Genomic DNA, 103458 nt, shown 5'->3' with positions numbered 1-103458 from the left:
AATTTTATATTAAACTTTTAAATATTAATAAAATATTTTTAAATATTGATATATTAAATTTATTTTTTATAAAAAATAACAATAATTGATTAAAAAATGATTATTTAAAACTAACGGTATTAGGAGTTATAGAAATAAAAAATATTTTATAAAATTAAAAAACAAAGCTAAGATTTTATATAAAATAAGACAAAAGAACATTTTAATATTTTTAATTTTATCTTTTAAATATTAAAATATCCTGTGCATTGCTAGGTAAATAAATACAGTCAAAAATTATTAGGAAAAATGGAAAATAAATCCCTCCAAAAATAAAAAAATGATAATTTAGACTTGTGAAATATGATAATGTCTTTTAAGTCTCAAAAGATCTAATTATCATTAAAGTTTTTGATAAAATAACAAGAATGCCTCTTAATTTAAAAAAAGTGAAAAAAATGGTGAGAAAGAGTTGTAAATGTTTTAACCACTTTAATCATTTGCTAATCTAGACTTATGAATTTCATAACCATAATGGTAGATGAAGAAGAGCTTTGTTACACTCTGCTAATTGAAGAAAAATAGTGAAATAAAGTTGTGAATGTCTAAACTACTGTAGTCATTTATTGAAGCAGAGTTATGAACTCTAAAACCAAAGTTGTGAATTAAAAAGTTTTGTTGCACTTTACTAATTAAAGAAAAATGATGAAAAAAGTTGTAAATGTTCAAATCACTTTAGTTATTTGTTAAATTAAAGTTATAAATGAAAAAACTTTATTACACCTTTTTTAAATTAAAAGGTATTTTTATCATTTCATTAAAAAATTTAAGGATAGTTAAGTCTGTCCAGATGACATTATCATATTTTGTAGAACCAGATTATTATTTTCTTGCTTGGGGAAAATTTATTTGTCATTTTCCTAAATGATAACACGTATTGGACCAAAAAAATGGTTTGTACTTTAAACGGCTTTAAATGACGCTACACTGAATTCTATCACATCTTTATGAGAAAAGGTATAATTTGGTGAACTAAGAATTGGAGCAATTTTCGACAGACTTCCTAACTAAACCACATTCCCTTTCATTATTTCTAATTATATCACCGAAATTAAAGAATTATAACTAAAATATTAATTTTATCTAAAAAAGAAAAAAAAATCAATCTACTCTTAATAAATGCATTATAATAAAATATAATAATATCATACAATTTATATAACTAACCACATCCAGTGCCAACTGATAAAATAAAGTTTGTTATTATTGTTGTTGTACTCTTAGTAAATGCATCTCCTTGGAAATCACTTTATCAATTTCCTTATCATTTATTACCTTTTATTTTACTTATAGAAAATTACAAAAGAGTAAAATTGATATAAAATAATTAATAATCCTTTTTTTTTATGAAAATGACCCGTAAAACGAGTTATCAATTTTTTCTAGTAACTTGTACTCCCTCCAATGTTTTGAGAAAAGTTATTATATTGCTTTGTTGATTAAAAAAAGGCATCGCAAGTTTTCTAATTACGCTAATCAATCAAAGAAAGACAATAAATCATTTTTTTTATTTATGCAAATGATTTCTCAAATATAATTTCATCTTTTCGTTTCACGCCTTGTAATTAGAATTTTTTTTTTACTATTTCTGTAAAACACTTTATAAACAGGATTACAGTAAGAAGTACTCGGTTCCGTTGCCCATAGAAGCGTTGTGTTTTCAAACATTTCACAAGTCCTCACTCCAGAGTCCAGAGGTGTGAGATCCAGAAGCATATGCTAATTTGAAAACCCATATCATTTAAGAGGGGCATTGTACACTTTAACCCCATTTAAACATGCATTTATGAACATGTTTAAACAATCACAATCAATCTGGTACGAAAAGACAGTATCATATCTTCAAGCCCGAAACGAAATCAAGTTTATGGAGCCTTAAATATTACACTGAACTTAACACAATTTTTCTGCCACTCCTCACCAACCAACCTTTTTTAGCTTGGAAGACAGAGACCAGCACCAAACCAATCTTGAAACGCAGTTGAAGACTGAAGTTTCACTCTCAAAAATTCAAAGATAGTGACCCCTCAACAGATCGCACTACTCTGCTGTCTTATCGCCTCACTTCGTCCACAAAGTCGCACTGTTTTTTTTTTTCCCCTCTTATCAATATTTTGGTGACGTCTTTAATTGTAGCCCGACCTCACATGGAGGCAAATGAAAAACCTCATGGGCCAGAGATTTATTAGACAGCGACACACTGTTACCTGGTTTCACCGCTCTCCCATTTTCAAGTTTTCACTAATCATGAAGCACTGAAAATTGTGCCGGTTGAGGCATTTAAGAGGAACTAATTAAAATCATAATCGAAACATGATCAAACTTTTTAAAAACAAAATATTTCATTGATGAAAACATTAATTTAATGGTTTGTCACTTTAAACAAGCAACTTAATCCAAATTTCCATGTTTTAAATATTTAGAGAAGAATTTGAAACCACACAAATTAGATAAACAGCAAAAATCCAAAAATAGGCATAGTGACCACAAGTACTTTTGTATTTTTGTCCTTGGAAGAGCCCAAAATTTTGTTTTTCCAAAGCAACTGCTGGATACTCTTCATAAAATGAGTTGCAGCCTTGTAGGAATTAACGCCAGCTTACACTGTGTGCTTGGATTAGCATTTGTAAAATTAAAATTTTATAAATTAGAGTTTGTAAAATGACGTTTAGGTCAAAGTTGATCCAAATTGCGCCTGACCAAACCTAGATCATAGTCTTCAACATGGTTGAATGAAAAAAAAAAACATACAAAAATATAAGGGAAATTACCCAACCAATTTTTGACCACTCAAACCATGGTTTGGACCATCTCAACACTAATCTAATCTAAATTTTGAGAATGAAAACCCAGTTTTTTCATAGATCTCAGTTTCTAATAAAATAAATGCTTACATCTGACCCCCCAAAAAAAAGAGAGCATTGATGCATTAACAAAGAGAGCATTAAAATATTTCTCACTACAATAATACAACCATGAAGAGAGGAACTCTTAGAAAACAGCAAACAAATTTCATTTAAAGGTTAATCTTCCTATCCTGCTTCTGCGTATTTTTCAGTTCTATACAAAAATCAGGCATCAGTGAGTACTACTATAAGGTTGATGATAATCATATTATAATAACAATAATAGTAACCGTTTTCTTCCTCTTTAAATATTTGATATCTCCTCGCAAACGACTACAATATCCTCATCACCCATTGCCTTTTACCAATAAAACCCCTGGTTCGACTTCGCCTCCCCAGACACCCAAAAAAAGAAAAACTTTTATTATTGTAACTTGTAAATAAACCCCTTTTTTTCTATGCCTATATCGCTTTTTATGTGTAGGTATTGCCACGTCATCAGAGTCTCCAGTCGAGGCGGACCTCCGGTGGCCCAACGACTTGCTGACTAGGCTTCCGGAAGGAGACGATGTGGCTGCTCACCATAAACGCCGTCACGCGCTCCGACACCCTGATGTCCTCCATCTTCAGTTCCTGCAACCTCCTCACGTACTCCGGCACGTGAAGTAGGTCCCAAACCACTCCCACTGCTCCCGGCTTCATCACCCTCACCACCTCCCCCACCGCCCTCATCCTCTCCGCCGCCGCCTCAGCGCTCCGGTGACCGTATTCCTTGCCGACTGTGTGTACGAACACCCCAGAGACCACCACGTCGAAGTAGTCATCGGGAAACGGAAGCCTCCTCGCGTCTCCTTCTCTACACGTCACGTACTCTCCCACTCCTTCCATCTTCGCGCTCCGTAAGGTTGATAGTGTGGTCCGTTTCGACCAGTCAAGCCCCACGACCCGACCCGAACTCCCTTCTTTCTTGAGCTGCGTCGCGACAGCGTTAAGAAGGATACCGCGGCCGCAGCAGCCCAGGTCTAGGGCTAGCTTCACCGATGACCAGTCGCTGACAGCGGAAACAATCCGTTGGGCCATGTCGTAGTGGAGCGGGACAGAGGAGTAGAAGAAGTTGGCAGCGGCGAAGAAGAGGCAGAGGGCGGACAGTGCAGTGACGGAGCCGGTGAAGCCGGCGACGAATCGGGCGGAGCCGCTGGGCACGGCGGCTATTGAGAGCAATCGCTCAAAGAAGGCGCATATGGGGTTGAAGTAGAGGAGGTAGAGTACGGAAAGGATGGAGAAGAGGATTGCTTGACATAAGAGGAAGATTAGGGTCTGCCATTGGTCCATTCCGTAGATCGCGTAGATCTGCGTCCAGTCTCTACTCGTTGATTTTCCCATTGATTTTCTTTTTTCAAAGTGTAATAGAGAGGTTCTTCGACCTTTATACTCTGATCAGCCGGTTTTGCAGGCGAAATTTCCGGATGCTCTGCAGTTATTCAGCGCGGGACTGAATGGAAGCTCTGCAATTGACAGGAGCAGTGTAAGTGAACGATGTATCAAGTTTCTTAATCAGGAGATTTTCAAAACAGAATGGAAATTCTTCAATTTAAAGAAGCAGCAAATTTTCTTCATCAGAAAGGTTTCGCCGGCGACAAAGAAGAAATTCCGGGCTCCATTTTCCGGCGAAAACGAACACAAGTACAAAAACCACAGATGCTCGCACAAATGTAATGTGCAAAGGGGACGACCTAATCAAACCGATTCAGGATTCGCCTTCATTTATTCTCACTCACCAAACAGAGCACAACAATTGGTTCTTATATTTTCTTTTTCCTGTGAGAACAGAAAAACCAGAGCAAGTACACTGAAAAAGCGTATTCAATTGTGCCACTTACAGTTCCGAGGCTTGGATTTGTGCAGAGAATATATCAGATGATTCAGATCCATGAGCTGCAGAAGAAAAACACAGGACAAAATCACTGCCAAGCTCTACTGTTACCCAAAAGAGGACACCAACACAGCTACAACGTGAAAGAACAACACTAGACTCTCCTCGTCATATTATATCATTCACCACACGCGTGTCAGAGAAGGTACCAATAAGAGGAAGCAAACGAAGATGAAGATGATGACACAATACCAGTTATCTAGTTTCTTTATGGAACGCGCTTTGTCTCGTCGTTTAGCGTCGGAAATGCGAGAGAGAAGCCGAAAGAGCTCAACAATTCGGGAAACGCAATACCTATTATGCCGCCATTGATCACTCTGAGACAAACGAGCACGAATTACGAGGGAGGAGATAGAACTGATGAGGAAGAAGAAGAAGAAGAAGAAGAAGAGAGTGGGTGAGAGAGAGAGAGAGGTTTTGGTTTGGCGCATGCGTCCTCATATACCGAGAGAGAGAGAGTATATGTAAAGGGTGCACGGTGTTGGAAGGTGAATACCTCGAGGGTTTACTGGTTCACCGGCTTACCGGGTCACATGTTTTTTTATGGTAAATTAATCTCTCTAATAATAAATTATATTTTTTCTCTCTTGTGGCCAAATAAATGAATGAATCTTGCAAGCAATTGTCAAAGTTTTGATCTTTGTTCTTCGAAACGCAGTAATTGACCATCATCTCCCTGCAAATGTTTAGATCTCCAATATAATGCAATTGAACCTTTTTCTTTGATGTGTCACAAAAGAAAAGCGAAACGGAATGAGATCTTTTGTAATATTTAAGCATGGAAATAATGTGAAGGAGAAATAACATTGTGATTTGCGAACATTTATTTAGGAAAAAAGTGTGATAATAATTTTTGATATTTTGTATTTGCGTAAATTCATTTCCACGTGTATAATTTTTGTGAATATGCGTGTTTCGTTTAATGAGAAATCAATGGCTATGACTCTATGATTGTATTGCCAAACAAAAAAAGGAAATGAATGACTAGGATATTATTATTAAACAGTTTCGTATTTCTTATATTTAGATCATGTAACACAGCTTAACAGTAAAAATATAAAAACTTTATGTGAGTCCAGTCTTTGTTGCATTCAATTTAATGTAATAGTTAAAAAAACATTTAACGATGTCGGAATATTTTTCTATGTAAAAAACTAAAGGAATGTCTCAGATTCAAAGAACGAACTAATGAATTGAAAACATAAAATTATTTATAAAAAAAGCATTCACGCAGAGCATTCAACGTTTTGTATGTTCTTTTTAAATTTCAATGTACTGTTAAATTCATTAATTCAAAATTTCTCTCTTCAAGATAATTTTTTAATTAAATTGCAGATATTAGGCTTATATTTTTTTTATATTTTCTTGTTTGAAATACATTATTTTTTATGTATTCTATAAGCCTTTAGTTATTATATGAGTGATACTAATTGATATGCTATTATAATTGTGATAACGGTTTTATTAAACAAAGGCAATATTTTTTATTAATGCGGTACCTTCCCTCAGTATAAATGTCAAAGATCCTCATGAATGGATTTGATCCTACTCTCTGCTTCGTATTCTCAACAAGCTTGTCTCTACTTTATAGCAAGAAGATCATAATAAATCATAACTAAATTAAGCAACAAACTTTATCATCACTGCAGAGGAAATCATCAATATTTTCAATGTATAATATATAATAGGAAAAATATATCTTTTAATTTTTACATTTTACTCGTATTTTGCTATCTATTTCTACACTTTTTTCAATATTTTAGATCCTTATACTTTCATTTTTTGATATTTTAAATTTTTAAATGAACAAAATGAATAAAGTATAGGGATCTTGAATGAACGTAAAACATCAAAAAATAAAAGTGTAGGAATCTAAAATATTAAAAAAATATAAAAATTTATAGTAAAATATGAGAAAAGTGCAGGGACTAAAATATGTGTTCCCTATATAATATATAATAAGGTGCATTTTCTCAAACTTTGTATTAGGGCTGTGCAAAAGTCTTCCAATCCTATCTGGTCCAGTCCAACTCGAGATGGTCTCAGTCTTGTACGGTCCGTATAGACATTGGTTTTTTCGGGACTAAAAAGACTAAAAAAACTAGATCATTTCTTTGGGTTGGACTGAACAAGAGACTAGGCATTCAGACCACTTGGTCCAATCCAGTCCTATTAATTTTTTATTATAATTATAATTAATTTATTTTTCACAAATGTTTGAAATATAATTGATGCTAAGGAGATAATTGTATGAAGATTTGTTAAGTTTGTTTCTAAATTGTTGTTGTAATGTAGTGTTGTTGAATGTTATTAAGTGCTGTTTTTATTAAAGTTATAAATTTAAATCATTTAAATTATAATAGAAATATTTTTTTATTGTTGGAAATTATTATGGACTTATTATTATTATAAGTTTTTTTATTATTTTAATTGAGTTTATTATGTTGAAATGAATTATTACTTCTCATAAAATAAAAAGGAAAAAAAGTTAAATGAGTACTGGACTGACAGGATCAATCTTCCAGCTTTATGGACCAAGTTCGGTTTTATTAATTTTCAAGTTATCACTGAATAAGACCAGACTATGGGTTACCTAACGCAGTTCTTTTCATGAAAGAGACTGGACTTCAGGTTAGGGTGAAGTCCAGTGCCGTCCTGTCTTTTGTGCAGCTCTACTTTGTATGATATACAATATTTCTAGTTGAAATAATAAATTTAATTTGTATCATGAAATCAATGTATTAGAAAATTTGTATAAACTTTAGTATAATTGCAGATTAATCAGGACTTAAGAGAAAAGATTTTGAATGCTTGATGTGCTGATTGGGATATGTTATAAATGTCAGGAGACAATGGAAAAGCCTTAAAACTTTTATGAGATATAGGGGAAGGTTATTTGCTCGGGATTCAAACTAAGTAATCAATACATAACCTACTTTATTGATCTTTTCCTCAGCCCATGTCTGAGATCTCAACAGCACAAAATATACCACTTATTCTATCAAAACAAAACAGCAAACAAAAAATTTCCACTTTATTCTTGAACCCCCTCCCCATTTCTCACAAAATATTTCTTTCATGTCAATTCTATTCTAATTTTTTTTTTCATTTAAATAGCTCGATTGCAAGGGAAATTTGAAATAGATTTTTACGAATTTTTATTGTGCATGAGTGCCATTTTATTGGAAGCTATTTATTTGAGATATAATTAGACATTAAATTTGGGCACGCCTCTCAATAAAAATTCAAATTACTGCTAGCAATGTTGTGTGAGACTAACATTTTCTGCTAAATTTAATTTATTGGTTGGTTTTTTATAATTTAATTCCATCCTCATTCAATTAATTTACCTCCAATCCCTTCGTGTCCATTCCTTGAAATATAAGACAAAGTTAATCAGTTTCATGTATATTAAAAAATGATAGTTATATTTTAAAAATATAATTTTTTTAATTTTACCCTTCCTTGTAATTAATAACAATAATAAATTTTTGTATAGAAATTCATACAAAAATAAATAAACAATTAGTGAAATTTGAAAAAAAAAAAACATTAGTTACTCTAACCTTGTCTTATATTAAAGATCAAAAAGATTTTTTAGACCTTGTCTTATATTAAAGATAAGAGGGAGTACTTCTCAAAAAAAAAAAAGAAATTTTTAGGGAAAAAAATGTGTAAAACTCATAATTTGAAGTGAGAGTCGAAAGAAAATTTTATCTTTCAAGGAAAAAAATAACAACGACAAGAAGTAGTAGCAGGAATGTCCAGGCACAAACTAAAATTTACATGCATGTAAATGAGTATAGCTCTGGTATCCACTATCCACGCTAGGAACTCCAACTACGTGGATCATGACGAGACAAATTTGCAGAGATTTTGCGAAATTTCCAATCTCGTAAACTTGAACATGAAAACGAATACTCATAATATTGCTCTTTTACCAATAAAAGTCAATTTTATTAATATGGAAAAAAAAAATATTGCACTCACTAATACTGGCAAAGCCAGGAAGCAAAAAACAAAAAAAAAAAAGAAAAGAAAAGAAAACCTGCAGCAACAAAAAACAAACAGTAAACAAAACATGCATAGTATTCAAAGAAAGCAAAACTTCATTACCCAATCCTGCTTCTGTCTTACCTCTCAACCAAAAATATGTCCCAATCCATCTTCAGCAATATGGCAAGTGGTCGTAAACTCGTAATATTATTTTTGAGAATCCGGCTCCAGATAATAAGAAATTATTAATTTTTAGATCATTTACCATGTATATTACATGTTATAAAGTTGAAAAATAATCCACGGCACTGTTGGAGTTTTTGCCTGGTATGTTATTTTCTTAGCCTGAAGCTTTGAAAGGTGATTTATTATTTTTTTTACAGTGTATTGATAATTATAAGTATGTTTTTTCCAAATAATATTTCGCTCAAGCCATTAGCTCCTCGGAGTATATTTTTTCTCTCTCGTTTTTTTTTAAATTTAGAATAACGATAAAAAGTTGCTGCAAAATAATGATGATGATAAACAGAAAAAGTCAATCTTCAATCCGATTGTTCGTTGACAGTATAATTTTGATTTCTTCCAGATTAAAATTACTCTCTTCTCCTTGCCAATGTTTGACCGAAGTCACCGAACCATGTTTATTGGTGAGATAATCTCAGCATTATATATAATTTAAGCTGGTTACTTAACTCATAATACAGATTATTAACAAGGAGAGAAAATAATTAAATAAAGCATCTTGAAAAAGTAATCAAATGTTTTCTTGCCTGCCAAATTTAAGGATTTTTTAAATAAAGAAATTAATCAGGTGAGTTGGTCACGGCATTGAAATGCTCAAACTTGAACTCTCAACTTTCTATATGCCCTCTCTACCCTGCCTCGTTGTGACCAAGAGAATTCAAAGAATGCTCCTTCGTGTATTTTGTACTTTTTCGGACGCATCAACATGTTTTTCATCGATTGTGCTATACGGAGTTGAAATAATAGCACAATATTCACACTCCCTCGTGTCCAAATACAAAAATTTTTCTCAAGTGAGAATTCGTTATAGGTTAAAAACAAATCATATTTAAAGAATATTTATAAAAAATACTTAAGACAAATTGCACCTATATCCCACAGAAAAAAATTATTATCAAAAAATTTCATAAAATTTATAAAATACTCTCAAATCTCAAATTCTAAACATTAATAACTTGACAAATGACATTTACTAATTAAACAACAAGCATTTATAACTTGCTAGTTGAGGCTTGAGAGTATGTTATGAATTTCATAAGATTTATTGATAATAAAATTTTTTCTATAGAACTTAGATGTAATTTTTTCAAATACTTAATGAATTATCTTAGTGACTAGATCAAAGATTAAGGATATAAGAAAGAAAGCAAAACCAAAAAAAAAAAGGCTTGGTGTAAAATTGAGGGAAGAAAAAAAAAAAACACTGTCCTACCATTTTTACATGTTATCTCCTAAAAATTTCTTGATCTTTTATATAAGCTACTTCTTTTTTTAGTTTTTATAAATTTTAATGTATAATTCTAAAACCACCCTTCAACAAATTCTAAAAAAAAAAGTGTAATATTTTAATTTTAATAACTTTTTTTACATTTAAAATCAGTTTTGTTAAGAGTAAGGACAACATTAAAAAATAATTTATTTTTAAGATAATTTTATTATTTTAACTAATTTATATTAATTTTGATGATTTGGTTAAAAAAAAAAATTATAAAGAGAAAAAAAAAAAAAAAGCGCGGCAGCAGTACAAGTGAATGAGAGAGCGCAAATCATGGCGGGGAGGGAATGAAAAGCCGTACAAGAAGGAACTTTAGGGGGGAAGCACAGTGTGAAAGCATTTATTGATTCGTTGACTCTTTCACACTCTCACTCTCGTTTCAACGTACCGTCCGCCTCCAACTACCTCCTTTTCTTTTGTCTCGCAGATTCCTCATTCCCCTCCTTCTACGTCCCCCGTAAATTCACACTTAATAAAATTCATTGATTTTAGAATATCACTTCATTTATAAAATAAAAAACAAATAAATCCATCATACATAGTATTAATATTAATCTCCAGTGTATTATCAAATAAATTAGAATAAACCATATTGTTTGAAGCCCAAGTTAGAACAAATAGTATGAGTTCTTGTCTCTTAAATAAAAGATTGAAAATTCAGTCCCTTCAAGGACATTCAATAAAATTGGAATGATATAGAAAAAATTAGTATGGCCTGCATGAAGATGACACACATAAATCGAAAAAGATTGAAGGCTCGATTTTTTATAATTTATGTATAAAACAAATATAGTTAAAAAGTATGTGTCATTTTCCCTTTGTATTCTAATTGATTCTCCCTAATGGATATTTCTGGTCCAAAGAAAAAGCTTATAAATATAATAGTATAATTCAATTTTTAAATTTTATTTATGCAATAAAATGTCAACTTCCCCAAACTCTACTTCCAAAATTATTACCCACAATCACATGGCTATTTTTATAAAAATTACTTGTAGTACAAACATGGTTATTTTCCAAATGTAATTTGATTGAATAAAAAGAACTTGATTGCCTACAAATAACACACACTTCCTACGAGAGAAGAATTTTTTTATCTTTTTTCTAAGTTGCCTTATTAAATTTTATCACAAATTTTCTCATGTGATCTTTATTTATTATTGAATAGAGAAAATATATTGTTAAATATGTATATTTAATAGACATAAAACTGAAAAATATTAAATTTCTGAACAAAATTAATAATTTAAAGTTTATTTATTTTGATAAATATGTTAAAAGTTTTATGAATAAGACTAAAGGAATATCTTCAATTCAAACATTGTACGTGAAAAAAATAGGTAAAAGTATACTTCTCGTTTTGAGGAGTTAAATGTTTAAAAATGTAAGGCATTTTTAATCTTTTGAAGTGCAATCATTATCTTTTTTTAAGTGCTCATATTGATAATGACTTTGTATTTATTATAAGGTGTTTAATAGAAGTAAATATGAAAAGATAAAGGTTTGTTGAAAAATAGATAACTGTTTTATTGAGGAATAAAATTCAGTTAAAAATACTTTATATTTTCAAACGGAGGGAGTATATTTAATCCCTTAGATTTATATAAGATTTTTAATAATCTTTTAATTATATAAAGTGTTTTTTTAACACTTTAATCTTAATACCATTAATTTAATTAACAAAAAAATTTTAAATGTCAACAATATATTTTAAATGTTAATATATTAAGTTTAATTTTTATAATAATAATAATTAACATGAAAGTTATCATTTGATCAAACTAATGGTATTAAAGTTTGAGAACAAAAAATATTTTATATAAAATTAATATTAAAAAAAATCACATCAGCCATCCTATTCTCAATTCAGCCTAACAGTAGGAAAAAATAAATAAGAAAAGACAGCTGTAATTTATTTATTTTTTTCAAAAAGGATGTAATTTCTTATTTGCATATATGCCACTGCCGTCGCGGACGGGCGGCACTAGTTGAACTTGTCTAATCACAAAACTGCCCTTCACTTTTTTGAAAAAACAAACCACCGTCCCTCTGGATGTGCGTCGGAGCTCGCTTTACATGTCAACGCGCTTCTTACTTTCAACTCTACCAAATTACGAATTTATCCCTATCATCACTCAGGTCTTCCCACTGCCCACTGGGATCCATCCGCCTTTTGCTTTCATCTTTATTCATACATTGAGCTGGAGAATCTCCCTCTGTCTCTTTTTTAATTAAAACCGATCGTCGTTTCAAGGTAGAAAAATTTCATTATATTAATACCAGTGCTTTAAATATTAATGGTTTGACTAATGGTAAGGCAACCCCATTAATGAAATTGTTAACGAGTGACGACTTTCCCAAATTTCTTAGATTAAGGATTAAAAATTTACACCTAATATTTTTTATTTATTGGTCCATTACACAAGGCCTTCACGATATGAAGCATATCAAATAAAATAGTTATTTTCATCAATCTCGCCTAACATTTTGCCTCTCTCAAAACAAATAAAATTTGAAGTATCAATTTGATTTACCAAAAGGGTCTCACACATTGGCAGATATATAGCTGAGTTTTTTAAGAATGTATGAAAAATACGATGTCTTAGAAAAACAAAATCCACTTATAAGCGATCTATATGTCTCAGAAAAAAGATAATTAGTCATCGTTGATTGTCTCGGTGAAAAAAAAAAAAATTGATCGTGTTGATTTATGAACAAGGTCTCACAGTTTGACAGTTGGCAGGGAGTTGAGCTTCTTAAACATGTCGTCAAGAGTTCTATGTGCATGAAAAATGCGATGTCAGAAGAAGCAGAACTCACCTATGCAATCTTTGCCAGCCAAAAGTGATAACCGTACTCTTCATTAATTATTGGTTCATGTATATTTTTAGTACCCCAAAAAAAAAATTTAACTACAAGGAATATGGACAAAGTTGTACTATATTTTAATTAAAACGAGAAATTAAAAGTAAATTTGGTTTAAGGAACAATCAAGGGGCTACACATACAGTGTGTTCCTGTGTAGTATTTGAATTTTGAAAACCTTCAAAGAGACCATGACATGGATGATGGAGGCTTTAGTCAAAATATGTGACCAAAAAGTTGGCAACATGTTGATAAACACTTCCAAGTTGTCTCGCGCATATATATTAAACAAGAAATAAAATAAAAAAAATAACTTTGTTATTATATATCAACTAACATTGTTTTCTTTTTTCAATAAAAAAATTTAGGCAACTTAAATTTAATTTGTTAGAGCTGATGAAGACAGCTATAGATGATTTTGAGATCATTGCTTTAAGTATTGGTTGTATTCTTGCTAATTTAATTAACTTTGTTTGTTATCATTATTTACATTTTAAATACAATTAGTTGATATCTAGTGTTGAAATTTGAGTATTCAAAATAAAAGTAAAGAAGAAGGGGATAATTCGATGGGTCCCAGAGATGGGCTTCAGGAGAACGTGGGGAGTGAGGAAAGCGAGGTGCGGGAAGGCAGGGCTGGCACCCGGGGACTCACTTAATCAGGTCTTGACACGTGGTAAAACCAGGCACCATCGTCGCCAGCTGTATTTTTACTGTCCATGGGTTTTATAAGATATTTTCTTACTTAAATAAAAAATAATTTTTCATTGAAAAATTTATTACAAATTTTTTATTAGTTCAATTTTTAAGCATATATATTTTTATATTTTTTATTAATGAAAAATTATGAAATTTTATATTTTTAAAAATAATATTCCCAGTCATATTTAATTGATTTCATCAATATTTGTAATTGAAACAGAAAAGAATGTAGCTCATGGGAAATAGCACTGGGCAGGTATCCGCTTTCGTTGGATTATTAGTCCGCTACACTAATTGTCACAAACATGATTTTGTTTTTTCCCCCAAAATTAGGTTCATTTAATAAAAAAAAGATAATAAAATTATTTTAAAATGTATAAATAATAATTTATTCTTTCAAAATATAATAATTTTTCTGAAGTTTCTAACGACTTTTCTATCATTAATGAATTTATATAAATTATTAAATTATTCTTATTAAAAATAAATAATTTATAAGTTTTATTTAAATATTCACAACTTTCTTTTTTATATTCACAACAATATAATAGCAAATAAGAAATTAACTTGTAAATTTGTGATTTGCTCTTACATTATTGTGAATATAAAAAAAGTTATAAATATTTAAACAAAACTTATAAATCATTTATTCTCAACAAGAGTAATTTCATAATTTATATAAATTCATTAATCACAGAAAAATTTTTAAAAACTTTAGAAGAATTATGAGATTTCAAGAAACTAAATTAAAACTCATACATTTTAGAAAAATTTTATTATCATTTTCTCTAATAAAAATTGTTAAATTAATTTGTCTGCGGCAAATTTGGAAAAAATGCTGAAGTAAAATGCAATCTATGAGAATAAACAATGGAGGATAATAAAACTTTTAGTTTTTTTTAAGTTTGCTTTCATTTTGATTCAATAATTTAAGTTTAATTTTTATTAATTTTGTCTCTTATATCTTCTTAAATTATTATATGAGTCCTTTAAATTTTAAAATATAAATTAATTCTTGAAATAGTATAATATATAAAATATATTGATAGTTTGACATACATACATACATACATACATACATACATATATATATATATATATATGTAACTTAATTGAGAACAACTTAATTCTCAAATTAATTTAATTTTTATCATTTTAATCTCTTACACTTATTTTTTTTTTTTATTTTTTAAAATTTTAGAGCCTGATTTTTTCTTACACAAATAGTTATATTTTTTCATCAATATACATGATTGTCATTAATATTTTGTTATATCAATATTAACAAATTTAATTATGTAACTTTCTTTTTAAATAATAGGACTGAATCGATAATCAAAATAAACTTAAAAAATTAAATTAATAAAAATTATATTTAATAAATTAAATTGATAATTAACATAAACTTGAGGGACTATGAAGTAAAAATTGTGCAATCCATCCAAAAACTAATTAATATAAAGTAGAGTCATTATTTTACTTTGCACCAAAAAAAAACGAAGAGAATGGATAAAATAATTTTTTACATTCCTACTTTACTCCAAATTTTCTTATTCACCAAAATCAAATGGAAGAAATTATATATATATATATATATATATCGACCAAAGAAAAATTTTGATATTTCATTTACTATTTGTCCATCATTCATTGAATTTGAATGTGAAAAAACGAACATGACACTAATCAATGTGAGTAATAATTAGCTTATGCACTTTGTTTTCTTTCATGCTATATTGTAAAAAAAATTAAAGTTTAATTTTAGCTTTATATTCATTTTTTAAGAGCGTTAGACACTCTATATTAATAAGTGAAGCAATTTTTTACTTGAATTATATTTTAAGGGGGCAAAATTCTTGCTCTGTTAATCTCGACATTTATTCTTCCATTTTGTGCTGATGTGTCATAATTAGGACCCATCATTTTCTAACTTGGCATCCACAATTAGTAAGCTTTGACCCTGTTTGACCATGTGACACGACAAAATTGAAGAAATCATGCGCTCCTTCATTGTTCTTCTTCCCGCCTATGCTCTTCTTCCTAAAAAGCAAAATCACGATTGCTAGAAGGAAATTGCACTGAGAATCGACATCGGAAAAATAGTCACTCCCAGAATCATGACCACTCTGCTGATTGTTCGATTGCATTCTCCTTTTTCTCTTATCTACCAAAGCCTTCAAATCCTCTTTAGATCCAGAGCTCTGAAATTTAGGGGACATGGAGGAATTCCCATTAGATAAGTCCACGAGACTATAATTTTTTCATAATTTACTCAACTACTAAAACTAGCTTTGAAAAAAGATGCCGGAGCAGGACCTAGAAAACACTAATGACACGTAGGGAATTCAATTTCCCAAAAAAAAAAATCATGGAAACAAAATTACAAGGATTTAGGGTTTTATATAATTTTTTTTTTGCTAGAAAATAATAGTTGGACTGAAATTATACTCAAATGTCTCTATTATTTTTTGCTTCACTCTATCATTTTGAGGTGAAGAGAACAGTTGGCGAAACCTAAAAAATGAAACCCAATTTCGAAGAGCCCTTCTGCGGACAAACCAAAATGATTACAAGGGCAATGGAATGGTTGGATGGTATAAATGATTTATCAGGAGTTGGACGGTTGCGATAGTGCTTCTCTGTGTTCAGACTCTCAACCTCTCCCAAACTTATCTCGCTCAGATCCAATAGGGCTGCTGGTGGAACTGGAAGGAGAAAAAGATGAGGGATGCCACATCAGAGAAAAAGAGAGTCAGAATTTACAGATTAGATGCCAAGTCAGAAAATAATAGGCCCCCATCATGACATATCAGCACAAAAATGGAGAATAAATAAATGGAGGATTAACGGAGGAGCAATTGCTCCTATAAACAAATAATTTATGAAAAAAATTGCCAAATTTATTAATATAAGGTATCCAGCGCTTTTAAAAAATAAATATAAGAGTAAAATTAGATCTTAACCTTTTGTAAAATAATGCCGACAATGATTGATATTAAAGCCACATATAATTTTTAAATTGTATTGATAGATATTGATTTGATTCATTTTAAGTGAATAGATCGTGTTTAACTAGTCATCAACTAATCAGCAACGACACATTATAAAATTATTATTATTGCTAATTTTGTTAAAAATTGAAAAAATACAGTACATTTTGTCGTCAATTAAAGAGTTAGCTTTTTTTAATTTCATATAATCTGTGTATTTAAATATTATAATTTTAAAGTTTCCAGTTTCCACACCGGCATCAGATGAATTTTACAGTACATATACCGTGGATATGATGCAACCAGGATAACTTTTTTAAATGTGACAAAAGGAACAAATTATAATAAAAGAAATCTAATTTGACATTAAATAAAAAATAACTCAATAATAAGATATTGCAATGAAAATATTGTCTTAAATAGTTTCACAAGAATTAAATCAAAAGACTAAGTTGTTTTGGAATTAAATCATTAATTCGATATACAACTGCCAACAACTCATATTTATAGTGATATTTGTCCCTTTGTTTATATTTAGCAATGTCATTTAAAGATTTCCCACCCCACTTATGAAGACACATGATAATTTAGTAGTGGATGAAAATCATAATAATACAAATTTCCAGAGACCATATGATTGCACTGATAGAAATGGATATAATTTAATTTAATTTAATAAAGCCACGTTGATCCAATCATCTGAGATGATAAATGAGCACCGATTTGTTTGTTATTCGTATAGAAGATATCATCAGAGTCTGTGTACTTCTTTTTCGTGATGATTGAATTTCTACACATTTTTTTTCATTCCGAGTCCTCAAATGAATCAATTTTGTGCCAAAGTGTATCTTCCTACGAGGGTGTTGCAAAATTTTACAAATTCATTAAAAATTTTGTTGTGAATATCTTCCTACGAGGGTGTTGCAAAATATTATTTAAAATCGATTTTTTCGTTTTTCTAAATTTTCGTCACAAATTTTTGAATACATAATGGTAAGTAATTGACAATCATGAATAACAAGTTTTTACTGGTGACATTGACAGCATTTCTCAAAATGTAATTTCTTAAAAATTCATTGGTGATGAGATTCAGAGCTTTCATTGGATCCCTGCAAGAGCATGATTTTTTTTTTTTAGACGCTGACCCAAGAAAGTTTTAAACCATTGAGAATCATCATCATCAAGTTTGTTAATGAAGTTTTCTAAAAACTATTAGAAAATGAATAGTATGTGGAAAAATATTTTTTAAAAAAAAAAGAGAAGAAAATGAGCAGAGAACCTAACTATTCGGCTTATAAGCTTATCGGCTTTACGGGTGCCAAGAAAATTTCATTTTTGATTGCAGTGCTATAAAGGGGTCGTTTAATTTGGTCACGGGAAAGGAAGAAAATAGAATGAGAAAATAAAAAAAGGGGGTAAAATTATAATGATTAAAATGTGTAATTATATTTACTGAAAACAAAGTAATTTAATTTATGAAATTAAAAATTATAACTCATGAAATTTGTAAAAAGTGTAGTAATTTTTATATTTATGGTATGTGGTATTAACTTTTATTATGTTTATCCGAAGAGTAAATTTAATTCATTCTTGTTCAAATTTTTTAAATTTACACCATTCCTATTATTTCCTATTATACCCTCACCGTGCAAGCAATCAATTAATGGATGTGTTTAGATTTTAATTAGAAAAAATTGATTATAGAAAAAATTGATTATTAGAACGTAATAATATTTGGATAAATTTTTAAAAATTAATTTTGATAAATTGAATATGTTTGGATGATTTCTTGAGAATTAATTTTGAATATGCAATAAATGATATAAAGAAAAGGAGTCAAATGACGTTTTGCAAATGGAAGAAATTTCAGCTTTTTTAAAATGGAGTTTCCAAACCAAATGAAGTTTTGTAAAATGAGGGTGTTTGGATAAACTTTTACAAAACCATAATTTTAATTCCAGAATTGATTCTCAATGGGTATCCAAACAGGCCCAATAACATTGTGATGAACGTGAACAAAATTAAAACTGCACAAAGGAACCAGCATACTCCTTCCAATCCAAGTTATAAAACATTTTTTCTAACTTATCTTTGTTCAAAATATAAAACACTTGATAGGTTTTAATTTTTTTTATTTTACCCTTATATTTATTAACTTAATTTGCTGTGCAGTACTCCCTTTGTTTAAAAATATAAGATATTTTTAATCGAATCTCACCCCCAATAAAGTAGTTACTTACCTTCAAACTGACTCTATCTTTTTATATTTATTCCTATTAAATACTCTATGATAAATATAAAGTCATTCATTAATAGTGGCACGTTTAAAAAAAGGCAATGATTACATCTCAAAAAATTAAAAATGCTTTATATTTTTTAACATCCAACTCCTCAAAAAATGCCTTATATTTTTTAATGAAGAAGGTATTTATTACATTTTTTTCACTCTTCATGATAACTAAAACTTTATTGGTCTATAAGAAAAATCATGCTTTTTCATGTTATAATACTTCATTAAAAAAAATATTATCTCTCATTTAATTTATTATTGGCAAGTGGGAGAAAGGGTAAAAAAGAAAACTTATGATATTTTTAATTGAAAATAAGGATATAACTAAATTTTATTGGTATTCAAATTATATTTAAAAAATATCTTATATTTTGGACAGGTGAGAGTAAAATATTTACTTTTTGAGAGATAATGAAACACAATTCATCTCTCTTTATATTTAAAAATTAAATATTATAATTAACCTCACCTAATAAGATAAGGCTTATAATTATTGTTGTTGGTTTTTAAGCAGCCTATATACCAACAAATAGTGCAACATATGTGATTGAAGAAGTGATTTTTTTTTTTGGTGGGGGACCATAACATTAAAAATGTAAAAAGGTTGGTTGCAGTGATGGAAAATAATTGGGAAGCAAACCAAAAGTATGTATATGATTTGCATGTTTTGTTACGAAAGTGTGAAGTAACGGCATGTGTGTGCTACGTGCTGCAAGGGACACTGGCAAGTGCATGTTCAGGGAATCTCCTTCACCCACAATAAACACTCTCTCTTTCTTTCTTTTTCTTTTTTCAAAAAATTATTATTATTATTATTATTATTTCTTTCAACTAAATTTAATAATTCTGCCACACAAAACTCAGCTTCTGAATTACACCAACTTATTGATGAATGCCTTTGTCGGAACCCTAAGCCATATGTGTCTGTGTAACTTCATCCAGTGACCAAAGAAACGTGCCATGGACATGGAGTTCTGAACTTCTGATCATGCTCGCTAGATTTTCCACTTAAAAAATAATATTAAATGTAGAGAATATAGACTTTCTTGTTCAGCACAGAAACTTTACTGATGAACGTGGGCTCTCCATTGAATCAGATCCTGGAAAATTCCGAGAACTATTTTCAAATACGTTATATAGATATTCTTTGATAAGCATCTCACACAATTTTCTTTTTTTTTTTAAATACATTGCTAAGATCTCTCTTCATTTTTATTAAACAAAACTGAAATTTATTTCTTTATTTAAAAAAAAAAAGCCTTGGAGCAAGCTAGTGGTTTGGGATTGACCATACCTGGTTTATGAGCAACAAGGCCTTGTAATGAGAGTGTGTATAGAATAAAGGTTTTAGAATAAAGTCCAAAAATTTGAAATTTATAATAGTTAAATTCAAGACATGATTTTTTTTAAAATTAATTATAAATATTGATTCAAACAATTATAAATAGAAATTCCAATTGCAAACTTGTAATGATAGTCATGTCTATTGGTTGTCATCTCATCAATGTATCAACAAAATTAAGAGTTAAAGTACTTATCCTGGAAAAAGGAATAACTTGGGTTGGCTTAATTTTTCAATTGGTGCAAAATCTGAATTAAAGTGGGTTAAGTGCTCTTTAATTGTAAAATGATAACCGATAAGTACTTGGTGCCTATTATTATTATGGACACGTCCGGGAGGAATATGTCATCTTTATTTTCTCGCTGGTTTCCGGCATCATTTTTATTGTCCTCAAATCCTAACAATGTATAATTAAGGGTCTTCTATACATTAAATTGTTGATTTTGTCAAGGTATGACGTGGGAATATAATATTTAATTTAACTGTACTACGATGGATAACAGGATATAGTTTAGTTTAAGGATGGATGAAAATAATAATTTATATAAATTTAAAATAAATGAATATATGGTTTGAGTTTTGACTACATCCTATGATGATCACGACAGTGACAAAGGGTTACAAGTCTGTGGCAACATTATGTCACTCTGAATAGATCAAACAAAATTTTGAAAAACAATGGGAAGACGTGAGGGCAAAACAAAACCCAATTTGACAGCTTCCATAGCCTGAGTTATTTTATTTATTTATTTATTTATTTATTTATTTGGTAGAAAAGCCATTGAGTTATTTTGATATTCCATTCTATCCCTCTGCCTACTTTGCTTGTTTGTATGATAATGACCTGATATTTTTGGAGATACACCTAAGAATTATTATATGATTATTGGAATAGGGCAAGTTTGACATGGCTTCTTAGTTTTTTTTTTAAATATTTTTAAGATTATTTTTCAAAACAAAACAGATTAAAAATTCATTTGATTATATAAATTTAAAAATAATTTTAAATTAAAAAATAAATTGATAATAATAATTACAAGCAGTCAATAAGTGATATATTATAGAAATTGTCAAACTAATTGTAATTTTCAATAATCAAATACAATGAATTATGAAAACAATTTGAAATTGTTTCTATTTTTTCTTTTGAAAAGCAAAAAAATAAAAATAGTTTTCAAAACAACTATATTTAAAATTCTTATCCAAACAATTTTTTTAATTTTTTTTGTTTTCAAAAATAAAAACAGTTTTAAAAAATAGAAAACAAGTGGGCCCTAATTCTTTATTACTAGGTTTCTTAATTTAATAAAGGAAAAATGACAGAAAAATCTCAAAAAAATTAATTAATTCAACTTAAGTTTTAAATACTATATTTTAAAAATTTGCAAGTTCAATCCTCAATTTTATAATTTCTTTGTAATAAATTGACAATTTATATTTCAAATTTTAACAAGAAAAATAAATTTATTTATTCTTAAACTATATTAAAATTTAAAAAATAAATTACAAATCCATCACAACAAATTACAAAATTGACAGTCTCACAAATTTTTAAAATTTAGTACTTAAAGTTGAAACTCAGTTTAAATTAATTTATCCTTTTGGAACTCTTTTGGAACTCTCATTCTCCCCTTAATGAAACTGTACAAGACACGTTGGACTGTCTTTTCCTTGTTTATCTCAGTGAAGTTGTATTATCCAAGGAAACAGTATTTTTTTTTTATAACAAGTCTTTTACCACATTATAAAATCTTCCCCGCAAATGAGAAATATGAGCGGTGAAAATTCCAAGAGCTCTTAACAAAGCCAAAACTCTCAGATAAAAGAGGAAACATATTTTATCGATTAATAAAAGGACTTCCACAATGAGAAGTTGGTACTTGATTAAACAATAGGCTACCAAACTATATGAGAACAAAAGAAGAATATGAAACAAAATTTTGGGGGCCCAACAACAGGTATTGCTACTTCGCACTGTCACATATGTTTGGTCTCAAATCTGGGGAACTATTTTCCGGCCATCAAATCTGTGGATTTAAATGTGAAGAAAATTCTATACACCAGACCTCAAGAGTCAAAGATCTTGCTAAGTAAGCTCATGGAACAATCATATGTTGAACTTTCTCTCGCTCATTTTTAAGGAATTGTAATGCAATGGTAATGTATTACTTCTAACTTCTCATTAATTGGTAAAACTACACCCAACAAAAGATAAACAATCCAGAATATGAACCAGATTACCTCTTCTTCTTTTTGTACCTGTAACCAGATTACCTCAGTACCAGAGTTCTACGACTCAGATACATTGGAAAAGGACTAATTAAGCTAATGAAGACTGATCCTAGTCCACTGATAAGGAAATGGCTTGTATCTCATATGTCAAAAGAGTGAGTATAGATCCCACTGATAACATGAAGACTTTATTGGTGAATAATCTATATATACCTGTGTAGATGCCATAAGACTTGCTCTCGTCATTGGTGAATCCCTATGACAGAACTCAGTTGAACCTTGTTATAATCAAACAAAATAATTAGGACTCATAAATTTGAGGAGTCCCAACTAGCATAAACAGCTGCAATGAACTTCTCATGGAGAGTGACCCCAGAACATGCAATAATGCCTCGGTCAAGTCCTTCTAAGTACATTCCCTTTGAGAAGTCCAGAAGACGCCCTCCAGCGTCAGTCACCACACCACCAGCCTCTTCTACTATTACAACCCCAGCAGCATGGTCCCATATCTTCTCCTTGTAACCTGACTTTGCAAATTTCATGAATATCTCAGCATCTCCTCGAGCTATTGCTGCATATTTCACCATGCTGTGCACCCGCATTGGCTGTTTCCTGCCATCAAAACGCATAAAACAAAGATAAGAAATACCTTTGGGACATTTGTCACTCGGAATACCATGAGATTGATGAAAAGATAGAGGGAAAAGAATAAAACTTTGCGGATAAAAAAATATTGCCAATACAAAGGGATAGGTAACGATTGTAAGAGTACAGTAAACATTGCACACCTCGTTTTGTTACTTCCTATTATTTACACCAAACAGGCCATTAATGTTTCTGAGTCTTTAAATGGTCGCTCTTGAATTTCCCCCCTTCTTGGTGCCTTACAGGAAATTGCAGGTAACGTAGAGTCTCAGGACAAAACATGAATTTTACAAGTGTTAGCTATGGGATTCTTCAATGACACATAACTTAAAGGTCTAAGGGGGGAAAACAATTCACATGACATGTTTACCAGCGAACCTCATAACATATTTTGAACCTCTACTCTATAAAAGTAAAACTACAACTGCTGTTCCAAATGCTAGTTCTTAAAAGACAAAGTAGCAGTCATAAACTATATACTGAGTTTTGAAAGAGATGACCTAATCACAAGGACTTGTTGAAGAGGGGACTTGAATATAAGACTCTTTACCGATTAGTAAGCGTAATTCCCAACATCCATTAGGAATTCATTCACAAATCCCAAATCTATGCCAATTTCACAAGGGTTGATGATCAACTATTTGTTGCAGTGCCACTGATTGTGTAACTACTTCCTGGAAGTTAGACCCTCATGAAACGAGCAACATACTAAAATCTCAACGAAATTAAGATGCCTGGGCCATGATTCTTTCCATATTATCTTTTCAAGGAAACACATCAAGAGTTAAACCTGAGCCATACTACCATTGACAGATTAAAAATTAAGTCATAATTTTTAACACTTTCTTTAGGGAAAAATGTAGAGCAAAGATTAATCAGTGGCATCCAAAGAGAAATGCAGCACCACCAATTTCTCACAACTCTTATTAGGCTGCCTATCCGTTTTGGACCATTCACCCCATTCCACTTTAGAAAGATTACCACCTGGGTTCACAAAAGAAAGTTGTATGATTAACATGGTAAGAAAAAAGTAAATACCTGTTTAGTCTGTTTAGAGGTGAAGATATGGCTGCTTACAATGTTACAATACAGACCTTTCAAGCTCCATATTTTCTTAATCTATGAAAATAGGCTAATTAGGAAGTAGTGAGGCATGAGAGTTCAGCTAGCATTTCCCATGTGGATATTGTCCAGGAAGAACCTAGAATTCCAATTAAAGAAACAAAAATCACAATTCCTAGCTTCGTTTTTATTCTCTTCTCTTATACTAACATCCTATAGTTACTAGTTGATATGAAACACATAAAGAAATCAAAATTGTACCTCTTAGCAGTAGCTCTTAAATATTTAACCTTTTAAGCATGTTTCCACTTTCCATTCCAATGTAGACGGCACTAGTGTGAGTGTGAGTGTGAGTGTGTGTGTAAAGATTATTTTCATCCATTCAGATGGATGAATTACCTTTAAATGTTAATTCATTAGAAAAGAAACAGAAAATTTATACCTAAGTCCCACGCTATGAGCAAGTCCAGCTGTGAAGGAATGGTTGGAGTTTGCTCTTTCCACTGGTTCACATAGAGTTGCTAATGCTGGATCATCTACGGAAGAAACCTGAATAAGTCGAGCACAATTTGGCCATTCTAAAATCTTATCTCCAGCAATTAATGGCTGCAACCATGCCTTGCCACTACCTTTACTAGCATACAATACACACCCTTTTCCCCATGCATCTGGAATAGTTGAAGCAAAATTTGAGTTGGTTTGATGATTCTGGTATTCATAATTGAGCCATTCTGTCTTCACTGGGTAGTTAGGACACCCAAGAACTCCGAGAACAACTTTTCCGTCCTCAATCAGAGCTAAGGCCACAGCATACTGACCCCCACATACAAACCCTATTGTGCCATCAACAGGGTCAAGAACCCAATGTCTTCCACTGGGTCCTCCAGTTGAGTTGCAACGCCTAATGGCCTCAAGAACTTCTGTAGTCCCAAGAGCTGTCTCTGGACTTTGAAGACCGTACTTGGGTGCAGAGGCTAAAGATTCATTGACAGTGCCCACTACTGCTGCCAGCAGACCTGCTGAAGCATCTTTGGAGATAATTTCTGTATCTTCTTCAGCAACGATTGACACGTTCTTACTCCCAAAAATTTCTGATAGGAACCAACTGATGGTTGCTTGAACACTCAAGTCTTCTCAAGCAAATACATTAACAGCAATAACCAGTCAATAAACTTATCTTTTTTAAGGCAACATCCAGTCAGTTAACTTAAACGCACCATTTCAACCAAGGAAAAAGGGAAAATAAAAACGTAAAGCATCATATACAAACATGCAACCAAGCATAATATGATGTATACCATGAGTAATAGAGAATAATATTCCCTTTTCAGTAATCAGAAAAGAGGAGGAAATAGAAAATGTAATATACACTATGCTTCGAAGCCAAATTGGCAGTAAGCAATAAACCTCCTGAGTTCCAACCTTCACTAAAAATCCAAAAGTTTCAACCCCAGATCTTCTTGAGATAAACTTCAAGATAATAGATTTAAGGCAGTCTGGAAGTTTACAACTTGAAAATGATCCACAATGAACCTCACCAATACCAAAAACTCTAGACATTGATTTAGCATAATTTTAATTTATATTCTTCCCTAAAAGAAGATCAAGAGCCATCAACATTTAATTGCAATTGCTACTGCATATCAGCTTTGACATCAATAAAATTCATGTTGTGGTATTCAAATTATGTAAACCGCATACTGTTCTTCAACTTTGATATTATTTTTTAGGCAGTTTGAAAGTCTCCTTTATTATTTACATGTCACTTAAAACTTTCCTTAAATTTTTTATCCAATTTAAGGAAAGAATACCCCAAGTAAGTCTACCTCAACACACGACATATTTAAGTGATATTATGTCCCAAACTGTACTTCATTTCCGGCAACTACGAACTAACACCAATAATACTATCCCCATTGATAGCACAAGGCGGAGAAGTTCCACAACAATGCAACAGAAAAAGGATTGAATCAAATAATCCAAACTCGTAAAGGAACAACCTTGCACTTTTAGCCAGCACTTTCAGGGAAACTATTCAAGCTGCATTATCAACTGAAGACTTGAAGGAAAATATTTCATTTCAAACTGCATTTCCCAAATCGAAACTGTGCTATTGAAATAAATGGGAGGAAGGAATTTTCCGAATCCATATGAATCCAGCTAACCAAAAACCACAAATAAGTTTTCCTACCGACAATGACACCAATGCAGATATTGCCAAACCAAGAAACCGAAAAAATCAAACCCAACAGGAATTACGTGATTATGATTCACAGCTTCATAACTGCATAATTGGGAAAACAGATATGGAAGATGGGTTTCAATGCAAATACCAGCAACAGTCACAGGAGAATCATCGTCCTTGGAAATAACGTGATCATCGCTCGCAGAAAGAAGCCGCTCCTGCACTCTCTCACAAAGAGCACACGCCACATGGACCACTCTGACAGCCACCTCCAATTCCTTCGCGTACTTTTCCCTCTCCATGGTGAACCAGAGGAAAGAAAATCACAAGCCTCTCAACAACCCGGCTTCAAAATCAAACAATCCTGACTCATGTGCCCCGAAAATCAGAAGAAAGCGAATCTCCTACATGACGGGAGATTGGCTCCGCAAAACTTGTAGAATCGAAAGCATCGGAAGACTGAGCGGGTCTTGGGAAGTACAATGGCATTCCCGACGGAATGAAATAGGATGTGCGTCGGAATCAAACAAAAGACGACGGAAACGAAGAGTATCACCAGTAACTAAGCAGTCCGGAGGCAGAGAGCTTGGGGAGGAAGAAGATCGCTTCGCCGGGCCTTCCGTCACATTCCTCTCGCACTTTTTCTTTTTTCTGTTTATTTTTTATGGTATAAAAAAATGTGATAATGCTGCGCGGGCCACAAAATAACAATTTTTATACTGACAGTCCCTTTCTGTTTTTTTTTTTGCAAAAATAAATTGAGAATAAAATAAATCCAAATTCCCCCTTCCAAATCCATCCCTTAGAATTAAAAAAAGCTTTTAAAAAAATATTAAAATTATTTTTTATAGCAAGTGAGGTTTTAGACCCTCCAAGCACTCCAAGTGTACGGGGGAGGTGGGAAAAAGGTAAAAATTCATTGTTTTTAAAATCGGACCGGACCGGCCGGTCTGACCGGTGAATCGATGACCCGGCCTGTGTCCGGTTTGATTTTTCTTTTTATTATAATTTAAGTTAACCGGGTGACTCAGGATTAACTCGGATTAACCCGCCCAACCCCTTGGTTCAGGCGGGTTGGGCGGGTTGAAATTTAAAAAAAAAATTAATAATGATTAACCAAGATGTATATTTATTTTTGACATGATAATGATTAATGATAGGTCAATAGGAGTCATAGGGTAAAAAAAATCATACTTTTGTCAGATGAGGGGACGGAAGAAGCAAAAAGAAATCAAAAAGTATAAATATATATTATATTATATTATTTTTTAATTTGAATTATTTAATTAAATAATTTTTAAAATATATCACTTTTATTTATTATCTTTTATTTTAAAATAAATTTTTATTTCTATTATTTTAACTCATTGAAATTTTTTTATCATTTAGTTAACCTTATTTTAAAAAAATATAGAAATGTTGTTATACTTTATTATTGTTAGAATTATTGTTATATGTTATATGAGATATTAAGACTTGGATATGTATGAACGTGTTGAGAATTAATATATTTTTTATTTAAATTATATTATTTTATTATGACCGGTCTGACTTCGATTTGACCCTCGCTTGAACCCATGACCCCTGAGTTTAGCCGGTTCAATGACCGGTCCGGTTTTCAGTACCTTGTAAAAATCACATGTTATTATCCAAAAAAGGTCTAATGTGCTAGATGACTTTGATGTAATTACATGTTAGTGTTCAAGAATCATGGTTTAATTTAAGTCATGAGTTTGTTTAAAAAAGTACAACTAATGACCCGAGACAATAAAAACTGACCTAAGTCACAAGTAAATTGTTTTTAAATGATATATAATTGGGACCATAATTATAAAAACTAGATCCCAAGTTCCATTATGTTACATTTAGTTTGAAATCGATAACAATAATAAACCTTATCACATTATGCTACATTTAGTTGAGAAATTGTCTTATATTATTTACCACATATAAACTCAAACAATCAACTGGTTTACGTATTTTGATAGTGATGTTGTCAATCTAGAGTAATTTTATATTTTATATATTAGTACTTCCAAACACTTATATTTCTCTCTTATTTCATTGACAATTATTATTATATCTACATCACATAGGCTATAACTTATGAATAGAATTCAATAAATAATAATAATTTTTTTAAAAAAAGTGACATGTATCAACGAGCATTGAAATAGCAGAATCAATTAATTTTATGATATATATATCATATTATGTTACTCATATTTAATTTATAAAAGGTAACACTATCTATATTCAAAAAATAAATGCTATGATTTTGTTTTCAGCCGAGAAGAGTTCACATATGTGATACAACCCTCACAAGGTTTAGCTGAGTTAGATTTTGTGGGCTTACCAGAATCTGGACATACTTCTAAGATTAAAGTGCACTTATAGGAGTATTTATATATAATCCACTAATAAAGCCTTCACATTATCACACCTCAAAAATAGAAGGTGACCGGCACCGGTGTGAACCACTCACACATTCTTATAAGCCTCAAAATGAATATTTATTCCATTTTATAAAAGAAAAGAACAAAATTTAATCAAATCACATGAGAATTAAAATAACTCCTTTAAACTCTTTATCATAAGAAAGTGTTGACGTTTTTGTAGAAATTTCGGCAAAACCTCTCCTGTAACTAGGATCTCCCGAAAATTCTACAACAAAATTTTTTTACAGATAATAGTATACATCAGGAGCGTAACTCCTTCCAGCTAGCAACTAATATACAAATAAAAAATAAGGTTTATCAATAACCTATGTGGAGCATCTACTCTTTCTTTCAAATAAAAAAGACATACAAATTCTATATTATATTAAAAGCAACAATACCAATCAAAATGTCCACCCACTGTAGCTAGTTGCCCTTTGGAGGTCGATAGTGGGATCAGTGTTAGCTAACAAATTGAGGCCAAAATAATTTTTCAGTGAATATAATTCCCATGTTAAAATTTTTAAAATTTAAATCAACAATATCTAATAATAGTGTCAGCTAATTAAAAGTAATTCTACCAAAATTTATAAGCATGTAAGTCATAACCATGTTTGTAAAATAAGAGTAAATTGAAAATTTATGTTATCATACTTAAAGAAAATAATCTGCTCACATATAACTCAAAGTGATACAATTTGCTAGCCAAAATGTAAATTTCAAAAATACATATTAATCAACATTTAAGATCTTGAGAACTCAACAGAACAAGTTACAAATATGGACACATAGTCCGCAAGGGTAAATAACCAAACACGGCTTATGCCACGAAAACAAATGTGGACATACCAGTCCACGAGGGTAAATAACCAAATGCAACCAAAGCTACGAAATGAACATGAACATACAACCCACGAGGGTAAGTAACCAAATGTGGCTTAGGCCACGAAATCAAACGCAGGTACAAAGCCCACGAATACCAAACGTGAGAATAAAACTCACGAAACAAACTAGCTAGTGTTTAACCACAGCGTGCTACGGGCTAACGAAACTGTTGTTAGCAGCAGTGTTTTGTATAGAGTCCTCTTGAAAATCCCGTTTCAAACATGCGAGAGAAATAATTATTTTTGAAATTAAATTTTCATTCTTATGATCAAATTCGCATGAATTGCTTCAAATATATGAAACTTGCCAAATTGATACATCATAGCGAATGTACAAACTTGCACTAATCATGTAACCAAGAAATTTTAAAATTTAATAAATAAAGGTGCCTTCATCAACATTAGAAATATATATTTCTTAAAAAAAAATGCACAAATCATAATATAACTATCCTTCATCATTGTTTCAAAATTTCTAAAACTAACATAATTCATAAAAATAAAATATTTCAATAAAAGATTTTTAATAAATAATTATAAGGAATACTATTCACTTACCCGTTACAGTTACAAATCTTCAAAATATATATATATTTTCCTTTCTTCAATTTCTATCAGGATTCTCTTCTTCTACACGTCCTATAAAGACATAAAATTTCATGATTACATTTCTTTGAAGTGTATAAATTCATTCATAATTCCATACCTTTCATATTCATATTTCTTCTATCTGATACTCTTTCGAACACTTATAGTTATATTTTCCCAAGCTAAGGCTACTCTTTTCTTTCAAACTTCAGCTTCCATACATAATCCTAAAAACCAACAAAATTTCATACACTAAAAATCAAGTTTAATTTCTCTTACAACCATTGTGACAACCATCTCATAAGCACAAATTTCAAGTTTCACACTTGAGCTCTTTCTCTTTTAATCTATTATAACCATTATTCTAAACTAACTAACTCAATAATTCAATTTAACTTGGATATTTTGAACCATATATAGATCATTATTAGGCTTCATGATATATATTTTTCCAAGCTCCCTTAAATTTCTTCCTTTTTCCATGTTTCGCACAGTAGCAAGACCAAAGATTTATAATTATCTTTATACCATCTCAGCCACTCATACACATAGATTTACGAAAGAAGGAAGAGATTGAAGCTTCTAACCTTAAATGAATCAACACGCACGGACAGAGGAAGGAAAACAATTCTGAACAGTGAAGAAGAAGAGCTACCGCCATGAATGAAGAAAAAGAGTAAGCTTACCAATAATCCAAAAACAAACTAAAAAGAAGAGATCTTAGCTCACCTAGACCATTTATACCCATATAAATAACAAGATAAGAGAAAGAGAGATTTTTCATACTTGAATCAGCAACAGAGGAGGACGAACAATAGCAACTCGTGAACAAAATCACAACTGAGGGGAACGGTGGAGCACAGCATCGACGACGACCACACAAACGACAGTGCCAGCTTCGATGGAGGAGGAAGAAGATGGTGATTAGTGAGAGGTAGAGCAAAAAGGTCGGTGCTTCCCAGCTCTCTCTCTGCTCCAGATTTATCGAGAAAGAAGGAAGAAAGAGTTTAAAAACTCTGATGGAACTAAGGGTAGTTTGGTAATTTTGCATAGCCAGAAAAAGAAAAATTTAACTCTTCTTTTGGTCTCTTCCAGATTCAAACTAGGGACCTAATGTATAAAGACTTGCTCAGCTGCCACTAGACCAAGTCTCTAACCTGTTATATTTATCCTAAGAACCAATATAAAAATACTTTAAGCAAGTTAACCTATCTATTAATTTATTTTAAATTTTGTCAGGGTTATTACACACATTGATAATGAATTTTGATCCCAAAACTTCGTAGGTTACGGGTCAATCCTTGACAACCAAACCAATCTTTATTGGCAATACAAGTGAGATTTTTTATTGCTCATATGTGTCTTTCAATGAAAAGCAATTCTTTTTGAGATATGGTGCGGTATTTGTAAGGCCACCCTTACTAATTCAACATTTAACTATAATCTCCCAAGTAATTCATGGGATTAGCCCAAACGGGTTAAATTCAAGTTTTAAATTTTTTTAATAATTAGGATCCTAAGTTTTTAATATTAAATTAAGATAAACGGAACTTAACCAAATATATTTTGAGATTTAAAGGAGTTATAGAAACATGGGATACCATCTATGATTTTAATAATGAAAATAGTTGAAAATCCAATAAGATGAAAAATAAGTATGGCACCCCTACGTTGCTACTTGTCTTTGCTCTGCCACACACTATGGCACATTGCACATTTTCTACAGAATGGCTATGTCATTTGATAGGAGTCGGGGCAAACTTTTGATGTGCCCCAATACTCCATTTAACATCCAATTGAAGTGATTTAAATGTTTACAAAAAGCTCTTTTCAAACTCATTCCTAAAATTACTTAATTAAAAGTTAGACACCCATTTGCAAAGCCACAAATTTCATACTTAAATTTTCAATTTGGGTGCCCAAACTCCTAACAGAATACCAAGAGCTTACAAATACACCTACACTACTCTTAATCGACTCAAGACTACTTGTGCGACACACCACATCGAGCACATAACACATATTTTTTACTTTCACCACTCAACCCCTTGATTCTCAAAATCATAAAGGAAGATATTTGAAATCAAAAGTCATTGGCATGCTCTACAATTAATTGAATCGTGTATATTTTACTTGCACTAATATATTTTGGCTTTATTTAAATATCTTAATCATCAAAACTAAAACCTAAGGCTCAAAATACACTAACTCATCTCTATCAATACTTAGAACAAGTATAACAAAAGAATGAAGTCTTAATTGACAAATATCATCATAAATTACACATTAATATAAATAAAATGAGACTATACAAGGGGAATGTCAATCCTAAGCCTTAAAAGCTTTTCTTTTATCCACTCTCGAGTTAGAGCCTATAAAATATTATAAAAGAAGAATGAGTGCAGCTACTTAGAAATTAGAGTACGTCTATCCTATGTAATTGCTTATTAATTGACAACTTAACATGTGCAAATACTTATAAATATACAAATTTCTCAACTTGCAAAGAAATCACATTCAATCACATAAAAACTTAAGTAATAGCATTATCATTTTCCACAATCATCTTACAAGACACATTGCTATAATAATAACAACTATGAGAAATGGCAAAATCAAACATCACAACTTGACACAAATTTAACAACCATGTGACACATTGGATAAGAATGCATGATCTAACCATTCTCATATTCTCCTTATACCTTTCGATTGAAAAATCATGGGCTATAATTTAATTAGAGTTTTGTCTGTATGAATAAACTATCCAAGCTCAATAATTGTAAGGAGTAACCCAGCTAAAGATCACCACACTCACTCTTAGACCATGAATTTCTTCATTCTTGAATCTTTGAGATGTTGTAGACCCTAAGCTAATCTCCTTGACAAACTAATGGAGTCAACTAGGTTCAAGTCTCTCGATAAACAATGTGACAATCCCTTAACAAACAAAAAGATAGGGTTACCCCTTGATTCCAATGATTGGCAGCCATTATCACATAATTTTTTATCCATTCCTCTCTTTAGGTGAACTGTCACAAAAAATAATTATACTATGAATTATGCTCTCTCATTTCACATATTCACACATACAAATACAAAGTTATTGAATTTACACAATAACCTATCACATGTGATCATCATAATTATCTTCACTTATTACATACAACTCTTATTCCTATTCTCCTATATTCATATCACATTTGTATATCCTCTACTTTACTCATATATTGCACTTGAAGCTAATACAACAACATAATCATCTCCTCAAATCTCATCTTCTTATTTCAAAAAATAATTATGGTAGTTCAAATATTTCAAATTCAAACATTACATTTATAACCAAATGATTTAATCAAATCCCACATATTTTTGCACACATTCACAATCAAGCAATTCAATCATTCAGGTAAAATAATTCATTTTGAAAAACGTGAATTAATTAACAAACAACTACACAATTTTTTTTTTCTTATCATATCAAACCTTTAAGTGGTCAAAAGTTTATCCTCAAATCAATACTTCCAAAGCTTGCTCTCAAGTCAAATAAGTGCATAGATTGTTAATCAATAATTAATCATGTTCAAACTCATCATTAATACCATTTACACAATTTAAACTCTTTATTTCAATACTGAAAATATCCCAAAGCCCTTATCTTTAACATTTAGGCTTACTAGTTGGATTTAATAACTTTACTAACTTCATTAAACTTTTAACTCACCATTAATGACATTCAAACCTTCCCAACCACCTCATTAATGTCAATTTTCAACATAATTGCTCCTCAACTATAAAAAATGTGTACAACCATAAATCATAGGTTTTAATAATTCAAATAACTTACATTAACTTTAGTTAAGTCAATGAATCTAGACCCATAGCTTTTATAGTCCGAAAATTACTCTCCCTTTGCAAACCTGAACTTAAAAAAACTCTTAAAAGAGAAGAAGGAAGTGAGAGATAAGTTTAAGAAACTTACCTTCGATGATAAATAGCTCCAAAATACTCTTAATTTCTTGAATATCTAAGCCCTAGTAGAGCCCCTTCAGTGCTTATCGTCTCTCTCGTTTAGTATTTCTATTTTCTCTCTCTCTTTTTACTGCTTCACAACTTATTACTTTTAGATTTAGTCTATGCATTGTGACGCTTGTCAATCATGTCACGTCATGAGGTATAGAGAATGTTCCTTCACATTTTTCGGCCTATTGCACCATGGCATCTAACATAGACTAACTCTTCCTTATTTTTCTCCCTTTTTGAGGTCCAGATAACCAATTTCGCTTCGGATCCAAACCTAAGGTTAAAATCACAATATAAAGCATTCATTAGTCCTCTTGGAATAAACACCATATTAAATTCACTTAATTACCTTTAATTAGTTTGATTAACATGAGGTTAATTTTTAGAATGTTACAGTATTAAATGCAGACACCTCTTGCCCTTATGAGTAAACATTTTGTTGGTACTTTTCCTTCGTTCTTATCATCAGGCAAGCCTAATAAATCACAGGCTTGGAGAATGTTGCATATCCAATAGATACGAATTTAATTTTTTGGATTCTTACACTTTATTCAAATTTTGTTACATGTACCTGCATTTTTTTTTGTTTTAGATACTTACACTTTTATTTTTCAGTGTTTTAAGTCCCTATAACACAGCTCATGGAGGGATCTAGAATATCCAAAAACAAAAGTGTAAAGACTTAGAACATAAAAAAAAAGTACAGTGGTCTATAGCAAAAATTAAGTAAAGTATAGAGATCCAAAATTATATTTTTTTTATCACACAAAGGTATCTTTTTAATTATTTTTTATTTTGGGGAGAGATCTCTCTTCTTTGGTGGTGGTTCTATGCCTGCTTTGTTCTTGCCTTCTCCTCCTTTGGCGGTGTTCTCTTGCTTAGCTTTTTCGTGTTGTGGTTCTTTGTTACATCTAAGATGAATCTTCCTACTTGCAATCCTACTCAATTGGCTTTTTGTTGCAGACATTATTTGTTCTCGCATTTTTCATGACCGATGTCGGCTTCATACGTCTAAGCTCCAGGCATTAATTAATCTTCACTGGAAATTAAGGGGTTAAGTTCGTGTGATTCAGCGACACTTCTACAACTTTGTTCTTTCTTTCAACTCTGCTTTGGATGCTACCTTCATTCTTCATCAAGGAACTTGGCTTCTGCAAGGTTTTACGTTATAATTAATTTCTGCTTAGACTGAATATCAACCTATTTCTACAATTAATATTAAGGAGTTTCACATTTGGGTTCGTTTATTTGGATTGCCGATCGTGTTATTCCAAATCTACAGTGGCTTTTCTTGGTGATTTATTTGGGTCTTTTCAGTGTTATGACCGCACCAGTTTTTATTCTAACACGGGACTTCGGTTTAAGATCTCTTTTTCTAATTTTCCTAAGTTTCCTACTGGTCTTACGTTCAAGCTTCCAAACGGTGATTTCATAGATCTTTCTTTACAGCTTGAGTTTATTGGTAGATTCTGTTCTAACTGTCATGGTGTTGGTCATTCCACTTGCTCATGCAATAAACCAATTTTGTTGCATTCATCAATCGCTATTCAATTTGGAGTTCGTTCACAGTCGATGGATATAATTTTCAATGGGCTTACATATGAATTACATCATAGTGCTTCTGGTGTCTTCAGCCCATGTCTTATGCTTCATTTCATTCAAGCCATACCAACTTCGAAGAATTTTCAAGTTCAAGATCATGGATTCCGAAGGTCGAAGAACCCGAGGCTGAGTGGTCAGCTATCGATTTGCGTGGCAAGTTTATGAAGCCTTACTGTCATAAACGGAAAAATTTAGATCTAATGGATAGTGATGATGATTCTCAATTTCAACGATCAAGGATAGATCATGAATTCAATCTCCCTGCATCTGATCAAGGTTCCTAAAATGAACTTGCACAGATGTCATCTTTATAACATGATCGACCTCGCTTTCCAACAGCTGTTGCTCCAAATGACTTCAGAACAAGCCACGTAATTCAGGACATTGAAGTTCTTACCTCAGCAATTACGTCATTCACTAGCTCTCAGTCTCTGCCTAATTTTTTGAATATCATGAAAAACGGTTTCATGCAGCATGCTTGCATGACTCCACAAGCAGTGTCTCCTACTTTTATTCTACCATCGTCTTCAACTGAGCTTGGATTTGTTGTGACTACTGCTAGAATTTCTGTGCGTTCACGGCCTTCCCGGCATTCCAAGAAAACATGCTCTATTTTGTTCTTCTAAAACAAAGCTTGCACTCAGTTTTGGTTTTGACGGGGTTTTAGCCAAAAAACCCTCGGCAAGATGAATGATTCTTCTGGGGACTTCCATGAGATATAGCGTCGTCATGAAGGTTCAGCTTTCGGTGTTGCAACTTTTTGGAAGCTGTGCTTTTGTTGTTTCATGTTTAAGGAGTCTGGTTTTCATGCTCTCTTTCCATATTTTACATTTTCATTGGGTCGTGTCTGCTGATATAGACTTTCATTGCTTCATTTTGGTCTATGTAGATGATTTTTTTCTTTCCATATTAAAGCTGTTATTGCTTTGGTATTTCAAATCCTATGGGATATTTTTCCTTGAACTGATTTTCGTTAATCGGGTCCAAAATCAATTCTTTTTTCATTCAGTCACTGAGCTTACTATCTTTTTAATGGGCTAGTTACTGGCTACTTATTTCTTTCATGTGGGTGTGAACAAAAATCATCTGCATGGTTTACAACGTCGTCATGGAAGCTGTTCTAGCAAATCAAAGTGTGATTTTGTGTTGTCTATCTCTCTGTTTTTTTTTTGCTCTATTGTCAGCTTTAGGTTTGGGTCTGTAGTCGTTTCGTGTTTGGTTGTCTCCTGGGGCTTTTATTTTTGGTCTTAACCCTTTTTTAATGTACTTGTTTTACTGTTAATGATATTTGGCTGAATTAAAAAAAAAAGTATGACGGGTTTAAAAATTCGTAATCTTCCAAATTTTTAAGATATAAATAATTTCTTAAATGAATAAAAAGCTGCAATACACTTTAGTATGAATTTAAATTTAGATTAAAATTTTTTATAGGTAATTGAGTTTATTTTCCATTTAACTAAAACAATGAGCTGGGTGTTCTTGCATGACTTCCCCACACACAGACACACAATCTTACAATTTATAAATTATAAATAAACTAAAAACATGCATTTCTTTATATATTTACAAAGCCTAAAAATTGAATTTATGAGTAGTTGATCCAATAAAGATTGAAGACTCGTCTGTGACTGTAGCCCAATCCATGTCCACTCATGTCAAGCCCAAAGTCAAGTCCAAGAGTAAACGAACGAGTCATGATAATTCATGTAGTAGCAGTAGCACGTGATGCTGTTATTGTAGTTGCTCCAGAATATTGTTATTAATTTCTGTTAAGACTAATTAGCGCCAATCTAGCTGCAATGATTTTTTTAAAAAAATCATTTTTAGGCTGTGGAAGTTTTTTATGCTCCCACATGAATTGATTTTTTCCTGCATGGTTTCTGTTGCTTTGTATTAAAAAAAAAATCATATGTTACTATTATGCACTTCTTCTAAGTCAAAATATAAGCATTTTTCTTCAACTAATCTTGGTCTAAAATATAAGCAACTTAGTACATGTAAAAATTATTTTTCTTATTTAACCCCTTATATTTGTCGACCCAAATTCTCGAATAAAGTTATTTTTCACTCATCATCGTAAAGTGCAATAATAATTGGAACTAATTAACAGTAAAAAATCATGAAATGCAGTGGTAAAGTTATTTCTCAAGTGCATTTATGAGAATTAAGATTTTATTGGTATGTGAATTTTTTTAAAAAAACTGTTTATATTTTAAACTAGAGGGAGCAAATACTAGAAAGGATTTATATTCAATGAATGGCCTAAGTTCACTCACTCAATGAACGTCTCAATTGTAGCTACCAAATATTTCATCAGTTCTTCAATATTATCAAGTTATGTTTCTCTTCAAAAATTCAAAACAATTTTCACAATCAAAACATTGATCACACATGTTGTCCCTTCAAAAAAAAATTGAGATTTGATATTTTTTTTAGTATTATATGATAAAATCTCTTATATTCATTCGATTTAATCGAATGGTTATTATTGGGTCATATACGACACTCATTTAGTGGAGTCAATAATTCAAGCGAACTGGTCTCATTTGAATTCGATTTAAAATATCCTAACATGTAAAAGACCCATATAACCAAATCCGACTTAAGTCCTCAAGCTTTTGGACTTATTCGAGTTGGCCTAAATATCCAAGTTGTTAAATATTATTTTATTTTTTAACTAATTTCAATTTTTATCTTATTTTATTAATAATAAAAATGGAATTCTAGTGTTCGGATTAAGATCATTCGGGTTTGTACTTGAATCGAATTTCTTCGGCTTTATTTTGGCGGCTTGAATAAGTTTGGAGTAAAAATATTTTGTACTAAAATCTTAAAAAAATACCTTCAAGTTATAAATAATATAATGTTAAAGATATATTATATTTAATTATAAACATAAGAGATGCATGTTGAGCGAAGTTTGCAAGGTTCCGTTGGGGTGAAAAATGTAGACGAGACATTGTTGAAATTTATTAATTGTTGCTCATGAACGCTGTATTTTGTCCGGACGTATAAAAATAATAATAAATTTAACTCAATATATATATATATATATATATTTAAAAATACAAAAATAAAATTTAATCTTTCTTAAGATTATATTTTCAAAAAAAATTCATTAGTAGAACTTAATCTTATAACTAGGATTTTATCTCTTTTAGTTTACTAAAATAACTATATATATATATATATATAAATGCAAAAATGAAATTGAACCCTTTTTTTAGGATTATACTTCTTTTAAAAAAATATAATTTAATTAAATTTGTGAGAGTTAACTTAAAAAGAAGAAGTGGGGTTCTTGTTTAACTCAAAATTAAATTCTTTTTCTTTTTTCAATCTTGAAATTAAAATAAATAAATAAATAAAAGGAACATAAGGGGAGTAAAACGCTGCACTCTATAGCATTTCACCCCCTTTTGTCTCTACATTCAACCTGGCCGAGGAGAGCAAAGAAGATGTGAGCAACCCTAAAGGCCTTTCGATCAGCGCAGACGAAGGCAAGAGGGAAATGAGAGGGAGAGGGAGAGAGATAGCAGCCCTAGATCAAGCTTTTCAGCTAAGAGCAGAGCAAGCTACACACGAAAGCAAAACTCAGGACAAAAAGCTAGAGCAGAGCAGAACAAGTGGCGCACGGAAGAAATGCACACGCACGATAGTCATGCACGAAGAGAGGAAGAGGAAAGTAGAAGTAAAGACTAGAAGAGAGGGAACCAAATGCAGAGCACATCAACTACCCCTGAGCACTTTCGGCCAAACACAGAAGAAAAGCAAAGGAATCAGAAGAAAAGCACGAACATGGCAAAGAGGAAAACTCGGCGGAAGGGAAGGAAAAGCCAAAAAAAACAAAGATGATGATTTGAGAGGGAAACGTGTAACGATAAGTGATCGTTTATCCTCTATATAAAGTTTGAGATTAAGGATTCTGGGAAGGTTGGATGATTTTTGGTGAAGAGGAAATTAGGTGAGAAAGAATTGATCCTTTATCTATTTTTTTAGAGAAAGGGACTGAGAAGGACCGAGGGAGATCACGATTGAATCTGGAAATGATTTGAGTCTTTAAAGGCGAAAGGAGTTTGTAAATTCTCATCTATTGTAATAGGTTCAAAGTTCATGAATTTGAATTACTCTGATTTTGATTGATTAATTTATATTGTCTAATTGATTATCTGCCTCTTATTCTTTTTGATTGTGACTCGGTGTTGGGAATCTGGAGTTGAGAATTAGATTGGATTTTTCTGCGTGTTTTCCTTCTTCGATCAGTTTGCAAGGCAATCTGCGTTAGCATGTGTTGAATGAATGATCTGGGTTTAGCTCAAATACATGTATGCGTTGAATGAATGATCTGGGCTTACCTCAATATATATAGGTATTGAATGAATGTTTGAAATTATTTGCATTTGTATGTGTTAGACGAGTATATGAGAGTGTGGTTATGGGTTTGAATTATATTGTTTCTTTTTTTTTTCTTTTTTTTATGCCCCTTAATGATTAGATCATGCTTCCTTATTGGTCATGAGAATTTGTTAATTAATCATGAGAATTTGTTAATTTCATGGTGACCATTCTGGGTATGGTTAGATCATAATATTAATCCTTTTTTTTATTCATTGGTCATGTGAGATTTTTGAGAAATTCGCATAGGCATTTAAAATGATCAACTACTGTAAAAATCAATAAGATTTTGCAAGTAGATAGCTCCAACTTGTATATATAATGATATGGATTCCAATGATCCTCCATAATAATTAATTTTACTTACTTATTTATTTTTTAATTTAAATCGATAAAATATCTAAGTTTGTTTTTGTGTGAAAGTTCAAGGAATTTTCAGAGAGATTTAAAATAATTACATTATCATAATAAATCCTCACAGATAATGTGATTATCAATTTATATATAAATTTTTGTAAATAAAATAAAATAATAAACTTTTTTTAATAAAAAAATTAATAAAATTAATATATTTACGTAACAACCTCAAAATCTTTTGGCCATATAAGATTTCCTAATTTTTATAAATTGCTAAGATAATCATTTTATCGCGGGTTGATAAAACTCTATTTTTATGATAATTATGAGTTTTTACCATATTCTGTGAGTGATAAAAGCTCCCATTAGTATATCAAATAAATTTTCAATATATAAAAGAACATATATTAAAACAAAATGTTTTATAAACAATCTAAGGTTTCATATGGTGAAGACAATATGAAATTTTAAGAGGTAATAAGGCCATTTGAATTATTTGAATATTCACGAATAACAATAAGTCTCCATAGACATCTTAGAGATTGTTTAAAAGAAATATATTTAATAATAATACTTTTTTATGTTGAAAAAGTGAATTCTTAAAAAATAAAGAAACGTACAATAGAGAAAATAGTTTCAAAAATATAAATGGGAATAACAAAATTATCCTTGCAAAAATAAATCATACCAACTCACAATTTATAAAAATTATTTTATTTGTGATTGATAAGTTATTTTGATTCCTCTTTTATGAAAATTTTAAATAAAGAAAATCATTGACAATTTTCTTAGCCTGAACTATGTGAATTTTGATCCCCATCATAGGATACGTAGGCCTCAGAGTCAGATTCTGAGTCAAGTCCTTCCTCATAAATAAATAAATATTTCTCACTTAATTCTTATCATTTTTATATCAAACACATGAATATAAAAGGGTTAATTAAAATAATTTTAAAATCATATTTATATAGCACAACAAATTTCAGGTGATCGTTCTTACAAACGGGTGTTGTGGGGTGCCTAACACTTTTTCAACACTCAATCAACTCTCGAACCTATTTTTTATTTTCACAGACCACCCTTATCCTCACTTAAATGATTTTTCAAAATTTTCTTCAAAATTTTGGTGGCGACTCCTATTTTTTCGGTCTTCTTTTCGAAGGCCAGAACCTCTGCTCTCACGTCGTTCACGTCGTATTTTTCGAGTGCGACACTGCTTCTCAATCATAAAAATGATTGCAATTAAAACATACATAAACTTGAATATAATCTCATGCGACTTTGAAGAAATGAAGAAGATTGAACGTGAAAACACTACTTGAATCCATAATTATAAACATTATGCTATATTTAGATACACATGAATTTAGATTTACATTTGAGCCAAATCCATTGTTTGAATAATTAAAAATGTATGAATTTAGATTTGACCCAAATTCAAATCTAAATTCTATCCCAATCTCTTTGTAATTAAAATCCTTTTTAAACCTCTATTATTTCAAATCCTAACTCAATATCTTTTGTAATTTGACCTAAATCCATGAAGGCTTGGTCAACTTGCAAACTGTAATTGAATTGGACCATCAAAGTTGATGAAAACAAGTTGCTACTGTTAATCGGGATTGGACAATTGATGGGGACAAGATGGCCAACTTCCACTAAGTCTGAACCAACAACAATGATTGGGATAGGATGGCCGACTTCCACCAAGATCGAACCGATGGACATAATCGGGACGAGACGACCGACTTCTAATTGGATTAGACTGATAATGACAACTGGGACCAAATTAACGGTGACTACCTAGACAAGACTGCCAACTTTCACTAGGATCGAACTGATGGTGATGACCAGGATCGGACTGATGGTACTATCGAGAAGGGACCATCAACTTCCACTGAGATTAGACCATCAATGATGGGCACTAGACTACCAATTTCTATAAGAACTTGACTGAAGGTGACCACCAGACTAGACGGCTGACTTACACTAGGATTGAACAGACAACAGTGATTGAGACTAGATGACCATTTTCAATAGGGACCACATCGACAGCGACCACCAAACCATACGACTGACTTTCACCTAGATTGGATTAATGGCGACGATAGGGACTAGATAGCTAACTTTCATTGAGACTAGACAAATGACGATGTCGAAGACTGGAGGACTGACTTCTACCAAGATCGGACCAATAGCAACCACCAAACAACTAACTTTCTCCTGGATCGAACCAATGGAGATGATGAGGACTCGATAGTTGACTTCCACCAAGACCCGTCTCGATAGAAGTTGGCCATCCTATCTTAGTGAAAGTCTACTGTTTTATCTCAATTGTCTCTGTGGGTTTGGTCTCGATGGTCGCTGCTTGGTTGATCCTGGTAGAAGGCAACTGCCCGGTCCTCGTCATTGCCTTAGGTTTGGTCTTGATGGAAGTTGATCGTTCAATCCCCATTGTCACCATCGGATCGATCCCAGAGGAAGTAGGCTGGTCAATCCCTATCATCGTCATTAGTTCAATCTTGGTGAAAGTTGATTGTTTGGTCCCCATCTTAGATGTCAATCCAGTCTAGGTGGAAGTCTGTCATCTGGTCCTCGTTGTCTTTATTTGTCTAGTCCTAGTAAAAGTTGGCCGTCTAGTCCCTGTCGGTTCAGTCTCGGTGGAAGTCGGCCATCTGGTCCCTATTATCACGACAATTCGATCCTGGTGGAAGTCGAGTGTCCTGTCTCGGTTATCACTGGTGCCATAGTCTTAGTTAGCTGTGACTGTTTGATCCCGTTAGAAGTTGGCCATTCGAATCGTCGAGTTTGAGCAATCTTTCAAGTTTTTTTTTAAATTCAAATATAGAATTTAAAATTTATAAATTTACTTTAGATCCAAACAAAGAATTTTAATATTGTAATTCAAAATTTTTTATATTATCTAAACAAAGAATTTAGAATCTATGAATTTCAACGTGAGATTTCAACTATGAGATTTTAAATCTAAATTTCAAACTTAAATCCACCTATCCAAACACAACCTTAAATAATTTGATGGGTCGTGACCTTCTGATCGATTATTAATGTTAAAAGTGTTTTTCTTAATTATTTGGAAAATGGTCGAATAACTAATTTTTGTTCCAACATATCTAGGGTCCATGACCTACATTTATAAACTTCATTTATGATGTTTGTAATCTGATCTCCAACAAATTATAAAGATCAACCCGATACTCTACACATCAATTCCATGGTAATTATATCTCTTAACTCCAAAAGTTTGTTTTAAATAGATCAATTTATTTAAGGTTAATTAAATAATAACCACATTTTTAATATCTAAACGTGTCGTCGCGCGCCTTAAATTTTATTCGTGTAGGCATGTAATATCATTTTCGAACAGTCCGGCCAATCAGCAGATCAAAACAGATGAAACCCTCTTACAATACATTGTTTGTATGTAGATCTTTGGTTTCTCCCCCATTTTAAATATCGGCACTTGAACTTTAATCAACAAAAACAACAAAGAACACCAATCAAATCAAAATACATTGTAATCATCGTACCTTCCTCGTTCTTCTTCTTCTTCTTCATATATATATATATATATATATACTCGGTGATCGAATTGATCTTATAATCTCATAGCATCAAGCATGGCTTCCTCTCTATTCAATCTGTCCTCCTTTCTCTACATTGCCTTCATCCTCATGCTCTCTTCTACCAACGGTATTTAACAATCATATTACTTATTTCTCATTATATATATAATAACCTGATGTGTGAAAGAGGAAGCACAACATTCAGCGGACAATGTGTAGACAGCAGTTCATGCAATCTCGTGTGTCGAGTTCAAGGTTCCCTTCGAGGATCTTGTCATCTTCATCACTCCAAATTGACTTGTCTCTGTAACTTCATCTGTTCTTGACACTTTCATATATTATACATGTATGTTTTTTTTATACTCTTACCTTATCAATAACGTTTACACTCTTAATGAATACTCCCTCTATTCTTATTTATAGGGCAGAGAGAGAAGAATTTTTTTGATCCTATTTATAAGTGACGTTATTAAATTTTTATCATAATTTTTTTTACCCTCCATTGGATGTTAGAGAGAGAAAATTTATTATTAAAGTGTATAATAGGGGTAAAGTTGAGAACTCATTAAATTTTAAGACAGAATTAATAAGTTTTAAAGTTTTCTTTAATGCAGGTGAAACATGTTAGAAGTAACTTATAAATAGGACTAAAGAAATAATTGTATTTTTTTTAAAACTTAACACATTATTTGTTAGCCACTCATAAGGTCCATAAAACCAAAAACCATTTTTTGTCTTTTAATAATAAACACATCTATTCAAATTATTCATACAGAAAGCTACTTATTTATGAAATGAGAAATATAAATTATACGATCCATATATAATTTGTGTGTGTGTGTGTGTGTGTGTGTGTGTGTGTGTGTGTGTGTGTGTGTGTGTGTGTGTGTGTGTGTGTGTGTGTGTGTGTGTGTGTGTGTGTGTGTGTGTGTGTGTGTGTGTGTGTGTGTGTGTGTGTGTGTTGAGCATGGCTTCTTCTTCTTATTTTGCATGAAGTGGCATCAAATAAGCCCAATCTATAAAGATTGATTTAGTTGGTAAAGATTTATCTTATAACATATAGGGTTATGAATTCAAATTTCAACTATTAATGAGCAATCTGTAAGTATATATATTAGCAATCTTTGAACCAAAAGATATATCCTAGCTCTAATGAATATTTGGGACCCAACTTACTTAAACCTTTTTCTAAGAAAAACAATAATTAACTATACACTTTTGAAGTGAGGTGTAAATAGTTTCCTATATATACCACTCGTAAACTTGTTGTATGTGTGTCAAAAGTATGTGTGTTAAAGTCCCACATTGACTAAAAGAAGGAATCTCCTAGTGTATATATACTAAGGAATGAAGTGGGCTAGTAAAATGGGCTTGGGAGAGAAGTGGCCTCGCGCACATGAGACAGGCCAACTCAGGGCAATCGCAGTTGAAATCAGCCGATTCGCCCCCCCTGCGCGCGAGTTCAAGAGGCACTAGGTTCCTTTTACTGGGTTATTTTTCCAAAAATGGTTAAAGCTGTTTTCAATTTGAACTTAAGGCGTTGGCAGTTTTCTGAAAACTGAATTCTGTACGTTAATGTTTTGTTTGCCAAACATCTCCAGATTGAACGCTGAACGTTTTCGGATTAATGGTCGTGCACGTTTCTGCTGTTTAAGGCATGTAACTGAAGCATTAATCCACGAACGTTTGTTGTTTAATGTGTGTATAACCGAAGCATTAATCGGTAATTATAACCCAACGTTTGTGTCTCATTCCTCGGCCTATAAATAGACATGGGTGCGGACAGAACAGACAGCCAGCATTCTCATCCTCTCCTCCCTCTGATCTTCTGTTCGTCTGTTCTCATTTTTAGTCTCCGCTATTCTGTTCCCTTACTCCGCCACAGGAAGTGTTCGTTTAATCCTGGGGGACTATCGGTCCACCATCCAGGTGTACCGGAATAGTTCTTAAGGACAGTGTCCTTCCGGACACGACTCGAGCAATTAGTAGCTCGCTGTTCGCCTCTGCATCTGCTGTCTTCAACAAAACTTTCATTATATCATGCACTAACTTTTTTTATTAAAAAGAAAGAAAAAAAACGGAAACAAAATAAGATCAATATATTTTAATAAAAAATTGTTGATTAAGGGAAATGGAATTTTCTCAATAAAATGGAGGGAGGCGCGCGCGCGCGCGCGCACGTATGAACGGGACTTTTCTTGGTTGTTAAAGTCATGTGGATCCCACGTTGCATTAATTCTGACCACCCACGAGCCAGTATGATTGACATAAAATCAAGTAGATAAGCGTAATTAATAATGGATACGTATGTGATTGAAACTTCCCAACAAAAGAAAGCATAATTATCAATTATTAAGATATTATTATTTCTAAAAAAGAAAACGTGAACATGAAAAAAAGTGTGTTGAAACATTCCACCCACGAGTAGGAAGAGTCGTGATTGAATTATTAGACAACTTATAACTATATAAGTGGTACCACAAAACCTGGGAAACATACACCTCGCATTTATTTTCCTGTGAATTGGTATAGTCTCTCGCCCCATACAGTATTAATTGTTGAGGGACCCCATGAGTCATGGTCATATGTATGTATATAGTACTAATCAACTTTCCTCGTCATGATAACAATATAATTAATCACAGTTTATAAGTACTTTTATTATTATTATTATTATTATTATTATTTGTAAAAACAGTTTATAAGTCTTGTTCACATAACAAGTCACATATGAACACAAACTTCATCTTTAAGTAAATTGTTATGTTACTTACCCTCCATTTGAATTGAGAAGAAAATAAGGAGAGAGAAAATAACTAGAAGAGAACCACATTTTCTTCTAGCATAAAGTTTTTCTTTTAGTTTTTCCCTCTCTCTATAGGGAAATTAAGGAAAAGCAAGGGCAGAAAATGTCTTCTTCTTTTTTCTTTTATTTTTTAAATTTATTTTTCTTGGATATAAATCTCATGAGTAATACAAATTTATTCATTCAATGAGTATTGACATGACATGATAACAACTACATTCGATTTAATTGAGCACTTGTAAAAGATTTTACTATAAAATATATACCAAATCTCAAAATTTTTGAGGGAACAACATATGTGATAAGTATTCTTATGAGCACTGGTTTGAATTTTTTTTAAAAAATATATCTTGATAATTTTTAAATTTTAATAAAATTTAATAACTATAATTAAAATATTCATTAAGTGAATGAATTAGATCACTCACCGAATCCAAATGTTAAAACTTGTTTGGTTTATGTATTTTAAAAAAAAATTTGCTTTTGAAAACCGTTTGGATGAGTGTTTTTAATTTAATTATTTCTAGAAGAAGCAATGATAATAAAATTCTTTTAAATTATATAAATAATAATTTAATTCTCAAAATGTTATTCAATGAAGTCTCTAGGGACTTATTTATTAATAAATTTTAAAATAAAAAGATCATTTTATCCTTAAAAAATCGTAATTTTTGTTCTATAAATCATAAAAGTCAAACAAAAAATCACAACTTATTAACTGTAATTTTTGTTATTGAAAAACAATCTCCAATCACAACTTTTACTTAAGAAATAATAACTTTTATTCTATAAATTGTAAGAGTTGAATAAGAAATCATAATTTATTAAGTGTAATTTTTATTATTCAAAAGCAAGATCTAAAAATAATAAACTCCATTCGCAACTCTTGTTTAAAAAACCACAACTTTTATTCAAAGGATCACAATAATTGAATAAAAAATCACAACTTATCAATAAAGGTAAAATAATATTTTTAATTTAAAATTTATTAACAAAGAAGTCCCTAAGAACTTTAATGAAATTATGATATTTCAAAAGATTAAATTATCATTTACTATATAATTTGAAAGGATTTTATTATCATTTTTCCTTTCTAGAATTATTCTCATTTTTTATTTTTAAAATAAAAAAATAGAAAAATATTAAAACTATTTTTATTTTATTTTTTGTTTGAAAAAAATATTATATCTGATTATTGAAAATTACAGTTACCTTTTCTAATAATTATTATAAGTTACCGACACTATCAAATCATTTTTAAAATTTTTAAATTGGTTTTAAATTAAGACAACCAAACAGATCATATTTTTGTTTTGTTTTGAAATAATAATTTTAAAAATAGTATTGTAAAATAATTTTTAAAAACAAAAAATATAACATAAACCAAACTGGTCCTAATTTTCTATCCTTCCTATTTTAATTTAATCAACCTTCAAACCTCTTTTAATTTGGATTCTATATCCCATTGGGGCCGGTCTCTTGCACAGTTGAATGTTGTAAAGCAAGCTAAAATTTAATTTAAATTATTTTTTCCAATAGAGTATTTACTTGAAAGGGATAGAATTTATTGAACGGTGGAGGTAATAAATTTGTGTACTTGTGCATGACATATGCAAGACTTGCTATATACTATGTACTCTGGGTTGCAAAATAGTTCAGCATCAATTTTGATCCAGTTAGAAAGGACATTAGGTTTTTCTAGTAAGGTAATGTTAATCCAATTAATTAAATATGCAACTTTAATGTAGTCGGCAAAAGTTTGAAATTGCAATAGTGAACGACAAGTCGTACTCTGGTTAGTTGGGGAATGGTAGGTTTCTGTATAAATATCTCATGAATGAAATGCATATTCCAGGAAAAACACAGGTGTTTAATTAGAACAATCCTTCATTGATTATAATTAAGCTTGCAATTGAACTACCAATAAATTAAATGAGCATATATATCTTTCCGTAAGACACTTTATTTTAATTGCTCAAATATTTTCTTATTGAATGCAATTATATTTAAAATATGATCAAATATTAAATGTAAACACATCTTCTCATGGAGATTTGAATCTTGATTCGTTACTTTCATTTTTTTATTTATTTATTTTTTAAAGAAATAAAGAATTTCAAATTAATTAAATTTAAAGTTAAAAGGTAAAAATATTTTAAAATTTTTTTGAAAGGAGCATCGAATATCGTTACATTTTAAAAAAAGCAATGTTATTTTATAACTTTTAAAAGGAGAGTAATGTCGCCCTACCATTAACTTAAACTAATTTTTAACCGTTAAATCCCTTAATTTGACCAACAAATTGAGACGTGTCAACCTTCCTTAACACATTCTCGGTCCATCCTCCAATTCTCCGTCTTCATTGAGGCAGGGTACGATGAGGAGAAGCACTTCCTTATTGCAAGTTCGAATCTAGGTTCTCTAATTTCTCTTTTATTTTATTTTCTTTTCTTGTTCCACGCTTTCAGAAATCTCGAACATGGCTTCTATCTATAGTTGTTCGGAATGCGATTCCAACTTGAATCTCAACTCTGCTTATCTATTTCCGCCTGATTTCCATTTTGAGGCTAGAAACAAAGGCATAACCTCCTTCTTTGTGGTTGACGCTACCAAGTTCAGATTCAAGCAGGAGGACAAGATCAGATCCTTCTTTGAGACCATTAGTTACTGGGAAATCCGAAGGAAGAAAGCCATGATCAAGTGTAGTAGCTGTGGTTGTTTAGTCGGTTATGTCTACGATGATGGCCCTCCTCTTACTGATAGTCCTGGACAATTTCACATGGTTCCAAGCCAGGTGACTTCGAGATCCCCCATATGTCGTTTCAAGACCAAAGCCCTTCAAATCACGTCTCAAACAGGACTCTCGCATTGTTTTTCTTCCATACGGCTTCACCGTCTTCTTCTTCCTTCTCTCTGCTATTTTTATTTTCTTGCTAATCATAAATTGTTTATTTTAGTTTGTGGATTTCTTGGAAGTCATTTTCGGTTTCTATATTTTATTTTTGATTTGTTCTCAATGGGTTGCTCATCGACAGCTCTGATAATAGCAAGGGTCTGACTTGTTCTAGTTGATGAATTTGGTTGTTCTAAACACCATTAGATTCTCGCCCAATTCTGGCTTATCCTGTTCTAGTTGATTTGTACTCAATGGCTTTGCCTGACATTGGTTTTTCAAGAACAAAGAGGAAACAAATTAAAATAACTCCAGGGAGGAGGCCACGTGTCAATTTGTTGGGCATATAAAGGGGGTTTAATGGTCAAAAGTTAGTTTAAGTTAATAACGAGGTAACATTGCTTTCTTTTAAAAAATTTTGATACAACATTACTCTTTTTAAAATATAAGATACCCAGCGCTTTTTTTAAAAAAATTTCAAAGCATTTTTAACCCTTAACCTTTAAATCTATTATAATACTATTACTACAATAAATACCCTTTTTTTTAAGAAGGAATACTTTTCTTTGATATTCTAATTGAATTCGATCAACATCTATAATTAATTTTGCTTGGTTGATAGAAAATTTAAATACTTTATTTAAATAATATGATTTCTAATTATGCACTGTAAGAACTGTACATAAGTTTTTGTTTATGTAAATTGCTAACAGACTATAGTAACTAAATGTTTAATTTTTTCTTATTTTGGAAACTTGAGTAAATTATAGGGGTTAAACATTTAAATAATTAATCAAAAATTATAATGTTCGACAAAATATTTTTAATAGTATTAAAAATTAGATTAAAGTGTAGGTTTGGGGTTTAGGGTATTAAAATAAAAGGTCATCATAATTTATAGATAAAATTGAAATAAAGTTGATATATTTTATTTTACGGTATTAAATTAATTAATTTAACAATTTAATCAACTTTAAAATCAAATTGTGCTGCATAGCCAAATATTTCTATCTTTGTATATGCATAAGGGTACATGATTCCTCTATGTCAAATCCGGCACGACTTTATACCTGAGGTAGACAAATTAAAAAAAAAAAAAATTATATTCAAGGATCACTTAAAACACTTATTCACAAATAATAATCAATACAAAATAAATTATTATTAAAATAAAAAAATTTATTTTTTCTCAACCGAAACTCGTTATCAATTCTTGTCTGCAAAAAATTTATTGATGAGTGATCCTTTAATGTCATTTTCTTAGAAAAAAATGATGTTAGCGGACTGTACTCATAAAAAGGATACTGTTGAATTTAAAAAAAAAGGAGTAATTTAGAAATTATGGTGAAATATCAAGTCTAATAATTTTACTCTACATATGTCACTGTACCATATAAAATTAAAGTTCATTGGCGCCCTTCACAAATATTGTTATCCCTTGAATTGCATTGCATGCTTCTTTATTCTCTTTAAGTCCAGTATAATATGCTATTATTCTAATCTTATATAATTCCACCTCAACATATTTACTATTAGATGTATTATATTAAGTATACTTAAAAATAGTATATTTTACCAAAATAGCTTAAACCTTTTGATTATATATTTTTTAAACTTTATATATCATAATTCATTTTTTAATCTTTTAGATGTGAGATTTCTTTTTACAGTTTAATATTCTCTCTATTAATTTTTTTCTCTATGTTTTTTTTTCATTTTTTCACTTGGGCTTGTACTTTTTTTAATCTCATAGACTCCAAGTCTATTCAATTTCTTTTCCTTCTCTCTTTTCTTTTCTTTTTTTTTAAACTTCTTGTATTTTTTTCATCTTACATTTCTTTCATTTTTTTCCTTTTTTTGTCCCCTAATCGAATGGCTCATGATATCATATTAAATTTATTATATTAAGTATGCTTAAGGATAGTATATCCTACCAAAATAGTCTAAGTTTTTTGATTAGATATTTTTTAAGCTTTATATATCATGATTCATTTTTTAATCTTTTAGATGTGAGATTTCTTTTTACACTCTAATATTTACAAGGCAAAAAAGAATGATGTTTTTACCATATTTAAAAGACATGTATAACTTTTATCACAATCACAAGTTTTCCTTTTTATAAGAAGGGTATATTATTAAATCATATATACATATTTAATAGGAATAAAATTAAAAACTTATTAACTTATAGACAAAATTAATGAATTTTAAATTTTTTTCTTTTGAGAAAATATATAAATAGTAACTTATAAATAAAACTAGATAAAGTATTTTTGTTAATTTATATTATAAGGCACTCTTAACTATTATCGAAAATAAGAAGAGATGATTAAATTAACTTTGTCTAGAAATCAAATTAACATTCAATTTTATCCTTGTTTAAATAAAAAAATTTAAAACATACATTACATTATTATCTCTCATGAGTAATGAGCTTACAAAAGAATAATATTAAAAAAATATAATTAACATCCTATCAAGTGTCCATTAACTCATTAAAAAAATGCCTTCTACCAAGAGGAATAAAATTCTGCTAGGCCTGTGCAATCTGCGATCTTTTTTTTTTTTTTTTTTAAAAGAAAACTTACTGTGGACTATAACGGAAGCGAAAAGCGTCCACGCAGGATAGAACAATAACTACTGTTCGCAGCAGAAAATGGATGAGCTGTAATGACATTTGGCTTTCCTATTTTACCCTTTCGGCCCAATCATCGAACTCTTTTCCGCTCATTAACTGAGATCCCCACGTGGCAACCTCTCACGCGTTCTCCATGATCCAAAGTTTAGCAGTTACCCCACCTCCATTGCACCGGCAACAAACAACGCTCGAACACGAAAAATCGCAAGCCGCCCCTATCCTCTTCCTCCACGTGGCACTCATCCAACGGTCTTCTCTCTTGCACACGTTTCAGCCATCGACCCTCGCGCCACTTACCCCCTCTCTCCTCCGCCTCTGCGACCCTATCGGTTCGACCTTTGACGGATCCATTTCTCTATATAAAGGCCACATTCTACTTAGCCTTATAATAGGAGCCAGCTAGTTCTGTTATATATATATATTCCTTCCCGGAGAAGAGAAAGAAACCTTCGTTGACGTAACTGAGAAGATCGATCATAGAGGCTAACACTTCTGATTTTTGGAGCGTACCTGTTAAGAAGATGGTTTGCTTCTGCTTTCTGGTGGATCAGAGGAGGAAGGTGAGGAGGAGCAAGCCCGCTGCCGGGACGTGCTCACGGTGCGGCGGCGGAGCCAGCGTGGCCGACATGATGACTCAGACGAGGTTCTGTTATGTTCCGTTCTACTGGAAAAACTGGAAGGCCATTATCTGCACTTTCTGCGGAGCCATGCTTAAGTCTTACAGATGAGGGCGCGCGCGCGAGCGCGCACACATATTCTACATATTAACCAGAACACTAAAGTTTTCACTGCTCTTTGCTTTTCTTTCATCTGAATTATCTGAATAGATGACTCTGCGCTGACAATATAAACAGATAGTGATCATTGATGATCAGTTTGAGTTTTCAGAGTTGTGATGAGGTTTTGTAAATATGGAAGAAAAGTGTGCAAGTAGTTTTGCTGGCATGTGTGTGGTGTTCAATTTAGAGGGTATGAGACCCAAGAGGCCAAGACGAGCATTATGTACAGTAAAGTTTGGGCAAGGAGGATCAAATCAACTAATCATCAAAGCATGATATTCTGTGCCATTTAAGCCTCTTCCTCTTCTCTTCTTCTGAGCATAATCAATTTTTTTTTTGGTTGAAAATAGTTAATGACGAATTCTGTTTTTTTAATTATTAATTATTCCTTTCTTGCCTTCCATCTAGAAAAGAAAAATTAATCTGGAATATTTCTGCATAAATTCTCATGAGGTTTCGATGAGTTCGGGTTAACGCATTCTTCATTCAGGACTGAGCAGTTAGAGGAAATTTAAGATCCTGTACTCTACAATAATACTCTGAGGGTTTTTTTTGGGCCTGACTATAAATTAGAGTTAATCAATTAACGTTAAATGATTATACCATAGAATATTCAATAAAATAAAAATTGATAAATGTATAAAAAAGATTTACATCTCTTGAAGCTTTTTTGCCCAAATAAAACAATTTTAAATGAAAATATTAACTATGACATCAGAAAAAATAAGAATATATGTATAATGGATTGATTTTTTTTTTTCATTTCTTTTGTTTTGAAAATCTCATAAATAACAATTTAGTTTTTTATATATTCCTATGATATGATACCATCCCCAAAAAAAAAAAATCAAAATTCTACATATTTTTCCCTGTCAATTTCGTTCTTAATCATAGAACTAGTATAGTAATTATCGGTCCCCATGTCTTGAATGTACTACCCGTATAACGTAACTTCTCAATTAAGTTTTGCGCTTTTGTTTCATGTCATGGCCAAAGAAGATATTTAGTTGTTGAATCTAATTAACTTGTCAATTCATCGATGAAGTGCACTTAATTGTAGATTGAGTTTATAATTTTTGTATAATTTTCTTTTTAAGCAAAGATCTGTCTGTTTTCAAATATTTTATTCAGCAAGCGGACAAGTATTTCGGCGGGCGCGAGACAATATTATTCTTTTTTTTGGAATGCTACTTGGGAGACAATATTAATAATATAATGTCTTGTTAATTAATTTAAATCATTTGGCCTAAAAATAAGTTAAATTAAAATTATTTTTTTACAAAATTCTTACTTTTACTTTTTTTTATTTTGAAAAAAAACCTTTCAGATTACGATTTTAAAATGTAAACTCGCTCCATTTCAAATATATATATATATATATAAAGCATTTTTTTTTGAAATGTTTTTAATTAATATGCGATATTTTAGGAAATATCGATTATTAATTATTTGTTTCTAATGGAAAGCAAGAAATTTTAATATAGTTTTTCTATGAGAAATTGAGGTAAAAAGAAATTATTTGCCATTGTAATTACATAAAATACCTAAAATATTGAAACATGAAAACAGAGAGAGCACGCTACGCATGTACCTATAGAAGTTCAAGTTGCGACAATTGTCTCATTTTCTTCACTTTGGTTTAAACCATATAAAGTAAACTCAAGCATGTTTGGTGACTCAAACTAAGAGCAGAGTGTCACGGGAGTCATTATTCTTTTCTCAAAAGGCTAATATATTAGGATGTGTAGTGTATTCACTTATATAGTCAGGATCCTCCTCAAATCTCTCTGATATAGGACTTGACAATTTTCTCAGCCAATTCGTGACGCCCCTATCAAGGGTGGCCCATCAGAGGGGCTCACCGACTGGGCAAACTCAGTTCTGGCTCTGATATCATTTTATCATGGAGCCATTACTCTCTCCCCAAAAGCTAATCCATTAGGACGTATAGCACACCCGCTTATATAATCATGACCCTTTCCAAGTCCCTTCGATGTGGGACCTGACAAGAGGGTCAGTAAAGAAGGAAGAATTTATTTAACATTGAAGCATCACATTTGTAAAGAAGACATGACTTCTATAACCCCTATTTTATTACCACTTAATTATTTACCTACCATCATTATTTTTGTTTGTGTCACGTTGTTGATTAGAAACATTTCTGTCAGTTTAGGATACTATTATTTTGTATGTTTTGGATGGCCATACTATTATTTGATTACATATGATAAATATTATGCTTTTCTTCGTTATTGTATATCCCATCTAACATCATGGAGTCATATTCCATTCTAATTCTTCTTCTTTTTTTTTACAATTCAACTTTTTCTTAAAATGAATCTATGCACTAATATATATCTAGCTAGTTGCAGAAAGATTTAAGTTCCTTTTCATGGCATTCTTTTCAATCCAATGAAAATAGATGGGATTTTTTTTTTCCTACTATATCAATATAGAAGAAAAATATAACTAATTAAGAAAAATAGTGGACTAAAATAAGATTATGGATTCATAAAGAAGTAAGAATGATAGAGAGAAGGGAGAGACGTTGATACGAATAAGCCAACAAGGTCATCAATTCGCACATGTGTTCACATTTATATCACTCCATAGCTCTGTTTTTTCTGTATCATGGATACATTTATATCAATCGATGACATTATTTTAGTGGATTTTATTGTCCATGAACACATTTTATTCCAGTCCATTGCATTTTAACAATGAAAATGATGCAGTATAGACTTCCCAATCTAAAGCAATAAATATTAAAGAGACAATGGAAGCAGCAGGACTTACATGGCAAGGTATCGTAGGAGAGCATTGGAAAAGGTGGGGTGAGGGTTTAATGAATGAGAAGGACGAAGGAATAAGCAAAGATAGAAGAAGTTGGCGTGTTGCGTTGAATAATGAAGCTTGTGATAGGGATAGAGAAAGCCATGCTTCTAAGTTCCTATAAGCATTTATCTTTCATATTCAAATATCTTATACTATTGATTTAAATTCGGTGAATGTATTTAGTATAAACATTGAGTGCCTTTATCATCTGAGTTATATAAATTTAAATTAATAGTTTAAATAAATTTATTCATTTATTAATTTCAAGTAGATTATAAATTTAAAACCATTAATATATATTTTAATGGTTCAGGTGGTATAGACACTTAATATGTATATTAAATAGAGTTATCAAATCTAAATTTCTCGTACTACCATTTCATGTTGATGGCTAATGGCAACATCTATTAATTACGCTGCCCCCCACCCTTAGTAAAGGCTGGTCCCATTTATTTTATCCAGTCACTTCTGGGGAAAAAATAAGAAGAGAAATAAACTTGCCACTATATCCTTATTAAATTTATCATATTCAAAAACATTAAACATTTATAACTCCTGTATACAATCTCATCATACTTACAGAAAATTACAAAGAGGTAAAATTAAAAGAAAGTAATTAATAATTTATTTTTATGTAAAAGTGACTCATAAAATGGACCAACAATTTCTTTTATCTATTTAATGTGACCAGGTCCGAAGGGATATGATTGAAGGTTCGATCCCCAACTTTTATACTCCTTCCAATCCTATAAATTAAATAAGTCACATTTCAAAAGAAATTGATGGTATTTTTTATAAGTCACTTTACATAAAATGACGGGATTATTAATTACTTTCTTTCAATCTTAATTTTTAGCAATTTTCTGTTAGTAGTGTAAAAAGTTATTATGAGAGGAAAATTGTTTTTAAAAATTATGCATTTGATAAGGATTAACCGAGAAATTTCTTTTCAAGATAATGTCAATATTTTAGATATCTCTCCTTAATTTCAATAAGATAGTTATAAATGACTTATAATAAGAGAGCCATGAGTCATTTTCAATGTAATATTGTAGCTAGTAATACACTTCCTCTTATCTTTATTATAAGTTATCTTTTAGCCAAAAGAGATTGATGGTCTTTACATAGTACTCTCTTCGGTCATATTTATAAGATACCTTTTAGAAATAATTTTTGATCCAAAACATAGGGCACATTATAATAATTAAATTACTTTTGCAATTGTATCCCTTCTTGATTAATGTAAAGATACTTAATATAGTTGTATTATTATTTAAAGTTAAAGATAAAAATAAAAATACCTCTCACTTTTTATGATATCAAAGGAAAAAAATAAACTTTTCTTAATATATGTGAAATAGTTAAAAGTATCTCATAATAACAGGGAGTATATTGCATTTGGTGTGGGCATTAATTAAAATTTTTTAATATTACTTTTATTTAAACTCATTAATTATGAGAGAGAACATAATGCAAATTTCAAGAAAAAATTCATGTAAATATGGATAAAATTAAAAGATTTTTTTCAGATAAAATTAATAGCTTTACTATTTCACTTTGATTTTAGTGATATGATTAAAAGTGCCTTACTAGATGAGATGAAATATATAATAAGATTGCATTGAAATTTAGATGACCAAAAGCTCACCGCCTTTCCCCAAACACAAAAGCTGTTATAACTTGTAACCGAAAACGGAGTGAGATGATACGCGACATAGTCACATTACGCTATGACCACACCTTTTCGCTGAACGCGTCACCAAATTCAACACCAACCAATTTTTTATTAAAAAAACAAGCACAAACCCGAGGACTTGATCAAGTCCGCGCCTATTTTTAATTACTAATTATTCACATATTTAAACCAGTCATTCTTCACTCTCGTAAATATTTTCTCAAATCCACTTGAATCTTCAATATTCAGAGAAGTCACATTATTTTTATGCTTGGTCTGAAAAATGATGCGGGTGAGAGGGTTGTGGGGAGTTATTATGGTGCCCACGACGATGCTGAGATGTGCATTAGAGATTGCCCAATTCATGAGATTCACAGTTCTTCAGATGATCCGAGGCAGACACACCACCCCCACTAATTTGGTTCCTTCTTCTTCTTCTTCTTCTTCTCACCGATCTCCCTCCTCCATCATTAACTCGGCTCTTTAATTAATATATTTAGCTTGCCGGCGGCTTTTCCAGATTGCTCACGTGTCATAGGCGTGCCGGCCACAATTGAGACTTTTATTTATATAGGCATGACAGCTTCTTTCCAGTTTCCTCACATATGGCATCTTCACAGAATCAACCATACCTGCATCAAGATTGGATCCACAATCTATCTCTCATTTCACAATTAATCCTTCTTCTGTGGGCACGGCTGTAATTCTATTCTCGGTAGCTTTTGCAGTTCTTTTGTTTTTTTTTGGGCCAGGATTTTGCAGCTCTTAGTTTGAGAAAAATATGTGAAGAGTAACTCGAGACGTAGGTTTTTTTTTTTTAAATGTTGTGAGAGTATAATAAATTGAAACTTTAGTATCAACAAAACATAGTCCAATGAGTAATTATGAGCATTTGGTTCATAACTCATAATATTGTTAATTCTAATATTGTTGGTAATATGAAGATTTTGTTAGTGAGTAATTTAGAAATGTATTTGTGAGCTACTAAGGGGTGATTTAATTTGGCTCAACTGGTCGAGGCTTATCCTGGGGTCTTTATAGTTCGAGTCATCCAATATGTACAAGCCTTGTTCAAATCTAGAAGTATGATCTGATCCAAATGACACCATTTACTCAACCAACTGTAAACCCTTTTTTTTTTAGAAAAAAAAATGTTACACTTTAGTGCCTTTGAAGTGGCAATAATAATGTGAACGAGAAGAGGATCTCTTCACTTTTTTTTTCCTTCGCTTTCCTCCACTTCTCTCGCCCTCACCATTCATTAATTTTATTATTTAAAAAAATTATTTAATAAAATAATTTGAATGATAGAGATGGGAAAAGTGAGGAAAATGGAGGAAAAAAAATGGAGAGACTCCTCTCCCGAATGTGAACATAGGGCAACTAGACAGCGGGAAGCTTTGAAGTTGGAGGTAGCACAGCATTACGTGTCAATATAATCTATTTTGGATTATTTTTTTATTTAATAAAATAGTGTGCGTTATTGTTATTTTTAGAAAATAGAGGATAAAGAAATCAAAAGAAGAACTTTGAAAAGATCTCGTCTTCACACTGCTGATTTGACTAATTCATCAACACATGTTCTTCTTACAACAAATTTGTTTTGTGTTAAGCCTTGTGGATTGAAAAAAAGAAAGAAAGAAAGAAAGAACTAACTGTTAACAGATTTTACATCCATAAAATTCAATTAGGTTGGACAATAGTAATTGTAATTGTGATCAAGGCTCAATCTAACTTTTAGAAAGTAATTAAATACTGCAAAATAATTAAATAAAGAAAAATATATAAGTTATTTTTAAAACAAACTTACATCTAACCTAACTCTTCAAGTTTTCTCTATAAAAGGGAGACACCTTGTGCCTTACACAAGCATGCAATATCAAATTTGAATTTAAAATCTCTTTCAAGTGAAAAAAAATGGTGATATTACTAACACAATTTGTCACCCACCAATCCAAGCTATTTTGAAGTTGAATTTGATAGCTTGAAAAATGAGCAAGAGATAATGCTTTTTTCATAATATTTATCATATAAAAAATATTTATTGTTCATATTTATTCAAGAGTTCAATAAATGTGATCCATTTTTTTCTTAAATAAAGGCTAGAAAGTCAAAATTATGGAGAATGAAAGAATGAAAAAGGTTCAATGTATTGACTTTTTGTGGGGATGTCACGAAGATGGGATACTGCCCATTTTATTCATTCACTCAGCCACAGCCCATGCCCCCGCATTAAACTTGGCTTCAATTACTTTATTTTCTTGCCAAGCTCGTCTTTTGAATTATAAGCACACAATTATGAGATAATGTTCATTAAAAAAAAAGTATGAGATAATAACATTGACATTCGATACTAGTGGTAGCAGCGGATTGTATAGTCAATTTAGATCACATTATGATGGATCAAATTAAAGTAAGCGTCATCAATTTTATTTATTTCATTTTTACATTACACACACATATTATTTTTTTGGGGGTGTGCGCATGCACATAGGACTAAGGTTGTTAAACTAGCGAGTTTAAGTAAACTCCTAACAGAAATATAAACTCATATCATAAATTTGTAAGAGTTTACCTCTATTAAAAAATAACTATTAAAATATAATTGTAATTTAATTTAAATATATTAAAATATAAATTATTGAAATTAAACTCATTTACATGGATAAATTATCATATACAAAGCATAAAAAATTTAAAATAGACGAACTTATTTTTGATATTTTTTTTATTTTTTTATTAATATTAGTTTTTACATTTTAAGTTTTTTTTCCTTTGAACCAGGTTCTATAACTTTTATGAACTGAATTCTTTATAATATATACTTAATTCACATATAATATATACTTAATTCACTTAACTCAAAAAAAAAATTTGACAAACTTAACAAGCTTAACCAAACTTGCATCAAATCTGAGTTTATGAATTAGTTGACATAATTTTATAAGTTAAAAATATAAAAATGATAAATTTAAAAGTAAATTTGTGAGTTTAATTAAGTTTGTATCTAATCCGAGTTTATAAATGAGTTGACATGAATTTATATTTAAAAATGTTAACCTCATAAAATTAATTTGAGAGTTTGACAACTATACACGAGACCAAACTCAAGATCTTCTACATCCACAAGTAATACCGGTGCCACTAAGCAACCCCTTATTTTATTTTTAGTTAATTCAGTTTTTCTTATCCACTTTGGGTGTAACTTTAGTTATCATTGTATTTTGGTGATAATTTTGTTCTCCCTGATGTGGAATTGTTAAGCTGATAATGGTAATGATATTTTTTTGGGTGCATAATTGAGTAAAATACTAGTTTTCGTCATTGAGGCCCCCCCCCCAAAAAAAAAGAAAAACCAAAAAACGAAATGAAGGGAAAAATTAGCTGTGAAAATCCATTGTGGAGAATGACATCTTATGGTTAAATACATTTCACTTCTAATTTATAGATATGAATTCCTTTATTTATATGTATAGTTTTCTTTTTCCTGGTAAAATAAATTTTAGTTGAATTAAGTACTGAAAACTTACCATAACCAGAACATGCGTGTTGGATTAACAAATATTTACAAAAATACTTATAGATCCATCATCAACATCTTTGTAAATAATAGACCAAATTCTTAATAATCGAACTAACATTTATTGGTTTATAAGTATAGTTGATCGTATTAAACGGAACCTTTATCACTTGCGGATTCTTAATATTATTATTATTATTATTATTATTATTTTACGATCAAAAAGACATTGGAACCTACAGGACCTTGTGGGGGTAGTTAAGCCTGCTTATTCCTCACAATTATTCATACTGGATTGGGCCCAAAGTAATGTATTGGGCTTTCTTGGCCCTATGTACGCTTGGTGGGATAAAAATTAGATGATAAAGTCTAAACCCAAACATACGCAGGGATGTATTTGATCCAAGAATGCTATTTTTTTGTTTTTATTTTGAAAATCTATACTAATGCGTTTGTGTTGGATCAGTTGGACATGACATGAGCAGGGATTTTTTTGGTTCATGTAAAAATTGATACAGATTATCAAGCATGATCCAAACATTTTCCTAAAAAAAATAAAAAGGTGCAATTATAAATAAAAATGTGAGAAAATATATCTGTAAATTTTTATAGTTTTACGTAATTTTAAATTAGATTTTTATAGTTTATTTTATTTTAATCAAACTCTTATAATTTGATATATTATATATATAATAAATCTTGAAGATTAAAACTAATAATTAATTATTAAATTTCACAAAAATTACAAAAAATTTAATTAATAATTTTAGCCAAGATAAAAAATTGATTTAACTCATTATTTATATTTATTATTATTTTTATGAAAATTATATATGCATAAAAAAATTTAGAAGAAACCTAATTATATAAATTTTGAGTTATAAAAATTATGTAATTAATTTTAAAGTTATATATCATTTAATAAAAATATAAAAAAGTTTTATTTTTTAAAAAAAATTTTAAGTATTTTAATTTTTAGGGATTAAAAAAATTTAGTTCATCAAACTGTAAGGGCTCAATTAAAATAAAATATATTATAAAAATTTAATTTAAAATTGAGTGTAATTGTAAAGAATTACATATATGTTTTTGTTAAAATGTTAACTTAAAAATATACTTACATTAAGACATTAATTTTTATAATGATTTTTAAATATTAGAAAAGCGAATATTTTAACTTAATTATTGAATTTCAAATTCTCATCTGGACTTAAATATTTAATTGTAATTTTAGATTAACTGTATACAAAAATATTGAATAAATTAATATGTGGCAGTGGGAACGGCAAGGGAAGAAGGATGACATCAACCACGTGGCTTTGGGAGCCAAATTGCAGCGCACGGCTGTCAGTCATGCATCCTGCTTACCATGTTATGTCGCTTTCATCTCTGTTTTCAAAACCAATGATTAATCATTTAATCATCATCATCATCTAAATTAATCTCTTCTTAAAACCATTCTTGATCTCATGAGCAATTTCTCGCTGCCTATTTGTAAGTTTCAAATTTTATATTAACGAGTTTTTCCTAAAATGCCTTATAGTGAATTAAAATTATTACTTTATGAATATATGATCAACATTCCAAGGAGCATTTAATTGAGGACCTATATAAAAAAGAGAAGGCTAATTTTGACATGTTAGTAAGTTTTAATATTTCCTTCATCTACTTGTTCAAGAAATATTCTCCCTCCCCTCTAAACTGAGAGATCTTTTTTTTTTCTGAGTTTAATCCAAAATATATGACATTCAGTACATTTTCAATTTTTTTAAAAAATTTACTCTTATATTTGTTAATGTAGACATGATAAATATAATCAAACAAAATACTTCTTCTCAATTTTTGTAATAAAAAAGGTTTAAAACAGTGGCAGAACCAGCCTCAAAAAATTGGGAGGCCAATTTTTTTAAAAAATTAATTCATATCACCGGTCTTTATTATAATGCACATCGAATCTCACCAAAATTAAAGATATGCAGTTAAATTATTAGCTTTGTGTAAAATATAATAAACTTACAATTTTATTCATATTTGAATGAAAATATTAAATCTGCATTACATTCTTTATAATAAGTAATCATCTTAAGTATAAGTGATACTAAAAAAATATATATTAATATCTCATTAAATGTATTATATTAAGAACAACAAAAAAACCTTTTAAAAGGCGTTATATGATAGGGATTGGAAGGAATATTATATTACTTTTGTCCCAATTCATAAAACATTTTTTTTAAAATTATATATATTAATAAAATTTATTAAAAATATTTTACAATCTTACTTTTTTAAAATAAAAATAAAAATTTTAAAAAATATTTTTTATTTAATATTCTATTTGTGAAAGAATACTAAAGAAAGAGAATATAATTAAAAAAATAATATTAAAAAAACATGGTTAATAAAACTTTTATTATATCAAAATATCTTATATTTTGAGATTGGATATCTCTGAAAAGTGTCATGTAAATTGGGAAGAAAAAAGTGTATAATTAATTAAAAATTTGTATTTTCAACATATTAATTGGTACTAAAAAATGTATAAGAGATAAATCAATAAAAAATTATTTCTAAATCTCCACTTCTCCCATCTATTGCACTCTCTCTTCTTTCTTACTATCCCATGATTCTCTCTTCTATCCCTCAATATATCGCCCTCCCTCTCTCCTTCCCTCCGTTGGAGGGGTGCCAGTGACCTGTGGGAAGGTCCCTCCCAAGTTCCTCCTACAATACATGTCTGCCTTTGGTTAAAAGCAAAAAGAAAAAGACGTGTTTTTTTAATAAAATAAAAAATAATTAATTTAATTTGTATGCAAAATATGATTAGAAGTGTTTTACAATGACAGGTGCATTATATATATAATTTCTGTCCTATTTTTAACTGTGATCCAAGTGGAAGACAAGTGCAGCATGAAAAGAAAAAAAAAAAAAATCCAAAAAGAGCTCATCATGATGGAGCGGCTGGATACTAATGCGTTGAGAAGACAAATAAATTTAATATTTCCCGTAAAAGTTCATTGTAACAACTTTCGTTAAACAATATCATTCAATCTATGAAACTAAGTTATATTGGGAGGTGGATAATAATTTGAGTCGAGTCAATTCAGATAATACGGATGTAGAGCTTTCTTAATGATAATTATTTTTCGTGAGAAAAATTTTAGCTGAGGTGGGTTTGAAAAATTCACCAGAGTCATGATATGCCTCTAGGCCCTATATTCACCACTAAACTTAGAATTCTACTCGCCGGAAATAAGCACTGGATATTTTAATTGGCATTGACATATCTTTTAAACAGCTCTAAAACAAGCATACGAAAATTAAAATTGGAATTTTATGTGTAATATAGTTCATTTAACATTTATATCATTCACTCTCTGGTCTATATTTCAGAAATATTTAATGCACTTGTCTCTGCGGATAATTCTAATCATAACATAAATAAGTTAGTGCTTGCCTCTGTTTTTTCTGGTCTGAAGTCGTTGCCTTTAAATATTACTCCCTCCATTTTAAATTATAGGACACCTTTAAAAGAATTTTTTATCTTAAAATATAAAATATTTTAAATAAATTAATATTTTATTAAATGCACTAATTTTAATATTATCCTTTTTCTCTCTATAATTAATTTTTATCTCTTCTCTTTTTAATATATTAAATGATAGATATTTTTTAAAAGTTTATATTTTTATTTAAAAAAAATAAGATTGTTAAATATATTTAATAAAATTTATTAATATATAAAATTTTATCTCAAAGTTTTATAATTCATGAAAGAGGAAATACTATTTAACATTATAGCTCAATCCATGCATTCTATTTCTTTTTATGTATAAAAATGTTTGATTGAACTGTAAATGTAATGGAAAACTTTAAATCAAGATGATCAATGTATTGGTTTCATTAGTGGCACGCATAGCCACCAATCATTGACGTCATGATAACTAATCATTAATTATAATTGTAATCATAATCAATAATCATGCGAGGGTGATAGAAGAATGACGCACTGATAAACGGACGAAACTTATCAGACTTTGCCAATATCTTTTTCAGCAAATTCGTGGCAACACAATAAGCCGAAAAAACTTATCGGCTTTAAATCAATATTGGATAGATCTCATGTTTATCAATATTGGTTCGCTTGTTCGTTCATGGGCTAGGCCCTATTCTTTTATGGCCCATCAAACACGTTGTTTATCTTATTCAAACTTATGTACTATAATATATACTAAAAAGGAACACGGGGAAAAAAAAAAAGATACTTGATCCGAAAAATTTAGTTGAATGGGATTCCAAACTCATCAGGTTAAAATATGTCTTTAAATTCAAATAATTCTTACAGTGTTTGCAAATTACTTATTCATATAATAGTAAAATTTGATTTCATCACTTTTTGAATCATAAGTCAAATCCTTATTTACTAGCAAATTGATTAAAAAATAATAAAAAATATAAAACATTTTTTTATTAAATTAAGATTATAATAAATATTCAACAACAACAAGAAAAAACTTAGCCTACTAAATAGTGTCAGCTACCTATATTACATGATGCCATCGTCTTTTATTTGAAATCAACTCTTTCCATAAGCTATTACGGAGGTATACTCATATACATGCGCGCGCACATAAAATAAAAAACTACAGACGCATAGTAAGAACAATAACATATTCTCGATCAGAACAATAACAATAACATATTCATGATTTATTGATAATAAGAATTTTCTAAAATTTAGTAATACATTTTGAAAGTATAATTATAATTTTTAAAATTTAATGATAATTAGACATGTATTTTTTTTTTTTTCATTAGATGAAATCGAAGTGACGAGTCACTTTTCAGATTGATATATATCTGCATGAATGTTACATGTGGGATAAACCGACATTGATAAATTATCTCCCTTATTAGTATACACTGATATATTGATGGTTTTTTTTGTGATAACAATTTTATAATTTTTTTTGGATAAAATAAAATTCATTCCAAGAGAAATAAAACAAACCAATACAAATAAAACTACATAAAGAAAGCCAAGAAGTCAATCATCATCTATCCCCTCAACTAACTAAGATGATAGATGATCAAATATACAAAAAGAACCTCTGTAAAATGAGCTGACCTAGCTAGTCTATGAGCAAAGCTAATAACATTCCCTATAAATAAAATTAATAATAACAAACCAATTCCTATTTAAAATACTAATAGCGTGAAAAATGATATCATGGAAAGGATGATTATCATTACAGCTTCTAATGATTAAATTTATGATTTCTACAAAATCAGAGTAAACTTCAATTTGCTTTAATCTCTTCAACAAGTGGAGCTCAAAAAATTTAATTATACCTATAATTTCAACTCAAATTGGTGGTAACGTTCTTAATTTTTTATCAGAATCTCACAACCCAATCGGCTTTGTTGTCTATCACATTTCCACCAATTTAGATGTGATCATAAGTTCACATCATTTATCTTAAAAAATAAAAATGTTGGGAGGCGGAAGAAGACAGAGGAGACAGCGATACTATAGAGACGTTGGGTGCGAGACAGTGAGACGGCATGTGCTTCTATTCGGCGCTTCTTATTCTTATCAGTCTCTCTCTCTCTCTCTCTCTCTCTCTCTTCCCCCAATTAACGTCTCTTTTTCCTTTTGGCCTCAAAGTCACTGTCTCATTCACATTAACGTCTTAAACCGCTATTTCTCACAGTTCTTTCTAGTTTTTTCAACTATACTCTTCCATTTTCTAGTCTTCTTCACCCAATTCATGTACAAATCTTCAAACTTACGAATTTTTAAAAAACTGATACATGAATTGCTTCCAACTACGTCAATGAGCGCCGTCAACTCTGTCCTTCTTGTCCCTTCTGTATCTTTGAAGCCGCGTTAAAGCGGGTCCCAGAGATCCTCCATCCCAGCACACCCTCATGTTCTTCGAACCCTTTTCTACGATTTCAAAAACTCAAAAATTTTATATTACAAACAACAACAAGCTCCGGTTGGTATACCTCTCCATTAAATACTACCTTCTTTCATGGCTGATAGATGATAATAATAACTCTACTAGTTGCAGAGTTTTATGATTTTATATGAACTAAATTATTCTTTTTCAAAGATTCTCAAAATTTTTAAAAATCACAGCGCAATAACTTGAGGGCACAGCTGGATTCTCAGATTCTGATTTTTCCCTCTTATAATGGAGGAGGTGTAGCAGCTAGCAAGTGAGATTTCGAAGTTTCTTATCCTTTTTCTTTTCTGTGGGGTCCTCTGTTTTCTTCCTCTCCGTTGTTGACAGCCTAATAAACAACCTGGAAGCTGGTGTTTGTGTCCACACTAAAAGCTCAACTTCATAATGGGCTTCCATTCACCAATGAGATTCATGTAATTCTTCTTTCTAGCTTCAACTCTATCTCGTCTCTATCATGTCTCTTCACCTGGCATCGCATTATACGCCATGTTGCTCCTTCCATGAGGTAAGAACTCCTATTTAGTTCCAGACTGTTTACGTCCGAAAACTTTAGCAAATAGGATCTGAAGTTATAGCTGAGAAGAGCTCGTGTTTTTGTATTGTATTGTCTTGTGATGTTTAATTTAAGATCATTGTGTTTTTGTCACATACTTGTAGAAGAAATGTCTTCTTCTGGGCATTAAGTTGATTAGATCCGGTATTGCTGCAGGTTTTGTGAATGTTACCCACCAACTGTTTGTGAATAGGATTTGCAGCGTTTTGCTCAATGTTCACGTAATTCTGAGGTCTCTGTGATTTCCCGGCTGATTCGTTTAAACCCGTTTATGGATTGGCGAAGATCTGGAAGTTAAGATGATGAAGGTGAACATTGTGAAGTGGGATCTTTTTGTTTTGGTAGTGTTTTTGTTCTTGGTGGATGGGTCATTTGCATCATACACCCCTCCTGATAATTATCTGATTGCTTGTGGTTCATCTCAAAATATCACTTTCCAAGCTCGTACTTTTATTCCTGATTCACAGCACTCTTCATTAGTATTGGAAACTGGGAATTCTATTGCTGTTGCTAATTCTAGTTCTCGTGTCCCATTCCCTATATACCAGTCAGCTCGGATATTCACCGAGAAATCTTCTTACAACTTTGAAATTCAGAAACAAGGCCGTCACTGGGTCCGCCTGTACTTCTTTCCTGTTAAAAACCCTAGCCATGACTTGACTTCTGCTTCTTTAACTGTGGTTAGTGATGAATTTGTTCTCTTGAATAACTTCACCTTTAAGAACTACAACGGTTCTTATATGTTCAAGGAGTATGCAATCAATGTTACATCTGATACCTTGACTCTCACCCTCATTCCTTCTAATGGTTCACTGGTTTTTGTCAATGGTATTGAAGTTGTATCAATGCCAAATGATTTGTTTGTTGATCAGGCACTGGCTTTAAACCCATCAGCCCCATTCAGCGGCCTTTCTGAACTTGCCTTTGAAACTGTGTACCGGTTGAATATGGGGGGTCCTCTGCTTACTGCCCAAAATGACACCCTTGGAAGGACTTGGGAGAATGATCTGAAATACCTTCATGTGAATAGTTCTGTCCTTAATGTTTCAGTTAGCCCTGCGATCATCAAGTATCCAGCAAGTGTTTCACCTGAGACAGCCCCAAATATGGTTTATGCCACAACAGAAACGATGGGTGATGCAAATGTGGCTCAAAATAGTTTCAACATTACTTGGGTCTTCCCAGTGGATCCAAACTTCTCTTATTTCATTCGGGCACACTTTTGTGATATTATGAGCATATCCCTCAATAGTTTAGTGTTTGATATGTTCATTAATTTTGACATAGCTCTTGGAAGTTTTGACCTTTCATCTATAACTGGTAACTTGGCAGTGCCTTACTTCAAGGACTTCGTTTCTAATGCCTCAACAGATTCAAACACTTTGAGTGTAAGTGTGGGTCCAGATTCAATGGCAGACATCACAAATGCCACCATGAATGGGCTGGAGATAATGAAAATTAGCAATGCATTGAAGAGCTTGGATGGGCTTTCTTCAGTTGAGAATCTTCTTCCCAGTTCATCTTCAAAGGCGAACGAGATAGGAATAATAGTTGGTTCTGCTGTTGGAGCAATAGCTGCAATAGCATTGGTTGGTTTGTGTTACTATTGTTGCTTGGTGAGACGCACTTCAAAATCCACTCAACAAGGTAATTCATGGCTGCCTTTACCCTTATATGGAAACTCTCAAACCATGACAAAGTCAACAATATCACAAAAGAGTGGAACTGCAAGTTACATTTCTTTAGCTTCGACAAATCTTGGGCGTTTCTTTAGTTTTCAAGAAATCCTGGATGCAACCAACAAATTTGATGAGAAGCTGCTTCTTGGGGTTGGTGGTTTTGGGAGGGTTTACAAAGGAACGCTTGATGATGGCACCAATGTAGCTGTCAAAAGAGGCAACCCTAGATCAGAACAAGGCATTGCTGAATTCAGAACTGAAATCGACATGTTGTCCAAGCTTCGCCACCGTCATCTCGTGTCTCTCATTGGCCATTGTGATGAGAGGTCAGAAATGATTCTTGTGTATGAATACATGGCTAATGGACCTCTTAGAAGCCATTTGTATGGAGCAGACCTACCGCCTCTATCATGGAAGCAACGGCTCGAAATTTGCATAGGAGCAGCTAGGGGACTCCATTATCTTCACACTGGTGCAGCTCAAAGCATAATTCACAGAGATGTAAAGACAACAAACATCCTCTTGGATGACAATTTTGTTGCCAAAGTTGCTGACTTTGGCCTCTCAAAAACTGGTCCTGCTCTGGATCAGACCCATGTGAGCACTGCAGTGAAAGGTAGTTTTGGTTATCTTGATCCTGAATACTTCAGAAGGCAACAACTCACAGAGAAATCAGATGTCTATTCATTTGGAGTTGTTCTAATGGAAGTGTTATGCACAAGACCAGCTTTGAATCCTGTTCTTCCTAGGGAGCAGGTTAACATAGCTGAGTGGGCAATGACCTGGCAGAAAAAGGGGATGCTTGATCAAATCATGGATCAAAATCTTGTGGGGAAGGTGAATCCTGCTTCACTAAAGAAATTCGGAGAGACAGCTGAGAAATGCTTGGCCGAGCACGGTGTGGATAGGCCATCCATGGGAGATGTCTTGTGGAATCTTGAATATGCTTTGCAGCTTCAAGAGACGTCTTCAGCACTCATAGAACCTGAAGATAACAGTACCAATCATATTATTGGAATTCAGTTGACTACACTTAAGCCTTTTGATAACAGTGTAAGTATGGTTGATGTGGGCAACTCTACAACAGATGATGATGCAGAAGATGCCGCCACAAGTGCAGTGTTCTCACAATTGGTAAATCCTCGAGGAAGATGAAATCTTGTGTATCCATGATTAATTCTATCCTTGGGCCATCAAGTACAGTGGCCTTTTTGGTTTTTGAACAATTTGAAAAGTTCCTGATTGATGAATGGCGGTTTATCATCATTTCTCTCTATGTTTTTAATCCATTTTTTTGGCCCATAAGCAATTCTTGTAATATAGTAAAGTGATGGGTGGAAATGAGCCTGTTAGAAATTGCTTGTAAGCCTATAAGGTATCGTTAATATTCTGATGTTTTGTTCATATAAATCCAAGGAGTTAAACTGCCCTTGTTCTTACACATTGTAATATATATGGACCTTGTAAGTTCTTTCTTTATGAAATCAATATAGAAAGTAAGGGTCTTCTTCTCAATTTTGATTTTTGGTATTTAGCTTTGTTTGAATTTTTTCTGTTACCTTTTCCCTATCATATTTGAGAAGCTTTTCAACTCTAACTACAGTTGCAGATTTCCTATGTACAAGACTGTGAAGGCTAGAAACTTGTCATATGAAAGTGAAAAATTGTGAGAGGAAATAAATCATATCTTCATATAATCCATTTTCTCTTTTCTACATCAAAATAGAAGAGTTTAAACAATCTCATTTGGGCAAAAAAAATACACCTTCATGTCTTAAATTCTGATGCAACTCTGATAAACTCATTATTATCACCTACCCAAGACACACAAGGCAGCTAGGTTTATGCAGCACAGCCAGGGGCAGCAGGAGTATGAGAGGGGTGAGGACTAATATTTTTTTTGTTTATATACATATCAAAATAAAAAGCTAAAAAAGACATACAAAAGTAAAAATATATAGTGCATATGTACTATATATACAAACTGTATGATCTTTTCCAACCTTACTTTATTTTTCTTTAGAAAAAAGTTTGAGAAAAGGAGCCCACAAGTATCTCTTGAAATAAGATAACCTTGAACTTTATGTGACACTTAGAGATGGGATTCTCTTTGACTAGACGGTCTTCAGACTAAATATGTAAATGCAAAGCAAATATAACATGAATATGATCTTTTATATTAAGAAATGAGATAACTTTTATTACACCTTTTTTGGAATCATTTTATCAATCATTAATGAGGTAAAACAAAAGGTTACACACACCTTTTACTCAAACCATGAAGTTTAACACGGACAAACATTCTCTTAAATAAATCAAACATATGATTATTCTAGAATCACAATGGTGATTTCCTGATTTGTTTATCTTCTGCAAACTATACCATTCCCACTGTTTGCAGCACTTGTGCAATCTAACATCCCATATTCCATTACTAACTCTTCTTTCTTTTGTGGAAAAGCTTGAGCAGGAGAGAACAAACACATTCCACAATCTGTAGAAAGAAGTGAAGTTGTTCTATACTTGTCCTCCCCTCCAACCACTGGCATTGCCACGCCGGGCTTCACTGGATTTTTGAAATCCGGCTGGTAAGTCCTCCCAAGAACCCCTTCAACTTTAGGTGATAAACCATAGAACTTGAATTGCACCTCCAGGTGAGCAAAGCAATCGTCTTCAGGAATTTGATAGTTATGGATTCTACTATCTTCCTCAGTCACAGGCACAACATTCACAGATATCTCTACAACTTCTGAAATAGTAATCATGACACTGTTCTTGCTTGAAGTTCTCTCCACTCTAACCTTGTTTTCTGGGGATTCCCAAGCAAAGAAGTGGCTTTTTGGGATGATAATTTCTTCTCTATTGTAAGAGAGCTTTAAATGGTCAACTTCATCATCCCAAGTTGCTGCTGGGGTGGCTTCAATGGAGAATTTATGAGAGTCAAAGAGGATTCCCAGTGCTTGGATCCAAGTGTAGTCTCTAGACCTCCCAGCTGGCCGAAGACCGATGAAATGGGCATTGATTTGCAAGTTGGTGTCTGATACTAAGGTGAAATGCTCATTCCTCCTTCCATGGAAGTAGAACACAATCCCATCCGCGCCAACAAAACGAGGGTCTAAACATGCGGATCCACGACCATTGCAGTTTGGTTTGCGTCCTGTTTCAAAAATTTTCATGAGAAAAACTCCTCACTTACAATCCATAACAAGAGAATTACTCATTTGCACCCTACATTTACAAAGTTCCTCAAGCCACATGTTAAATCATAAATGGATACAAAATGCAGGGTTGGAGCTTTAATTTAATTACAGGTCCCGCATTTAAAAAATATGTGCTCCCCCAAACTAGAATATAAAGCATATTAAATCTTATTTGATTCAAAATATAGAATATGAGGCAGTTTTTGTGATTTTTTTTAACTATACCATACTTTATTTATTACTCTTTTTAAATACAAAACCTAAGGTTGGGGCCTGAATTTAATTACAAGGAACGCTTGACATTGAAAAATATATTAGAATAAAGTTTGCATAGATTTTGGGAGGGTTGAAAATATATATACTAAACAATGTAGACTTTTTAATATTTCTTGTATTGTCATGCTTTTCTAATTTATTTTTGCCCCTTTTCTTCGGTTGATCATTTTTTCCTCACAGAGTATCCTATAAGATGGCTCCATGTTGAATTGAGGGAACTTTAACAAGGGCTATACTAATCCAAATTGAGTTAAAACAGACCCTTTCGAGTGGAAGATCAACTATCAACGTTGTTGTGCCTTACCAATTGGACCAATCAGCCTATAATTTTTTTTTAATCATTGTTTTGTAGATAAAATGAGAAACTTGCAGTCATGAAACAGTGTAGCTGCCTTTCATGACTGTAAGGTACTAGAATCATTTTATCAGCAAGCTAATAATTAAAAGGAAAAAAAAAGATAAAAGAAATTGAGAAAGTGACACATCACAAAGTGCATTAGAGATGAGGACATTAAAGACTAAGATACCAACTATAAAGCTTAAAAAATTCAAAACTTGAGGGCTATAGCCCAGCTTACTTTTGCATTGAGCCTTGCATATTGGAGAATCACAGTCAATATAGCAGACTTTAGCGTTAGGATCAGAGGGTGAGGCTGAGGGGCACTCCTCTGGGCATTTTATTCTCCTCAAAAAGCAAGGGCTCCTTCTGTTGGTGCAAGTCCTTGTATCAGCTGCATTGATCTGCATCACACACAATGCAGCCACCAATATTATTAGCACCACACATGTTGAACCTCTTCTGCTAAACATGTCCATTGGCTTCAATTTCCTCTCTCTCTCTCTGAGATGCAAGCAAAGTTAAGGTGGCCTCCGCTTATATATGCACATATAGAACTCTGCAACATGTCATTTTTCTATTGTTTTCTCTATATTCTATACTTCAATTTCATGTGAGTGGGAGGGATGGATCTTGAATGCTTTATTAACGGAATCTTATTAGTAACTTGGTCAATAAGTTTAATTATTTAATTACTCACATTTGAGATTATAGTTGACTTTTGGTTCCTTTGAGAAATGGTAAACGCTTCATTAGAGATGGAGGCAAATATGCTTTGAATGATTCAATATGGGATTTTTTGAAAGTGAAGATTGTAAACATGACAATCCCAGATTCATTGTTTGGGTGCAATGTTGCTTCCCAAAGAAGCAGTGTAGTTTTATCACTTTATGTTAATGTGTTGATCAATATTTTTTCCATTCCCTGTTTGGCACTGTTATAGATTGTATGAATTTTCAAGTTGTTACTGATTATTGAATTCTTCTATAAGATTTTACTTATAGAAATAATACTAGAAGATCCAATTATGAAATATTGTACTGGAAAAAGAATGCTAATCCACGTATAATTATATTAAAAATTTCATAACAAGCTCTTTGATCTAATAAATTAATAATCATATTATATCATCTTTTGCGATCTTCTATATTTCTCATAGGGTGAAGCATGCCATGACCATGAGGCCAATCTGTTGCCCGGCATATGCTATTGAAGCCCTTAATCTTTTTTTTTTTTTTTTGGTTTTTGGTTGGGCTAAACAATATCCTTTTTCCTGGCAGCAAATAATATATATCTTCAAATATTTCATACGTGAGAATAAAGTGTGTCCAGTTTCATCACACCTTTCTGTATGGCTGTCATCTCTAGAAACTTATATTGGAAAAAAAAGTCCTAGCATTTTCTCTAAAATGAGTTGTGGAGATTTTAAAACCTGCTTTTTTCCCTAATTGTCATTGTCATTTTTGAATTTTTATTTGTTATTTTAAAATTTCAAGATAATATTAATTATCATTTTTCAATTATACCTGTAGTTTAACTAACCTTAGAAGGTTTTTTATTATGTACATGTGTTCTTCTATTGAAAATAATTACATTCAAAATACAATCAGACCTTAAATATGAATACATCTCTTCTTAAATATTTGAACGTTGATTCATCACATTATGATAGACTAACTTTTAAAACTAAATCCAAGAATAGCTAGTACTTTATAAATTTTGTTTTTCCTTTTCATACAGTTATACTATTCATCTATATGCAAATATTGTTGGGTTTAATTGAAAGTAGATTTTTTAAAATAATTTTTTATCTATAAAATTTAAATTCTTTTATCTCGTTTGAAAAAAATCAAGCACCATTTCAAGTGATCTAATCATCATTGTGGGGATTTCTTCCCCTCGTTTTATCTACTCGTTAATGAAATATTCTAGGCTTTGCCCCTTTTATGGATAAGGAAAGAAAGAAAAAGGAGTAGTCATACAAACTATTAATTGATATTATAGAAAAAAAGGCGGACAAAATTTAAATATTGTATTATACGCATTCAATGCAAATGATATTGCAGATCTTTACTGTATTTAAATTCTTCATCAATATGATTTTATGTACAGAAACATTGCTTAAAGATCCCAACTATGAAATGTTGAAATGAAGAAAGAGTATTAACTTGGGTATATTTTTATTAAGGATTTGATAACAAGCAATTTTAGTCTAATAATCATATTCCATCTTCTTTTACAATCTGAATTTATGTTTTTCAAAGCGTGAAGCATGTCATGCTGCCGATCTTTTGCACACCATGTGCGCCTCTTCAAGATCTTAGAACCTTTTATTTATTTATTTTGTTTGCCTGTTTAGTGTAAATAGAAATTTTTTATTGAAAAACATCCTAATATTCACTGCAAATACTTCATGGTGAATTGAGGAAGAAAGATAAAGAAAAAAAAAATGACAATTAGATACAACGCATGAGTTTCATTTTTTTTTTTTTTATCTCACTCTTCCTTGATGGACTACACACAACCATGTACGAGAAATCATGGACAGATTTTAAATATTGTGCTCTATATTTTACATCTTGCATTTAATGTAAATTAATGTCATTGTCAATCTTTTTTTATAAGATTTTTATTTCATTTATTTCATAATAAATGTTATTGTCAATCTATGATAGTACACAGCAAAAAAAGAAAACATTATTTATAAGTCTTAACAAACTTATTTATAAATAAATCTCATAAAATTTAAAAATTACAATTAGGTCTCTTGAAACTTAAGTGTAATTTAAAATTGAGAGAAAAAGATGATGATGACCTTATTAAATATATATACATTACATCAATTAAATAATTTACAACTATTTTATCAGTAATTTATAACTATAATTTTAATTTTTTATAACTATAACTTCACACATTTAATAGTTAAATTGATTAGTTTAATTATTCGATATATAAAGTTATAGTTTTAAAAAATTAAAGTTATAGTTATAAATTACTGATGAAATAGTTGTAAATAATTAATGTTAAACTTTATTAGTAATACATTTTTGTGTAACTATTGAATATGTAAAATTATAGTTGTAAAATGTTAAAATTATAATTGTAAATTAATTATTTAATTGATATATTTTAATAAGAGTATTATTATCTTTATAGCTTAATTTAAAATTCCACTCAAATATCAAGGAACCTGACTGTGATTTTTAAATTTTATAAGACTTATTTATAAATAAATTTTCTCTACAGAACCTATAAATAATTTCTCTAAAAAAAAAAAGACAACCATTATCATATCAATCAAAATTTAAAAACATTTGAGAAGGAAAATTAATTTGATTATGTCATGAGCTTAATTTTTTATTATGTGTCAGAAGAGTTGTTCGCAGGGAACAAATAATCACACCTTAAAAGGTAAAGAAAAAAACTTGTGTTTGCTCGTTAAAAAGGATGAGAATATAAAGCAGTGAAGAAAAAGAAATTAAAATTAAAATAAATTAAATTATTCTTTTATCTTATGATAAATATGATAAAACTCAATACTATATATCACAAATATAAAAATCATCACACTCTCCAAAAATATTAAAGATTATGACTCTCAAGTCTCAACCTCATGAATTAAATTATCTTTATTTCTTATGAATATGGTTTACCTATCTCTTTTGATCATTTTATTTTTACTTTTATTTTTTTAATTTATTCTTTTTTAGTAACCAAACGGAACATAAAATATTTCTAATTAGTTCAAGATATATGAATCTTTTATAAATTATTTATTTTATAATAAATTTTTATTTTTAATATTATTGACATATTAAAATGCACTTGTTTTGATATGATTAGGTAAAAATATATTAAGTAAAGGAAAAAATTTATATATACTTAATTAGTCTTATATATATATATATATATATTTAAGTTGCTTATTTTCCATTAAACTAAAATATGTAGATATTTTATAGACTATTTATTTCATAATAAACTATTTTTATTAATATTATTAATATATTAAAATTCACTTATTTTGATTTGATTGAATAAAAATATATCAATATATAAAGTTAAGTATCTAAATTTTATCAAATAAAATAAATTATAAGGACTTAATTCAAAATTAAAGAAAAATTATAAGAACATGGAGACAGGTTTAAACGAGTCGTTTGTCACATTCAAATAAGATAATATAAAATTCTTCTAGGAGATTTCTTATTGCTATGCTTGATCGTCAAACTTTCCATCAACATTATTAACAGTGGTGGACACAAGACCTTGAGTCAGTGGGATCATAAATTATATAAAATGTAAAAAAATTAAAAAATTTTAATCTATAAAATAAATATTTACATACTTTACAAGTTTTCTCTATATGGCTTCATGTTTTGAAACTGTTAAATAATTAGTTCATTGTCAATGCTATTAAATCATAGGTTTTCCATTTATTATGCAATTGATTTTTCGTAAATTTAGAAAAAAAATGCTCTTTCTATAGTTATTGTGGCAACAGACAATATTATTGCTAGTTTTAATCATTTTCTCATACTTAACCTCACATTCTCACACCATTCACTCTGTCTCTCATCTCAAACTCTATTTTCTAGCAAAAGATTTCTCCATCTTCCTATCTTTTGATCTTCTTTTAGTTTTTGTATGTTTTAAAATTTCAAATTTCATTTTTATTAAGGTTATTTATTATTTAGTTTGACTTTAGATTTGTAAAATATTAAAAAAATTAAAATTATATTCTTATAAAAGTAATCTAAATTTAAATATAATAAATTAAAAATTAAAATTGCTTAAATGAAATATAAAAACTTAAATATTTTTAAACTGAAATATATTTTAGTTTGAATTTAATGGGTTTAAAATCATAGAGACAATGGGGGCAAATTTTTAAAACCCCCATCTCTCTTTGTAATTTTCTCAATTTAAGAGGGGCAATTGCCCACCCTCAATAATATGTAAACCTGCCACTGAATATTAATAAAATAATATGTGATATATCAAAATCAAAAGTGCAGCTCCATTTTTCAAATGCACGAGATACTATCGTTTTTGACAAATAATTTGAGAGGAGACCTAGGAAAATTTCCGCATTCCATTTCTTGAAAATTTAATTACTCACCGACTAAGCTTAATAATTTTCGTCCTCTTCCAGGCAAAGTCGTCATGATATACATTCAATTCCAGCTATTGTCACTCCACTTGAATCATTATTATTATACACACCGCCTCGTCACCCTGAAAAAAAAAAAAAAGAAAACTGTACAAAGTCCATTTCAAATACCATACAAATTTAAAAAAAAATGATTTTTCTGACAAAAGAGTACTATACAAATTAAATTGAACATTATTTTTTAGGGAAAGGGGCACTCAACTCATTTGATTATTATTTTTTAATTTCAATCGGGACATAATTGATACACACAGGAATTGTTCAAATTTGATTAAGATTATTGGAATTTTCAGTTTTCAAAAAATAAATAATAGACTCGTGAAAATTTTCATTTAAGGTGAATCTGATGGAAGTTGGAAGGAAAGAGATAATAGTCACCACTTAAACATTAATGCTGAAGTTTAAATTTATGTAAATGTAGAAAAATAAAAAAAAAATATTTTTGAAAAAACTATTTTTAATTGGGTTTGACAATACTTAAATGTGAATAACCATATATTAAAAAAAGATAATAGTCCATCACAACATAACAAATCAATGATCAAATTTTATTAAAAGAGGTGTTCACATTTAATGTTTTACAGTACTTCAAATAGTATTGTTTCAAATAAAAAAATACACGTGACAAACGAAAAAAAAGATAATAGTAATGTAAAAATAATAAGAAAAATATAATAAAGAAAAAGAGAGGGGACACAGAACCGAATTGTTAAATTGGCTTTGTGATATATCAAAGGATCGTCGTGCATATTAAATCTTACATCCCAAACTATACTTGCATCAAATTTAAGATCAACAAAAATTATATACAACTTATATGTGCTTAATATATAAATAACAACCACATCTACTACGATATTTAACAAATTCATTTCTCACACTTTTATAGAAAATTTTGATAATCATCAGCTAATCAATTCCCACTAAATTTTGTCGAAAGAAAATCACTCACACAGCGTAAGAGACGTCCTAAAAATTTAAAATTTTCATCCATGAATCCCCGTAAGACGGACTGAGCAGATTCTAGATATTTGCTTTGACCAACTTTTTACAAAGTTCTCTGTCGCTATGAATTATATCCTGTCAAGCCAATGAAAATAAAAAATCGATTCATTTCAGTGAGTCAAAGTGAACTGATTTGAACATGAATCCTTCCAGGAAAATTCATATCAAGAAAACTATACAATAAAAATACATCATCTTTCGAGACCCTGATAACAGAGCAATTGTATATATGAGCATGACACACAAACCAAGCATTACATGCTAGGAAACATCAATTCCTTGAGTTGCATGTAACTCAAAGTCTAGGATTTGGATTTCAATCCATCTTAGTGTAAGTATCGTTGCAACCGAATTCTAGGAATAAAACAGCAGACATGGGCATGCTGGGAATTTTCATGTGGCCGTCATTTGCTTTGGCTTTTCTTCTAAGCATGGGTAACCAATCATCTTCCTCATTCATACCTGTTGATAACTACTTACTCGCTTGTGGCTCTTCTGTTAGCATAACCTTTCAGGGCAGGACTTTTTCCCCTGAATCTGTCTATGAAAATAATCATGCATTGGAATTGAAAAGCCAGAAATCTGTTGCTGTTACCTCTAATTCTGGTGCTCCATCTCCAATCTACCAATCAGCTAGAATCTTTTCGAGCAACGCTTCATATATATTCAGAATTAGACATGAAGGTAGGCACTGGATCCGCCTTTACTTCTACCCTATGCCCACCTTTCACCAGAATATGTCCTCTGCCTCAATAACAGTAATCACCGATAGTCTTGTGCTTCTCGATAACTTCACTTTTATGGAGTATGGTGGTCCCTACTTGTTCAAAGAGTATGCAATCAAAATTACATCTTCCACCTTGTCTCTCACATTCATCACTTCTAAAAACTCCTTCGTGTTTGTTAACGCAATTGAAGTTGTCTCTGTACCGGATGATCTCTTTGCTAATGCAATCAATATCACATCAGTTTCTTTGGAGGATTTTTCAGAAGCGACCCTTGAAACTATTTACCGGTTGGATATGGGTAATGAATATCTCAACACTCGGAACGATGACAGTGGCAGGAACTGGGAAGGTGATGAAAAATACCTCTCCTCTAAAAGTGTTGCTCTGAATACTTCAGTTGATAATTCATCTGTATATAATAATTCCAAAGTTGTAACTGACAAAGCACCAGCATGGGTCTATGCTACAGCCAAAGCCATGGCGGACGTATCAAGATCCAAATTAAGCTGGGTCTTCTCTGTAAATCCAAACTGCAGGTATTTTGTTCGGGGGCATTTCTGTGATATCATAAGCAACCCACCAGATGTTACAATTTTCAATCTATTTATCAATGATCTTGCTTATAAAATCAAACTTAACCCTGCAACTGGAGGCTTGTGCTTACCATATTACATGGATTTTGTGGTCTCCACCAAAGAAAACATTTTGACAGTAAGTGTTGATCCAGATCCAGGGGCAAATAGCAGAAATGCAACCTTGAACGGGCTGGAGATAATGAAGATCATCAATGAAGTTAGAAGCTTCCATGGGACAACTCAAGTGGATAGTGTTCTTCCTAACTCATCCCAAAGAAGTGTCAAATTAGCAATTACAGTTTGGTGTAGTACCGGAGCAGCAGCTTTCATAGTTCTCACTGGATTAACTATTTGTTACTTCACAGCTTACAAGTCGAAAGCAAGGTCGAGAGCTACCCCCATATCATGCAAGATTTTTACTTTCCAAGAAATCAGTGAAGCAACGAACACCTTTGATAAGTGCCTGCTTCTTGGAGAAGGTGGTTTTGGCAAGGTCTACAAAGGAACGATGGCTAATGGGATAAAAGTAGCCATCAAGGTAGCCAATCCTGAGTCAAGACAGGGTCTCCGTGAATTTCAGAATGAGATTGAATTGCTATCCAAGCTCTCTCATCCCAACCTTGTCTTCCTAATGGGCTATTGTAATGAAGACTCAGAAATGATCCTGGTCTATGAGTTCTTGGCAAATGGATCTTTAAGTAGCCATCTCTATGGGCCAAACTTTGTTCCTCTTTCATGGAAGCAACGGCTAGAAATATGCATTGGCACTGCAAAGGGCCTTCATTACCTTCACACAGGGGTTCCTCGAAGTACAATCCATCGTGATGTTAAGACAGCAAATATTCTCTTGGATGAGACTTTTGTTCCAAAAGTCGCTGATTTTGGAATCTCTAGACAAGGTCCACCTCTTGATAAGAGCCATGTAACGACCCTTGTTAAGGGCAGTTTCGGTTATCTAGATCCTGAGTATTTCAGAACAAAATTTCTCACAGAAAAATCAGATGTGTTCTCATTTGGAATGGTTCTGATGGAAGTTATCTGTGGCAAGTCTGCTTTAGATGGCACTCGTCCAACAGAGCATATTAATTTGGCAAGATGGGCATCAAGCTGCCAAGAAAAGGGCACCTTTCATGAGATTATAGACCCAAATTTGATAGGAAAAGTGAATTTGGATTCTCTGAACAAGGTGTGTGAGTTGGCCTGGATGTGCTTAGAGGAGAGTCGCAAGAACAGACCACCAATGGGATATTTACTGTGTGAGCTTGAAGACGCTCTCCACATTGAGTTGGCTTCGCCAATTCGGCAAGTTTTTGCGGATTGTGCCATTGATGTGGTTGCAGAAAATGAAATCAGGGATGTGAAGGAACGAGATGATGCCTGAAATCCTTCTCTCAGTTCAATGGCTTCTTTACTGCTAACCTGCAGGTTATTGCCGTAAGTGCATGGGAATAAATTGTGGTGTGATAACTGTAATAAGAGACAGATATTTGGATATAGATATATAGTTACATTGCTAGATATATAATTTAATAAGTAGTTTTAAAATCTTTTTATTTTAATTGGAACTCTCATCCTCCATTTTCCTTTTTTGTAATTTTAAATTTCATGTTTAAGGTTGTAAGGTGAATTAGAAACAAAATTATGAAAATATATAACATTACTTCCATCCCAACTTGTAAAACAATTTGACATAAGATTATGTGTGCCAATTGTTGCGCCCGATTCAAAATTTTCGAAGAAGGAAAATCGAATAAAAATATAAATATTTTGAAGTTACCACCAAATTTTTAAAAGGTAATTGAAAATATTTTTGACATGTAGTCTATGTATAGAGAAAAGGGTAAGGAAGTCAATTGTGTGTGGAAAATGTGTTAGGCACCCCACAACACCTATTCATGTGAATGATTACTTTAAGTTAACTATATAAATTTAAATGGCTTTAAAAATATTAATTATCCTTAAAAATAAGATAAAAAAAATAAGAACATTAAAAAGGAAAAATTTTATTTATTTATAAATTGGACTTGACTTAGGATAAAACCCTAAGACCTACGAACCCTTTTGATGGATCAAAGTCCACGTAGTTCAGGGTAAAAATGTGTGCCTCTTGGTTGAGATTTTTTTTAAAGAAAATGTTATTTATTAATTTTTTATAAAATAGTTTTAATGTTGGTTTGTGTTTTTTTATTCATGAAAATATTTTATTTCTTTATTTGTGGCAAAACTCTAAGAAATAATTTTAGAAAAATATTTTAATAAGATTTATGAGAATTTCATACATTCACCTTTGAAAAAAATATTTTATTTTATTTATTTATTTTAGAAAAAATTATTTTATTTAAAGATAAAATATTTTAAAATATACTTGTGATAATTTATCGTTGCATAAGATAAGTTATTTAATTTATAAATTTGCAAGGGTTTAGATAGTTTCACACAATTAATGATGTTAAAACAATGTACATACAATAATTTATCATTGTATAAGATACATTAATTAATTTATAAAATTTGTAAGGATTTTAAAAGTCTCAAGCAATCAAAATGATATAAGTTTTATAGATGCACATGCTGATAATTTATCCACATGTATACCAAATTAATTAATTTAAAAATTTCTGAGGACTCTGAAAGTCTCTCATAACAAACAAATTAGATAAAATTATATAGTGAGAAATCAATAAATAGAGATTTGAGATCTAAGTTTTGAAATTGCTTTTTTCAAAATTTCTTAAAATGATTCTCGCATGATATATACTTCCCAATTCAATTATGATGCCAAGCTTTCCCATATATTACAATCAAATGCCATTATAAAAATAAAAGAAGTTCTTAGCCAAGCATCATATCAAGCTTAAAAAGTGGTATGCGTTGGTAGGCGTGGGCAATGGACTTTAAACCAAGGAGTTAAGATTCAAATCTTATGAGATCGTGCATATGAAGAAAGCAAGAAGACAAATAGAGGATCCAAACTCAAATCTTAGATTGAAAGACAAGAGGCCAAATCAAATAATAATTATGTGAATGATAAAGTTTCATTTAAAAATAAATTAAGGAAAATAGACGATGGAAGAATAAGATGTGTAAGCATTTATAAAGTTTAAGAGAGATGAGCTTACTTCTAGTTACCTTTATCAATCAAATCTCTTATTCCACTATTTTCTATCGTGCTATTTTCTTCTCACAATTTTTTCTTGAGTCTCTCTCTAACTCCCTATGCTCTACCTTTGCTTTCCTTTATATACCCATTCATTTAGGGTTTTTCTAATATTTCGATCCTATCGTAATCAATATTAATATTTTATATATTTTATTATTATTATTATTATTTAGAGATTGAATATTAATTGTTATCTTTTCTATTATTATATTCTGGTTATTATATTATTTTGAAATCTTTAAATCTTAATATTAGATATTAGGTTATCTTAAAATCTTCAAATTATAATATCATATTATATTATATTCTGTTTATTTCAATTATTATATTGTGATCTAGCTTGAATATATTTTTATTATCTTTGTACCCAACTTATATATATATATATATATATATATTCTTGTTGTAAAATATTATATTTTTTTATTCTTATTATTTTCATTTTTTTATTTATTTTACTATGGATATTATCTTATTTACTTATTAGAACTCGGACAAAATACGATATTCACACCAATAAAGTTCAATAATAACACTTTATAAATCTTTTTTTTAGATAAAATATAAATTTTAAAAATGCTTTTTTGTTTAAATCTACATACTTAATCATTACACTAAACTCATTTTGATTTTCTTTTTATTTAAAGGATAATATTGAAAAAGTATTATTAATGAAACTTTATTTTAATCAAATTATTTTATATTTTAAAATAATAAAATACTTTTAAAGTTGTCTTAATACTTTGACATGAAGGGAGTATTTTAATGCCCTACATCATAAGAAACTCATGAGAAAGTACAACGTTCAACCTAAATATAAATTAAATGATGTTGCTTTTGAAGAATCAAACTCCACTCAACTGCTGGTGGCTTGTCTGGACCATATTCACCGAATTTTTTTGGAGTCTGCCAGATCAAACAATTTGACAGTAAGTGTTGCTCCTAACAGTGCGGCAGATAGCAGAAATGCAACCGTGAACGGGCTGGAGATAATGAAGATCATCAATGAAGTTAGAACCTTGGAAGGAGGAACTTCCATGAAATAATAAGCAGTTATAGTTGGATCTGTCATGGGTGCTGCAGCTTTACTTGTTCTTGCTACACTAACTTTATATTGCTTAATTATAAAGTTAGTGTAGCAACAAAAAAGAATACGTTTAAGTAACTAAGTGACCATCTCTGCGGGACAAACTTTGTTCCACTGTCATGGAAGCAACAGCTAGAAATATGCATTGGGAATGCTAATAACTTGTTGTTTGCAAGTTACGTACCTTGCCATCAAGTTATCTTCTCATGTTTCTTCAAATTCCTAGCCTTGCATGACGGTCATGGTTACTATTAACTGAATTTCTCATTTTCTCTTCCAGTTTGGATCAGACTTATTCTTTGTTTCCTATTTGAACCAGTTCATTGACCAAGTTCTGAAATCTTGCTCCTCCACCTGCATACGAACATGTCATAAGAATATGATTTATGGATTTCTCATGTCCACAAATAACATGTACCTTTTATCTGTGCACAACTACATATTATTCTTTATGCTGTTTTAATGAAAAATAAAAATACATATTTCACCCAAAAGCCTTTCATTTCATTTTACTTTACATCTTATTTATATCAATAGAGAATTTCGAGCAACAACGTCAATATTAAAAGATTTAAATTAAATGAGAGTGAGACACAATGTGCATTAGATAAAGATAAACCATACTGTTTATAATTTGCGTGACTCCCTATAATTTTCAATAAAAATTTTATAAAAAATTTTTTGAAGTAAAATTTAATATTAGATTTTAATAAATTCTCATATTTTAAAAGCTTACCATAAAAAGATCTAAATGATCACTTTTTTTAAAAAAAAAACGACAGTAATTTCAATAAAATTTTGTAATAAATTCTTGCAAGCTTGACAATTGATTTGATTCTTAAAAAGTTATATTTTTTAAAATCCAAATTTTTAAATAATTTTTTCTGACATTTTTTTTTAAATGAGAAGTTAAATGTTGTGCAATTGGATTGTGACATGCTGAGTGCTAACAATCACAGAAATCAGATTAAGGGAAGTTGACCCCAAGTCTATCCGTCTTTTCAAAAGTGTAGCTACTAAATGTCTCACACTTAATGGGCCAAATTACTATCATCAATCGGGTCGTTTGAACAATGCAAATTTAATATGCATGATATAATTTAATAATAAATATTTTTATAATTTTTATAAATCAATTATTCAGATGTACTTTAAATAATTTTAATTTAAAATTTTTAAGTTATAATTTTTTCTTAATTCTTTTAAAGTGTCAGTTTGAATATTATGTTTATTTTTATTTTTAATACTATATTTACTAAAATAAAAATTTATAAAAATTCTAAAAAATTTTAATATTTAATTCAAACTGTTTAGAATACAGATGGTGAATTCATAAAAATTATAAAAAAAAATTAAATATTAAATTGGAATTGAGGAGCATCCATGCCACTAAGTGGCAACGCCGTTGGCGGAAAGTTGATATATTATGACATCAACGCATTAAGTACTACATGTTTTAAGACACTGTTGATTTTAGTGTCGCATTTAGCATCTATCACACACCAAGCATGCATGCTTGAAAACATCAGTTGCTTAAGTTGTGTGTAACTCGAGTCCGGGATTTGGATTTCAACTGATCCTGGTGTGATAATACTGCAACAAGAAATTCTGGGGATAAAAAGGGAAGATATGGCCAAGCTGGAGCTACTCATATGGATGCCATTTGCTTTAGCTTTTCTTCTAAGCATGGGTAACCAATCATCTTCTCAGTTCATACCTGCTGATAACTACTTACTCGCTTGTGGTTCTTCTGTTAACGTAACCTTTCAGGGCAGGAATTTTTTCGTGAATCTGTCTATGAGAATAATGATGAATTGGAATTGGAAAGCCAGAAATCTGTTGCTGTTACCTCTGATTCTAGCTCTCCAGCATCGATCTACCAGTCAGCTAGAATCTTTCAGGGCCGCGCTTCGTATATATTCACAATCGAACAGCTAGGCCAGCACTGGATCCGCCTTTACTTCTCCCCTTTGCCCGAATTTCACCAGAACATGTCCTCTGCCTCAATAACAGCCATCGCTGATGGAGTTGTGCTTCTCAATAATTTCAGTTTCATGGAGTATGGTGGTTCTAACTTGATCAAGGAGTATGCAATCGATATTACATCCCCCACCTTGGCTCTCACATTCATCCCTTCTGCAAATTCATTAGTGTTTGTTAACGCAATTGAAGTTGTCTCTATAGCAGGTGATCATGGTATTTATGCAATCAATAATACCTCAGTTCATTCGTTGAGTCTTTCAAAATTTGCCCTTGAAACAGTTTACCGGTTGGATGTGGGTGATGAATCCCTCACCACTCGGAATGATGACCTTGGTCGGGACTGGGAGAGTGATGAAAAATATATGGCCTCCAACAGTCGAGCACTGAATGTTTCAGTAGATCCTGAAGCTATACAAGACAATCCTAGATCAGTTACACATCTCACGGCGCCAAAATGGGTCTATGCTACAGCCAAAGCGATGGCAGATGCAAGAAGCCGCAATCTAAGCTGGGTCTTCCCCGTAAATCCAAACAATAATTATTTTGTTCGGGTGCACTTCTGGGATATCATAAGCAACCTAGAAAATTATGCAATTTTCATTCTATTTATAGATGGTGCTTATGCAACAAGAGTCGACCTTTACTCTCAAGAGTCTTACTCTTATATATACGAGCGACATCACATGGATTTTGTTGTCTCCACAAGAGGAAATAACTTGACAGTAACTGTTGCTCCTGATAGAACGGCAAATAGTACGAATGCAACCATGAACGGGCTGGAGATAATGAAGATCGTCACTGAAGTCAGAACCTTGGATGGACGAGCTCTCGCGAAATTATCAGTAATACTTGGATCCATCTTCGGTGCTACAGCCTTCCTAGTTCTATTTGCAGTAACTTCGTATTACTTGAAAACATGCAGGTCACAGGCAAGCTCCAGAGCCATCACCAGATCATGCAGGCTTTTCACTTTACAAGAAATCAGTGAAGCAACAAACAACTTTGACGAGTGTCTGCTTCTTGGAGAAGGTGGCTTTGGCAAGGTCTACGAAGGAACAATGAATGATGGGGAAAAAGTAGCCATCAAGGTAGCCAATGCCCAATCAAGACAGGGTCTTCGTGAATTTCGGAATGAGATTGAATTGCTATCCAAGCTCTCTCATAAGAATCTTGTCTCTCTGATGGGCTATTGTAATGAAGAAACACAGATGATTCTAGTCTACGAATTCTTGGCGAATGGATCTTTAAGCGGCCATCTCTATGGGACCAACTTTCTTCCTCTATCATGGAAGCAACGACTAGAAATATGCATTGGGACTGCAAAGGGTCTTCATTACCTTCACACAGGGGCGGCTCAAGGCATAATCCATCGTGATGTGAAGACAGCAAATATTCTCTTGAATGAGAATTTTGTTCCAAAAGTCGCTGATTTTGGAATCTCAAGAAAAGGTCCGCCTCTAGAAAAGAGTCATGTAACAACCCTTGTAAAGGGTAGCTTTGGTTATCTAGACCCTGAGTATTTCAGAACAAAATATCTCACAGAGAAATCAGATGTGTTCTCATTTGGGATGGTTCTGATGGAAGTTATTTGTGGCAAGCCTGCTATAGACGACACTCGTCCAACAGAACATATTAATTTGGCAAGATGGGCATCAAGCTGCCAAGATAAGGACACCTTTTATGAGATTATAGACCCAAATTTGATGGGGAAAGTGAACTTAGATTCTCTAAACAAGGTGAGAGAGTTGGCTTGGAAGTGCTTAGAGGAGAGTCGCACAAATAGACCACCAATGGGGTATGTACTGTGCGAGCTTGAAGATGCTCTCCACATTGAGTTGGCTTCGCGAATTCAGCAAGTTTCTATGGATTGTGCCATTGATGTGGTTGTAGAAAATGGAATCAAGGATGAAAAGGAACAATAATTTGCTAAAAATCTCGTTCTCTCAGTTTAGGGACTTGAAGTTGAAGTTGGCATGTTCTTCATCCAAGGAGTATAGTGTTGGCACTTGCCTACTTGGTACAGGCATAGGGGTGGTTTATTACATTTTGTTTGTGTTTATGTATCTTGTGTTACACCTCCAACTTTTTAATCATCTCTTAAAATTCAGTGCATATATTAATGTGTGTTTGGATAGGCGTGATAATCGATTTTTTAGTCCAAAATTAATTTTTTGAGCCAAGTTATCCAAACAGCTAGAAAAAGTCAAAAATTAATTATTGCCATAAAAGCACGTTTTTTTGGAAGCTCTCCCAATCAGCTTTCTGTGAAAAGTTTGATCAAAAGTGTTGGAAAAAATTATAAAGAAAGGTCTAAGAAAAAATTATAAAAAAAACACAACATTAAATAAAAATAAAACTAAACTCCCTTTTCTTATCTTTTTTTTTCAATAAAATTTAAACTTTATATCGTCAAAAAATTGATATTTTGAGTTTAAAAATTAAATTATATAGTAATTTATATAGTTAAAATTGACTATGATTAAATTATACAAACAACTTCAATTATGCTAAAATTAATTTTAAAAAAACAGTATCCAAAAAAATTGTGTTATAACATAATCAATTGTGATTAAAATCTACCAGTTAATTAATTATTTTCATAATCTATTATACCTAATTGAAATCCAAACGGGCACTTAGAAATATAATTGATCTATTAGAGTTTCTTTCAACTTTCTCTATATTGTTAATTTATTTTACTAATTAATGTTGTCTTGAACTGTTAAAATTAATGTAAAATAACGGTATAGTATTAAAATAAACTATTTTAAAAATAATATTGTATAAAAAATTATTTTCATTCAATAGATTTAAAAAATAATTAAAAAATTATAGAAAATATTTCAATATATTTTTCTTTTAAGTATAAGCAGTCTTCACCACAACAGAGATCCCCGAGTTGAGAGCAATAAATAGATTCTGTTAATACATTCGGTAGAGTTGGGATTCTAATATATTTTTCTGTTAATGATATTATTGTGCAACAAAATATAAATATCCATTCATTTGCACAGCATACCTAATATACTTTTCTCATTTTATGATTTTATCATCAAATCCCATCCCATCGCTATTCCTATTTTCATTCAAATTACAATGCTTATTCTTGATTTTATACCCCAAAAAAATATATATATTAGACAGAAAAACTGGCCACTGGTAAATCTAGATTAGGGGAGTTGACCCCAAGTCTCTCCATATCCAAAACCTGTTCCATCCTAAGGTGGATCACGAATGAAAACTGAAAAGCCTTCAAAGGAGAACAAATAATTCATGAAAGAGTTGTTTTATATTCAATTAGTAGGGTCTACCTTCAATTTCCCAACGTCATCCAACCAGAAGGAAAATGACAAAGTAAAGAGGCAGTCGAGCGAGAACCGACAAATTCAAGACGCGCCCGAAGCTCCAAGGATGATGATCTACGGAAGAGAAGCAACTTGAAGGGGCTGTGATGAAGGCACAGAGCGAAAAAGGACTCGGAGGAGGACGAGAAAGCAAAACGACAGTGAGTGGAGGAAGAGGGATATTGTGTTTTGGAATCCCTCCTTAGATCGAAATGAGCCATGTTAATTTTTACAACTTCGGGGAACCTTAATAATAACATAGATAAAAACAAAAGATAAAAACAGTACTAATTGATATTACTGTTGGGCAAAGGCTTGTATTCGAATGAAGTTTTTGAAAGGCTAAAAATGGGTTGGATCCGTTCCTGCAGAAAAGTTTTTTACTATTTACTTTTTTTTTCCCCAATTAATTTTTATATCTCAAATCTTTGATCTTAACTAATTTGATCAATAGCTTATGGCCAGTGGGCACCTCCATGGGGAGGCATATGTTTCCTATCAAAAATTTAATCATCATAGCATATACGGGGCTTGAACACAAGATTTAAAGTTAAGAGGGATAAACTCTTTTACCGGTTAATCCAAAAGCTCAATGCTTCTTTTTTCCCCCCCTCTCAAGAAGATTAAAATTTTCATTTTTTAATTATTGAAACTTACAGTTTTTCATTCTGAAGTTTACTATTGATACTTTATACCGAAGTCTCTTATTTATTTATTATTATTTTTTGGCTATTTACACATAGTTTACTCCCACAAATCAAAACATCCAAAGCCTAAAACTTAAGGGAAATTATTCAGAATAACTAAATTTAGAAATTATTTATTCCTAAAGATCAAAAGTGTTAAATAATTAAACGGACATTTATAAATTTTCGTAATCAATGTTCAACACTTTTACTTTGGCCTTTAAGAATAATTAGTTTCTAAATTTAGTTCTTGTGAATAATTTTCCCAAAATTTAGTTACAGCTCCACGATTCATTGGCGCTTCATCTACTAACTCCTCCATGACCATGAGTATTTTCCAAAAGTGTGTGATATATCTTCTATAAATTATTAATAATCTTTATATATATATATATATATATTGTTCATCTTTTGAGCAAGCAAATTTTTATGCATCTTCACACTCTTTTGCTTAGTTTTTTTTGTTGTTGCTAAGGTTAATATCGTCTATAAATTTTTGCATTCCTTTCTTCTTTTTTAAATTTTGATATCATTTTCCTTGGTATGCTATTCAGTAATATATGCATCATATTACATAGTTGTTTTTTCAAAAATAATGATAAAAAATATTTAAAAAACATATAAATAAAAAATTAATTTATAAATAAATATGTTTTGTGTTTTAAACTAATGCCTTCTCCCAAATGCACATTTTGGTCTAGACCCAAAGGGTCAAAACATAAATGCACGTTTTAATTATTGATCCCTTGTGCTCCTTGTGTTGGGATTTGAGAAGGGAGAAAGAGAGGGATTAACTTGAAAATATATTTTTAATATTTACTCAAACTATAATATATACAAACACTCATTAATCTCTTATATTTTTTTTCCTCATTCTTCCTCTTTTTCTCTTTCTTGCCGACGCTTCCGCTATAATCTCAATCTCTCATGCACACTCAACTTTTTTTGCTCTCATGCCGCTTTTTTCTTTTTCTTTTCACACTCTATCAAACGCACTAGCGTCTCTCTTTTGTTTCTTTCTTATCTCCACACACTTTCTTTTTTATTTGGGCCAAGTTCTCTGCACACACTTCACTCTCTAAACTTCTCTATTCCTCGCTCACTTTCCTGCTTATCTCACTTGCATTCCACATGATCAAAGCCGCCTCTTATTTATGCTGCTTGGATGTCGGCTATAATTTTCTCCACCGCCTTCTCCATTGTTCCAATTTCATCTCCTTAGACTATTTAAAAAAATTGATCTTCTGGAATGATCCCACTTCACTGCCTCTGCATTTTTCCTTCTTTGGCTATCAAAGTAGAGAAAATTGGAGAGAAAAAGAGAGAGTTTGTCAATGATATTTTAACACCTTGCACAATAACAACTAGCATTATTTCATTAAATAAAGTCAGTTATATAGATTGTATGAACAATTATTATTGATCCCTTGCACAAACATTATTAATTTTCTTATATGTTATTTGACTAAATCAAGTTCAAACATTGTTGGGTTTAATTAGAAAAAACTCTCTTAAAAACATTTATTATATTCACACAGACTCAAATTGAAATTATCATGTTTAAGTGATTATAGTTCTATTTACTAATACCCATGCTTGTTGGTTTCTTGAATATCGTTGTGTATAAAAAAATATTTCACTTTCATAGGCGTCCTGTAATAATGCAAGCCCTTAATTGTCCACACACGCTTCTAGGCAGATGTTACCATCACTTCATCTTCTTGTCCATGGAAGTTTCTATCTTCACTTTTGGCCACTCCAGAAAAGTCACATGTATCACTATATTACATAGGTAAGTGGAGAAACGCACTTCTTTTTCTCGATATGAAATCATTAATCCTTTAAATAAGAATAGCACTTCCATTATTTATATATTTTTTCATTTACAAGACTCAGAACTCCAAATCTTGTTTAGAGAATATTCAACTTCTTCCCTTAACCTGTTTGCTGTTATAAGATATACCACCTTGTAATCTCGCTATAAACATAGAAAGTAGTTAGTGTTTATAACATGCCCAGCAATTTTTTTTCCAAAAAACCTCGGTGGCTTGGGTTGTAGATTTTTAATATCCTAAAAGAACAAAGGCATTGTTCCCCTTCCCTAGTCCAATAAGTCTATTTCTGTTTTTTATTTTCCCTGGAAAATGAATATATTATAAAACACAATTAAAAAGATACAGATAAAAAGGAAAGGGAAAAGCAAAAAGGAAAAAAAGAAAGAGAGTCACATTATTAAGTGACCCTAGCTGTTCCATTCCAATGCCAATCTTAAAAGAACAACCTTTTATAAAAACTATATATTTATTTTTATTGATATTGTATTAATTCAGACATTATTACTTTATCACGTAACAGAATGCATTCTGAACACAAAGAAATTCTGTTTCTTCTGTTTGCAAATCTCCGTTACCAACAAAGAAAATATTAATCCATTACTACAACATCATGAAATCAAACATAAAATGAATGACAATCAAAATAGATACAAAACATTTCATGAGCCCAAGTTCTTAAAGAACTCCAGGTAAATAACATTTTTGTTATTATTCTTCTACTAGTATTTTCATGATCAAGCAACAAAATTTGAAATTCATCCATACTTCTTACCCTTGACAATGCCACTTATCATGCTTTAATTTCTTCCCCGTGCATGCACGAAAAGATTATATATAAATGTTGATCAAATATAGTAATTAATTCTTATAATAATTTATTGATTGTAAGATTTGCTTGTTTGGTCATCTTCTTAGTAAATTATTAAAAAAAAACTATGATTGGGCTATGTATTTCCAAAGAGAATTATTAAATTATAAAAAAATTCATTTAAAAGTTATATGAAAGAAACATTTTAAAAGATAATGAAATCAAAATTGTCATAAAAAAAAAAAAAAGCTGCGAAAGGCATGGCATAGAAAATGAGCATAACACCAACCATGTACATACTAACCTGTAATATTGATGTATGGTAAAAGCCACAAAATCCACTCTATTGCTCTCAACCGCACCCCACGAGAAATTGATGTATGGTTAAAGTCTTCCTTTCTTATTTCATTTTTTTTATTAGAACTTGTAATATTGCTAACCATCAATGAAGAAAGAATTTATCAAGTATAAAATCTAATGACGAAGAATATCAATAACATGTAATTGTTGAATACAATTTCCATTATAGATCTAATGTCTAAGGTGATGTTATCCAAGTTGAGCTCTCTTTAAGATATCAAGTTAAGTACCATACATCATTTGATGCAAACAATTTCAATACACTCCAAGTGCCTCCACCTTTTTTATCCCCTAACTCACTTTCATTTGATAGATGCTTGCATGCTGACAGTTGTAGCAACAGTAAGAATCACATAAATATAAGGATAATACCCATATGAATCAATGTGGTTCATTTCTTGCTTTGACAAATTCCTTTTTCGGGTGCATGATTTTCTTTCCTTTAAATTATAATAGCTTGAACATATAATCTTAGCTTTTAATCTTAGACCTACGGCCACAACTATGTAAGAGTTAACCATTGGATTAGCAACATTTCTCCTATGTCATTTCAAACGATTGAGAGAAAACAAAAATCAAAGGCCAATATAAGCTACACCTTTTCTTTTGACTGAGTTGGTAGAGGTAGATATAGGGCCACAGACAAATACCCAGGGAGGTCGCCAAAGTCTTTGTCACCTTGCTTTTATATATAAGAGTATAACTCTTCCCTTGTATCTTGATTGTTTACGTCGATTTGCTTTTGTACATATGAAAGCCTCCTTTATCTTTACCTTTATTTGGTTCAAAATACTTGTACAGAAATGGGTCTTATACTTTTGCTTCCACTAGTTGCATTGCCAGCTTATATTAATATGTGTCTTCCAATTGTTGACCACTGTATTCTAGTGATCTTCTCATCCCACCTTTTTTATAATCAAATGTTCACATGGGACCTGCAAAATTTGATGAGAAAGAATAAGAACACAAAAGCACTGTCTTAAATATTTTAATTTTTCATAGGTAAAGACCATATACGATAGAGCAATTATACAACTTAATCAAATGTGGAAGGATGTCTTGTAACATCAACAAGTTTGAGATAAGGAGATAACGCCTTTTTTATATTGGTTCCTAGAGTTTAGTATATCGATGAAGTATGAACACATACATTCTTCATCACTATTGATATCACTTCCTATATGATTAATACCTGGGGAATTATACTTGGAAAATCACAGCACCAAACCCATTTTCCTCATGACACCTACAAGTAAAAATAATCAAGAAGGGATATCATGACAGTAAATTCAAAAGCTATTGAACGTAGAGAATTTCAGGACACTATGGTGCCATTGAAGTTTGACCCCCCTAAAAAAGAAAATAAAACAAGAGAAAACAAAAGAAACAGATAAAAATACTAATCTTGAATAGAGTATGTCTTAAGTATGGTAACACAACTTGCTAGACCCCAACATGCTGATGTTACAAGCATCTTTCCAAATTTGACATACAAACATTTTGTGATCCTGAAATGAATCAAGGCATATCAAAATGGAAGAAAAGGAGATGGATGTGAAAAATAAATAAATTTTGGTTAATAACTTCTAGCATCCTTAAATATGCCCACGTGTGTTCGAGAGGAAAGTCATATGCTAAAAGACAATAGGAGAAAAGGTGAATAGAAACCACCGATCAATAAAAATAAATCAATTACTATGTGAACTGAATCTACTGATCAATACAGATAAATATCAACACAAAAACAAAACTCCTCAATTTTAAGGTTTTCTCCCACACATATGATTCAGTCAAGACTATTATCATCAATTGAGCAAGCATCTAGTAAAGCATAAACACCCAGTGTTAGAATTCATTTATTTATCCACAATTCAATATTAAATATTCAATCAATGCTATATGTAATATCTCAAATTTTTTATTTTTGCATTAACACCGTAATTTAATGTGAGATTAGAATTGTGGATGGTGGAGTGTTGTGTTGACTCATTGAGATGTTATAGGAATAGATATGAGTGGAAGAATGGCGTTGTGAAGTAGAGTATGTGAGCGCAGTGAGAAATTCTCTTACTGTGCCATGTGCTGCAACTAAAGCTGAATGCGCCGCAGTGCATGGCACATAAATTAGATAAAGTAGGACGTATTAGCTCGTGAAAAATAAAAAAGAAAAGCAAGAGAAAGGGGATCAGGCGTGGAGAAGAGATGGACCTCTGCTTGGGCCTTAGTTTTTGGGAACAGGGATGATGTTTCCAACCTGTTACTTATTGAGTAAGTCTTGTACTACCTTAACCTCCAATTCTATCCTATCTTCTCTTAGTTTAAACTATTGAGAAATTAAATTTGAAATTTTTAAGGAGATAATTTCTTATCCTATAGTAATAGAAATGTTCTTTGGAACTAGATTAGACCTTTGTAACTGGTTTGAGGTGAAACAATAAAGCATTGAAGATATAGGCTCAATTTAACCTAGTTTAGAGAGAGTATAATGAGAGAAATTTGATTATGGAAAGGTTAGTGCTTGCATTGAGGGGTAGTTAGTCATAATAAGCATAAATGAACTTGAATAAGGTAAATGGTAGTAATTAAATGCTTAATTTGTTGTAATTGACACTTTTAGTCAATAAGGCAATTGACTTTGGTTGTCTAAATTATGTAGATTCTCATGTATGACATGTTGAATTCACGAGAAGGAGTTTAAGTAAGGTTTTGGAAAATGGGAAACCCTTTCTTGTGAACAAAATGGTTGAGGTAACAATATAGTTTATTATATTTATTAACTATTATAACTGTGTGGAAGTGAATGTATAATTATGAAATTATTGTCTTGTTAGTTGCTATGCATGATTTTTGCTTTATAAACAATTTTGGCATGTAAATGATTTGTAAATTGAGTTTTGATGATTATTGATTTAATGTGTGTGTGTGTGTGTGTGTGTGGTGCAAAATGTAGAATTAAGATGAATATTGTGTGAAAAGCATGATCATAAAAGGTATGAGTTCACTCAAAATATGTGGGGATGTGTGTGTGTGGAGATGTAAGTAAACAAATTTATATGGTCGGGATAGCACCATGGGACATCTAGTGCATCATTATACGAGTTGATACCATAGGTAATTCGGTACAGCGTTATACTAGGATTGTTATTATGGGCCATTCAAGCAGTCTGGAAACTTTCTAGTACCTATTAGGGTGTGGTTAGAAGTCAACGACGCCTCCATCACAAGTGTATGAGATGAGAGAAACCATAATCCATAGATGAGATAGATTACCTTTAGTCGGATGTTTCTATCATCAATGGTGTGCTCAGATCAATGGGTGATTGATCCAATGGAGTCTATGGTTTCATGCTGAGGAGCTTTAGAGGATCAATAGATAGATAATCATAGTATTGTTTTTTGAATGTGTGAGAAAGTTTTAAAAGGGGAAATTGTGTATTTATTTCAAAATATGAGTGATTACTTTAATTTTCTTACTTGGGCATGGTTGTTTGTGTTAATGAACATCAAATAAGCCATATTGGTTACTGGAATTTTTATTTCACCCGTGGTTATTTACATTTTTCAAGTTCAAACACTAGTGGTGCAGAGGAAAAGGAAAAGAACTAAGTAAAAATTCTTTTAAAAAGTCCATTGTAAGCTGGTGTCATGAATTTGAATATAAATAATAGTTGCCATGGGCATACATACTTGTGCATAGCCTTGTGAATGTGTATATATGTGTGTGATTTTTGGGTTCTAGCTCAATAAACTTGTGTATAAGTGTGTAAGGGATAAAATAACAATGTAGGCTAGTGGATGTGTTTATGTGTGTATGGAAATGCAATCCGTGTGTATTGTGGATTTTGTCCTAGTATGATAATGAAAATGAGAAAGAAATGAAATTATACCCAAAAGTATGTAATAGATAGTTTAAAGGCCAAATATATTTATGTATTATATTATATATATATATATATATATAAAACTGTTCAATCAAGTATTCTTTGTCCATTGAATGTGGTCAAGGCCCTAAAAATAACTAATGACCTATGGTTTTAAATGATAATGCTTGAGTGGCAAATTTTGACATAAAACAGTCAATTTCACTTAAGTGTTCATTTTTGAACGGAATATCAAATTTAAATGAAACTAGTGTCATTAATTAGATAATGAAATAAGTTTTGTATGGGCACTTAATTCACCCCAATCGAACATTAGATGCGAAATTGGTACACAATCGAAGTTCCATCAAATTCTACAATTTAATAATAGAATCTGAGATGTGTGCCATGGCACATGTGTCAATATGTAACAACATGCCGGGACGCATGTGCCATGAACCGCCGCACATGGCCCGTTTTTTGTGTGAATTATGATGGTTTTAATTGCTCTTTGATATGCTTATGCCTAATACCTATGAAGTGTTTTACAACTCAAATATTTTATGAAATGGTCTTAGATGTTTTATTTGAGATCTCACGCTTTCAAATAAATGATTTCAAAGATTCGTGGATTGTGTGTAAGATTATATGGTAATGTCGATAAGGACATTATACTGTAAGTGGCATCAGCTTATGCTACCAAGTGGCTATTAATGTGGCATGTGGGGTTTTATAGAAAATCATGAAGAGAATTTTCTATGTCTGTATACGAAGACTATTTAATTCAAGAAAAATGAATCTATGCTTTAAACAATTAGAAATATGAGCAAACCTGATTAGAGGCTAGGTTTCTTTTCTTCCACTGTTTGTTGTATTTGCACTTTCTAAGCTTCTCTTACTGTTGACCAAATATTGCATACATTTCTTCTATTATGAATAGATGACTTCCCGGGCTCCTTTGATTATTACATAGAAATCGAAGACAATAAAGCGAGTCTGCTCACAAGTCATACAAAAAAGGGATTGCATAATGCTAAATAGACAAGAAAATAAAGAGAAGGAAACTTGATAAAAACAATTTATATATTTTTATTTTTTTAATTAAACTTTTAAATATTTATTTAAGACTAATTGAATTTAATTGAATGTTATTTAATTTTATTAGCCAATCTTCAATTTTGAGATTTTAACTAATTAAATCTTGAATTTTAAATTATAAATCATATCTTTGATATTTTTGCACATTTGTTATTTAATTTTATTTTATTTATGTAGATTTTCTGAATCAAATTGAAAGATATTCATAAAGATTATTTTAGATATAAGAATATGGACATACTTAAAGATCAAATTAAGAATTAAATTTTAAAATTTTCTTTATATTATCTTGAGTATTTTAATGTAGTTTTAGTTAGAGTTATTGAGAGTAGTTTTATTATTTTATTAAATTATTAAGTTTTATATATAAAGAGTTGGAGATGCAGCAGCGGGACGCACGACTTTTTGGAATAGAAATAAGAAGGAACAGAGGAGCGGACAAGCGCGGCGCTGATTTCAGTTTTAGTAGTTGTGATTTACAAGTCTCAAGCCATGGGAAACTAATTTTTGTAGTGTAATTAATCACAAAATATAATATTAAATTTTAATTAGAGTCTTTGATGTTTAGAAAAAATTATATTTTAATTTTATTCTAATTTACTCTTCTTTTTTTTATCTCTAAATTTTATACTTTAATTGCTATTGTTGATTAGAATAATTTTATTGTATGATTTTTGGGTTATAAATTTATCTAAAATTTTTCTTACTATAATCGATTGATATAGTAACATAAAAGTAATTTGACCTAACTTGAATGATTATTCATGTTTTGTTTTTAGTGTAGTTAATATAGAAACAATTGTTAGATTGTGGATTAAGGGTGATTTTAATTAATCTATAATTTAATTTTTTGTTTAATTCTTGAATGATAATTTAGAAAATATATAATAAAACTAGAATAATAAAATTAAATAAAATTAATTTATTTTGTGGATAAAGAAAATTAAGTTTAAGTGATTAGATTTAATTGATTGCATTGCTTGTGCTTGATAATTTTTTCAGTTGAACTTGTTTAATTATTTAATTTTTAATTTAGTTTTTTAAATTAATTTTGTCATAAAAAAATCTTCCCATTATTTATCTTTTTATAATACTAATTTAAATAATTAATTTATTAAATTTTAAAAAAATAACTTAGGTGCACTTCACTGCAAAATTTAATTTTTATTAATTTAATTTTATTCAACAGTAGTGACAGAACCCTAACATAAGAAGGAGATTGGAAAGGCAAAACTTTTAAGTTTTGACTCCATAAGAGGCTCAGCCAACCCAAAAGGGACAGTTTCTTAGAGCCTGTGTGTCTCGCTGTTCATGTGTAAGCTCGAGAGCGAAGGCATTGGAGACCAACAACAATGATATCAATACCTAATTTGCGTCCTCACTGTTGCCTCCTCACCATCATTGCCCCTTTTCTCCGTTGTCACCTCGTCGTCATTACCATTGCTTCTCCATCATTGCCACGTCAGATCTCCCCATTATATCTACCCTCTCTCTTCTCTTCAAAATCATACTACTCAAACCTTCCATCATCTCGGCTCGTCCCTCTATTATCATTTATATTCAAAACATTTACTGATAGAAAGATTGAAATAAAAAAGAAAAAGTCCTGCTTCCTTAATCCTAGAATCCTTGGCCTCTTCTCCATTTTTATGTTTTTAAATCCTTGCATTGCTACCCCCGCTCTGCGTTTAGTCATACCTTTGTGCTTTTCTATAAGACACCAATGACAATAAAAGAATTTTTTCTTCAATCACTCTGCCTTGTTTGTTTTTCTAAGAAAAAGAATTGATGAAAGAGAGAGATGATGAGAATAAAGAAAAAGATTTGAAATTTAAAGACAGTGTGACGCACAACCATGAGGCAGAGAGAAGTGAGATTTTGAAATTTGAAGATATCAGGTCTTCATTTTGCCTTCTTTTTTTCTTCGATAAAAAGTCTTCATTTGCCTTTATTCCTACAATGTTGCCTCTGGCGTGAAATGTGTAACGCTACAAAATTTTTTTAAAACTTTACCATGGTTAAAAACAACTTCTCATATAAACAAAACATTTTACAAATTAACTATTATGATAAAAAAAATTTATCATAATAAATAAGCTCTATCATAAGAATTAAGATACAGTTATAATAAAAAAATTTAATAAAAGACAATGTGAAACAAGTCACATCAAGGGATCCCTTAAAACCAGTTCATGTTCAAAATCAAGAAAAAATAGTTTTAAAATTAAAATTTAGCATAGAAGCCTGACGCAACGTGCCAAAATTCCAACAAATTTTAAATACAAAGCAGCCCAAACGTACATCCAACTCAATATATGACAATTTTTGTTTAAGTACAACATTTTCCAAATAAATACTTTTTAACAATACCCAAAATGGGTCTAACATACGTTCATCACAATTCAACACTTGATGTGCACTTGTATACAACATAAATATATCTTTACTAACTAATCAAATGTACAAGTAAATTTAGTTTTATCAATAATATTTTAAACAGAAATTAGGACCATGAAGGTAGACAAGATCCTCATAGTAAAGCATCATATTTACATCTAAGGCTACAAGGGATAGATAAAATACTCATGGCATAACATTTAAATCAACTCAAGGATCAAAAGGATAGACAAAATTCTCTTGACCATATAGATGTGATAAATCAAAGATTAGATACTATATACTCTATAAAATATACATTGCATAATCTAAAATAAGAGGTAATAAGAAAGTGGAATCTCATACGTCAAACATTAGCCATTGGTGCTTCCCCGATCGAACTCACTCTTATAAAAATATTAAACCATGGAAACTAAAACTTAAAAGTTCTAATAACCAAAAATTAATGTGTAATGATGCATGAAATACAACTAATCTTCATGCGAGTGCTAATGAGCACACCAAAACATTTAACCGAACAAATATTTCTAAATAAACCGACCAAATAACTATTTGTAAGATTACACCTTGTATCCCTCCTTACACTATGCTAGGATGCCACATCACTCGGTTAAATGTGAGTTGAACTAAGCCACATGCCACTCATGGGTTCAATAAAAGCTTACCATGTGGTAACATTTACCCAGAAAAAAATTTTGAATAGCACAATATTTCAAAATATCTCAATAAGTCATGCATATGTTAGACAATTGAACAAAACATAACCAAATGATTTTCATGCTTCCGAACAATAATATACATATGCACATTTTAACTCACTTGGCAAAATTCTGAACAAATATACTATATATATATATGTACATTTGTATACAAATATGATTTTTTAAACAACCAAATCAACACAGAATTAGTCACAAACCACACACACGCACACACAAAACATATTAATCATGTTACCTTATATCTTGGATAACAAATTCTCTTTCACAAATTCTCTTTCACTATTTTTATCGATATAATTACATAATTATTTCATAATACTAGATATTATTTTATGTTAAAATTAATAAATAATTATAGTTTAAAGATTTAGAAAGCTTAGGCTTGAGACCCACATTAACACTAATTCAAGATTAATACCTCATTTGACTTCTCAAAATTCTTTAATAAAATTTTCATACTCTGATAAACTATATTTAGCCTCAAGTCACCCATAATATCACAATTTTATCAATCCATTTTTCACAAAATGTGGTGCAAAAATAAATTGAAAATTCAAAAATTATCCTCAAGTGTCAACCCATCATGCCACAGCTTTAGAAACATATATCATACTTAAAAAGCATCTAATAATAAAAAATTCATCCCCACATCTTATATTCAATTTAAATTCAACCATATAAATCTCGAGTTTAACTGAAAAAAAAAAATTAAATTCAAGTTTCAACTTTAAAAAAATTCTAGAGTTTTTATTACACCCCCTACATCATAATTTCGGATCAACTATCCCGTAAGAAAACCTTAATAAAAAAATTGCTCCATTCATAAAAAATAATGCTACTGTTAAATGGCTCTTAATGAGTGAAAGATATTTATAAAAAAAATTTGGAAAATGGGAATCATTTTGGGCACCTAAATGAGCTAAAAAGCTCAAGCTTACTTGAAAATGGCGGACG

General features: G+C 31.1%; 8 protein-coding genes and 1 non-coding gene across 9 annotated transcripts; 6 read left to right on the top strand and 3 right to left on the bottom strand.

The window, feature by feature from the left end:
• Positions 1-3030: 3030 nt before the first annotated feature.
• Positions 3031-5256, bottom strand: LOC129312885 (uncharacterized). The gene is made up of 3 exons (XM_054955663.1): positions 5011-5256; positions 4766-4820; positions 3031-4390 (listed from the first exon to the last, which is right to left on the bottom strand). The coding sequence occupies exon 3, from the start codon at positions 4266-4268 to the stop codon at positions 3384-3386; it is 885 nt and encodes a 294-aa protein (XP_054811638.1). The 5' UTR covers positions 4269-4390; positions 4766-4820; positions 5011-5256; the 3' UTR covers positions 3031-3383.
• Positions 5257-10993: 5737 nt separating this feature from the next.
• LOC129314714 (U6 spliceosomal RNA) lies at positions 10994-11099 on the top strand. The gene has a single exon (XR_008594224.1). It is a non-coding gene; the product is annotated as a U6 spliceosomal RNA (small nuclear RNA).
• Positions 11100-22613: 11514 nt separating this feature from the next.
• Positions 22614-27284, bottom strand: LOC129312539 (PAP-specific phosphatase HAL2-like). Its single transcript, XM_054955194.1, has 3 exons — positions 26795-27284; positions 24904-25591; positions 22614-23366 (listed from the first exon to the last, which is right to left on the bottom strand). Exons 1-3 carry the CDS (start codon positions 26946-26948, stop codon positions 23063-23065), a joined length of 1146 nt encoding a protein of 381 aa, XP_054811169.1. The 5' UTR covers positions 26949-27284; the 3' UTR covers positions 22614-23062.
• A 22355-nt stretch (positions 27285-49639) lies between these two features.
• Positions 49640-50455, top strand: LOC129312339 (uncharacterized). The gene has a single exon (XM_054954896.1). The coding sequence runs from the start codon at positions 49803-49805 to the stop codon at positions 50379-50381; it is 579 nt and encodes a 192-aa protein (XP_054810871.1). The 5' UTR covers positions 49640-49802; the 3' UTR covers positions 50382-50455.
• A 2777-nt stretch (positions 50456-53232) lies between these two features.
• Positions 53233-53921, top strand: LOC129314557 (uncharacterized). Its single transcript, XM_054958034.1, has one exon. The coding sequence runs from the start codon at positions 53376-53378 to the stop codon at positions 53580-53582; it is 207 nt and encodes a 68-aa protein (XP_054814009.1). The 5' UTR covers positions 53233-53375; the 3' UTR covers positions 53583-53921.
• A 13491-nt stretch (positions 53922-67412) lies between these two features.
• LOC129313390 (receptor-like protein kinase THESEUS 1) lies at positions 67413-71382 on the top strand. Its single transcript, XM_054956438.1, has 2 exons — positions 67413-68140; positions 68345-71382. Exon 2 carries the CDS (start codon positions 68488-68490, stop codon positions 71020-71022), a length of 2535 nt encoding a protein of 844 aa, XP_054812413.1. The 5' UTR covers positions 67413-68140; positions 68345-68487; the 3' UTR covers positions 71023-71382.
• Positions 71383-72109: 727 nt separating this feature from the next.
• Positions 72110-74207, bottom strand: LOC129314430 (uncharacterized). The gene is made up of 2 exons (XM_054957874.1): positions 73922-74207; positions 72110-73024 (listed from the first exon to the last, which is right to left on the bottom strand). The coding sequence occupies exons 1-2, from the start codon at positions 74157-74159 to the stop codon at positions 72231-72233; spliced, it is 1032 nt and encodes a 343-aa protein (XP_054813849.1). The 5' UTR covers positions 74160-74207; the 3' UTR covers positions 72110-72230.
• A 6028-nt stretch (positions 74208-80235) lies between these two features.
• On the top strand, positions 80236-82624 carry LOC129313301 (receptor-like protein kinase THESEUS 1). The gene has a single exon (XM_054956258.1). It carries the CDS (start codon positions 80236-80238, stop codon positions 82543-82545), a length of 2310 nt encoding a protein of 769 aa, XP_054812233.1. The 3' UTR covers positions 82546-82624.
• A 4201-nt stretch (positions 82625-86825) lies between these two features.
• On the top strand, positions 86826-89506 carry LOC129314215 (receptor-like protein kinase THESEUS 1). Its single transcript, XM_054957574.1, is given in 2 exon segments — positions 86826-87211; positions 87214-89506. Coding segments are annotated over 2 exon segments (2274 nt in total). The 5' UTR covers positions 86826-87040; the 3' UTR covers positions 89317-89506.
• Positions 89507-103458: the final 13952 nt, after the last annotated feature.

Source organism: Prosopis cineraria, unplaced genomic scaffold (genome assembly GCF_029017545.1).
Source record: "Prosopis cineraria cultivar Desert tree isolate PC_DT_omini unplaced genomic scaffold, ASM2901754v1 PC6, whole genome shotgun sequence".
Taxonomy (NCBI): Eukaryota; Viridiplantae; Streptophyta; class Magnoliopsida; order Fabales; family Fabaceae; genus Prosopis; species Prosopis cineraria.
This window is presented reverse-complemented; position numbering and strand designations above follow the sequence as displayed.

Coding starts and splice junctions, on each gene's coding strand:
- LOC129312885 (XM_054955663.1), bottom strand. CDS start 4,268: ATGGGAAAATCAACGAGTAGAGACTGGACGCAGATCTACGCGATCTAC.
- LOC129312539 (XM_054955194.1), bottom strand. CDS start 26,948: ATGGAGAGGGAAAAGTACGCGAAGGAATTGGAGGTGGCTGTCAGAGTG. Junction 25,592..26,794: donor TTCTCCTGTGACTGTTGCTG/GTATTTGCATTG, acceptor TTGCTTGAGAAG/ACTTGAGTGTTCAAGCAACC. Junction 23,367..24,903: donor GCTCATAGCGTGGGACTTAG/GTATAAATTTTC, acceptor TTTTGATGGCAG/GAAACAGCCAATGCGGGTGC.
- LOC129312339 (XM_054954896.1), top strand. CDS start 49,803: ATGGCTTCTATCTATAGTTGTTCGGAATGCGATTCCAACTTGAATCTC.
- LOC129314557 (XM_054958034.1), top strand. CDS start 53,376: ATGGTTTGCTTCTGCTTTCTGGTGGATCAGAGGAGGAAGGTGAGGAGG.
- LOC129313390 (XM_054956438.1), top strand. CDS start 68,488: ATGATGAAGGTGAACATTGTGAAGTGGGATCTTTTTGTTTTGGTAGTG.
- LOC129314430 (XM_054957874.1), bottom strand. CDS start 74,159: ATGGACATGTTTAGCAGAAGAGGTTCAACATGTGTGGTGCTAATAATA. Junction 73,025..73,921: donor ATGCAAGGCTCAATGCAAAA/GTAAGCTGGGCT, acceptor TTTTTGAAACAG/GACGCAAACCAAACTGCAAT.
- LOC129313301 (XM_054956258.1), top strand. CDS start 80,236: ATGGGCATGCTGGGAATTTTCATGTGGCCGTCATTTGCTTTGGCTTTT.